At 55.5% G+C, this 142109-nt stretch overlaps 4 protein-coding genes across 7 annotated transcripts in view; all 4 read right to left on the bottom strand.

The window, feature by feature from the left end:
- Positions 1-80276: 80276 nt before the first annotated feature.
- On the bottom strand, positions 80277-82298 carry RAX (retina and anterior neural fold homeobox; the record flags this gene model as incomplete). Its single annotated transcript, XM_080362625.1, has 3 exons — positions 81839-82298; positions 81489-81718; positions 80277-80729 (listed from the first exon to the last, which is right to left on the bottom strand). The coding sequence occupies exons 1-3, from the start codon at positions 82113-82115 to the stop codon at positions 80277-80279; spliced, it is 960 nt and encodes a 319-aa protein (XP_080218751.1). The 5' UTR covers positions 82116-82298.
- Positions 82299-88782: 6484 nt separating this feature from the next.
- CPLX4 (complexin 4) lies at positions 88783-99665 on the bottom strand (the record flags this gene model as incomplete). Its single annotated transcript, XM_080362492.1, has 3 exons — positions 88783-89101; positions 96074-96161; positions 99499-99665. 3 exons carry the CDS (start codon positions 99663-99665, stop codon positions 88874-88876), a joined length of 483 nt encoding a protein of 160 aa, XP_080218618.1. The 3' UTR covers positions 88783-88873.
- Positions 99666-102554: 2889 nt separating this feature from the next.
- On the bottom strand, positions 102555-120673 carry LMAN1 (lectin, mannose binding 1; the record flags this gene model as incomplete). Of its 4 annotated transcripts, none has more annotated exons than XR_013923529.1 (14): positions 102555-103150; positions 105024-105471; positions 106947-107068; positions 107786-107939; positions 111963-112033; positions 112143-112336; positions 114003-114135; positions 114687-114745; positions 115047-115170; positions 115953-116052; positions 116762-116823; positions 119038-119145; positions 119232-119386; positions 120484-120673. XR_013923529.1 is itself a non-coding variant. In XM_080362397.1 (14 exons), the coding sequence occupies 13 exons, from the start codon at positions 120671-120673 to the stop codon at positions 105435-105437; spliced, it is 1509 nt and encodes a 502-aa protein (XP_080218523.1). In that variant the 3' UTR covers positions 102555-103150; positions 105399-105434. The 4 variants fall into 4 exon arrangements, 3 of the variants coding, with proteins under 3 accessions (XP_080218523.1, XP_080218522.1, XP_080218521.1); XM_080362397.1 differs by having other exon boundaries at positions 105399-105471; XM_080362396.1 differs by having other exon boundaries at positions 105403-105471.
- A 17184-nt stretch (positions 120674-137857) lies between these two features.
- The window catches only part of GRP (gastrin releasing peptide), a gene marked incomplete at its 5' end in the record, with an annotated part of 5892 nt that continues 1640 nt past the window's right edge, over positions 137858-142109 (bottom strand). The window contains one exon of the mRNA XM_080363128.1: positions 137858-138231. Coding sequence (XP_080219254.1) covers positions 138178-138231 — 54 coding nt within the window. The 3' untranslated portion in view covers positions 137858-138177. The remainder of the gene's footprint in view (positions 138232-142109) is intronic.

Raw genomic sequence — 142109 nt, 5'->3', positions numbered from 1 at the left:
CGAGAAAGGCACAGAGGGACAAGGCGGAGGGAGGGAGGAAGGAAAGAGAAAGACAGGAAGGTCGGGGGACAGAGCAGCACGTACAGACGCAGAGAGGAAGAGAGCAGCGGGGGCGGCAGAGCAGCGGGGGCCACAACGGGCCAGAGAAAGCGTGGGGAAAAAGGAGACGGAGGGGCAGGGAGGCGCCAGGACACACAAGCCGGGGACGAGGCCCCGAGGGCCAGGGACTCACAGCGGCTCTCGCTTTCCGTGGCCGCCAGGAGGCTTCTAACAGCTCAGACGCTCCTGTCTCCTCCTCTCCTCCCTCGGGGCGCTCGGCCGTCCTCAGCCTAGGAGAACACGGTGGGGTGTCAGGGCTCCCACGAGACGAGGCTTCGGGGACACGCAGCCTCGCCGGCTCGCTCGCCACGCAGCCGTCCCGCTCCAGGATACGCGCACGGACCCTGCCGCGCGCGTTGCCGGCCTGGCCCGCCGCACGCCACGCAGAGGGACCCTTCGCCCTCCGCAGAGAGGGGCTCTCTCTCTTGCCCGCCGCAGGAAGCAGACGTCGGGCCCACGGCCCCGCGTTTCTTCCTCTTTACCTCTCCCCAACCTCTCCGGCTCCAGCCGCGCCAGCACCCGTCCACGGACGGGACGCGCTTCCCCGTCCCTTTGCCCTCTGCGCTGCGAGACGAGCCTCGCCAGCCCGAGGCGGGCGCAGCCCACGGCATCCCCGGGGGGGCAGCGAACGGCCACATCCTCAGCGTGGCCTCTGGGAGCGGGAAAGAAGAAGCAGCGGCCGTTACCACCGTAGCTCACCCCTGCCTGAGCCTGCTCCTTGCGCAGGGGCCACCGGAGAGGTGCCGAGGGCCGGCTTGCCAAAAAAAACGAGGATTGGGATTAACCCTCCCAAGGGGCCCCCAGGTCTACCTCCCAGGGCGGGGGCCCCCAGGTCTACCTCCCAGGGCGGGGGCCCCCAGGTCTACCTCCCAGGGCGGGGGCCCCCAGGTCTACTGCTCCTCCTTGGTGAGGGCCCCTTATGAGACGGCAGCTCTGGCGCAAACGCACAGAGAAGCTGCTGCAAGACTTCAAACCTTCAAGATGCTGGGAAGAAGTGCCAGTCCCTTAGACTGGATGGGTAGAGAGCAGAGCTGCTGTCGCAGCCCAGAACTACACCATAAAACACAACTGACCGGAAACGTTCAAGATGCAAGAACCGTGCACCCTTTCGGCTGCCGATACAAGAAAACCAGCACCCGATTGGTGCTACCCCGATCGGCACCGGCTTGCCACACCCCGGGATGGCGCCTGAAATGGCTTTCGTGCCCCTGGAGCGCAACGGTAGCCCAGGATCGTCTGACAGGCGCGAGGCGCGCTTCCCGAACTACGCGACAACAGACGCGGGCTGGAGCTGCCCTGCCCGGCGCACGCTGGCGTGGCGCTGTAAAGTTCCCTGACCCCGTTCATCTGCCCAAAGGGGACTGCTCCCGGACTGCCCTTTTCTGCCTGAGAACTTTAAACCCTCCCGGCAGTTCCCAGCCCCTTCCCAGCCCTCGTGCCTCCACTTAACTTTTAGAGGGACAAGGGACCAGATCCATCTTCAACAGAGGAAAACGCCACGTGGGCTAACGGGGATCTTCCTGCAGCTCTCACTTTCTCCATCATCACCTACAATAAGGAAAGCAAGGACATGCCTACGATTAGGCACCCGAATAATATTTATCGGTAGCAGTCTACGAGTCATTGCTCGCCTTGGCTGAGCTCCGGGAGGTACGTTTGAACGATCTACCGGGGGCCGCTGCACGCTGCAAAGGTCCTGGAAACAAAACACTCTGCTAGGAGAGGAGATTATATTAACAGCTATTAATACAGCAGTGCAAACCAAAACCCAACACTCCATCTTCATCATAGTCAGGAATTACTGGAAAATGCAAAGCACCCGGGACTGAATCAGCCAATGAAACATAACGACAAACAACCTTTCTACTACAGCTGCTACTGAACCTTTGCCGCGCCCGAAGCTCTTGCCTCAAACGGACACCTCCGCTTCTCCTAAGACGTCTGCCCACGTAGCTGAAACAGCTCAAAAGCTGCCGACTGCCGAAAGAGCAGCAGAGAACCGGCACCCAAGCGGTCCTGGAGCTGAATGAGCTCCCTCCCCGGGGACTGGGGCTCAAATACCCTGAGCCCCGCCCACCCCTTCCTACAATCCCCTGGGAAGGGGAGGGATCAATCACCCCAGGCCCACCCACCACCCCGATCACACCACCTGGAATCTCACTTGAAGTGACAGCACCTGCACTCCTGTCGGGCTCTGCCAGACACTGTTGGTTTTCGCGAAGCCCTGTGCGGTTGATCTGTAGGGCAGAGGAACTGTGGGGTGCTGTGGGGTTACACTGTGGGTCTATAGGGCAGAGTGAACAAGATACGGGGTGCTGTGGGACAGCACTGTGTGTCTATGGGGAAGAACAGAGTCACTATGGGGTGCTGTGGGGCACTGCTCTGGATGTATGGGGCAGAGTACAGGAGCTATATGGTGCTGTGGGGCAGTACTGTGGGTGTACAGGTTGTTCAAATGTAGCTACCAATGACTCCACATCAGTTTTCCGCCTTTATCATTTAAAAGGAATTCCAAACAATGTGCTTTTTAAACTAGGATTCAGATTGGGAATAACCGCTGCCTAGTTCACCGAGTAATAGCTGAAATGAAATTTAGTTATTGCTCACGCCTAAATAATTTCACTTCTTTCCACTTTAACATTTTTATCATTACATTACTACCAGGCGGATTAAGTAGCACACATTATTTTTTACTATAGATATAAACTAATTTGTTACGCAAGAGCAGCACCAAACAGAACACTGTAGCATAAGGCAAGTAAGAATGACTAGCATCAAAATCAGCGTCATACGATCAACGCTGAAAGAGCTGTGAAGCCGCAGCTCCTACCGGTTCTGACGTTTGTTTCTTATCGGGCACCTCGGACTGCTTGTGTTTCTTACCTGGCACTTACCTGGCACTTCGGAGCGCTTCGGGTCAACCGGCGTCTCTGCCCGCTGGCCGTGCGCTGCAGTACCCGGGTTTCGCCACAGGGCGGCAGCACTGAGGCGCGCCGCGGCACCGCATTGGGGCGGCCGGCTGCAGTACCGCGCTTTGCCCACAGGACGGCGACACTGAGACCCGCCGCGGCAGCCCCGGCCGAGCGCTCGTGCCGCGTGGCGCGGGAATCCCCAAAAAATAACCCAAAAAACAAACGCCACCAAAGAAAAAAGCGCACAGACAGCCGCGGCGCGACAGCCGCGCCACCGGGACACAGAGCCCGCCGCGCCGCGCCTCGCCCCGAGCTCCCGCCGAAGCGGCGCCCCGCTCGCCACGCCACCGAGCCTGCAACCGCGCCTTAGCTCTGCTTTTCAACGTCCCCCCGGCTAACGGGGGCTGCGCCGCTCCCGGAGGGACCGCCGGACCGGGCACGGGCGCCGCGCCGGAGGGAGACGCGGCTCCAGACCGCCAGCCTTCAGCGCACCTGCCCGCAGGGTCCCACACGCGCCTCCCAGCAGCTTCGCCAGCTCGGCGGGGGGGGGGAAGCGGAACGGCACCCCGGTCACCCCCGCCGCGGCCGCACTCACCTGCCGCCTCTTTCGCCGCTCCGCTCCGCTCCCCTCGCGCTCTCCCGCCGTCCCGCCGGGCTCCGCGGGCACCGACACCCGCCGCGCCCCGGAGACCCCCGCGGCGGGAGGTCCCCGGCTGTCGCCTCCTCCCCCTCTGCCCTTCTGCCGCCTCCGGGGAGCCTCACGAAGGGCGGCCCGGAGCCGCCTGCCTCCAGATGCCCGGCCGCCGGCCGCAGCGAGCGCTCCGCAGCCGCCCCGGTCCCGTTCGCTCCCGGTTACCCCCCCCCGCCCCGCGCCGCCCCGCCAACGCCGCGAGGCGCCCGCGGCTTGAGCATGCGCAGGAGGGAGCCCCCCAGCACCCGCCCCTTGCCGCGTCCCGGTTGGCTGCCTAGGACACGTCAATCACCTCTCTCGCCGCCTATCAGCGCTCGCGCTTTGAGCATGCGCAGGAGGGAGCCCGCAGCACCCGCCCCTTGCCGCGTCCCGGTTGGCTGCCTAGGACACGTCAATCACCTCTCTCGCCGCCTATCAGCGCTCGCGCTTTGAGCATGCGCAGGAGGGAGCCCGCAGCACCCGCCCCCTGCCGCGTCCCGGTTGGCTGCCTAGGACACGTCAATCACCTCTCTCGCCGCCTATCAGCGCTCGCTCTTTGGCGCATGCGCAGTACGGAGACTTCAACGCCCGCCCCCTGCCGCGTCCCGGTTGGCTGCCTAGGACACGTCAATCACCTCTCTCGCCGCCTATCGGCGCTCGCTCTTTGGCGCATGCGCAGTACGGAGACTTCAACGCCCGCCCCCTGCCGCGTCCCGGTTGGCTGCCTAGGACACGTCAATCACCTCGCTCGCCGCCTATCAGCGCTCGCTCTTTGGCGCATGCGCAGTACGGAGACTTCAACGCCCGCCCCTCTGGCCACCTGATAGGCGGACAGAGTGCCGACTGACGTGCCTAGCAGCCAACCAGCGCTCCGCCCTCCCAGCCCTCCGGCCCTCCCGCGCCAGCAGCCGCCTCTCAAAGCGAAAAACGCCCAAGACCCACACAGCAGCAACGTCGAGTGCAATCTGGCTTCAATGCTGATCGTGCACTTAAAAGCCTCTCTCAGTCCTAACGATGACTGCTCCTTTTTTGGAAGGACAACCTTTCTTACCTGAACATCCTAAATTGAAGACTCCACGGAACAGAACGGGGATTGAGCCACAGGACAACGTGCCATCCATTTACACTCACGGGGGAAAAAAACCCTAGAGGTCAAACCCAAATTTAAAATTGCACGTGTCTTCTCCAAGCAGAATGAGCCTGTGGTTCCACAAAAAAAGGAGGGCAAAGAGCAGGCCAGCTTATCAGAGAAAGACAGCGACAGGGAGCAAGACAAGGTGACCCAGAGAGAGGGGGAGAGAGGCAAAAGGGACGGAGAGGCCAAAATGAGCGCTCCACAGCCTCCCCTCCCTCGCCCCGACCCCCGTTTCCCCGTTAACTCCCGCTACCCGCCCCGAGACACCGCGGACGCGTTAGCCAGGCAGGCAGCTGTTCAAAGCGGATTGAATCGGCGCGCTCTGATTGGCTGCTTTCCACCCCACCGCGCCGTCCTCCTATTGGATGCGCCTTCCCGCGGGCCGCGCCCAGGTGCCCGCCTCAGCGCCGGACCTGACTGAGGACTGCGCAATTTGGGCATGCGCACGACGGACACCTCAACGCCCGCCCCCCCCCGCCATCCTGATTGGCTGCCTACGACCATCAACTGCCATTCTCCCCGCCTATCAGCGCCCCGCCCCTCCAGCCCTCCCGAGCCATCTGATTGGCCCGCTCTGCATCCTCACCCCCCCCCCCCCCCGCTCGCCGTGCGGCTTCCAGCAGCCGCGTCTCAAAGGGAACAAGAAACCGCGCTCCCCTGCTTTCCGCACCACAAAAAACCCTTCCGTCTTGCATTGCCCTTCGCCGGTACAACTGCACAGCTGGGAACTCGGCAACGTCAAGCAGCCGTCTGACAGACGCACACGCAGAACCTGACCAGGCTGGGGTTTTGGGCTGTCTTACGCACACGGACTTGCGCTTCCCTGAGGAAACAAATTCTTCTTGAAGCACAGCCTCTCCCTGGGGAAGAGAAAACGCCCACTCCGCGTTCAATTCTGATCACGCACTTAAAAGCCTCTCCCACTCCTACCAATGACTGCTCCTTTTCTGGAAGGACAAACTGAACGCCCTAAACTGGAGACTGCACGCAACACAACTCCACTGGCAGCCAATTTGCCTCTTCTCCGGCTTCCACGGGGAATATCTTGTAGCGTCCTCCAACTCGCAAACGTTCTTCCTCGGTCCACGGCCCCAGACGCGCAATCTCCTGCGCAGCGAGCGGAATCAACCGCGCGGGATTTTCTTCACGGCACCCAGAAGGCGACGCCGGCAAAAAAGCAGGCCAAAGCGCCTGAACCCGTCTGCCGCCCCCAGCCTGCGGCCAAGAGACCGGGAGCACCCTGCCCGAGGGGCCGCGCACCCCGCAGCTCCGGCCGGCAGGTCTCTCTCCCCTCTGCCCCCCGGCACCGAGGAGGCGCTGCCGCCTCGCCCCTGCCCCCTCGCAGCGGGGCCGCCCCGGGAGAGCCGGGGGACCCCGCCTCGCCGCTGCCCCCGGGAAGGGCACGGACGGGCGCGGGTTTGATCCCCCGCGGGAGAGAGAGGCCGGGCTCCCCGCGCTCACCTCCCCGCGGACAGCCCGGCCAACGGCCGCTCCAGCTCCGAGCGGCTCCCGCTCGTTGCCGCCGCGGGTCACTTCGGCTCCGCCTGACGCCGCCCCCGGGCAGCGCGCCCCGTCCGTCTGCCGCAGCTCTGGCTCGTCGAGGCCCCGCCTCCGCAGCTCCCGCTCCCCACGAGCTCTGCGCAGCAGCCCGGGCTTCCCGCGAGGTCACAGATCCGCCGCTGCCAAAAAAAAAAAACAGGATTGGGATTAACCCTTCTAAGGAGCCATCGAGGGAGGGATGTCGTTTTCACACAAATGGGGACCTGGCCCCCGTCGCGGGGACGGACACTGACACGCAGAGACCTGACTGCGAACCCTGCGGGTCCAACAGCGGCTCTGCCCACTGGCCGTGCGCTGCAGTACCCGAGTTGCGCCACAGGGCGGCAGCACTGAGGCGCGCCGCGGCACCGCCCTGGGGCGGCCGGCTGCAGCGCCGCGCTTTGCCCGCAGCCTTTCCTTCCTTCTCCACTTTATACGACGGCCTCTGCTCATCACATCTCATCGAGGCTGCTCTACTCGCATTATCAGCGGGCGGTTCCCCAGTCTCTTTCCTGCCAGCTAAAATACCCCCCAACGGGCTCTTTTTCACAATGACCCTCCTACGCCGTCCTCCCGTTACGCGTCACGCAGAACGACGCGGCTCCTCTTCGAACAAAGACAGGCAATAACTAGCAACGCTTACAGCACCGCTCCACGCATAATACTAAAGCCTACCCACGACATACCGCCCTCACAAGCTGTGCTCCAACTTGATCCCACCCTCTCCAAAACAAAACAATTCCGCTACGCAGCTCCAATCTATCCAACACTCAGCACCGCAATCAGGACACTCTGCAACGCAGGCGGCTTCGCAACGCTCACGCCCCTTGCGCGTTAAAGCCGCCGCAGCTTCTGCTGTAGTTATTGCCGTTCCAGTGCATAGTCAAAAACCAAGGCTAAGCCGCGTTCTTTACTTCATTTCATGAGCTTACTTACAAGCCTTTAGTTTCTCGCTGACCACGCATCTGTGAATTCTTAGTTAAACACAAACTAAGCTCTCAGCTTCTAAACAACGTGTTACTTAACCTTCCGTCTCCCTCTTGTCCTGCAGAAGGATCCGAAAGGCGAAAAACGTCCCCTCGCCGTGCAGGCGGTCAGAAAGCCTTTCCCGCACGTCAACCGCTTAAGGAGGGGCTACATCTTCTATAACTTCAGCGCAGCATACGTTAACTTGGCAGCTTCTCTTCAAAAGCGAGAAAACAGGGACAGGCGTCTGAAAAAACAAGGCAGAGAACAAAGCAGCTGGGAACATCGTGTCACTTACACGTGCACGTACCACCACCCCCCAAAACGGGGGGGAGCTCCCCTAGGAAAACAAAGCGGGGGCAGCGCCCCAAACAGCCGCAGCCCCCGGCCCACAGCCCGGCAGCTGCCCCCCGGCACGGCAATGCTGCTGGCCAGCCTGAGAAGGGACCTGTTCGTGCCGGCCAACATCGATACCCCCCCTTTTCCAGGCACTTTGGAGAACTCTATTGGCCAGAGTTGCCCTGCTACATTTCCCTCGTCCAGTTGCTCTTGTCTGTACCCTGTATCCAGTACTAAGGTGGTTTTCTAGACAAACAGCGGCTCTGCCCCCCGGCAGCTTCTCCGCAAAGGCGAGAAGAGAAAGCAGGGACAGGCATCTGAAAAAACAAGGCAGAGAACAGAGCAGCGGGGGGGACAGCGGAAAAGAGGCCGGAAGAGCACCGAGGAACAGGGCAGAGGAAGAAACAAATCGGCGCGGCGGGGCGGAGACGGGGCAAAAAAGCCCGGCACGGCCAACGGGACAGGGAGGAACGCGGCCACGGGCGGGGAGCGGGACACGGGGACGCAGCGAGAAGCCACGGGACGCGGGGAGATACCAAAAAGGCGGCAAAAAAGACTCTCTAACGCTGCTCTGAAAGCGTTACACGGCAGGCAATTTCAATACAGCGCGCCGCACGCTCAGAGGATCGCCCCCGTCATCGAGCGTGCGCGTGACTCACGCTCCTTGCTATTTATGACATACACCTATTGCACATTCATTTGCTGCTAGCGCTTAGTTAATGCCTTAAACAGAAGCGCTTTCCATAACGCCACCCTCCGCTGGCAGTCCATCGGCGGTACGCCAGAGTGTCCGCCAAGGGTCTCCAGTGGTCCCCGGTGCCCCCCCCGCCCCGGTGTCGGCTTCTCGACCTCATCTCTTGAGCACGCCCACTGCCATTTGGTGCTGCTACTCCAGTAGCTCCTTCTCCAGTCAGTGGAACGTTCCCTCTTCCCAGCCTGCGAGCCAAGGACATCCCGCTTTGCCCCACCTCCAGTCCCTACAGAGCTAGTTTTGCTCCGTTAGGTTTCTGTTACGTTAGGCCTAGTCTTGCTACCTCATGCCGAGGGCTTTCTAAAAGACTTTTGCTCCTCCTATCAACGGGAAGCAAGAGGGAGAGCAACGGGCAAAACCGATGGCAGAGCCAGAGAGACGGCGGGGAGCACAGGGGGCTGGAGGAGGAAAGAGAGGAACGAGGAGCCCCGCGGAGAGACGGAGGGCAGGGAAAAAACAACAAAACGAGAGAAAAACGGGGCGGGGGGCAGCACGAAGGCTCAGAACAGGAACGAGGACGGGAACAGCGCCGTACAGAATGAAGAAAGCCAGCAACGCGGAGCACGAGAAAGGCACAGAGGGACAAGGCGGAGGGAGGGAGGAAGGAAAGAGAAAGACAGGAAGGTCGGGGGACAGAGCAGCACGTACAGACGCAGAGAGGAAGAGAGCAGCGGGGGCGGCAGAGCAGCGGGGGCCACAACGGGCCAGAGAAAGCGTGGGGAAAAAGGAGACGGAGGGGCAGGGAGGCGCCAGGACACACAAGCCGGGGACGAGGCCCCGAGGGCCAGGGACTCACAGCGGCTCTCGCTTTCCGTGGCCGCCAGGAGGCTTCTAACAGCTCAGACGCTCCTGTCTCCTCCTCTCCTCCCTCGGGGCGCTCGGCCGTCCTCAGCCTAGGAGAACACGGTGGGGTGTCAGGGCTCCCACGAGACGAGGCTTCGGGGACACGCAGCCTCGCCGGCTCGCTCGCCACGCAGCCGTCCCGCTCCAGGATACGCGCACGGACCCTGCCGCGCGCGTTGCCGGCCTGGCCCGCCGCACGCCACGCAGAGGGACCCTTCGCCCTCCGCAGAGAGGGGCTCTCTCTCTTGCCCGCCGCAGGAAGCAGACGTCGGGCCCACGGCCCCGCGTTTCTTCCTCTTTACCTCTCCCCAACCTCTCCGGCTCCAGCCGCGCCAGCACCCGTCCACGGACGGGACGCGCTTCCCCGTCCCTTTGCCCTCTGCGCTGCGAGACGAGCCTCGCCAGCCCGAGGCGGGCGCAGCCCACGGCATCCCCGGGGGGGCAGCGAACGGCCACATCCTCAGCGTGGCCTCTGGGAGCGGGAAAGAAGAAGCAGCGGCCGTTACCACCGTAGCTCACCCCTGCCTGAGCCTGCTCCTTGCGCAGGGGCCACCGGAGAGGTGCCGAGGGCCGGCTTGCCAAAAAAAACGAGGATTGGGATTAACCCTCCCAAGGGGCCCCCAGGTCTACCTCCCAGGGCGGGGGCCCCCAGGTCTACCTCCCAGGGCGGGGGCCCCCAGGTCTACCTCCCAGGGCGGGGGCACCACATCTACTGCTCCTCCTTGGTGAGGGCCCCTTATGAGACGGCAGCTCTGGCGCAAACGCACAGAGAAGCTGCTGCAAGACTTCAAACCTTCAAGATGCTGGGAAGAAGTGCCAGTCCCTTAGACTGGATGGGTAGAGAGCAGAGCTGCTGTCGCAGCCCAGAACTACACCATAAAACACAACTGACCGGAAACGTTCAAGATGCAAGAACCGTGCACCCTTTCGGCTGCCGATACAAGAAAACCAGCACCCGATTGGTGCTACCCCGATCGGCACCGGCTTGCCACACCCCGGGATGGCGCCTGAAATGGCTTTCGTGCCCCTGGAGCGCAACGGTAGCCCAGGATCGTCTGACAGGCGCGAGGCGCGCTTCCCGAACTACGCGACAACAGACGCGGGCTGGAGCTGCCCTGCCCGGCGCACGCTGGCGTGGCGCTGTAAAGTTCCCTGACCCCGTTCATCTGCCCAAAGGGGACTGCTCCCGGACTGCCCTTTTCTGCCTGAGAACTTTAAACCCTCCCGGCAGTTCCCAGCCCCTTCCCAGCCCTCGTGCCTCCACTTAACTTTTAGAGGGACAAGGGACCAGATCCATCTTCAACAGAGGAAAACGCCACGTGGGCTAACGGGGATCTTCCTGCAGCTCTCACTTTCTCCATCATCACCTACAATAAGGAAAGCAAGGACATGCCTACGATTAGGCACCCGAATAATATTTATCGGTAGCAGTCTACGAGTCATTGCTCGCCTTGGCTGAGCTCCGGGAGGTACGTTTGAACGATCTACCGGGGGCCGCTGCACGCTGCAAAGGTCCTGGAAACAAAACACTCTGCTAGGAGAGGAGATTATATTAACAGCTATTAATACAGCAGTGCAAACCAAAACCCAACACTCCATCTTCATCATAGTCAGGAATTACTGGAAAATGCAAAGCACCCGGGACTGAATCAGCCAATGAAACATAACGACAAACAACCTTTCTACTACAGCTGCTACTGAACCTTTGCCGCGCCCGAAGCTCTTGCCTCAAACGGACACCTCCGCTTCTCCTAAGACGTCTGCCCACGTAGCTGAAACAGCTCAAAAGCTGCCGACTGCCGAAAGAGCAGCAGAGAACCGGCACCCAAGCGGTCCTGGAGCTGAATGAGCTCCCTCCCCGGGGACTGGGGCTCAAATACCCTGAGCCCCGCCCACCCCTTCCTACAATCCCCTGGGAAGGGGAGGGATCAATCACCCCAGGCCCACCCACCACCCCGATCACACCACCTGGAATCTCACTTGAAGTGACAGCACCTGCACTCCTGTCGGGCTCTGCCAGACACTGTTGGTTTTCGCGAAGCCCTGTGCGGTTGATCTGTAGGGCAGAGGAACTGTGGGGTGCTGTGGGGTTACACTGTGGGTCTATAGGGCAGAGTGAACAAGATACGGGGTGCTGTGGGACAGCACTGTGTGTCTATGGGGAAGAACAGAGTCACTATGGGGTGCTGTGGGGCACTGCTCTGGATGTATGGGGCAGAGTACAGGAGCTATATGGTGCTGTGGGGCAGTACTGTGGGTGTACAGGTTGTTCAAATGTAGCTACCAATGACTCCACATCAGTTTTCCGCCTTTATCATTTAAAAGGAATTCCAAACAATGTGCTTTTTAAACTAGGATTCAGATTGGGAATAACCGCTGCCTAGTTCACCGAGTAATAGCTGAAATGAAATTTAGTTATTGCTCACGCCTAAATAATTTCACTTCTTTCCACTTTAACATTTTTATCATTACATTACTACCAGGCGGATTAAGTAGCACACATTATTTTTTACTATAGATATAAACTAATTTGTTACGCAAGAGCAGCACCAAACAGAACACTGTAGCATAAGGCAAGTAAGAATGACTAGCATCAAAATCAGCGTCATACGATCAACGCTGAAAGAGCTGTGAAGCCGCAGCTCCTACCGGTTCTGACGTTTGTTTCTTATCGGGCACCTCGGACTGCTTGTGTTTCTTACCTGGCACTTACCTGGCACTTCGGAGCGCTTCGGGTCAACCGGCGTCTCTGCCCGCTGGCCGTGCGCTGCAGTACCCGGGTTTCGCCACAGGGCGGCAGCACTGAGGCGCGCCGCGGCACCGCATTGGGGCGGCCGGCTGCAGTACCGCGCTTTGCCCACAGGACGGCGACACTGAGACCCGCCGCGGCAGCCCCGGCCGAGCGCTCGTGCCGCGTGGCGCGGGAATCCCCAAAAAATAACCCAAAAAACAAACGCCACCAAAGAAAAAAGCGCACAGACAGCCGCGGCGCGACAGCCGCGCCACCGGGACACAGAGCCCGCCGCGCCGCGCCTCGCCCCGAGCTCCCGCCGAAGCGGCGCCCCGCTCGCCACGCCACCGAGCCTGCAACCGCGCCTTAGCTCTGCTTTTCAACGTCCCCCCGGCTAACGGGGGCTGCGCCGCTCCCGGAGGGACCGCCGGACCGGGCACGGGCGCCGCGCCGGAGGGAGACGCGGCTCCAGACCGCCAGCCTTCAGCGCACCTGCCCGCAGGGTCCCACACGCGCCTCCCAGCAGCTTCGCCAGCTCGGCGGGGGGGGGGAAGCGGAACGGCACCCCGGTCACCCCCGCCGCGGCCGCACTCACCTGCCGCCTCTTTCGCCGCTCCGCTCCGCTCCCCTCGCGCTCTCCCGCCGTCCCGCCGGGCTCCGCGGGCACCGACACCCGCCGCGCCCCGGAGACCCCCGCGGCGGGAGGTCCCCGGCTGTCGCCTCCTCCCCCTCTGCCCTTCTGCCGCCTCCGGGGAGCCTCACGAAGGGCGGCCCGGAGCCGCCTGCCTCCAGATGCCCGGCCGCCGGCCGCAGCGAGCGCTCCGCAGCCGCCCCGGTCCCGTTCGCTCCCGGTTACCCCCCCCCGCCCCGCGCCGCCCCGCCAACGCCGCGAGGCGCCCGCGGCTTGAGCATGCGCAGGAGGGAGCCCCCCAGCACCCGCCCCTTGCCGCGTCCCGGTTGGCTGCCTAGGACACGTCAATCACCTCTCTCGCCGCCTATCAGCGCTCGCGCTTTGAGCATGCGCAGGAGGGAGCCCGCAGCACCCGCCCCTTGCCGCGTCCCGGTTGGCTGCCTAGGACACGTCAATCACCTCTCTCGCCGCCTATCAGCGCTCGCGCTTTGAGCATGCGCAGGAGGGAGCCCGCAGCACCCGCCCCCTGCCGCGTCCCGGTTGGCTGCCTAGGACACGTCAATCACCTCTCTCGCCGCCTATCAGCGCTCGCTCTTTGGCGCATGCGCAGTACGGAGACTTCAACGCCCGCCCCCTGCCGCGTCCCGGTTGGCTGCCTAGGACACGTCAATCACCTCTCTCGCCGCCTATCGGCGCTCGCTCTTTGGCGCATGCGCAGTACGGAGACTTCAACGCCCGCCCCCTGCCGCGTCCCGGTTGGCTGCCTAGGACACGTCAATCACCTCGCTCGCCGCCTATCAGCGCTCGCTCTTTGGCGCATGCGCAGTACGGAGACTTCAACGCCCGCCCCTCTGGCCACCTGATAGGCGGACAGAGTGCCGACTGACGTGCCTAGCAGCCAACCAGCGCTCCGCCCTCCCAGCCCTCCGGCCCTCCCGCGCCAGCAGCCGCCTCTCAAAGCGAAAAACGCCCAAGACCCACACAGCAGCAACGTCGAGTGCAATCTGGCTTCAATGCTGATCGTGCACTTAAAAGCCTCTCTCAGTCCTAACGATGACTGCTCCTTTTTTGGAAGGACAACCTTTCTTACCTGAACATCCTAAATTGAAGACTCCACGGAACAGAACGGGGATTGAGCCACAGGACAACGTGCCATCCATTTACACTCACGGGGGAAAAAAACCCTAGAGGTCAAACCCAAATTTAAAATTGCACGTGTCTTCTCCAAGCAGAATGAGCCTGTGGTTCCACAAAAAAAGGAGGGCAAAGAGCAGGCCAGCTTATCAGAGAAAGACAGTGACAGGGAGCAAGACAAGGTGACCCAGAGAGAGGGGGAGAGAGGCAAAAGGGACGGAGAGGCCAAAATGAGCGCTCCACAGCCTCCCCTCCCTCGCCCCGACCCCCGTTTCCCCGTTAACTCCCGCTACCCGCCCCGAGACACCGCGGACGCGTTAGCCAGGCAGGCAGCTGTTCAAAGCGGATTGAATCGGCGCGCTCTGATTGGCTGCTTTCCACCCCACCGCGCCGTCCTCCTATTGGATGCGCCTTCCCGCGGGCCGCGCCCAGGTGCCCGCCTCAGCGCCGGACCTGACTGAGGACTGCGCAATTTGGGCATGCGCACGACGGACACCTCAACGCCCGCCCCCCCCCGCCATCCTGATTGGCTGCCTACGACCATCAACTGCCATTCTCCCCGCCTATCAGCGCCCCGCCCCTCCAGCCCTCCCGAGCCATCTGATTGGCCCGCTCTGCATCCTCACCCCCCCCCCCCCCCCGCTCGCCGTGCGGCTTCCAGCAGCCGCGTCTCAAAGGGAACAAGAAACCGCGCTCCCCTGCTTTCCGCACCACAAAAAACCCTTCCGTCTTGCATTGCCCTTCGCCGGTACAACTGCACAGCTGGGAACTCGGCAACGTCAAGCAGCCGTCTGACAGACGCACACGCAGAACCTGACCAGGCTGGGGTTTTGGGCTGTCTTACGCACACGGACTTGCGCTTCCCTGAGGAAACAAATTCTTCTTGAAGCACAGCCTCTCCCTGGGGAAGAGAAAACGCCCACTCCGCGTTCAATTCTGATCACGCACTTAAAAGCCTCTCCCACTCCTACCAATGACTGCTCCTTTTCTGGAAGGACAAACTGAACGCCCTAAACTGGAGACTGCACGCAACACAACTCCACTGGCAGCCAATTTGCCTCTTCTCCGGCTTCCACGGGGAATATCTTGTAGCGTCCTCCAACTCGCAAACGTTCTTCCTCGGTCCACGGCCCCAGACGCGCAATCTCCTGCGCAGCGAGCGGAATCAACCGCGCGGGATTTTCTTCACGGCACCCAGAAGGCGACGCCGGCAAAAAAGCAGGCCAAAGCGCCTGAACCCGTCTGCCGCCCCCAGCCTGCGGCCAAGAGACCGGGAGCACCCTGCCCGAGGGGCCGCGCACCCCGCAGCTCCGGCCGGCAGGTCTCTCTCCCCTCTGCCCCCCGGCACCGAGGAGGCGCTGCCGCCTCGCCCCTGCCCCCTCGCAGCGGGGCCGCCCCGGGAGAGCCGGGGGACCCCGCCTCGCCGCTGCCCCCGGGAAGGGCACGGACGGGCGCGGGTTTGATCCCCCGCGGGAGAGAGAGGCCGGGCTCCCCGCGCTCACCTCCCCGCGGACAGCCCGGCCAACGGCCGCTCCAGCTCCGAGCGGCTCCCGCTCGTTGCCGCCGCGGGTCACTTCGGCTCCGCCTGACGCCGCCCCCGGGCAGCGCGCCCCGTCCGTCTGCCGCAGCTCTGGCTCGTCGAGGCCCCGCCTCCGCAGCTCCCGCTCCCCACGAGCTCTGCGCAGCAGCCCGGGCTTCCCGCGAGGTCACAGATCCGCCGCTGCCAAAAAAAAAAAACAGGATTGGGATTAACCCTTCTAAGGAGCCATCGAGGGAGGGATGTCGTTTTCACACAAATGGGGACCTGGCCCCCGTCGCGGGGACGGACACTGACACGCAGAGACCTGACTGCGAACCCTGCGGGTCCAACAGCGGCTCTGCCCACTGGCCGTGCGCTGCAGTACCCGAGTTGCGCCACAGGGCGGCAGCACTGAGGCGCGCCGCGGCACCGCCCTGGGGCGGCCGGCTGCAGCGCCGCGCTTTGCCCGCAGCCTTTCCTTCCTTCTCCACTTTATACGACGGCCTCTGCTCATCACATCTCATCGAGGCTGCTCTACTCGCATTATCAGCGGGCGGTTCCCCAGTCTCTTTCCTGCCAGCTAAAATACCCCCCAACGGGCTCTTTTTCACAATGACCCTCCTACGCCGTCCTCCCGTTACGCGTCACGCAGAACGACGCGGCTCCTCTTCGAACAAAGACAGGCAATAACTAGCAACGCTTACAGCACCGCTCCACGCATAATACTAAAGCCTACCCACGACATACCGCCCTCACAAGCTGTGCTCCAACTTGATCCCACCCTCTCCAAAACAAAACAATTCCGCTACGCAGCTCCAATCTATCCAACACTCAGCACCGCAATCAGGACACTCTGCAACGCAGGCGGCTTCGCAACGCTCACGCCCCTTGCGCGTTAAAGCCGCCGCAGCTTCTGCTGTAGTTATTGCCGTTCCAGTGCATAGTCAAAAACCAAGGCTAAGCCGCGTTCTTTACTTCATTTCATGAGCTTACTTACAAGCCTTTAGTTTCTCGCTGACCACGCATCTGTGAATTCTTAGTTAAACACAAACTAAGCTCTCAGCTTCTAAACAACGTGTTACTTAACCTTCCGTCTCCCTCTTGTCCTGCAGAAGGATCCGAAAGGCGAAAAACGTCCCCTCGCCGTGCAGGCGGTCAGAAAGCCTTTCCCGCACGTCAACCGCTTAAGGAGGGGCTACATCTTCTATAACTTCAGCGCAGCATACGTTAACTTGGCAGCTTCTCTTCAAAAGCGAGAAAACAGGGACAGGCGTCTGAAAAAACAAGGCAGAGAACAAAGCAGCTGGGAACATCGTGTCACTTACACGTGCACGTACCACCACCCCCCAAAACGGGGGGGAGCTCCCCTAGGAAAACAAAGCGGGGGCAGCGCCCCAAACAGCCGCAGCCCCCGGCCCACAGCCCGGCAGCTGCCCCCCGGCACGGCAATGCTGCTGGCCAGCCTGAGAAGGGACCTGTTCGTGCCGGCCAACATCGATACCCCCCCTTTTCCAGGCACTTTGGAGAACTCTATTGGCCAGAGTTGCCCTGCTACATTTCCCTCGTCCAGTTGCTCTTGTCTGTACCCTGTATCCAGTACTAAGGTGGTTTTCTAGACAAACAGCGGCTCTGCCCCCCGGCAGCTTCTCCGCAAAGGCGAGAAGAGAAAGCAGGGACAGGCATCTGAAAAAACAAGGCAGAGAACAGAGCAGCGGGGGGGACAGCGGAAAAGAGGCCGGAAGAGCACCGAGGAACAGGGCAGAGGAAGAAACAAATCGGCGCGGCGGGGCGGAGACGGGGCAAAAAAGCCCGGCACGGCCAACGGGACAGGGAGGAACGCGGCCACGGGCGGGGAGCGGGACACGGGGACGCAGCGAGAAGCCACGGGACGCGGGGAGATACCAAAAAGGCGGCAAAAAAGACTCTCTAACGCTGCTCTGAAAGCGTTACACGGCAGGCAATTTCAATACAGCGCGCCGCACGCTCAGAGGATCGCCCCCGTCATCGAGCGTGCGCGTGACTCACGCTCCTTGCTATTTATGACATACACCTATTGCACATTCATTTGCTGCTAGCGCTTAGTTAATGCCTTAAACAGAAGCGCTTTCCATAACGCCACCCTCCGCTGGCAGTCCATCGGCGGTACGCCAGAGTGTCCGCCAAGGGTCTCCAGTGGTCCCCGGTGCCCCCCCCGCCCCGGTGTCGGCTTCTCGACCTCATCTCTTGAGCACGCCCACTGCCATTTGGTGCTGCTACTCCAGTAGCTCCTTCTCCAGTCAGTGGAACGTTCCCTCTTCCCAGCCTGCGAGCCAAGGACATCCCGCTTTGCCCCACCTCCAGTCCCTACAGAGCTAGTTTTGCTCCGTTAGGTTTCTGTTACGTTAGGCCTAGTCTTGCTACCTCATGCCGAGGGCTTTCTAAAAGACTTTTGCTCCTCCTATCAACGGGAAGCAAGAGGGAGAGCAACGGGCAAAACCGATGGCAGAGCCAGAGAGACGGCGGGGAGCACAGGGGGCTGGAGGAGGAAAGAGAGGAACGAGGAGCCCCGCGGAGAGACGGAGGGCAGGGAAAAAACAACAAAACGAGAGAAAAACGGGGCGGGGGGCAGCACGAAGGCTCAGAACAGGAACGAGGACGGGAACAGCGCCGTACAGAATGAAGAAAGCCAGCAACGCGGAGCACGAGAAAGGCACAGAGGGACAAGGCGGAGGGAGGGAGGAAGGAAAGAGAAAGACAGGAAGGTCGGGGGACAGAGCAGCACGTACAGACGCAGAGAGGAAGAGAGCAGCGGGGGCGGCAGAGCAGCGGGGGCCACAACGGGCCAGAGAAAGCGTGGGGAAAAAGGAGACGGAGGGGCAGGGAGGCGCCAGGACACACAAGCCGGGGACGAGGCCCCGAGGGCCAGGGACTCACAGCGGCTCTCGCTTTCCGTGGCCGCCAGGAGGCTTCTAACAGCTCAGACGCTCCTGTCTCCTCCTCTCCTCCCTCGGGGCGCTCGGCCGTCCTCAGCCTAGGAGAACACGGTGGGGTGTCAGGGCTCCCACGAGACGAGGCTTCGGGGACACGCAGCCTCGCCGGCTCGCTCGCCACGCAGCCGTCCCGCTCCAGGATACGCGCACGGACCCTGCCGCGCGCGTTGCCGGCCTGGCCCGCCGCACGCCACGCAGAGGGACCCTTCGCCCTCCGCAGAGAGGGGCTCTCTCTCTTGCCCGCCGCAGGAAGCAGACGTCGGGCCCACGGCCCCGCGTTTCTTCCTCTTTACCTCTCCCCAACCTCTCCGGCTCCAGCCGCGCCAGCACCCGTCCACGGACGGGACGCGCTTCCCCGTCCCTTTGCCCTCTGCGCTGCGAGACGAGCCTCGCCAGCCCGAGGCGGGCGCAGCCCACGGCATCCCCGGGGGGGCAGCGAACGGCCACATCCTCAGCGTGGCCTCTGGGAGCGGGAAAGAAGAAGCAGCGGCCGTTACCACCGTAGCTCACCCCTGCCTGAGCCTGCTCCTTGCGCAGGGGCCACCGGAGAGGTGCCGAGGGCCGGCTTGCCAAAAAAAACGAGGATTGGGATTAACCCTCCCAAGGGGCCCCCAGGTCTACCTCCCAGGGCGGGGGCCCCCAGGTCTACCTCCCAGGGCGGGGGCCCCCAGGTCTACCTCCCAGGGCGGGGGCACCACATCTACTGCTCCTCCTTGGTGAGGGCCCCTTATGAGACGGCAGCTCTGGCGCAAACGCACAGAGAAGCTGCTGCAAGACTTCAAACCTTCAAGATGCTGGGAAGAAGTGCCAGTCCCTTAGACTGGATGGGTAGAGAGCAGAGCTGCTGTCGCAGCCCAGAACTACACCATAAAACACAACTGACCGGAAACGTTCAAGATGCAAGAACCGTGCACCCTTTCGGCTGCCGATACAAGAAAACCAGCACCCGATTGGTGCTACCCCGATCGGCACCGGCTTGCCACACCCCGGGATGGCGCCTGAAATGGCTTTCGTGCCCCTGGAGCGCAACGGTAGCCCAGGATCGTCTGACAGGCGCGAGGCGCGCTTCCCGAACTACGCGACAACAGACGCGGGCTGGAGCTGCCCTGCCCGGCGCACGCTGGCGTGGCGCTGTAAAGTTCCCTGACCCCGTTCATCTGCCCAAAGGGGACTGCTCCCGGACTGCCCTTTTCTGCCTGAGAACTTTAAACCCTCCCGGCAGTTCCCAGCCCCTTCCCAGCCCTCGTGCCTCCACTTAACTTTTAGAGGGACAAGGGACCAGATCCATCTTCAACAGAGGAAAACGCCACGTGGGCTAACGGGGATCTTCCTGCAGCTCTCACTTTCTCCATCATCACCTACAATAAGGAAAGCAAGGACATGCCTACGATTAGGCACCCGAATAATATTTATCGGTAGCAGTCTACGAGTCATTGCTCGCCTTGGCTGAGCTCCGGGAGGTACGTTTGAACGATCTACCGGGGGCCGCTGCACGCTGCAAAGGTCCTGGAAACAAAACACTCTGCTAGGAGAGGAGATTATATTAACAGCTATTAATACAGCAGTGCAAACCAAAACCCAACACTCCATCTTCATCATAGTCAGGAATTACTGGAAAATGCAAAGCACCCGGGACTGAATCAGCCAATGAAACATAACGACAAACAACCTTTCTACTACAGCTGCTACTGAACCTTTGCCGCGCCCGAAGCTCTTGCCTCAAACGGACACCTCCGCTTCTCCTAAGACGTCTGCCCACGTAGCTGAAACAGCTCAAAAGCTGCCGACTGCCGAAAGAGCAGCAGAGAACCGGCACCCAAGCGGTCCTGGAGCTGAATGAGCTCCCTCCCCGGGGACTGGGGCTCAAATACCCTGAGCCCCGCCCACCCCTTCCTACAATCCCCTGGGAAGGGGAGGGATCAATCACCCCAGGCCCACCCACCACCCCGATCACACCACCTGGAATCTCACTTGAAGTGACAGCACCTGCACTCCTGTCGGGCTCTGCCAGACACTGTTGGTTTTCGCGAAGCCCTGTGCGGTTGATCTGTAGGGCAGAGGAACTGTGGGGTGCTGTGGGGTTACACTGTGGGTCTATAGGGCAGAGTGAACAAGATACGGGGTGCTGTGGGACAGCACTGTGTGTCTATGGGGAAGAACAGAGTCACTATGGGGTGCTGTGGGGCACTGCTCTGGATGTATGGGGCAGAGTACAGGAGCTATATGGTGCTGTGGGGCAGTACTGTGGGTGTACAGGTTGTTCAAATGTAGCTACCAATGACTCCACATCAGTTTTCCGCCTTTATCATTTAAAAGGAATTCCAAACAATGTGCTTTTTAAACTAGGATTCAGATTGGGAATAACCGCTGCCTAGTTCACCGAGTAATAGCTGAAATGAAATTTAGTTATTGCTCACGCCTAAATAATTTCACTTCTTTCCACTTTAACATTTTTATCATTACATTACTACCAGGCGGATTAAGTAGCACACATTATTTTTTACTATAGATATAAACTAATTTGTTACGCAAGAGCAGCACCAAACAGAACACTGTAGCATAAGGCAAGTAAGAATGACTAGCATCAAAATCAGCGTCATACGATCAACGCTGAAAGAGCTGTGAAGCCGCAGCTCCTACCGGTTCTGACGTTTGTTTCTTATCGGGCACCTCGGACTGCTTGTGTTTCTTACCTGGCACTTACCTGGCACTTCGGAGCGCTTCGGGTCAACCGGCGTCTCTGCCCGCTGGCCGTGCGCTGCAGTACCCGGGTTTCGCCACAGGGCGGCAGCACTGAGGCGCGCCGCGGCACCGCATTGGGGCGGCCGGCTGCAGTACCGCGCTTTGCCCACAGGACGGCGACACTGAGACCCGCCGCGGCAGCCCCGGCCGAGCGCTCGTGCCGCGTGGCGCGGGAATCCCCAAAAAATAACCCAAAAAACAAACGCCACCAAAGAAAAAAGCGCACAGACAGCCGCGGCGCGACAGCCGCGCCACCGGGACACAGAGCCCGCCGCGCCGCGCCTCGCCCCGAGCTCCCGCCGAAGCGGCGCCCCGCTCGCCACGCCACCGAGCCTGCAACCGCGCCTTAGCTCTGCTTTTCAACGTCCCCCCGGCTAACGGGGGCTGCGCCGCTCCCGGAGGGACCGCCGGACCGGGCACGGGCGCCGCGCCGGAGGGAGACGCGGCTCCAGACCGCCAGCCTTCAGCGCACCTGCCCGCAGGGTCCCACACGCGCCTCCCAGCAGCTTCGCCAGCTCGGCGGGGGGGGGGGAAGCGGAACGGCACCCCGGTCACCCCCGCCGCGGCCGCACTCACCTGCCGCCTCTTTCGCCGCTCCGCTCCGCTCCCCTCGCGCTCTCCCGCCGTCCCGCCGGGCTCCGCGGGCACCGACACCCGCCGCGCCCCGGAGACCCCCGCGGCGGGAGGTCCCCGGCTGTCGCCTCCTCCCCCTCTGCCCTTCTGCCGCCTCCGGGGAGCCTCACGAAGGGCGGCCCGGAGCCGCCTGCCTCCAGATGCCCGGCCGCCGGCCGCAGCGAGCGCTCCGCAGCCGCCCCGGTCCCGTTCGCTCCCGGTTACCCCCCCCCGCCCCGCGCCGCCCCGCCAACGCCGCGAGGCGCCCGCGGCTTGAGCATGCGCAGGAGGGAGCCCCCCAGCACCCGCCCCTTGCCGCGTCCCGGTTGGCTGCCTAGGACACGTCAATCACCTCTCTCGCCGCCTATCAGCGCTCGCGCTTTGAGCATGCGCAGGAGGGAGCCCGCAGCACCCGCCCCTTGCCGCGTCCCGGTTGGCTGCCTAGGACACGTCAATCACCTCTCTCGCCGCCTATCAGCGCTCGCGCTTTGAGCATGCGCAGGAGGGAGCCCGCAGCACCCGCCCCCTGCCGCGTCCCGGTTGGCTGCCTAGGACACGTCAATCACCTCTCTCGCCGCCTATCAGCGCTCGCTCTTTGGCGCATGCGCAGTACGGAGACTTCAACGCCCGCCCCCTGCCGCGTCCCGGTTGGCTGCCTAGGACACGTCAATCACCTCTCTCGCCGCCTATCGGCGCTCGCTCTTTGGCGCATGCGCAGTACGGAGACTTCAACGCCCGCCCCCTGCCGCGTCCCGGTTGGCTGCCTAGGACACGTCAATCACCTCGCTCGCCGCCTATCAGCGCTCGCTCTTTGGCGCATGCGCAGTACGGAGACTTCAACGCCCGCCCCTCTGGCCACCTGATAGGCGGACAGAGTGCCGACTGACGTGCCTAGCAGCCAACCAGCGCTCCGCCCTCCCAGCCCTCCGGCCCTCCCGCGCCAGCAGCCGCCTCTCAAAGCGAAAAACGCCCAAGACCCACACAGCAGCAACGTCGAGTGCAATCTGGCTTCAATGCTGATCGTGCACTTAAAAGCCTCTCTCAGTCCTAACGATGACTGCTCCTTTTTTGGAAGGACAACCTTTCTTACCTGAACATCCTAAATTGAAGACTCCACGGAACAGAACGGGGATTGAGCCACAGGACAACGTGCCATCCATTTACACTCACGGGGGAAAAAAACCCTAGAGGTCAAACCCAAATTTAAAATTGCACGTGTCTTCTCCAAGCAGAATGAGCCTGTGGTTCCACAAAAAAAGGAGGGCAAAGAGCAGGCCAGCTTATCAGAGAAAGACAGTGACAGGGAGCAAGACAAGGTGACCCAGAGAGAGGGGGAGAGAGGCAAAAGGGACGGAGAGGCCAAAATGAGCGCTCCACAGCCTCCCCTCCCTCGCCCCGACCCCCGTTTCCCCGTTAACTCCCGCTACCCGCCCCGAGACACCGCGGACGCGTTAGCCAGGCAGGCAGCTGTTCAAAGCGGATTGAATCGGCGCGCTCTGATTGGCTGCTTTCCACCCCACCGCGCCGTCCTCCTATTGGATGCGCCTTCCCGCGGGCCGCGCCCAGGTGCCCGCCTCAGCGCCGGACCTGACTGAGGACTGCGCAATTTGGGCATGCGCACGACGGACACCTCAACGCCCGCCCCCCCCCGCCATCCTGATTGGCTGCCTACGACCATCAACTGCCATTCTCCCCGCCTATCAGCGCCCCGCCCCTCCAGCCCTCCCGAGCCATCTGATTGGCCCGCTCTGCATCCTCACCCCCCCCCCCCCCCCGCTCGCCGTGCGGCTTCCAGCAGCCGCGTCTCAAAGGGAACAAGAAACCGCGCTCCCCTGCTTTCCGCACCACAAAAAACCCTTCCGTCTTGCATTGCCCTTCGCCGGTACAACTGCACAGCTGGGAACTCGGCAACGTCAAGCAGCCGTCTGACAGACGCACACGCAGAACCTGACCAGGCTGGGGTTTTGGGCTGTCTTACGCACACGGACTTGCGCTTCCCTGAGGAAACAAATTCTTCTTGAAGCACAGCCTCTCCCTGGGGAAGAGAAAACGCCCACTCCGCGTTCAATTCTGATCACGCACTTAAAAGCCTCTCCCACTCCTACCAATGACTGCTCCTTTTCTGGAAGGACAAACTGAACGCCCTAAACTGGAGACTGCACGCAACACAACTCCACTGGCAGCCAATTTGCCTCTTCTCCGGCTTCCACGGGGAATATCTTGTAGCGTCCTCCAACTCGCAAACGTTCTTCCTCGGTCCACGGCCCCAGACGCGCAATCTCCTGCGCAGCGAGCGGAATCAACCGCGCGGGATTTTCTTCACGGCACCCAGAAGGCGACGCCGGCAAAAAAGCAGGCCAAAGCGCCTGAACCCGTCTGCCGCCCCCAGCCTGCGGCCAAGAGACCGGGAGCACCCTGCCCGAGGGGCCGCGCACCCCGCAGCTCCGGCCGGCAGGTCTCTCTCCCCTCTGCCCCCCGGCACCGAGGAGGCGCTGCCGCCTCGCCCCTGCCCCCTCGCAGCGGGGCCGCCCCGGGAGAGCCGGGGGACCCCGCCTCGCCGCTGCCCCCGGGAAGGGCACGGACGGGCGCGGGTTTGATCCCCCGCGGGAGAGAGAGGCCGGGCTCCCCGCGCTCACCTCCCCGCGGACAGCCCGGCCAACGGCCGCTCCAGCTCCGAGCGGCTCCCGCTCGTTGCCGCCGCGGGTCACTTCGGCTCCGCCTGACGCCGCCCCCGGGCAGCGCGCCCCGTCCGTCTGCCGCAGCTCTGGCTCGTCGAGGCCCCGCCTCCGCAGCTCCCGCTCCCCACGAGCTCTGCGCAGCAGCCCGGGCTTCCCGCGAGGTCACAGATCCGCCGCTGCCAAAAAAAAAAAAACAGGATTGGGATTAACCCTTCTAAGGAGCCATCGAGGGAGGGATGTCGTTTTCACACAAATGGGGACCTGGCCCCCGTCGCGGGGACGGACACTGACACGCAGAGACCTGACTGCGAACCCTGCGGGTCCAACAGCGGCTCTGCCCACTGGCCGTGCGCTGCAGTACCCGAGTTGCGCCACAGGGCGGCAGCACTGAGGCGCGCCGCGGCACCGCCCTGGGGCGGCCGGCTGCAGCGCCGCGCTTTGCCCGCAGCCTTTCCTTCCTTCTCCACTTTATACGACGGCCTCTGCTCATCACATCTCATCGAGGCTGCTCTACTCGCATTATCAGCGGGCGGTTCCCCAGTCTCTTTCCTGCCAGCTAAAATACCCCCCAACGGGCTCTTTTTCACAATGACCCTCCTACGCCGTCCTCCCGTTACGCGTCACGCAGAACGACGCGGCTCCTCTTTCGAACAAAGACAGGCAATAACTAGCAACGCTTACAGCACCGCTCCACGCATAATACTAAAGCCTACCCACGACATACCGCCCTCACAAGCTGTGCTCCAACTTGATCCCACCCTCTCCAAAACAAACAATTCAGCTACGCAGCTCCAATCTATCCAACACTCAGCACCGCAATCAGGACACTCTGCAACGCAGGCGGCTTCGCAACGCTCACAGCCCCTTGCGCGTTAAAGCCGCCGCAGCTTCTGCTGTAGTTATTGCCGTTCCAGTGCATAGTCAAAAACCAAGGCTAAGCCGCGTTCTTTACTTCATTTCATGAGCTTACTTACAAGCCTTTAGTTTCTCGCTGACCACGCATCTGTGAATTCTTAGTTAAACACAAACTAAGCTCTCAGCTTCTAAACAACGTGTTACTTAACCTTCCGTCTCCCTCTTGTCCTGCAGAAGGATCCGAAAGGCGAAAAACGTCCCCTCGCCGTGCAGGCGGTCAGAAAGCCTTTCCCGCACGTCAACCGCTTAAGGAGGGGCTACATCTTCTATAACTTCAGCGCAGCATACGTTAACTTGGCAGCTTCTCTTCAAAAGCGAGAAAACAGGGACAGGCGTCTGAAAAAACAAGGCAGAGAACAAAGCAGCTGGGAACATCGTGTCACTTACACGTGCACGTACCACCACCCCCCAAAACGGGGGGGAGCTCCCCTAGGAAAACAAAGCGGGGGCAGCGCCCCAAACAGCCGCAGCCCCCGGCCCACAGCCCGGCAGCTGCCCCCCGGCACGGCAATGCTGCTGGCCAGCCTGAGAAGGGACCTGTTCGTGCCGGCCAACATCGATACCCCCCCTTTTCCAGGCACTTTGGAGAACTCTATTGGCCAGAGTTGCCCTGCTACATTTCCCTCGTCCAGTTGCTCTTGTCTGTACCCTGTATCCAGTACTAAGGTGGTTTTCTAGACAAACAGCGGCTCTGCCCCCCGGCAGCTTCTCCGCAAAGGCGAGAAGAGAAAGCAGGGACAGGCATCTGAAAAAACAAGGCAGAGAACAGAGCAGCGGGGGGGACAGCGGAAAAGAGGCCGGAAGAGCACCGAGGAACAGGGCAGAGGAAGAAACAAATCGGCGCGGCGGGGCGGAGACGGGGCAAAAAAGCCCGGCACGGCCAACGGGACAGGGAGGAACGCGGCCACGGGCGGGGAGCGGGACACGGGGACGCAGCGAGAAGCCACGGGACGCGGGGAGATACCAAAAAGGCGGCAAAAAAGACTCTCTAACGCTGCTCTGAAAGCGTTACACGGCAGGCAATTTCAATACAGCGCGCCGCACGCTCAGAGGATCGCCCCCGTCATCGAGCGTGCGCGTGACTCACGCTCCTTGCTATTTATGACATACACCTATTGCACATTCATTTGCTGCTAGCGCTTAGTTAATGCCTTAAACAGAAGCGCTTTCCATAACGCCACCCTCCGCTGGCAGTCCATCGGCGGTACGCCAGAGTGTCCGTCAAGGGTCTCCAGTGGTCCCCGGTGCCCCCCCCGCCCCGGTGTCGGCTTCTCGACCTCATCTCTTGAGCACGCCCACTGCCATTTGGTGCTGCTACTCCAGTAGCTCCTTCTCCAGTCAGTGGAACGTTCCCTCTTCCCAGCCTGCGAGCCAAGGACATCCCGCTTTGCCCCACCTCCAGTCCCTACAGAGCTAGTTTTGCTCCGTTAGGTTTCTGTTACGTTAGGCCTAGTCTTGCTACCTCATGCCGAGGGCTTTCTAAAAGACTTTTGCTCCTCCTATCAACGGGAAGCAAGAGGGAGAGCAACGGGCAAAACCGATGGCAGAGCCAGAGAGACGGCGGGGAGCACAGGGGGCTGGAGGAGGAAAGAGAGGAACGAGGAGCCCCGCGGAGAGACGGAGGGCAGGGAAAAAACAACAAAACGAGAGAAAAACGGGGCGGGGGGCAGCACGAAGGCTCAGAACAGGAACGAGGACGGGAACAGCGCCGTACAGAATGAAGAAAGCCAGCAACGCGGAGCACGAGAAAGGCACAGAGGGACAAGGCGGAGGGAGGGAGGAAGGAAAGAGAAAGACAGGAAGGTCGGGGGACAGAGCAGCACGTACAGACGCAGAGAGGAAGAGAGCAGCGGGGGCGGCAGAGCAGCGGGGGCCACAACGGGCCAGAGAAAGCGTGGGGAAAAAGGAGACGGAGGGGCAGGGAGGCGCCAGGACACACAAGCCGGGGACGAGGCCCCGAGGGCCAGGGACTCACAGCGGCTCTCGCTTTCCGTGGCCGCCAGGAGGCTTCTAACAGCTCAGACGCTCCTGTCTCCTCCTCTCCTCCCTCGGGGCGCTCGGCCGTCCTCAGCCTAGGAGAACACGGTGGGGTGTCAGGGCTCCCACGAGACGAGGCTTCGGGGACACGCAGCCTCGCCGGCTCGCTCGCCACGCAGCCGTCCCGCTCCAGGATACGCGCACGGACCCTGCCGCGCGCGTTGCCGGCCTGGCCCGCCGCACGCCACGCAGAGGGACCCTTCGCCCTCCGCAGAGAGGGGCTCTCTCTCTTGCCCGCCGCAGGAAGCAGACGTCGGGCCCACGGCCCCGCGTTTCTTCCTCTTTACCTCTCCCCAACCTCTCCGGCTCCAGCCGCGCCAGCACCCGTCCACGGACGGGACGCGCTTCCCCGTCCCTTTGCCCTCTGCGCTGCGAGACGAGCCTCGCCAGCCCGAGGCGGGCGCAGCCCACGGCATCCCCGGGGGGGCAGCGAACGGCCACATCCTCAGCGTGGCCTCTGGGAGCGGGAAAGAAGAAGCAGCGGCCGTTACCACCGTAGCTCACCCCTGCCTGAGCCTGCTCCTTGCGCAGGGGCCACCGGAGAGGTGCCGAGGGCCGGCTTGCCAAAAAAAACGAGGATTGGGATTAACCCTCCCAAGGGGCCCCCAGGTCTACCTCCCAGGGCGGGGGCCCCCAGGTCTACCTCCCAGGGCGGGGGCCCCCAGGTCTACCTCCCAGGGCGGGGGCACCACATCTACTGCTCCTCCTTGGTGAGGGCCCCTTATGAGACGGCAGCTCTGGCGCAAACGCACAGAGAAGCTGCTGCAAGACTTCAAACCTTCAAGATGCTGGGAAGAAGTGCCAGTCCCTTAGACTGGATGGGTAGAGAGCAGAGCTGCTGTCGCAGCCCAGAACTACACCATAAAACACAACTGACCGGAAACGTTCAAGATGCAAGAACCGTGCACCCTTTCGGCTGCCGATACAAGAAAACCAGCACCCGATTGGTGCTACCCCGATCGGCACCGGCTTGCCACACCCCGGGATGGCGCCTGAAATGGCTTTCGTGCCCCTGGAGCGCAACGGTAGCCCAGGATCGTCTGACAGGCGCGAGGCGCGCTTCCCGAACTACGCGACAACAGACGCGGGCTGGAGCTGCCCTGCCCGGCGCACGCTGGCGTGGCGCTGTAAAGTTCCCTGACCCCGTTCATCTGCCCAAAGGGGACTGCTCCCGGACTGCCCTTTTCTGCCTGAGAACTTTAAACCCTCCCGGCAGTTCCCAGCCCCTTCCCAGCCCTCGTGCCTCCACTTAACTTTTAGAGGGACAAGGGACCAGATCCATCTTCAACAGAGGAAAACGCCACGTGGGCTAACGGGGATCTTCCTGCAGCTCTCACTTTCTCCATCATCACCTACAATAAGGAAAGCAAGGACATGCCTACGATTAGGCACCCGAATAATATTTATCGGTAGCAGTCTACGAGTCATTGCTCGCCTTGGCTGAGCTCCGGGAGGTACGTTTGAACGATCTACCGGGGGCCGCTGCACGCTGCAAAGGTCCTGGAAACAAAACACTCTGCTAGGAGAGGAGATTATATTAACAGCTATTAATACAGCAGTGCAAACCAAAACCCAACACTCCATCTTCATCATAGTCAGGAATTACTGGAAAATGCAAAGCACCCGGGACTGAATCAGCCAATGAAACATAACGACAAACAACCTTTCTACTACAGCTGCTACTGAACCTTTGCCGCGCCCGAAGCTCTTGCCTCAAACGGACACCTCCGCTTCTCCTAAGACGTCTGCCCACGTAGCTGAAACAGCTCAAAAGCTGCCGACTGCCGAAAGAGCAGCAGAGAACCGGCACCCAAGCGGTCCTGGAGCTGAATGAGCTCCCTCCCCGGGGACTGGGGCTCAAATACCCTGAGCCCCGCCCACCCCTTCCTACAATCCCCTGGGAAGGGGAGGGATCAATCACCCCAGGCCCACCCACCACCCCGATCACACCACCTGGAATCTCACTTGAAGTGACAGCACCTGCACTCCTGTCGGGCTCTGCCAGACACTGTTGGTTTTCGCGAAGCCCTGTGCGGTTGATCTGTAGGGCAGAGGAACTGTGGGGTGCTGTGGGGTTACACTGTGGGTCTATAGGGCAGAGTGAACAAGATACGGGGTGCTGTGGGACAGCACTGTGTGTCTATGGGGAAGAACAGAGTCACTATGGGGTGCTGTGGGGCACTGCTCTGGATGTATGGGGCAGAGTACAGGAGCTATATGGTGCTGTGGGGCAGTACTGTGGGTGTACAGGTTGTTCAAATGTAGCTACCAATGACTCCACATCAGTTTTCCGCCTTTATCATTTAAAAGGAATTCCAAACAATGTGCTTTTTAAACTAGGATTCAGATTGGGAATAACCGCTGCCTAGTTCACCGAGTAATAGCTGAAATGAAATTTAGTTATTGCTCACGCCTAAATAATTTCACTTCTTTCCACTTTAACATTTTTATCATTACATTACTACCAGGCGGATTAAGTAGCACACATTATTTTTTACTATAGATATAAACTAATTTGTTACGCAAGAGCAGCACCAAACAGAACACTGTAGCATAAGGCAAGTAAGAATGACTAGCATCAAAATCAGCGTCATACGATCAACGCTGAAAGAGCTGTGAAGCCGCAGCTCCTACCGGTTCTGACGTTTGTTTCTTATCGGGCACCTCGGACTGCTTGTGTTTCTTACCTGGCACTTACCTGGCACTTCGGAGCGCTTCGGGTCAACCGGCGTCTCTGCCCGCTGGCCGTGCGCTGCAGTACCCGGGTTTCGCCACAGGGCGGCAGCACTGAGGCGCGCCGCGGCACCGCATTGGGGCGGCCGGCTGCAGTACCGCGCTTTGCCCACAGGACGGCGACACTGAGACCCGCCGCGGCAGCCCCGGCCGAGCGCTCGTGCCGCGTGGCGCGGGAATCCCCAAAAAATAACCCAAAAAACAAACGCCACCAAAGAAAAAAGCGCACAGACAGCCGCGGCGCGACAGCCGCGCCACCGGGACACAGAGCCCGCCGCGCCGCGCCTCGCCCCGAGCTCCCGCCGAAGCGGCGCCCCGCTCGCCACGCCACCGAGCCTGCAACCGCGCCTTAGCTCTGCTTTTCAACGTCCCCCCGGCTAACGGGGGCTGCGCCGCTCCCGGAGGGACCGCCGGACCGGGCACGGGCGCCGCGCCGGAGGGAGACGCGGCTCCAGACCGCCAGCCTTCAGCGCACCTGCCCGCAGGGTCCCACACGCGCCTCCCAGCAGCTTCGCCAGCTCGGCGGGGGGGGGGAAGCGGAACGGCACCCCGGTCACCCCCGCCGCGGCCGCACTCACCTGCCGCCTCTTTCGCCGCTCCGCTCCGCTCCCCTCGCGCTCTCCCGCCGTCCCGCCGGGCTCCGCGGGCACCGACACCCGCCGCGCCCCGGAGACCCCCGCGGCGGGAGGTCCCCGGCTGTCGCCTCCTCCCCCTCTGCCCTTCTGCCGCCTCCGGGGAGCCTCACGAAGGGCGGCCCGGAGCCGCCTGCCTCCAGATGCCCGGCCGCCGGCCGCAGCGAGCGCTCCGCAGCCGCCCCGGTCCCGTTCGCTCCCGGTTACCCCCCCCCGCCCCGCGCCGCCCCGCCAACGCCGCGAGGCGCCCGCGGCTTGAGCATGCGCAGGAGGGAGCCCCCCAGCACCCGCCCCTTGCCGCGTCCCGGTTGGCTGCCTAGGACACGTCAATCACCTCTCTCGCCGCCTATCAGCGCTCGCGCTTTGAGCATGCGCAGGAGGGAGCCCGCAGCACCCGCCCCTTGCCGCGTCCCGGTTGGCTGCCTAGGACACGTCAATCACCTCTCTCGCCGCCTATCAGCGCTCGCGCTTTGAGCATGCGCAGGAGGGAGCCCGCAGCACCCGCCCCCTGCCGCGTCCCGGTTGGCTGCCTAGGACACGTCAATCACCTCTCTCGCCGCCTATCAGCGCTCGCTCTTTGGCGCATGCGCAGTACGGAGACTTCAACGCCCGCCCCCTGCCGCGTCCCGGTTGGCTGCCTAGGACACGTCAATCACCTCTCTCGCCGCCTATCGGCGCTCGCTCTTTGGCGCATGCGCAGTACGGAGACTTCAACGCCCGCCCCCTGCCGCGTCCCGGTTGGCTGCCTAGGACACGTCAATCACCTCGCTCGCCGCCTATCAGCGCTCGCTCTTTGGCGCATGCGCAGTACGGAGACTTCAACGCCCGCCCCTCTGGCCACCTGATAGGCGGACAGAGTGCCGACTGACGTGCCTAGCAGCCAACCAGCGCTCCGCCCTCCCAGCCCTCCGGCCCTCCCGCGCCAGCAGCCGCCTCTCAAAGCGAAAAACGCCCAAGACCCACACAGCAGCAACGTCGAGTGCAATCTGGCTTCAATGCTGATCGTGCACTTAAAAGCCTCTCTCAGTCCTAACGATGACTGCTCCTTTTTTGGAAGGACAACCTTTCTTACCTGAACATCCTAAATTGAAGACTCCACGGAACAGAACGGGGATTGAGCCACAGGACAACGTGCCATCCATTTACACTCACGGGGGAAAAAAACCCTAGAGGTCAAACCCAAATTTAAAATTGCACGTGTCTTCTCCAAGCAGAATGAGCCTGTGGTTCCACAAAAAAAGGAGGGCAAAGAGCAGGCCAGCTTATCAGAGAAAGACAGTGACAGGGAGCAAGACAAGGTGACCCAGAGAGAGGGGGAGAGAGGCAAAAGGGACGGAGAGGCCAAAATGAGCGCTCCACAGCCTCCCCTCCCTCGCCCCGACCCCCGTTTCCCCGTTAACTCCCGCTACCCGCCCCGAGACACCGCGGACGCGTTAGCCAGGCAGGCAGCTGTTCAAAGCGGATTGAATCGGCGCGCTCTGATTGGCTGCTTTCCACCCCACCGCGCCGTCCTCCTATTGGATGCGCCTTCCCGCGGGCCGCGCCCAGGTGCCCGCCTCAGCGCCGGACCTGACTGAGGACTGCGCAATTTGGGCATGCGCACGACGGACACCTCAACGCCCGCCCCCCCCCGCCATCCTGATTGGCTGCCTACGACCATCAACTGCCATTCTCCCCGCCTATCAGCGCCCCGCCCCTCCAGCCCTCCCGAGCCATCTGATTGGCCCGCTCTGCATCCTCACCCCCCCCCCCCCCCCGCTCGCCGTGCGGCTTCCAGCAGCCGCGTCTCAAAGGGAACAAGAAACCGCGCTCCCCTGCTTTCCGCACCACAAAAAACCCTTCCGTCTTGCATTGCCCTTCGCCGGTACAACTGCACAGCTGGGAACTCGGCAACGTCAAGCAGCCGTCTGACAGACGCACACGCAGAACCTGACCAGGCTGGGGTTTTGGGCTGTCTTACGCACACGGACTTGCGCTTCCCTGAGGAAACAAATTCTTCTTGAAGCACAGCCTCTCCCTGGGGAAGAGAAAACGCCCACTCCGCGTTCAATTCTGATCACGCACTTAAAAGCCTCTCCCACTCCTACCAATGACTGCTCCTTTTCTGGAAGGACAAACTGAACGCCCTAAACTGGAGACTGCACGCAACACAACTCCACTGGCAGCCAATTTGCCTCTTCTCCGGCTTCCACGGGGAATATCTTGTAGCGTCCTCCAACTCGCAAACGTTCTTCCTCGGTCCACGGCCCCAGACGCGCAATCTCCTGCGCAGCGAGCGGAATCAACCGCGCGGGATTTTCTTCACGGCACCCAGAAGGCGACGCCGGCAAAAAAGCAGGCCAAAGCGCCTGAACCCGTCTGCCGCCCCCAGCCTGCGGCCAAGAGACCGGGAGCACCCTGCCCGAGGGGCCGCGCACCCCGCAGCTCCGGCCGGCAGGTCTCTCTCCCCTCTGCCCCCCGGCACCGAGGAGGCGCTGCCGCCTCGCCCCTGCCCCCTCGCAGCGGGGCCGCCCCGGGAGAGCCGGGGGACCCCGCCTCGCCGCTGCCCCCGGGAAGGGCACGGACGGGCGCGGGTTTGATCCCCCGCGGGAGAGAGAGGCCGGGCTCCCCGCGCTCACCTCCCCGCGGACAGCCCGGCCAACGGCCGCTCCAGCTCCGAGCGGCTCCCGCTCGTTGCCGCCGCGGGTCACTTCGGCTCCGCCTGACGCCGCCCCCGGGCAGCGCGCCCCGTCCGTCTGCCGCAGCTCTGGCTCGTCGAGGCCCCGCCTCCGCAGCTCCCGCTCCCCACGAGCTCTGCGCAGCAGCCCGGGCTTCCCGCGAGGTCACAGATCCGCCGCTGCCAAAAAAAAAAAACAGGATTGGGATTAACCCTTCTAAGGAGCCATCGAGGGAGGGATGTCGTTTTCACACAAATGGGGACCTGGCCCCCGTCGCGGGGACGGACACTGACACGCAGAGACCTGACTGCGAACCCTGCGGGTCCAACAGCGGCTCTGCCCACTGGCCGTGCGCTGCAGTACCCGAGTTGCGCCACAGGGCGGCAGCACTGAGGCGCGCCGCGGCACCGCCCTGGGGCGGCCGGCTGCAGCGCCGCGCTTTGCCCGCAGCCTTTCCTTCCTTCTCCACTTTATACGACGGCCTCTGCTCATCACATCTCATCGAGGCTGCTCTACTCGCATTATCAGCGGGCGGTTCCCCAGTCTCTTTCCTGCCAGCTAAAATACCCCCCAACGGGCTCTTTTTCACAATGACCCTCCTACGCCGTCCTCCCGTTACGCGTCACGCAGAACGACGCGGCTCCTCTTCGAACAAAGACAGGCAATAACTAGCAACGCTTACAGCACCGCTCCACGCATAATACTAAAGCCTACCCACGACATACCGCCCTCACAAGCTGTGCTCCAACTTGATCCCACCCTCTCCAAAACAAAACAATTCCGCTACGCAGCTCCAATCTATCCAACACTCAGCACCGCAATCAGGACACTCTGCAACGCAGGCGGCTTCGCAACGCTCACGCCCCTTGCGCGTTAAAGCCGCCGCAGCTTCTGCTGTAGTTATTGCCGTTCCAGTGCATAGTCAAAAACCAAGGCTAAGCCGCGTTCTTTACTTCATTTCATGAGCTTACTTACAAGCCTTTAGTTTCTCGCTGACCACGCATCTGTGAATTCTTAGTTAAACACAAACTAAGCTCTCAGCTTCTAAACAACGTGTTACTTAACCTTCCGTCTCCCTCTTGTCCTGCAGAAGGATCCGAAAGGCGAAAAACGTCCCCTCGCCGTGCAGGCGGTCAGAAAGCCTTTCCCGCACGTCAACCGCTTAAGGAGGGGCTACATCTTCTATAACTTCAGCGCAGCATACGTTAACTTGGCAGCTTCTCTTCAAAAGCGAGAAAACAGGGACAGGCGTCTGAAAAAACAAGGCAGAGAACAAAGCAGCTGGGAACATCGTGTCACTTACACGTGCACGTACCACCACCCCCCAAAACGGGGGGGAGCTCCCCTAGGAAAACAAAGCGGGGGCAGCGCCCCAAACAGCCGCAGCCCCCGGCCCACAGCCCGGCAGCTGCCCCCCGGCACGGCAATGCTGCTGGCCAGCCTGAGAAGGGACCTGTTCGTGCCGGCCAACATCGATACCCCCCCTTTTCCAGGCACTTTGGAGAACTCTATTGGCCAGAGTTGCCCTGCTACATTTCCCTCGTCCAGTTGCTCTTGTCTGTACCCTGTATCCAGTACTAAGGTGGTTTTCTAGACAAACAGCGGCTCTGCCCCCCGGCAGCTTCTCCGCAAAGGCGAGAAGAGAAAGCAGGGACAGGCATCTGAAAAAACAAGGCAGAGAACAGAGCAGCGGGGGGGACAGCGGAAAAGAGGCCGGAAGAGCACCGAGGAACAGGGCAGAGGAAGAAACAAATCGGCGCGGCGGGGCGGAGACGGGGCAAAAAAGCCCGGCACGGCCAACGGGACAGGGAGGAACGCGGCCACGGGCGGGGAGCGGGACACGGGGACGCAGCGAGAAGCCACGGGACGCGGGGAGATACCAAAAAGGCGGCAAAAAAGACTCTCTAACGCTGCTCTGAAAGCGTTACACGGCAGGCAATTTCAATACAGCGCGCCGCACGCTCAGAGGATCGCCCCCGTCATCGAGCGTGCGCGTGACTCACGCTCCTTGCTATTTATGACATACACCTATTGCACATTCATTTGCTGCTAGCGCTTAGTTAATGCCTTAAACAGAAGCGCTTTCCATAACGCCACCCTCCGCTGGCAGTCCATCGGCGGTACGCCAGAGTGTCCGCCAAGGGTCTCCAGTGGTCCCCGGTGCCCCCCCCGCCCCGGTGTCGGCTTCTCGACCTCATCTCTTGAGCACGCCCACTGCCATTTGGTGCTGCTACTCCAGTAGCTCCTTCTCCAGTCAGTGGAACGTTCCCTCTTCCCAGCCTGCGAGCCAAGGACATCCCGCTTTGCCCCACCTCCAGTCCCTACAGAGCTAGTTTTGCTCCGTTAGGTTTCTGTTACGTTAGGCCTAGTCTTGCTACCTCATGCCGAGGGCTTTCTAAAAGACTTTTGCTCCTCCTATCAACGGGAAGCAAGAGGGAGAGCAACGGGCAAAACCGATGGCAGAGCCAGAGAGACGGCGGGGAGCACAGGGGGCTGGAGGAGGAAAGAGAGGAACGAGGAGCCCCGCGGAGAGACGGAGGGCAGGGAAAAAACAACAAAACGAGAGAAAAACGGGGCGGGGGGCAGCACGAAGGCTCAGAACAGGAACGAGGACGGGAACAGCGCCGTACAGAATGAAGAAAGCCAGCAACGCGGAGCACGAGAAAGGCACAGAGGGACAAGGCGGAGGGAGGGAGGAAGGAAAGAGAAAGACAGGAAGGTCGGGGGACAGAGCAGCACGTACAGACGCAGAGAGGAAGAGAGCAGCGGGGGCGGCAGAGCAGCGGGGGCCACAACGGGCCAGAGAAAGCGTGGGGAAAAAGGAGACGGAGGGGCAGGGAGGCGCCAGGACACACAAGCCGGGGACGAGGCCCCGAGGGCCAGGGACTCACAGCGGCTCTCGCTTTCCGTGGCCGCCAGGAGGCTTCTAACAGCTCAGACGCTCCTGTCTCCTCCTCTCCTCCCTCGGGGCGCTCGGCCGTCCTCAGCCTAGGAGAACACGGTGGGGTGTCAGGGCTCCCACGAGACGAGGCTTCGGGGACACGCAGCCTCGCCGGCTCGCTCGCCACGCAGCCGTCCCGCTCCAGGATACGCGCACGGACCCTGCCGCGCGCGTTGCCGGCCTGGCCCGCCGCACGCCACGCAGAGGGACCCTTCGCCCTCCGCAGAGAGGGGCTCTCTCTCTTGCCCGCCGCAGGAAGCAGACGTCGGGCCCACGGCCCCGCGTTTCTTCCTCTTTACCTCTCCCCAACCTCTCCGGCTCCAGCCGCGCCAGCACCCGTCCACGGACGGGACGCGCTTCCCCGTCCCTTTGCCCTCTGCGCTGCGAGACGAGCCTCGCCAGCCCGAGGCGGGCGCAGCCCACGGCATCCCCGGGGGGGCAGCGAACGGCCACATCCTCAGCGTGGCCTCTGGGAGCGGGAAAGAAGAAGCAGCGGCCGTTACCACCGTAGCTCACCCCTGCCTGAGCCTGCTCCTTGCGCAGGGGCCACCGGAGAGGTGCCGAGGGCCGGCTTGCCAAAAAAAACGAGGATTGGGATTAACCCTCCCAAGGGGCCCCCAGGTCTACCTCCCAGGGCGGGGGCCCCCAGGTCTACCTCCCAGGGCGGGGGCCCCCAGGTCTACCTCCCAGGGCGGGGGCCCCCAGGTCTACTGCTCCTCCTTGGTGAGGGCCCCTTATGAGACGGCAGCTCTGGCGCAAACGCACAGAGAAGCTGCTGCAAGACTTCAAACCTTCAAGATGCTGGGAAGAAGTGCCAGTCCCTTAGACTGGATGGGTAGAGAGCAGAGCTGCTGTCGCAGCCCAGAACTACACCATAAAACACAACTGACCGGAAACGTTCAAGATGCAAGAACCGTGCACCCTTTCGGCTGCCGATACAAGAAAACCAGCACCCGATTGGTGCTACCCCGATCGGCACCGGCTTGCCACACCCCGGGATGGCGCCTGAAATGGCTTTCGTGCCCCTGGAGCGCAACGGTAGCCCAGGATCGTCTGACAGGCGCGAGGCGCGCTTCCCGAACTACGCGACAACAGACGCGGGCTGGAGCTGCCCTGCCCGGCGCACGCTGGCGTGGCGCTGTAAAGTTCCCTGACCCCGTTCATCTGCCCAAAGGGGACTGCTCCTGGACTGCCCTTTTCTGCCTGAGAACTTTAAACCCTCCCGGCAGTTCCCAGCCCCTTCCCAGCCCTCGTGCCTCCACTTAACTTTTAGAGGGACAAGGGACCAGATCCATCTTCAACAGAGGAAAACGCCACGTGGGCTAACGGGGATCTTCCTGCAGCTCTCACTTTCTCCATCATCACCTACAATAAGGAAAGCAAGGACATGCCTACGATTAGGCACCCGAATAATATTTATCGGTAGCAGTCTACGAGTCATTGCTCGCCTTGGCTGAGCTCCGGGAGGTACGTTTGAACGATCTACCGGGGGCCGCTGCACGCTGCAAAGGTCCTGGAAACAAAACACTCTGCTAGGAGAGGAGATTATATTAACAGCTATTAATACAGCAGTGCAAACCAAAACCCAACACTCCATCTTCATCATAGTCAGGAATTACTGGAAAATGCAAAGCACCCGGGACTGAATCAGCCAATGAAACATAACGACAAACAACCTTTCTACTACAGCTGCTACTGAACCTTTGCCGCGCCCGAAGCTCTTGCCTCAAACGGACACCTCCGCTTCTCCTAAGACGTCTGCCCACGTAGCTGAAACAGCTCAAAAGCTGCCGACTGCCGAAAGAGCAGCAGAGAACCGGCACCCAAGCGGTCCTGGAGCTGAATGAGCTCCCTCCCCGGGGACTGGGGCTCAAATACCCTGAGCCCCGCCCACCCCTTCCTACAATCCCCTGGGAAGGGGAGGGATCAATCACCCCAGGCCCACCCACCACCCCGATCACACCACCTGGAATCTCACTTGAAGTGACAGCACCTGCACTCCTGTCGGGCTCTGCCAGACACTGTTGGTTTTCGCGAAGCCCTGTGCGGTTGATCTGTAGGGCAGAGGAACTGTGGGGTGCTGTGGGGTTACACTGTGGGTCTATAGGGCAGAGTGAACAAGATACGGGGTGCTGTGGGACAGCACTGTGTGTCTATGGGGAAGAACAGAGTCACTATGGGGTGCTGTGGGGCACTGCTCTGGATGTATGGGGCAGAGTACAGGAGCTATATGGTGCTGTGGGGCAGTACTGTGGGTGTACAGGTTGTTCAAATGTAGCTACCAATGACTCCACATCAGTTTTCCGCCTTTATCATTTAAAAGGAATTCCAAACAATGTGCTTTTTAAACTAGGATTCAGATTGGGAATAACCGCTGCCTAGTTCACCGAGTAATAGCTGAAATGAAATTTAGTTATTGCTCACGCCTAAATAATTTCACTTCTTTCCACTTTAACATTTTTATCATTACATTACTACCAGGCGGATTAAGTAGCACACATTATTTTTTACTATAGATATAAACTAATTTGTTACGCAAGAGCAGCACCAAACAGAACACTGTAGCATAAGGCAAGTAAGAATGACTAGCATCAAAATCAGCGTCATACGATCAACGCTGAAAGAGCTGTGAAGCCGCAGCTCCTACCGGTTCTGACGTTTGTTTCTTATCGGGCACCTCGGACTGCTTGTGTTTCTTACCTGGCACTTACCTGGCACTTCGGAGCGCTTCGGGTCAACCGGCGTCTCTGCCCGCTGGCCGTGCGCTGCAGTACCCGGGTTTCGCCACAGGGCGGCAGCACTGAGGCGCGCCGCGGCACCGCATTGGGGCGGCCGGCTGCAGTACCGCGCTTTGCCCACAGGACGGCGACACTGAGACCCGCCGCGGCAGCCCCGGCCGAGCGCTCGTGCCGCGTGGCGCGGGAATCCCCAAAAAATAACCCAAAAAACAAACGCCACCAAAGAAAAAAGCGCACAGACAGCCGCGGCGCGACAGCCGCGCCACCGGGACACAGAGCCCGCCGCGCCGCGCCTCGCCCCGAGCTCCCGCCGAAGCGGCGCCCCGCTCGCCACGCCACCGAGCCTGCAACCGCGCCTTAGCTCTGCTTTTCAACGTCCCCCCGGCTAACGGGGGCTGCGCCGCTCCCGGAGGGACCGCCGGACCGGGCACGGGCGCCGCGCCGGAGGGAGACGCGGCTCCAGACCGCCAGCCTTCAGCGCACCTGCCCGCAGGGTCCCACACGCGCCTCCCAGCAGCTTCGCCAGCTCGGCGGGGGGGGGGAAGCGGAACGGCACCCCGGTCACCCCCGCCGCGGCCGCACTCACCTGCCGCCTCTTTCGCCGCTCCGCTCCGCTCCCCTCGCGCTCTCCCGCCGTCCCGCCGGGCTCCGCGGGCACCGACACCCGCCGCGCCCCGGAGACCCCCGCGGCGGGAGGTCCCCGGCTGTCGCCTCCTCCCCCTCTGCCCTTCTGCCGCCTCCGGGGAGCCTCACGAAGGGCGGCCCGGAGCCGCCTGCCTCCAGATGCCCGGCCGCCGGCCGCAGCGAGCGCTCCGCAGCCGCCCCGGTCCCGTTCGCTCCCGGTTACCCCCCCCCGCCCCGCGCCGCCCCGCCAACGCCGCGAGGCGCCCGCGGCTTGAGCATGCGCAGGAGGGAGCCCCCCAGCACCCGCCCCTTGCCGCGTCCCGGTTGGCTGCTAGGACACGTCAATCACCTCTCTCGCCGCCTATCAGCGCTCGCGCTTTGAGCATGCGCAGGAGGGAGCCCGCAGCACCCGCCCCTTGCCGCGTCCCGGTTGGCTGCCTAGGACACGTCAATCACCTCTCTCGCCGCCTATCAGCGCTCGCGCTTTGAGCATGCGCAGGAGGGAGCCCGCAGCACCCGCCCCCTGCCGCGTCCCGGTTGGCTGCCTAGGACACGTCAATCACCTCTCTCGCCGCCTATCAGCGCTCGCTCTTTGGCGCATGCGCAGTACGGAGACTTCAACGCCCGCCCCCTGCCGCGTCCCGGTTGGCTGCCTAGGACACGTCAATCACCTCTCTCGCCGCCTATCGGCGCTCGCTCTTTGGCGCATGCGCAGTACGGAGACTTCAACGCCCGCCCCCTGCCGCGTCCCGGTTGGCTGCCTAGGACACGTCAATCACCTCGCTCGCCGCCTATCAGCGCTCGCTCTTTGGCGCATGCGCAGTACGGAGACTTCAACGCCCGCCCCTCTGGCCACCTGATAGGCGGACAGAGTGCCGACTGACGTGCCTAGCAGCCAACCAGCGCTCCGCCCTCCCAGCCCTCCGGCCCTCCCGCGCCAGCAGCCGCCTCTCAAAGCGAAAAACGCCCAAGACCCACACAGCAGCAACGTCGAGTGCAATCTGGCTTCAATGCTGATCGTGCACTTAAAAGCCTCTCTCAGTCCTAACGATGACTGCTCCTTTTTTGGAAGGACAACCTTTCTTACCTGAACATCCTAAATTGAAGACTCCACGGAACAGAACGGGGATTGAGCCACAGGACAACGTGCCATCCATTTACACTCACGGGGGAAAAAAACCCTAGAGGTCAAACCCAAATTTAAAATTGCACGTGTCTTCTCCAAGCAGAATGAGCCTGTGGTTCCACAAAAAAAGGAGGGCAAAGAGCAGGCCAGCTTATCAGAGAAAGACAGTGACAGGGAGCAAGACAAGGTGACCCAGAGAGAGGGGGAGAGAGGCAAAAGGGACGGAGAGGCCAAAATGAGCGCTCCACAGCCTCCCCTCCCTCGCCCCGACCCCCGTTTCCCCGTTAACTCCCGCTACCCGCCCCGAGACACCGCGGACGCGTTAGCCAGGCAGGCAGCTGTTCAAAGCGGATTGAATCGGCGCGCTCTGATTGGCTGCTTTCCACCCCACCGCGCCGTCCTCCTATTGGATGCGCCTTCCCGCGGGCCGCGCCCAGGTGCCCGCCTCAGCGCCGGACCTGACTGAGGACTGCGCAATTTGGGCATGCGCACGACGGACACCTCAACGCCCGCCCCCCCCCCGCCATCCTGATTGGCTGCCTACGACCATCAACTGCCATTCTCCCCGCCTATCAGCGCCCCGCCCCTCCAGCCCTCCCGAGCCATCTGATTGGCCCGCTCTGCATCCTCACCCCCCCCCCCCCCCTGCTCGCCGTGCGGCTTCCAGCAGCCGCGTCTCAAAGGGAACAAGAAACCGCGCTCCCCTGCTTTCCGCACCACAAAAAACCCTTCCGTCTTGCATTGCCCTTCGCCGGTACAACTGCACAGCTGGGAACTCGGCAACGTCAAGCAGCCGTCTGACAGACGCACACGCAGAACCTGACCAGGCTGGGGTTTTGGGCTGTCTTACGCACACGGACTTGCGCTTCCCTGAGGAAACAAATTCTTCTTGAAGCACAGCCTCTCCCTGGGGAAGAGAAAACGCCCACTCCGCGTTCAATTCTGATCACGCACTTAAAAGCCTCTCCCACTCCTACCAATGACTGCTCCTTTTCTGGAAGGACAAACTGAACGCCCTAAACTGGAGACTGCACGCAACACAACTCCACTGGCAGCCAATTTGCCTCTTCTCCGGCTTCCACGGGGAATATCTTGTAGCGTCCTCCAACTCGCAAACGTTCTTCCTCGGTCCACGGCCCCAGACGCGCAATCTCCTGCGCAGCGAGCGGAATCAACCGCGCGGGATTTCTTCACGGCACCCAGAAGGCGACGCCGGCAAAAAAGCAGGCCAAAGCGCCTGAACCCGGTCTGCCGCCCCCAGCCTGCGGCCAAGAGACCGGGAGCACCCTGCCCGAGGGGCCCGCGCACCCCGCAGCTTCCGGCCGGCAGTCTCTCTCCCCCTCTGCCCCCCCGGCACCGAGGAGGCGCTGCCGCCTCGCCCCTGCCCCCTCGCAGCGGGGCCGCCCCGGGAGAGCCGGGGGACCCCGCCTCGCCGCTGGCCCCCGGGAAGGGCACGGACGGGCGCGGGTTTGATCCCCCGCGGAGAGAGAGGCCGGGCTCCCCGCGCGTCACCTCCCCGCGGACAGCCCGGCCAACGGCCGCTCCAGCTCCGAGCGGCTCCCGCTCGTTGCCGCCGCGGGTCACTTCGGCTCCGCCTGACGCCGCCCCCCTGGGCAGCGCGCCCCGTCCGTCTGCCGCAGCTCTGGCTCGTCGAGGCCCCGCCTCCGCAGCTCCCGCTCCCCACGAGCTCTGCGCAGCAGCCCGGGCTTCCCGCGAGGTCACAGATCCGCCGCTGCCAAAAAAAAAAAAACAGGATTGGGATTAACCCTTCTAAGGAGCCATCGAGGGAGGGATGTCGTTTTCACACAAATGGGGACCTGGCCCCCGTCGCGGGGACGGACACTGACACGCAGAGACCTGACTGCGAACCCTGCGGGTCCAACAGCGGCTCTGCCCACTGGCCGTGCGCTGCAGTACCCGAGTTGCGCCACAGGGCGGCAGCACTGAGGCGCGCCGCGGCACCGCCCCTGGGGCGGCCGGCTGCAGCGCCGCGCTTTGCCCGCCAGCCTTTCCTTCCTTCTCCACTTTATACGACGGCCTCTGCTCATCACATCTCATCGAGGCTGCTCTACTCGCATTATCAGCGGGCGGTTCCCCAGTCCTCTTTCCTGCCAGCTAAAATACCCCCCAACGGGCTCTTTTTCACAATGACCCTCCTACGCCGTCCTCCCGTTACGCGTCACGCAGAACGACGCGGCTCCTCTTCGAACAAAGACAGGCAATAACTAGCAACGCTTACAGCACCGCTCCACGCATAATACTAAAGCCTACCCACGACATACCGCCCTCACAAGCTGTGCTCCAACTTGATCCCACCCTCTCCAAAACAAAACAATTCCGCTACGCAGCTCCAATCTATCCAACACTCAGCACCGCAATCAGGACACTCTGCAACGCAGGCGGCTTCGCAACGCTCACGCCCCTTGCGCGTTAAAGCCGCCGCAGCTTCTGCTGTAGTTATTGCCGTTCCAGTGCATAGTCCAAAACCAAGGCTAAGCCGCGTTCTTTACTTCATTCATGAGCTTACTTACAAGCCTTTAGTTTCTCGCTGACCACGCATCTGTGATTTCTTAGTTAAACACAAACTAAGCTCTCAGCTTCTAAACAACGTGTTACTTAACCTTCCGTCTCCCTCTTGTCCTGCCAGATGGATCCGAAAGGCGAAAAACGTCCCCTCGCCGTGCAGGCGGTCAGAAAGCCTTTCCCGCACGTCAACCGCTTAAGGAGGGGCTACATCTTCTATAACTTCAGCGCAGCATACGTTAACTTGGCAGCTTCTCTTCAAAAGCGAGAAAACAGGGACAGGCGTCTGAAAAACAAGGCAGAGAACAAAGCAGCTGGGAACATCGTGTCACTTACACGTGCACGTACCACCACCCCCCAAAACGGGGGGAGCTCCCCTAGGAAAACAAAGCGGGGGCAGCGCCCCAAACAGCCGCAGCCCCCGGCCCACAGCCCGGCAGCTGCCCCCCGGCACGGCAATGCTGCTGGCCAGCCTGAGAAGGGACCTGTTCGTGCCGGCCAACATCGATACCCCCCCTTTTCCAGGCACTTTGGAGAACTCTATTGCCAGAGTTGCCCTGCTACATTTCCCTCGTCCAGTTGCTCTTGTCTGTACCCTGTATCCAGTACTAAGGTGGTTTTCTAGACGCTCTGCCCCCCGGCAGCTTCTCCGCAAAGGCGAGAAGAGAAAGCAGGGACAGGCATCTGAAAAAACAAGGCAGAGAACAGAGCAGCGGGGGGGACAGCGGAAAAGAGGCCGGAAGAGCACCGAGGAACAGGGCAGAGGAAGAAACAAATCGGCGCGGCGGGGCGGAGACGGGGCAAAAAAGCCCGGCACGGCCAACGGGACAGGGAGGAACGCGGCCACGGGCGGGGAGCGGGACACGGGGACGCAGCGAGAAGCCACGGGACGCGGGGAGATACCAAAAAGGCGGCAAAAAAGACTCTCTAACGCTGCTCTGAAAGCGTTACACGGCAGGCAATTTCAATACAGCGCGCCGCACGCTCAGAGGATCGCCCCCGTCATCGAGCGTGCGCGTGACTCACGCTCCTTGCTATTTATGACATACACCTATTGCACATTCATTTGCTGCTAGCGCTTAGTTAATGCCTTAAACAGAAGCGCTTTCCATAACGCCACCCTCCGCTGGCAGTCCATCGGCGGTACGCCAGAGTGTCCGCCAAGGGTCTCCAGTGGTCCCCGGTGCCCCCCCCGCCCCGGTGTCGGCTTCTCGACCTCATCTCTTGAGCACGCCCACTGCCATTTGGTGCTGCTACTCCAGTAGCTCCTTCTCCAGTCAGTGGAACGTTCCCTCTTCCCAGCCTGCGAGCCAAGGACATCCCGCTTTGCCCCACCTCCAGTCCCTACAGAGCTAGTTTTGCTCCGTTAGGTTTCTGTTACGTTAGGCCTAGTCTTGCTACCTCATGCCGAGGGCTTTCTAAAAGACTTTTGCTCCTCCTATCAACGGGAAGCAAGAGGGAGAGCAACGGGCAAAACCGATGGCAGAGCCAGAGAGACGGCGGGGAGCACAGGGGGCTGGAGGAGGAAAGAGAGGAACGAGGAGCCCCGCGGAGAGACGGAGGGCAGGGAAAAAACAACAAAACGAGAGAAAAACGGGGCGGGGGGCAGCACGAAGGCTCAGAACAGGAACGAGGACGGGAACAGCGCCGTACAGAATGAAGAAAGCCAGCAACGCGGAGCACGAGAAAGGCACAGAGGGACAAGGCGGAGGGAGGGAGGAAGGAAAGAGAAAGACAGGAAGGTCGGGGGACAGAGCAGCACGTACAGACGCAGAGAGGAAGAGAGCAGCGGGGGCGGCAGAGCAGCGGGGGCCACAACGGGCCAGAGAAAGCGTGGGGAAAAAGGAGACGGAGGGGCAGGGAGGCGCCAGGACACACAAGCCGGGGACGAGGCCCCGAGGGCCAGGGACTCACAGCGGCTCTCGCTTTCCGTGGCCGCCAGGAGGCTTCTAACAGCTCAGACGCTCCTGTCTCCTCCTCTCCTCCCTCGGGGCGCTCGGCCGTCCTCAGCCTAGGAGAACACGGTGGGGTGTCAGGGCTCCCACGAGACGAGGCTTCGGGGACACGCAGCCTCGCCGGCTCGCTCGCCACGCAGCCGTCCCGCTCCAGGATACGCGCACGGACCCTGCCGCGCGCGTTGCCGGCCTGGCCCGCCGCACGCCACGCAGAGGGACCCTTCGCCCTCCGCAGAGAGGGGCTCTCTCTCTTGCCCGCCGCAGGAAGCAGACGTCGGGCCCACGGCCCCGCGTTTCTTCCTCTTTACCTCTCCCCAACCTCTCCGGCTCCAGCCGCGCCAGCACCCGTCCACGGACGGGACGCGCTTCCCCGTCCCTTTGCCCTCTGCGCTGCGAGACGAGCCTCGCCAGCCCGAGGCGGGCGCAGCCCACGGCATCCCCGGGGGGGCAGCGAACGGCCACATCCTCAGCGTGGCCTCTGGGAGCGGGAAAGAAGAAGCAGCGGCCGTTACCACCGTAGCTCACCCCTGCCTGAGCCTGCTCCTTGCGCAGGGGCCACCGGAGAGGTGCCGAGGGCCGGCTTGCCAAAAAAAACGAGGATTGGGATTAACCCTCCCAAGGGGCCCCCAGGTCTACCTCCCAGGGCGGGGGCCCCCAGGTCTACCTCCCAGGGCGGGGGCCCCCAGGTCTACCTCCCAGGGCGGGGGCCCCCAGGTCTACTGCTCCTCCTTGGTGAGGGCCCCTTATGAGACGGCAGCTCTGGCGCAAACGCACAGAGAAGCTGCTGCAAGACTTCAAACCTTCAAGATGCTGGGAAGAAGTGCCAGTCCCTTAGACTGGATGGGTAGAGAGCAGAGCTGCTGTCGCAGCCCAGAACTACACCATAAAACACAACTGACCGGAAACGTTCAAGATGCAAGAACCGTGCACCCTTTCGGCTGCCGATACAAGAAAACCAGCACCCGATTGGTGCTACCCCGATCGGCACCGGCTTGCCACACCCCGGGATGGCGCCTGAAATGGCTTTCGTGCCCCTGGAGCGCAACGGTAGCCCAGGATCGTCTGACAGGCGCGAGGCGCGCTTCCCGAACTACGCGACAACAGACGCGGGCTGGAGCTGCCCTGCCCGGCGCACGCTGGCGTGGCGCTGTAAAGTTCCCTGACCCCGTTCATCTGCCCAAAGGGGACTGCTCCCGGACTGCCCTTTTCTGCCTGAGAACTTTAAACCCTCCCGGCAGTTCCCAGCCCCTTCCCAGCCCTCGTGCCTCCACTTAACTTTTAGAGGGACAAGGGACCAGATCCATCTTCAACAGAGGAAAACGCCACGTGGGCTAACGGGGATCTTCCTGCAGCTCTCACTTTCTCCATCATCACCTACAATAAGGAAAGCAAGGACATGCCTACGATTAGGCACCCGAATAATATTTATCGGTAGCAGTCTACGAGTCATTGCTCGCCTTGGCTGAGCTCCGGGAGGTACGTTTGAACGATCTACCGGGGGCCGCTGCACGCTGCAAAGGTCCTGGAAACAAAACACTCTGCTAGGAGAGGAGATTATATTAACAGCTATTAATACAGCAGTGCAAACCAAAACCCAACACTCCATCTTCATCATAGTCAGGAATTACTGGAAAATGCAAAGCACCCGGGACTGAATCAGCCAATGAAACATAACGACAAACAACCTTTCTACTACAGCTGCTACTGAACCTTTGCCGCGCCCGAAGCTCTTGCCTCAAACGGACACCTCCGCTTCTCCTAAGACGTCTGCCCACGTAGCTGAAACAGCTCAAAAGCTGCCGACTGCCGAAAGAGCAGCAGAGAACCGGCACCCAAGCGGTCCTGGAGCTGAATGAGCTCCCTCCCCGGGGACTGGGGCTCAAATACCCTGAGCCCCGCCCACCCCTTCCTACAATCCCCTGGGAAGGGGAGGGATCAATCACCCCAGGCCCACCCACCACCCCGATCACACCACCTGGAATCTCACTTGAAGTGACAGCACCTGCACTCCTGTCGGGCTCTGCCAGACACTGTTGGTTTTCGCGAAGCCCTGTGCGGTTGATCTGTAGGGCAGAGGAACTGTGGGGTGCTGTGGGGTTACACTGTGGGTCTATAGGGCAGAGTGAACAAGATACGGGGTGCTGTGGGACAGCACTGTGTGTCTATGGGGAAGAACAGAGTCACTATGGGGTGCTGTGGGGCACTGCTCTGGATGTATGGGGCAGAGTACAGGAGCTATATGGTGCTGTGGGGCAGTACTGTGGGTGTACAGGTTGTTCAAATGTAGCTACCAATGACTCCACATCAGTTTTCCGCCTTTATCATTTAAAAGGAATTCCAAACAATGTGCTTTTTAAACTAGGATTCAGATTGGGAATAACCGCTGCCTAGTTCACCGAGTAATAGCTGAAATGAAATTTAGTTATTGCTCACGCCTAAATAATTTCACTTCTTTCCACTTTAACATTTTTATCATTACATTACTACCAGGCGGATTAAGTAGCACACATTATTTTTTACTATAGATATAAACTAATTTGTTACGCAAGAGCAGCACCAAACAGAACACTGTAGCATAAGGCAAGTAAGAATGACTAGCATCAAAATCAGCGTCATACGATCAACGCTGAAAGAGCTGTGAAGCCGCAGCTCCTACCGGTTCTGACGTTTGTTTCTTATCGGGCACCTCGGACTGCTTGTGTTTCTTACCTGGCACTTACCTGGCACTTCGGAGCGCTTCGGGTCAACCGGCGTCTCTGCCCGCTGGCCGTGCGCTGCAGTACCCGGGTTTCGCCACAGGGCGGCAGCACTGAGGCGCGCCGCGGCACCGCATTGGGGCGGCCGGCTGCAGTACCGCGCTTTGCCCACAGGACGGCGACACTGAGACCCGCCGCGGCAGCCCCGGCCGAGCGCTCGTGCCGCGTGGCGCGGGAATCCCCAAAAAATAACCCAAAAAACAAACGCCACCAAAGAAAAAAGCGCACAGACAGCCGCGGCGCGACAGCCGCGCCACCGGGACACAGAGCCCGCCGCGCCGCGCCTCGCCCCGAGCTCCCGCCGAAGCGGCGCCCCGCTCGCCACGCCACCGAGCCTGCAACCGCGCCTTAGCTCTGCTTTTCAACGTCCCCCCGGCTAACGGGGGCTGCGCCGCTCCCGGAGGGACCGCCGGACCGGGCACGGGCGCCGCGCCGGAGGGAGACGCGGCTCCAGACCGCCAGCCTTCAGCGCACCTGCCCGCAGGGTCCCACACGCGCCTCCCAGCAGCTTCGCCAGCTCGGCGGGGGGGGGGAAGCGGAACGGCACCCCGGTCACCCCCGCCGCGGCCGCACTCACCTGCCGCCTCTTTCGCCGCTCCGCTCCGCTCCCCTCGCGCTCTCCCGCCGTCCCGCCGGGCTCCGCGGGCACCGACACCCGCCGCGCCCCGGAGACCCCCGCGGCGGGAGGTCCCCGGCTGTCGCCTCCTCCCCCTCTGCCCTTCTGCCGCCTCCGGGGAGCCTCACGAAGGGCGGCCCGGAGCCGCCTGCCTCCAGATGCCCGGCCGCCGGCCGCAGCGAGCGCTCCGCAGCCGCCCCGGTCCCGTTCGCTCCCGGTTACCCCCCCCCGCCCCGCGCCGCCCCGCCAACGCCGCGAGGCGCCCGCGGCTTGAGCATGCGCAGGAGGGAGCCCCCCAGCACCCGCCCCTTGCCGCGTCCCGGTTGGCTGCCTAGGACACGTCAATCACCTCTCTCGCCGCCTATCAGCGCTCGCGCTTTGAGCATGCGCAGGAGGGAGCCCGCAGCACCCGCCCCTTGCCGCGTCCCGGTTGGCTGCCTAGGACACGTCAATCACCTCTCTCGCCGCCTATCAGCGCTCGCGCTTTGAGCATGCGCAGGAGGGAGCCCGCAGCACCCGCCCCCTGCCGCGTCCCGGTTGGCTGCCTAGGACACGTCAATCACCTCTCTCGCCGCCTATCAGCGCTCGCTCTTTGGCGCATGCGCAGTACGGAGACTTCAACGCCCGCCCCCTGCCGCGTCCCGGTTGGCTGCCTAGGACACGTCAATCACCTCTCTCGCCGCCTATCGGCGCTCGCTCTTTGGCGCATGCGCAGTACGGAGACTTCAACGCCCGCCCCCTGCCGCGTCCCGGTTGGCTGCCTAGGACACGTCAATCACCTCGCTCGCCGCCTATCGGCGCTCGCTCTTTGGCGCATGCGCAGTACGGAGACTTCAACGCCCGCCCCTCTGGCCACCTGATAGGCGGACAGAGTGCCGACTGACGTGCCTAGCAGCCAACCAGCGCTCCGCCCTCCCAGCCCTCCGGCCCTCCCGCGCCAGCAGCCGCCTCTCAAAGCGAAAAACGCCCAAGACCCACACAGCAGCAACGTCGAGTGCAATCTGGCTTCAATGCTGATCGTGCACTTAAAAGCCTCTCTCAGTCCTAACGATGACTGCTCCTTTTTTGGAAGGACAACCTTTCTTACCTGAACATCCTAAATTGAAGACTCCACGGAACAGAACGGGGATTGAGCCACAGGACAACGTGCCATCCATTTACACTCACGGGGGAAAAAAACCCTAGAGGTCAAACCCAAATTTAAAATTGCACGTGTCTTCTCCAAGCAGAATGAGCCTGTGGTTCCACAAAAAAAGGAGGGCAAAGAGCAGGCCAGCTTATCAGAGAAAGACAGTGACAGGGAGCAAGACAAGGTGACCCAGAGAGAGGGGGAGAGAGGCAAAAGGGACGGAGAGGCCAAAATGAGCGCTCCACAGCCTCCCCTCCCTCGCCCCGACCCCCGTTTCCCCGTTAACTCCCGCTACCCGCCCCGAGACACCGCGGACGCGTTAGCCAGGCAGGCAGCTGTTCAAAGCGGATTGAATCGGCGCGCTCTGATTGGCTGCTTTCCACCCCACCGCGCCGTCCTCCTATTGGATGCGCCTTCCCGCGGGCCGCGCCCAGGTGCCCGCCTCAGCGCCGGACCTGACTGAGGACTGCGCAATTTGGGCATGCGCACGACGGACACCTCAACGCCCGCCCCCCCCCGCCATCCTGATTGGCTGCCTACGACCATCAACTGCCATTCTCCCCGCCTATCAGCGCCCCGCCCCTCCAGCCCTCCCGAGCCATCTGATTGGCCCGCTCTGCATCCTCACCCCCCCCCCCCCCCCGCTCGCCGTGCGGCTTCCAGCAGCCGCGTCTCAAAGGGAACAAGAAACCGCGCTCCCCTGCTTTCCGCACCACAAAAAACCCTTCCGTCTTGCATTGCCCTTCGCCGGTACAACTGCACAGCTGGGAACTCGGCAACGTCAAGCAGCCGTCTGACAGACGCACACGCAGAACCTGACCAGGCTGGGGTTTTGGGCTGTCTTACGCACACGGACTTGCGCTTCCCTGAGGAAACAAATTCTTCTTGAAGCACAGCCTCTCCCTGGGGAAGAGAAAACGCCCACTCCGCGTTCAATTCTGATCACGCACTTAAAAGCCTCTCCCACTCCTACCAATGACTGCTCCTTTTCTGGAAGGACAAACTGAACGCCCTAAACTGGAGACTGCACGCAACACAACTCCACTGGCAGCCAATTTGCCTCTTCTCCGGCTTCCACGGGGAATATCTTGTAGCGTCCTCCAACTCGCAAACGTTCTTCCTCGGTCCACGGCCCCAGACGCGCAATCTCCTGCGCAGCGAGCGGAATCAACCGCGCGGGATTTTCTTCACGGCACCCAGAAGGCGACGCCGGCAAAAAAGCAGGCCAAAGCGCCTGAACCCGTCTGCCGCCCCCAGCCTGCGGCCAAGAGACCGGGAGCACCCTGCCCGAGGGGCCGCGCACCCCGCAGCTCCGGCCGGCAGGTCTCTCTCCCCTCTGCCCCCCGGCACCGAGGAGGCGCTGCCGCCTCGCCCCTGCCCCCTCGCAGCGGGGCCGCCCCGGGAGAGCCGGGGGACCCCGCCTCGCCGCTGCCCCCGGGAAGGGCACGGACGGGCGCGGGTTTGATCCCCCGCGGGAGAGAGAGGCCGGGCTCCCCGCGCTCACCTCCCCGCGGACAGCCCGGCCAACGGCCGCTCCAGCTCCGAGCGGCTCCCGCTCGTTGCCGCCGCGGGTCACTTCGGCTCCGCCTGACGCCGCCCCCGGGCAGCGCGCCCCGTCCGTCTGCCGCAGCTCTGGCTCGTCGAGGCCCCGCCTCCGCAGCTCCCGCTCCCCACGAGCTCTGCGCAGCAGCCCGGGCTTCCCGCGAGGTCACAGATCCGCCGCTGCCAAAAAAAAAAAACAGGATTGGGATTAACCCTTCTAAGGAGCCATCGAGGGAGGGATGTCGTTTTCACACAAATGGGGACCTGGCCCCCGTCGCGGGGACGGACACTGACACGCAGAGACCTGACTGCGAACCCTGCGGGTCCAACAGCGGCTCTGCCCACTGGCCGTGCGCTGCAGTACCCGAGTTGCGCCACAGGGCGGCAGCACTGAGGCGCGCCGCGGCACCGCCCTGGGGCGGCCGGCTGCAGCGCCGCGCTTTGCCCGCAGCCTTTCCTTCCTTCTCCACTTTATACGACGGCCTCTGCTCATCACATCTCATCGAGGCTGCTCTACTCGCATTATCAGCGGGCGGTTCCCCAGTCTCTTTCCTGCCAGCTAAAATACCCCCCAACGGGCTCTTTTTCACAATGACCCTCCTACGCCGTCCTCCCGTTACGCGTCACGCAGAACGACGCGGCTCCTCTTCGAACAAAGACAGGCAATAACTAGCAACGCTTACAGCACCGCTCCACGCATAATACTAAAGCCTACCCACGACATACCGCCCTCACAAGCTGTGCTCCAACTTGATCCCACCCTCTCCAAAACAAAACAATTCCGCTACGCAGCTCCAATCTATCCAACACTCAGCACCGCAATCAGGACACTCTGCAACGCAGGCGGCTTCGCAACGCTCACGCCCCTTGCGCGTTAAAGCCGCCGCAGCTTCTGCTGTAGTTATTGCCGTTCCAGTGCATAGTCAAAAACCAAGGCTAAGCCGCGTTCTTTACTTCATTTCATGAGCTTACTTACAAGCCTTTAGTTTCTCGCTGACCACGCATCTGTGAATTCTTAGTTAAACACAAACTAAGCTCTCAGCTTCTAAACAACGTGTTACTTAACCTTCCGTCTCCCTCTTGTCCTGCAGAAGGATCCGAAAGGCGAAAAACGTCCCCTCGCCGTGCAGGCGGTCAGAAAGCCTTTCCCGCACGTCAACCGCTTAAGGAGGGGCTACATCTTCTATAACTTCAGCGCAGCATACGTTAACTTGGCAGCTTCTCTTCAAAAGCGAGAAAACAGGGACAGGCGTCTGAAAAAACAAGGCAGAGAACAAAGCAGCTGGGAACATCGTGTCACTTACACGTGCACGTACCACCACCCCCCAAAACGGGGGGGAGCTCCCCTAGGAAAACAAAGCGGGGGCAGCGCCCCAAACAGCCGCAGCCCCCGGCCCACAGCCCGGCAGCTGCCCCCCGGCACGGCAATGCTGCTGGCCAGCCTGAGAAGGGACCTGTTCGTGCCGGCCAACATCGATACCCCCCCTTTTCCAGGCACTTTGGAGAACTCTATTGGCCAGAGTTGCCCTGCTACATTTCCCTCGTCCAGTTGCTCTTGTCTGTACCCTGTATCCAGTACTAAGGTGGTTTTCTAGACAAACAGCGGCTCTGCCCCCCGGCAGCTTCTCCGCAAAGGCGAGAAGAGAAAGCAGGGACAGGCATCTGAAAAAACAAGGCAGAGAACAGAGCAGCGGGGGGGACAGCGGAAAAGAGGCCGGAAGAGCACCGAGGAACAGGGCAGAGGAAGAAACAAATCGGCGCGGCGGGGCGGAGACGGGGCAAAAAAGCCCGGCACGGCCAACGGGACAGGGAGGAACGCGGCCACGGGCGGGGAGCGGGACACGGGGACGCAGCGAGAAGCCACGGGACGCGGGGAGATACCAAAAAGGCGGCAAAAAAGACTCTCTAACGCTGCTCTGAAAGCGTTACACGGCAGGCAATTTCAATACAGCGCGCCGCACGCTCAGAGGATCGCCCCCGTCATCGAGCGTGCGCGTGACTCACGCTCCTTGCTATTTATGACATACACCTATTGCACATTCATTTGCTGCTAGCGCTTAGTTAATGCCTTAAACAGAAGCGCTTTCCATAACGCCACCCTCCGCTGGCAGTCCATCGGCGGTACGCCAGAGTGTCCGCCAAGGGTCTCCAGTGGTCCCCGGTGCCCCCCCCGCCCCGGTGTCGGCTTCTCGACCTCATCTCTTGAGCACGCCCACTGCCATTTGGTGCTGCTACTCCAGTAGCTCCTTCTCCAGTCAGTGGAACGTTCCCTCTTCCCAGCCTGCGAGCCAAGGACATCCCGCTTTGCCCCACCTCCAGTCCCTACAGAGCTAGTTTTGCTCCGTTAGGTTTCTGTTACGTTAGGCCTAGTCTTGCTACCTCATGCCGAGGGCTTTCTAAAAGACTTTTGCTCCTCCTATCAACGGGAAGCAAGAGGGAGAGCAACGGGCAAAACCGATGGCAGAGCCAGAGAGACGGCGGGGAGCACAGGGGGCTGGAGGAGGAAAGAGAGGAACGAGGAGCCCCGCGGAGAGACGGAGGGCAGGGAAAAAACAACAAAACGAGAGAAAAACGGGGCGGGGGGCAGCACGAAGGCTCAGAACAGGAACGAGGACGGGAACAGCGCCGTACAGAATGAAGAAAGCCAGCAACGCGGAGCACGAGAAAGGCACAGAGGGACAAGGCGGAGGGAGGGAGGAAGGAAAGAGAAAGACAGGAAGGTCGGGGGACAGAGCAGCACGTACAGACGCAGAGAGGAAGAGAGCAGCGGGGGCGGCAGAGCAGCGGGGGCCACAACGGGCCAGAGAAAGCGTGGGGAAAAAGGAGACGGAGGGGCAGGGAGGCGCCAGGACACACAAGCCGGGGACGAGGCCCCGAGGGCCAGGGACTCACAGCGGCTCTCGCTTTCCGTGGCCGCCAGGAGGCTTCTAACAGCTCAGACGCTCCTGTCTCCTCCTCTCCTCCCTCGGGGCGCTCGGCCGTCCTCAGCCTAGGAGAACACGGTGGGGTGTCAGGGCTCCCACGAGACGAGGCTTCGGGGACACGCAGCCTCGCCGGCTCGCTCGCCACGCAGCCGTCCCGCTCCAGGATACGCGCACGGACCCTGCCGCGCGCGTTGCCGGCCTGGCCCGCCGCACGCCACGCAGAGGGACCCTTCGCCCTCCGCAGAGAGGGGCTCTCTCTCTTGCCCGCCGCAGGAAGCAGACGTCGGGCCCACGGCCCCGCGTTTCTTCCTCTTTACCTCTCCCCAACCTCTCCGGCTCCAGCCGCGCCAGCACCCGTCCACGGACGGGACGCGCTTCCCCGTCCCTTTGCCCTCTGCGCTGCGAGACGAGCCTCGCCAGCCCGAGGCGGGCGCAGCCCACGGCATCCCCGGGGGGGCAGCGAACGGCCACATCCTCAGCGTGGCCTCTGGGAGCGGGAAAGAAGAAGCAGCGGCCGTTACCACCGTAGCTCACCCCTGCCTGAGCCTGCTCCTTGCGCAGGGGCCACCGGAGAGGTGCCGAGGGCCGGCTTGCCAAAAAAAACGAGGATTGGGATTAACCCTCCCAAGGGGCCCCCAGGTCTACCTCCCAGGGCGGGGGCCCCCAGGTCTACCTCCCAGGGCGGGGGCCCCCAGGTCTACCTCCCAGGGCGGGGGCCCCCAGGTCTACTGCTCCTCCTTGGTGAGGGCCCCTTATGAGACGGCAGCTCTGGCGCAAACGCACAGAGAGGCTGCTGCAAGACTTCAAACCTTCAAGATGCTGGGAAGAAGTGCCAGTCCCTTAGACTGGATGGGTAGAGAGCAGAGCTGCTGTCGCAGCCCAGAACTACACCATAAAACACAACTGACCGGAAACGTTCAAGATGCAAGAACCGTGCACCCTTTCGGCTGCCGATACAAGAAAACCAGCACCCGATTGGTGCTACCCCGATCGGCACCGGCTTGCCACACCCCGGGATGGCGCCTGAAATGGCTTTCGTGCCCCTGGAGCGCAACGGCAGCCCAGGATGGTCTGACAGGCGCGAGGCGCGCTTCCCGAACTACGCGACAACAGACGCGGGCTGGAGCTGCCCTGCCCGGCGCACGCTGGCGTGGCGCTGTAAAGTTCCCTGACCCCGTTCATCTGCCCAAAGGGGACTGCTCCTGGACTGCCCTTTTCTGCCTGAGAACTTTAAACCCTCCCGGCAGTTCCCAGCCCCTTCCCAGCCCTCGTGCCTCCACTTAACTTTTAGAGGGACAAGGGACCAGATCCATCTTCAACAGAGGAAAACGCCACGTGGGCTAACGGGGATCTTCCTGCAGCTCTCACTTTCTCCATCATCACCTACAATAAGGAAAGCAAGGACATGCCTACGATTAGGCACCCGAATAATATTTATCGGTAGCAGTCTACGAGTCATTGCTCGCCTTGGCTGAGCTCCGGGAGGTACGTTTGAACGATCTACCGGGGGCCGCTGCACGCTGCAAAGGTCCTGGAAACAAAACACTCTGCTAGGAGAGGAGATTATATTAACAGCTATTAATACAGCAGTGCAAACCAAAACACAACACTCCATCTTCATCATAGTCAGGAATTACTGGAAAATGCAAAGCACCCGGGACTGAATCAGCCAATGAAACATAACGACAAACAACCTTTCTACTACAGCTGCTACTGAACCTTTGCCGCGCCCGAAGCTCTTGCCTCAAACGGACACCTCCGCTTCTCCTAAGACGTCTGCCCACGTAGCTGAAACAGCTCAAAAGCTGCCGACTGCCGAAAGAGCAGCAGAGAACCGGCACCCAAGCGGTCCTGGAGCTGAATGAGCTCCCTCCCCGGGGACTGGGGCTCAAATACCCTGAGCCCCGCCCACCCCTTCCTACAATCCCCTGGGAAGGGGAGGGATCAATCACCCCAGGCCCACCCACCACCCCGATCACATCACCTGGAATCTCACTTGAAGTGACAGCACCTGCACTCCTGTCGGGCTCTGCCAGACACTGTTGGTTTTCGCGAAGCCCTGTGCGGTTGATCTGTAGGGCAGAGGAACTGTGGGGTGCTGTGGGGTTACACTGTGGGTCTATAGGGCAGAGTGAACAAGATACGGGGTGCTGTGGGACAGCACTGTGTGTCTATGGGGAAGAACAGAGTCACTATGGGGTGCTGTGGGGCACTGCTCTGGATGTATGGGGCAGAGTACAGGAGCTATATGGTGCTGTGGGGCAGTACTGTGGGTGTACAGGTTGTTCAAATGTAGCTACCAATGACTCCACATCAGTTTTCCGCCTTTATCATTTAAAAGGAATTCCAAACAATGTGCTTTTTAAACTAGGATTCAGATTGGGAATAACCGCTGCCTAGTTCACCGAGTAATAGCTGAAATGAAATTTAGTTATTGCTCACGCCTAAATAATTTCACTTCTTTCCACTTTAACATTTTTATCATTACATTACTACCAGGCGGATTAAGTAGCACACATTATTTTTTACTATAGATATAAACTAATTTGTTACGCAAGAGCAGCACCAAACAGAACACTGTAGCATAAGGCAAGTAAGAATGACTAGCATCAAAATCAGCGTCATACGATCAACGCTGAAAGAGCTGTGAAGCCGCAGCTCCTACCGGTTCTGACGTTTGTTTCTTATCGGGCACCTCGGACTGCTTGTGTTTCTTACCTGGCACTTACCTGGCACTTCGGAGCGCTTCGGGTCAACCGGCGTCTCTGCCCGCTGGCCGTGCGCTGCAGTACCCGGGTTTCGCCACAGGGCGGCAGCACTGAGGCGCGCCGCGGCACCGCATTGGGGCGGCCGGCTGCAGTACCGCGCTTTGCCCACAGGACGGCGACACTGAGACCCGCCGCGGCAGCCCCGGCCGAGCGCTCGTGCCGCGTGGCGCGGGAATCCCCAAAAAATAACCCAAAAAACAAACGCCACCAAAGAAAAAAGCGCACAGACAGCCGCGGCGCGACAGCCGCGCCACCGGGACACAGAGCCCGCCGCGCCGCGCCTCGCCCCGAGCTCCCGCCGAAGCGGCGCCCCGCTCGCCACGCCACCGAGCCTGCAACCGCGCCTTAGCTCTGCTTTTCAACGTCCCCCCGGCTAACGGGGGCTGCGCCGCTCCCGGAGGGACCGCCGGACCGGGCACGGGCGCCGCGCCGGAGGGAGACGCGGCTCCAGACCGCCAGCCTTCAGCACACCTGCCCGCAGGGTCCCACACGCGCCTCCCAGCAGCTTCGCCAGCTCGGCGGGGGGGGGGAAGCGGAACGGCACCCCGGTCACCCCCGCCGCGGCCGCACTCACCTGCCGCCTCTTTCGCCGCTCCGCTCCGCTCCCCTCGCGCTCTCCCGCCGTCCCGCCGGGCTCCGCGGGCACCGACACCCGCCGCGCCCCGGAGACCCCCGCGGCGGGAGGTCCCCGGCTGTCGCCTCCTTCCCCTCTGCCCTTCTGCCGCCTCCGGGGAGCCTCACGAAGGGCGGCCCGGAGCCGCCTGCCTCCAGATGCCCGGCCGCCGGCCGCAGCGAGCGCTCCGCAGCCGCCCCGGTCCCGTTTGCTCCCGGTTACCCCCCGCCTCCTCCGCCGCCCCGCCAACGCCGCGAGGCGCCCGCGGCTTGAGCATGCGCAGGAGGGAGCCCGCAGCACCCGCCCCTTGCCGCGTCCCGGTTGGCTGCCTAGGACACGTCAATCACCTCTCTCGCCGCCTATCAGCGCTCGCGCTTTGAGCATGCGCAGGAGGGAGCCCGCAGCACCCGCCCCCTGCCGCGTCCCGGTTGGCTGCCTAGGACACGTCAATCACCTCTCTCGCCGCCTATCAGCGCTCGCTCTTTGGCGCATGCGCAGTACGGAAAATTCAACGCCCGCCCCCTGCCGCGTCCCGGTTGGCTGCCTAGGACACGTCAATCACCTCTCTCGCCGCCTATCGGCGCTCACTCTTTGGCGCATGCGCAGTACGGAGACTTCAACGCCCGCCCCTCTGGCCATCTGATAGGCGGACAGAGTGCCGACTGACGTGCCTAGCAGCCAACCAGCGCTCCGCCCTCCCAGCCCTCCAGCCCTCCCGCGCCAGCAGCCGCGTGTCAAAAGCAACAATGAAACGCGCTCCGCTGCCTCGCGCTGACAAGGGGCGGCTGGGTCCGCGCACCACAAAAAGCCCTTCCGTCCTGCATTGCCCTTCGCCGGTACAACCGCACAGCTGGGAGCAGCATCCTCACCCCCCCTGCTCGCCGCGCGGCTTCCAGCAGCCGTGTTTAAAAGGAAACACACCGCGCTCATTTGCTTTGCACTGGGAAGGGGGGCGGGTGGTCTCCTACCCATAAATTCACTGTGAGCAGAGAGAGCCCTGAGGAGCTCTGGCCGGCAAGTTTGTCTCCCCTGTGCCCGGGACCGAGGAGGCGCCGCCGCCTCCTGCTGCCGCCTCGCTCGTTGCCCTCGCAGCGGGGCTGCCCCGGGGGAGCCGGGGGCCTCTTTGTTTCCCGGCCGCTCATCCGACCGCTGCCCCCGCCGCTTTCTGACCGGCACGACCCCGCCCGCAGCGGCAGCGCCCCCTCGTCCCCCCGGCACGGGCACAGGGCGCCGCTCCCCAGCTGCAGTACCGCGCTGTGGCCACCAGGCGGCAGCACCGAGCGCGGTCCCGCAGCGCCCCCCGGGCCCGCAGCGCGGGCGCTGTTTCCTGACCCGCGAGCAGCCGGGGTCCCTGAACGCGCTTTCCCGGAGCCGCGGGCACGGCAGACACGCTGATAAAAGATAAGACCCCGACGTTTATAAAGTATTATTTTTCCTCAAGATGTCTTCTGGCCTAATAAAATACATTGCCTCTGCCTGTGCCTGTGTCTCGTCTGCAGCAATAACTCGGCTCCTCCCCTGCGGCAGCTCTGGGGCTGTTACGGGGTCCGTTCCAGCCCTTCCCCACGGCTGAGCAGCAGCCGGGCAGGTGTTGCTGTTCTGGGCGCTTCGCATCCTTCAGGAACGGTTCTCAAACGACCCTGCGCAACGATGCCCAGCGCCGGGACAGCCCGCGGCGGCGGGACAGGAGGCACGGCCAGGGCCGTCCCGGCTCGGGCTGTTCCGTGAGCTGCAACCAGCCTCCTGGTGCCCCGGCCCCTTGTCCCCGGCTTTCCCGGGCAGCTCATGGGCTGGGTCACACAGACTGTTCTCTGCCGGCACCACCCACCGGGTCACCTGTGTCTGTGGTTCTGGGGACACCCCGCGGGCTCCCTGAAAACGGCCATCGCAGCACTGAGAGGGGGCGTTCAGGAGCCTCTGCGCTTTGGGGTTGGTTTGTGTGGGGTTTTTTGCCTCTTTTGTTGTTTTTATCATTATCTTCTTGTTGTTGGTTGGTTTGTTTTTAAGCTGTTACTCTACATAGCTCATCGATGGTGCTTATAGAATATGGATAAATCTACCCTGGTTCCCACAGGAGACGAGCATCTTGCTTTACAACAGGTGACTGAATCTGCTACAGAAAAGTTCAACCACCTCTTGCACAGCAAAGGATAAAAGAAAGTACGGATTTTTGTTGCATCTAATCCATAATGCAAGTACCAATTAACAATACTTTACCAGTGGGCTCCTTCAAATATTCATTGTTAAGGCAGTTCCTGGCATGATTATATCAGCGTTCTTACTATTTTACAGAGAAGCACAGGGCACAGCTGATTTTGCCCACGTGCAGCGCAATGATCACATGAGTGCGGTGAACCGGGGAAAAGGCCCTAGAGAAGGAAAATCAGGCTCCGTGTGCTACAAAGGGTATAAAGCAGAAAAAAGAGCGGTGAATGTGCATAATGACACAATTAGATGGTTTTTCAGTTCCATGATGTGCTCTTTTACCAACAGTGTCTGCTGCAGTGGGTATCCTGGACACGAACAGGCGGGTTCTGGTGCTGTGCCCGTGGTGATTCATCCGCTGTGGCCGTGGGTGTCAGGCCCTGATACAACAGACACAAAACCTTGGGAGGGAGGTGATCACAGTGAAACGCTTAAAGATAATGAGCTAGCAGACTTGATTTAGTCTTTATTTAAACATACACATGGCTGCTGTCTTTTCTCCAGTTTAGCTAGCATGGGCTTCAAGATCTCTATTAATTCTAATTACAATATGTGACAAAAATTAAGGGGGTAAAGCTTTATTTTTACAATGGTGTTTAAATCGCAATTTGGGAAACAGATAAAGGGGTGTAGCACAGACTCTCTTTAAGATGCAAAGAGACATTTAATACAAACTCAGGTTTGCATTTGAAACATCGCGGACCTCTGTCCCTGATGTACCGATCCTGTATCAATCCCTGTCCCTGATGTACCAATCCCGTATCAATCCCTGTCCCTGATGTACCGACCCCGTATCAGTCCCTCTGTCCCTGATGGTTCATGTCCCACACAGTCTTTGCTGCTTGTTGTTCCACCAGCGCTTGTTCTCACACTGTGACTCCTGCAGTTTCTCAGGCCTGATGTCACAACCCTGCCACATCTCCCCTTCTTGTTTAACAATTGCAGCCACAGCAGCGTGTAACTGCACAGCCATTGCACCATTAAAGCTTTTTTCAACCATTCGTTGTGCACAAGAGAAGACACATGGTACACAATCAATAAGTACAGACTCCACATACAAACATTCTAAGCAGCGGGTTAAAGGGCCGTGTTTTGCAATTTTTGTGGCACCCATAAATGTTACAGAATCGCTACTTAATATTCCCTGCATAGTGTTTAACACAGAATAATGAGCTCCCAGTCAACTAAGAATTCTCATTCTCTGTTCTCCAAGTCAGGATCTATATTAATCTATTACTGAGCTGTCGGTTTAAGACGGTGTAAAAACTCAGTGGGAGACTCCTCACGATCCTGTTTAATCTCAGAAGGTTTTGGTGTATTTACAGCTTTAGGTGCAGCGTGTCTAACCCCGTATAAAATGCACTGGCGATACCAATGCAGCCTGTGCCCCGATATAAGGATATCAGGATCCCACCCTGGACTGACCGAGGGACAATTCTGATCTCATGTTCTCTGTGTATTCTACACCAATAGCTGTTCTTCAACAAACCTTGTACTGGTTTCCATTTCTGATTATCCTTTTTCAAAACAAATGGATCTGACGGGGATAAATACAGTGCATATGTAACATTATGTATTGTGTAATACACATTATGTAATAAGCAATATATGATTTAAAATATATATCTTATTATATATTACATGTAGTGCAGTACTATACTACACATCCCAAAGTATACCCACCTAGACCTGTGCAGCATATAAATATTATTTACAGTGGGCACCATTAATTACAATATTTAATCAGATTCCCCCCGGTTGCTGTTCCCCAGAGAGTCAAACGATCCTTTTCCAATGTCACGAAATACAACCCGGGGGGGATTTCTTCCAAATCCCTCCTGTCAATTGTACCACCACCTACTTCACAATCACAGTAACAGACAATTGGTGAACCGTAAGTATTGGACTATAAAATCACCCAAGACACGAGTAACAACAACAACAGGTCACTGAAGACACAATCATACAATTGCTAAGGCAAAAACAGCAAAATCCCTAAAGGCAGCTTTACCAAATTCCTGTTCCCTCGTTTTTCTCTTTTATTTATTGTTTTCTCATTTTCCTCTTTAATTTTTCATTTCTTTTTAAGTTTCCCAGTTCACCAAAATGCGCAGACGCGAATGCGCAGACCCCACGCGCCGGCGTCGCCCACGTCTCGCGCAGGCAGCGTCACAACCCAGCCAGACAACGAAAGTGCCTGATCTCACTGATGGGGCTTTACCCGCGTCCCGAGCTGGTCCGAGGAGCTGCGGTCCCTTCCGGGAATTCCCCGGTGCCGGCACAAGGTCCCAGAGATCTTGGGATCCACAGGAGGTCAGGCAGATTATCCATCCTCGTTGCCAGAAAATTATACCAAAAAGTCGGCAAACAGACTCTAACACTGTTTTGAAAGTGTTAAAAAGCAGGCACTTTTACTACAGCGCGCTGGGGGATCGCTCCTCTAATCGAGTGTGCGTTCCGCTTTCCTCTGGTTTTACAGACCGTGGAACTCCTCAAACAGCAAAACATGCCAACCAATGTTACAGACGTCTCGTGCTCTTTCACCAGTGCGAGCAGCAGCAACGAGAAATCTGGAATGAGCGTCTACAGAAACACGTACGTATTTACCCAATTCAGAACAATGCGTTACATTCGCTGGCCGTACTTCATTGGCAGTAACCCCTCCTGGATTAACACCCTCTGTGGACGGCGCGGGTGCCAACTGTTGGCAATCAGGGCAGGACATAAGAACGCTCCTGGCCTGATCCACTGTCATTTGAAGTTGTCGTTTTAACGCCTTTGCACTCTGGTGAAAGAATTTATGTGATAATTTAGCTTGCTCCAAGGCTTTAGGCACAGTGAGCGGCACAGCTCGTGCATCGGCCCTCCTACTGCCTTCCGCAAGTGGTCCTGGAAGGGCCGTGCGAGAGCGGGTGTGCATTGCATAATAACCATGATGTCTATGATTTATTAGAAACCATAGCATTCTCAATTCAGCCATCGAAAAAGGATTATCCTCTTCCTTAAGAAGCTTCCAGGCGGTTAAGTATGCCAGCCGCATAATATGAGGCAGTGACAACATTCGAAGGTTTGTTACAGAACACCTCAAAGCGATCCTAACAGCTGTCAGCTCAAGAACTCGTTTGACCCTTGGTCTCTTTTTCTACCTTGTGTTTGCAGCACTGGGTATCTGAGTTTAGCCATGTCATTACAACTTTACGTGAGCAACCAGAGGCATCAGTAAATAGAGTCTTGTCGCTTACTGGTCGTTGCTGACAGCAGCATTTGCTACACAACGGTAAATTACCAATTTCAGCCCACAGTTTATGTTGAGGGTAATAAACTGCTATGTTCCCTGCGTATGTTGCCAATGCAATGTGGAAATTCACATCCTCAGTTAATTACCATTGCAAATTCTCCTTTGTTGTAGGAATAAATATACCTTCAGGTCTATCCCATAAATAGCATATAAACATTCTCTGCCTTTACTTACCGGTTTTGCATACATTTCTTTTATTATCCAAACTGTTTTCATTGGTGTGTGAGCTAGAAAAACCCATATGGCCACAGTCACCTTTCTCCCTCCTTGAGCTCTCCTGACCTGCGGTTCCACCACCGGTGTCTTCCTCCCTGATCCCTCCTGCCTGGCAGGTGCGCTCCAACCCTCTTTATCCATCACTGTTCCTCATGGGTTCGCCTCCTTCCTTGCTTTTCCTTTGCACGCTGCTCCACCTGAAGAGAAACACACGGAGGACTGAGCTACACCAGCAGGGACAGATTATGATAGACAGAAGATGCGTTATTGGCAGTAACTTTGGTGGGAACACAAAATACTTCGCTTATGTAATGTCTAACTTAGCTAATCAGCAAATGCTTGAGCAAGCATCATAGCGAGTATAAATACAAACCTGAGTTTGTAATTACTGCCTCTCACGGCACCTTACCGTGAGTCACGCCAGACTCGTTACACTCTCCCTCACAGGCTCACCATCTTCCTCTGCTTCCTTTTTCCTTTGCACGCTGCTCCACCTGAAGAGAAACACACGAAGGACTGAGCTACACCAGCCCAAGGGCACTAAAGTCAGACAGGGGACAAGTCTGGGGGCTGACACCTCCCCACACCCCACAGCGCGCCCACCTTGCCTTGGCCCCGGCCCCTGCACATGCCTGAGAGATGTCACAGCTCAGTACAAATGCCCACGGTCCTCACCTGCTCTTTGGTACTTGCTGGACCCCAGTGTCACGGGTTAGAGATGTCACAGCTCAGTACAAATGCCCACGGTCCTCACCTGCTCTTTGGTACTTGCAGAGGGTCACGTCGCTGTGCCCCAGGGCACTGGCCTGCACGGCCCTGCCTGGCAGCGGGAGCGGCTGGAGCTGCCGGCTGGTTCTCCAGCTTTAGGGTCACCCGCAGCAGCCCGCTCTCCTCAGCTCTGCACACCCAGCCAGTTGCGCCGCCCAGGCAAAGTCAGCTTCACCCTCTGCCCTACACCTCACCTGCAAACAGCCAACTCTTCAGCTGACAACCGCCCAAAACCCACCGACAAACCCTCCAAATCTCAGCCTTTCGCTTTCAGCTGCTACCTCTAGTGCATCTCACAGACAAGCCTCCAAAATCCCCTCATCCTGCAATAATACTCCAGCACTCATCGCCTGCAGGAACAACCGCCACAATACCATGCAAACACCAACCAGTTCTGGCACGGAAATATCGCTTTCTCCTCCAGATCCCACCTACACCAACTGCTGACAAACACACGCTGTCCTCACCAAAGCCAAACGCTGCAACAACCAGCGACAACTCAAATGTGCGTGTGCGGCGCAAAACCGCAGGTGTGAGCTAACGCAGAGCTGGGCTTGACAGCTGCACAGTGTGCACCCTGCGGCTTAACGTGGCCAGTCACTGCCATTCCGCCTTCTCCCTGGGAGAAGCGCATGAGCACAGGCTGCTTCAAGGCACGACGCGAACGGTTTGGATCTCCACGTCTCCAAAGCCAAGAGTAATAAATGTGATCTGTGTGTGGCGCAGGAACTTCCCGTCCACTTGCTCCTCCATTCAGTCAGGTGCTGCAAGAGAGGGACAGAGAAAGAAACAGTTAGGACCGGATTAACAACCTCGTCATCCCTGTCCCCAAACCTGCAGGCGTCCTAGGAGGCCTGATCTAAGTTTGGCTCTTCTCCCGCTCTTTGCTGGAATACTTTACTGCACAAATTTCTGTCATGAACACTCTCTTAACCAGTCTGATGTGTTCATAGCTCCCAGCCCAGCGTCCATTCCTCAAGGCACCTAAGCATTTCCCTTTGAAACCAGATCTGAGTGCCATCCCGTCCTGAGCTCCCTCAGCATTGCCCCCTGCAGCCTCCCCGACGCCATCTCCTGCCCGAGGTCCCTCAGCCTTTCCCGCCAAAGCCCCCCCGATGTCACCCCCTCCCTGAGGTCCCTCAGCCTTTCCCGCCCAAGCTCCTTCCCCGCCGTCCCGCCCTCAGGCTCCTCCGCCGCTCCCGCCGCTCCCCCCGTTCCCGGCCCCTCTCGACCCGGCTCTGCCCCCTCCCGCTCGCCTTCCTCCCTCTGCCCTGTGGCACCACGGGCTCCCCCCTCCGCCCCACGGCCCCGCCCGAGCCCCGCGCAGCGCTCAGCCCGGGGCTCCCTTCCCTCACAGCCGCCCGCGTGTTTCCCCCTCGCCCCTTGCTCGGCCCGGCCCGGGGCCGCGCTGTTGCGGCTGCCTGCCCCTCGCCTTCCTCCTGCCCAAACCAGCCCGTCCCTCCCCCTCCAGCCTCCCCCCTCAGCCGGGACCGGGGCGGCCCCGTCCGGTCTCCCCGGTGTCCGCCCGCCCCTCGCTCACCGCCGGCTCCGCCGCTCCTCGCGCGCTCCTCCCGCCGCCGCACCGGCGGCACGCGCTCCTCCGCCCCCGCACTTACGCAGCGTGGCCCCGCCCATCCGGCGCAGGAGCCAATCCCGTCCGCGCCCGCCACCGGGCCCCGCCCCCCGGCCCGGCCCGGAGCCGCCGGCGGCCGCAGAGCCGTGCTGACCGCCCGCAGCGCGGCCCCGGCGGGGCAGCCGCAGCGGGGCCGGGAGCGCTCGGGCTGCGCCTGCCCGGGACGGCCCGGGACCGAGGGCTCCGCCGCCTGCCCGGGACGGCCCGGGACCGAGGGCTCCGCCGCTGCAGCCCGTTTCGTGCCGCTTGCACCCCCGGCTTACACGGCTGCAGCCTGCCTGCTGCTTTAGCTCACACATCTTTCTTCCTTCCAACTGCGCAGCAGTTCACACTCACAAACGTTCTGTGCTCGTTGCCATAAGAGTATCTGCATAAGAATTTACAAACATTACAAAGATAGACCACGGACCACAGCTTTCTGAGCTTTCAAGTTAAAGTTCCTGTAAATATCCATGTTTCAATAAAACAGGCGATACCAGTAGAGCTGCTGCCTCTGCCGTCTTTGTTCAGAAAGAAGTGACAACGCTAGAAAACACATTGGCAGCCGGTGCTTTGAACAGTGAAGGTGGGATCTACAAAATTCTGATTAAACCAAACAGCCTGAGGTCTTTATCAAGCTGCAGATCTGCCAGGCATGCTGAAATGCAAGAGTTTACTCCTGCAATATTCCACAATGGAACAGCCACTTAATATCAAATATAATCTTAAAGTTCCAAACCAGTATATTAAAAAACTACCACTAAGTATTAGAAGACCACTGCAAAATCTTATTGCTTTTTGAGTTAAATAATAATTTCTCAATAAACCAAAACCCAAACCCTTTCTGCAGTCTGTTGCTCATCCTCCTGTTCATTCATTAGCACTGTAGCAATCAGTTTTTATACAATGTGTCAACAGAGGTGTTTAAAAAACCCCAAAAAAAACTTATTCAAGTCCACGGACCCCCCCGCCCTCCCTGCCCCCCCCACCCTGAGCCCCACGATCAGCACTTGGTGCGGGACAGGAGCACAGCTCGACAGACAGAACCAGAAATCCCACTGCGGGGAGAAGGAAACACCAAGGCAGTTACAGCTTCCTTAACATCCCAAATCTGATGTCTTCCAAAGCAAAGCACATCATCCTCATCATTTAAAAGCCAAAGTTGCTTTGTACGTGTCTGATCCTCACACAGCTGAGCGGTTCTCAAGGCCGCTGAGCTCCCTGTGCAGCCGCCCCCGCGTCTGTGTCCCCTTGTCTGAGTCCCCGGTCGCGGGACAGTGAGTGGGGTTGGGCTCCAGTGATAGAGAAAAACACAAAGAGTCAAACTGGAAAAGTAACTAAAACAGAAAACCTGAAAGCCAGTTTAATTTTAATAACTTATTTTTACACTGCTATAAGCACATGAAGTACAGGGGTCACGAACTCTGTTACTACCACATATGTGCCTTATTACATAAGCACAAGAAACAAGGAAGTAGCATTCCTTCTATTTTTGATGTAATGATGAGCTAATCCATCTCCTGAGATGGCTTCCAGACCTGATTTAGTATCTACACCGTGTTGTACTGCAGATAAATACCTCAGGTCAGCATTAATCGAAGACAATGTGCAGAAGGAGCAATATGCAGGGAAGCACGAGATCCTGGATTCCTTACACGAGTCTACTTCTAAAATCGTCTAAAAATGCTACAGAAATTGTAGCAGATAAACAACAGTAGCCACATTTTGTTCTATGGCATTTACATAATGTTGATCCACCTGTATTAACTTGTGCCCTTTCGGACCAGAGCTGTAAACTCAGTGTGTTCAAAGACTTCTTTCTTTGAATAGAACACACTTGAACTGGCTGTTTTGAAAAGAGCGGCTGTGCAGACCTGCAGCAGCTGAATGGAGGATGTAATTCCAGTGAACGGAGACAGAAAGAAGATCAGCACAAAACCAGCAATGACAGACCAGACACTCACCTAAAGCCTACGGAGACCAAAAAAAGAAGTTGTGTGGGCTTAGCAGTTGGGGAACCGGACCAAACAGCCTGGATATTCTCCAACAGGAGGGTCTTTATCTGGCCATAATCATGTAATCAATGGAGAAACTTACCATGATCAGACAGTGCAGGCGTGGGCAATGAGAGCAGCAGATCCCGCACCGACAGAGTCAGAGCTTGTACAGACCATGAACACGCTCACGGGCCTTGTTCAGTAGTTTACACACTATTCTGAAATGAGACACCCATTTAATCGTTGCACAGTACATACTGTCACTTTACACAACTTGGAGAAATAAAGCAAGCTCATAATGTTCATACTCCATACATCAGGATAGGAAGCTACTCATAAAATGCAATCATCTCTGCCAGATACAAGCAAATGTATACATTTATTTGAAGCAAATTCCAATCTTATACTGTCATCTCAGGTCAAAATCTGCTATTAGACACAGGACACACAGCTCAAATGCCAACAGCTCATAAGAAATCTGCACAAGAGAATGAACTAAAAATACAGCTATGGAATCAAGTGTGTTTTATCAATACGTCAATGCAATTTCCTTCTCTTTCTTTCCTTCTCTTTTCCTTTCCTATATCCCTATTTCTTTGGCTCTCCCTCTATGAGCAGTATAACCTAAGGCTTACAGCCACAAAACTCCTTTCTGTAAATCCTTTGGCTGTTAAACTGTTCACCAATTTGGCTTAAGTAGTGTGAATCTTCCTGCAACCCTGGGCCAAGCTGTAAAATAAAAGGTGTTGGGGTTTGTTTGTTTACGGTCCTTGAGTACCCCATATACTCTTTTCTAAGGGGGCCGTGAATCTGGGTCACCTCCCCACACACAGCTCTGGCGGGACGTGACAGCTGGGGACGTTCTGCAATGAAAACTCGTCTGGACAGTGGAACATACTGAATAGGTCAATCCAGCATTTAATAAAAGCAACGGAGTTACCACTTGAATTAACAGTCTGTTGCATGAATAACATGCTCTGCTGTATTGCGGCCAGTTGCGAGTGAAAACAGTGCAGTTACCAGTTTGGTGTGCACGGTCCTCTGTATACACGAAGACATCCAGCCAGCTTTAGTCACACACCTGATCCTTCCTTCGTGTTACAGATCTCTGCAGTGAAAGCTGGGAGCAACAAACACTCAGCTTTCTGACGTGTCATTAAAGAGATTTTTCTGCATTTACCACAATCCTGCTGGAGCCTGTACCTGGTCGCTTTAACTGGCATTACACAAATCATTTACTAAGCAGGTACATCAGCCTGCGAGGAGACACGGAGCGGTGACAGCTGTAAGTCCCTATGATGTTGGCACACCAGCATAAAAGCTAAAGAATTATTTAATTTCTAGTAAGAAAGATGCCTGATTTTCTTTTGGCTATTAAAAATTGTATTAACCTCCAAAAATAAGAGAGTAAATGTCTGTTAACACACTTTTTCCTTTTATGCTGATGTGAAGAAAATTCCTCTCTCATCTTGGTATTGTCAAACAGGATGAACATTTACAGAGAATGAGAGTGGGGAGTGATGAAAAAGTCAACAGGTTTTGCAGTCAGTTTGTATAAATTAAGATATACGTGATATTGAAGCAAACCCAAACGTTTCTAACGTTCTCCTATAGAATCTCCTGCTGCTGTACAATAAGATATACTCTCAGACTGACAACATTAGTCTGTGTCTTTGTAAGGCGCAGCCTTTTTCCTGCCATATCATGCATAGGTACCACATTTATATATAGCCAGGTAACTGCTCACCTAAGGTGCATTTCAAAACATACCGTATCCTGCTTTGGAACTTGTGCCGAAATGGAAAGTAGTTGTTCTGTATCCAGGAATTTTGAGATAACTGTAAAACAAAAGTAAAGAGATCAGAAATTGAATGGAAATTGTAACAAAATCTATTTTTTTTAATGAACACAATTACTTGGTGAAACTTTTGCTCATCTTTTTCATTCATTCTATCTCTACAAATTATTTACCAGGAAAAAAAACAGGTTAAAAATTGCTGCTATCTAAATTATGTTGTCATAACTATACAGACTGTACCGAAGCATGCAGTGATTATTTTACAGGTGGACATATATCAATTCAGCGATATTCTTTTAGTCTGATTGAATCACACGTCTCTTGTGATAAAGATCAAGATGACATGATCCGGCTCCAGGTGCACTGACTCACACTCTGCTATTGTGTTTTGTTGAGTTTGTCTGGACCACTATGAAGCAATAGGAAAAAATATCCATACACAACAAGTATAACATCAGTGATGCCTTTATTTGTTTTTAATGTATACATTATGTACACTCACATACTTTCAACTAGTCATAGAGGTAGAGACAAACTCACATTCTTTGAAAAAGATATTGGCTGACTTCTACCCATTTTATTTGAGAAATTCACTTTTCTTAGCAAAATCCTTGAGAAAAACATCACTATTATAATAAAGATTATTTCCACTACGTGTCACCTGGCAAATCGTTACAATTCAAACATACTGAGTCACATTGCATACTTTCACAGATTAGAAAAAAAAAGTTTTAAAATAAATTTAATACGATGCATTAAAAATAAACTACTACCTAGTTGAATACACTCAGAAAACCAAAGAGTAAATATCAAATCAGGTTTCTAGGTAAGAGTATCCTACAGATTTGAGGCGCGCTTTAGGGACACCCAGCGCCTCCTGTTCACTGTATATTATATGAACTACAGCAGTTGAGACCCTGGGATGTGTAACATGCAAAATCCATGAACATTAAAATAATACTTATAAATCAGAAGCATGTTATTTGGCTCCTCTATTGACTGAAAGTGACAGGAGTGAAGCATCTAAACGTGATTTGTCCCACATTCGTTCTTCACCACTCTGCAGCTGTTGCAGCAGAAGCTTCACAGATGTTTTCCACCATTTAAGAGTTTAGATGCCAAAAGATCCCAATAAGAACCATAATGCTTGTTTACGTCTAGAATTGTCTTAAATATACACCCTCCTGTGCATGTTATAGAACACTGTAACCCTGCTTTGTGTATTAGCATGTAATGCACGCCACTAAAACCGTTTCAATTAACGGACTAGACAAAGTTTTCTCTGGAATTTAACACGTCCATTGAACCCCCTCCAAACCGAAGCCCAGCTCTACCAGGCAGCCCCGCAAGCGCAGGGCTTGAGCTCCGGTTTGAGCCCGATGCCGCACGCCCCGCGCCGGGCTGCAGTACCGCGCTGCGGCCACCGGGCGGCAGCACCAGCGACAGCCGGCGGGCGGTGCACGGGGGAGCACCGGGGCGCCACCGCGCATGCGCGGAGCGGAAGCTGAACGGCATGTGCCGGAGTGTGTGCCGGGGTGTGTGCGGGGGTGACCTGCACCGGGGTGACCTGCACCGGGGTGACCTGCACCGGGATGACCTGCACCGGGGTGACCACCCGGGAACAGCCACAGCAAACGAGTCACCCGGGACAACCCGCAACAGAGAATTCGTTCTGGAGAACCACCCCACCCACAGAACCCTCCTCGGCGGAACCTCCCGGCAGCCCGTTCGAGCTCCCTAGTGCGCCATTTGCGTACCCACGCCTCTGATTTGCATTTCCCCGCCCCATACTCGCCCCGCCTGTCGTGTCCATGCGCCCCGCCCCTCCTCTTACGTGTCGCAATCTGATTTGCAGGCTTCGAATCTCCCTTTGCATTCTCTCCGCCCACTCACCTCCCTGCCCACGCCCCGAGGAGATTCACGTATCCGGCACGGCGCTCCGTTCTGTTCTATTTCTATTCGACCCCATCTGTTTCTATTATTTCTATTAATTCTCGTTCTATTTCTTTTCCTCTTTTCTGTTTCTTTCCCTGCGAAGTACAAACCACACTTGATCTCACAGATGTTCAGTGTAACCTGTAGCTGCTTTTGGTAAATATGAGCAGAACTTCACAGCGCACGGCTTTCCCAGCGACAGGAAGCAGAGAGTGTATATAAAACAAAAAAGAAGACACACAGCCTTATAAGTCTATGTGATTAATTCTATTCTGTACGCTTTACGTAGACTACATGAAAACTAAATTTGGCTCATGCAGTGACCTGTGAGCAGTAAAACCCATCACCGCACGGTCACTCAGCAGCCCCACAGCAGCTCCCCCGGCTGCCGCAGGTACGGAACAGAGCGTTTGGCTCGCACACGGACCACAGCAGCCCCGCAGCAGCTCCCCCCGCTGCCGCAGGTACGGAACAGAGCGTTTGGCTCGCACACGGACCACAGCAGCCCTGCAGCAGCTCCCCCGGCTGCCGCAGGTATGGAACAGAGCGTTTGGCTCGCACACGGACCACAGCAGCCCCGCTCCCACTGCGGACCGGGCGCGGGGGCCGTTCTGCTCCCCAGGGGCAGCTCAGGCCTTTCCCTCCTGCAGAGCCTGAACCGCTGCTGCTTTGGCTGGGGGGGTCCAGTGCACCCACCAGAGACATTTCCAGGTGAGGATGAGTTTTTTAATCCTTTCTATAAACAGGATTTCTTTGCATTTTTAAAAACCTTATACATCACTGACATTGACTCTTATGTCTCTTTTTACACATACATATGTATTTAGGGAATATCTTTATTTCATATGTATCATCTATTTCCACTGTAATATATATCTACTTAGACATCTACACACTTGTGTACGTATTTACAGGTATGTATCTGCTTAAACTTATACAGAATATTGTTTACGCTTATATATCAACACTTATCTAGAATATCTATTTATACTTATGCACCTGTTTAGCCTTCTCTTTGGACACAAATATCTTTTTAGACTTGCAGATGTTGGCCTATTGTTACAGTCATATTATTACAATTATGTACATCTAGACAGATATCGATTCACACTTGGCGTGTGACACGACGAGCAGTGACACGTGGCCAGCTGCACGGCCCAAGCAAGAGGCACAGCCCTGACCTGCCAGGGAACCACTGAAACCAGACAGAAATAAAGTACGTCAGAGCGCTCTGCCGAATATTGGGAAAACACCCATAGCATCCAGTTGCCTGTCTTTTTAAGTGTCTAGAACAAACACCCATCTGCTTAAGTACACCTAATTATATGCTGTGCCTACTCAGCAATTACTCTTTTAACTATGGAAGTCAACATGTAAATTAGACCATTTTTTTGTTTTAAGTTTCATTGATGATAGGAAAATCAGTGAGATAGAAGATATGGATTTATTTAAAACTAAATAAATATCCCCATTCCTGCAGTACAGCACAAGGCTGCGAAAAAGGAGTGTCAGACTCGCTGACACTTTTGGCTGCACTGCAGCACACAGGGGGACACGTTTCTGTGACAGCTCGACTGCCACAACCGGGAACCCAAAGCCCAGTGGTGCCACCAACCTTTGCCAGGCCTGCTGTGCTGGGCTCTCTGGAAGGAAATGGACTTGGGTTGGTTGTTTCAAAGAAAATGAACAGTCCTGTTGCTGATGAGGCCGCTGCCCATTACATCACCTGGGAAGATCCACTCGCAGGGCAGGTTCATAAAACGCAGCTTCTTGGAATGAGGAATACTGCCGTTTTGGACGATTTCTTACCAGCTGAAGTCAGAACTACACATTGTACGATAAGAGAAAAAAGTCATTATTGAAACAATAACTCATCCAAACCACACCAGGACTCACTGCCACCAGTTACAAGGCTGAAAGTGCTTCTTGGGAACACCTGGCAAATGCGCAGAACAAAACTGATCTGCCCAGGTGCCTGTATCTCAGTCAGAATAGTACTCAAAAAGCTAAGATATTTTAAAAACCTGTTGACTGAAAGAGAACAAAGCATTTGTCATTGAAGCAGGCTGTTTCTTCTGGACATCTGAACTCTTACAAACACCTCCTTTCCTCATTCAGTACAAAATCATTTCCACTGTATCATTCAATAGTAAGCCCACAGAAACAGAAGATTACACTTTCAGGAATAGAAACTAAACAGAGGGAGGTAAGCTCTGCACAGGTGTACCATGCTCCAGAACAGACCTTACTTTTAGTACATGTGGTAAAATGTTCCGTATTAAAAATATAGGAGAGTCGGTGCATTCTTAATGTTAGCTTTAAAGTCCACTCTACAAGTACCTTAGGAAAAATGCAGACACACGTCTTGCCGTACCTTGTACGGGCAGACCACTCCGGGTTCTTTCTGTCTTGCACTTGTGTAGCAGAGGACGGGGCAGCCGCAGTGAGACGGTGGCGGTGGACATGCAGCTGAAAGAGGAAAAAACCCTTCAGAACGAAGCTGGATAGGAATCTGACACTTCCTTTTTTCTTGCAAAGGCTGAGTGGAGGAAAAGGTACTTTGCACCATCTTTCGTACAGTTGTTGATACGGCCACTGGAGCATTTGCGTTTTTTAGACAACCAGGCCGTTTTTTGACTCATTGGCAGCCTGAGTTCCCTAGAACGCATTTTCCCAGATACACACAGAACACAGACACAGATATCACCAAAGTATAGCCAAGATTTCCTTCCTCGCCCTGATTGTCGGTATTGAAGAGTCCAGCAGCCCATCTGTCCTTGTGAACTGCCCCACTGAAAAAAACAAAAAATTATCTTTTCCAGGCCATTCCTTCAAAGGGTAAAGATATTTTAAAATTGCAGTTATCTTTTCCACCAAAGTAATTTTGTGATTCCTTTGAAAAGGAGGGTAAGGAGCAGATCAGCTTGCCAGAAAAAGATAGGGACAGGGAGCAAGACAAGGTGACACAGAGAGAAAGGCAAAAGGGCCAGGGAGGCAGCGCAAAGGGAAGGAGAGGCCATATCAGAGACAAGGAGCAGGAGACAGAGACGGTGGGAAAAATCCTAAAATGAGCAGCGGGAGAGAGGATGGAGATGGAGGAAGAAACCTGGGATGGCCAACAGGACAGGGAAGAATATAAGTGTGGGTAGGGAGCAGGGATACAGTGAGAAACAATGGGACAGGGAGCAGCATTAAAGGTCAGAAAGAACAAGAGATTAACAGGAAGGAGGAACGGAACGCTGAGATGCTGAACAAAAAACGCCAGCAACAGTGAGCAAGAGAAACTAATAGAGAGAGAAGGACAAGGAAGGAAGGAGAGAGATAGGAAGGTGGGGAGATAAGAGCTGCTTGTACAGGCACAGGGAAGAAAAGAACAGCAGGGAACGGGCCAGAGAAACTGAGGGGAAAAGAAGAGACTGACGCAGATCAAGACAAAGAGACGAAAAAGGGAAAAACAGCTACAGAAGATGGAGCAGGACACAAAAATAAAGAGAAAAGGAGAGGTATAGGGAAGCAAAATTAAAAGACAATAATAATTAAAAAAACCAAAAACACCACCAAGGAGGGGCAGGGAGGCACTGAGACGTGCAAGTGGGGGACGAGGCCCCGAGGGCCAGGGACTCACAGCGGCTCTCGCTTTCCGTGGCTGCCAGGAGGCTTCTAACAGCTCAGACGCTCCTGTCTCCTCCTCTCCTCCCTCGGGGCGCTCGGCCGTCCTCAGCCTAGGAGAACACGGTGGGGTGTCAGGGCTCCCACGAGACGAGGCTTCGGGGACACGCAGCCTCGCCGGCTCGCTCGCCACGCAGCCGTCCCGCTCCAGGATACGCGCACGGACCCTGCCGCGCGCGTTGCCGGCCTGGCCCGCCGCACGCCACGCAGAGGGACCCTTCGCCCTCCGCAGAGAGGGGCTCTCTCTCTTGCCCGCCGCAGGAAGCAGACGTCGGGCCCACGGCCCCGCGTTTCTTCCTCTTTACCTCTCCCCAACCTCTCCGGCTCCAGCCGCGCCAGCACCCGTCCACGGACGGGACGCGCTCCCCCGTCCCTTTGCCCTCTGCGCTGCGAGACGAGCCTCGCCAGCCCGAGGCGGGCGCAGCCCACGGCATCCCCGGGGGGGCAGCGAACGGCCACATCCTCAGCGTGGCCTCTGGGAGCGGGAAAGAAGCAGCAGCGGCCGTTAGCACCGTAGCTCACCCCTGCCTGAGCCTGCTCCTTGCGCACGGGCCACCGGAGAGGTGCCGAGGGCCGGCTTGCAGCCCTCACCGTGGGGCTCGGGAGCGGCCCAGGAACGCGGGACGGGTTCGCAGGAGCTGCCGGAGCTGGGGGCGGCTGCACGGGGCGAGCGGGGCCGCGGGAGGAGGCTCAGGGGGAGCTCTGGGGACGCACCCGGCACCTGCCCCCGGCCGGCTGTCGCCTCCCGCTCCTCTGCCGGCCCCGGGACCTCCGCGGGGGCTGCCCTGGGCCGCCTGCCTCCAGACCCCCGGGAGCCGGCCGCAGCGAGCGCTCCGCAGCCTCCCGTCCCTCGGTTCCCGGGCGGGCAGCACACATCCCCGCACCCGCCCAAGGGATCACCCGGCTCCCTCACCTGCCACCGGAACCGGGACCCACCGCCACCATGGCGCCCCCAGACCCCGCACATGCGCGGGACGGCGCTTTGTAGAGGGGCCGGGGCGGGCACACCCCCGGGCTGCAGTACCGGCCACGGCCACCGGGCGGCAGCACCAGCGACAGCCGGTGGCACCGGCGCTGCGGTTCCCGCTTCTGGCGCCCGGCGCCCACCCGCACCTGCGGCGTCTGTTTTGTTTTGTTTTGTTTGATTTCTCGCTTGTGTCGTATGTGCTGGGCATGTGTGGATGGCTGACGCTACCTGAAGAGGCCTCAGTGGCAGCAGAGACATGTTCTACCTCAGCAATGGCATTCCTGAGCTTGGGCGAGCCGTTTCTCCACGCCTCAGTTTCTCTGCATGTAAACTGGGACTCCCATGTCCCACAGAGGCAGCATCAAATAAACTGGAAGGGTATTCTTCAGGATGTTACAGGAGAGGGATGTGGGGGCAGCACATCTGCGAGGGGTTTATCGTGAACCGCTGCAGGTTTGCCTGCCGTACAAGCTATCCTGGTTTTGAGTCCCGCTGCAGCCAGCCCCAGCATTTCGGCACAAACAAGCCGCTGGTGAGCCAGGCATCCTGCAGAGCCCTGTGTCCAAAAGCACTGCCTAACACTGGCATCCCCTCGACACGCCGGGTTTCCCCGGGGCCCTGTCTTTCACTGCCTGCACCCGCCTCTTTGCCCAGATGGAATCAAAGGAGGGATGTCTGACCTACCTGCACCGGTCACAGCTGGAACACATCCTCTTTGTTTACCCCAACACTCCCTTGTTGATCAGCGGCCAAAGCTCCAGTTCTTATCTCTTCTTGCTTCCATCCAAATTTCTGCTGCCTCCATTTAAACTCTCTCCTGAATGTCTCGCCTAGCTGACTTTAACTGTATTTTTACATAGAACCAAACATTTCAGAGCTGATTTCACAGTTCTTAGAGGGGTAGAAATGTCATATGACAAAGGAATGGCTGCCAAATGTCAGTCAGTTTTCACATCATGCATTGGCAGAAGACAGAAGATGCTCAGAAAGAGAGAAGACACAAAATTCATTCTACCAGAAAAAACAGTACTGCTATCAGAGTGACCAGTGTCTGGTCTGATCAGCTTTCCATTCCACTCTTGTTCTCCTATGATAGGATTTTGTCCATGGGTATTCTGTGGTTGACAATCTGCTGAAGGAAGCTGATATTCAGGAGACTGAGCAAAGAACAAATTCCTTTGGGGAAAACTCCAATGAGTATTTACAGCTTCACCCGCAATGCCTGCAGACTTCCGCACGGCCGCTGATGAACCCCATCTGCAATCCACCTCTCCCAACAGGCGGCGTGTCCCTGTCTCCCAACAGGCGGCGTGTCCCTGTCTCCCAACAGGCGGCGTGTCACTGCTGGGGTAACGACACTCACTGTCTGCAGCTGTCTCATTGCAAAGCAGTAATTTTGTAATATTTTCACTGGCAGTCTTGTATCAGGATTATTCTTCCTTAGAACTTTAGATGTTGCAAATAAGTCAAATATAGATGCTAAAAATACTACCTTGCTAGCACAGTTTAAGCAAAAGAAGAAATAGATCGCTCAGAAAAGGCCAGGCTAATAGCCTTAGCAAAGTTAGAGTAAAGAAGTGGTTAAGGATCTAGATGATTTAATCCAGTTTTAAGAAAAGGTTTTACAGTGAGCAATTAGATGCTGTTTAAGGAATTAATCACTAATGGGTCATTAACTCTGACTGCTATTGTACAGTTAACAAGCCGAGGCAGGATTATTAGACTCAGCACCCAATTAAGAAGGAGAAGATATTTACAACAAAATGAACAAATGAGCTTTTAAAATGGAATGGGACAATTTGAAAGAAAGCACAGAAACACAGAAAACTAGACAGAGTATGAGACGGATGAGTTTGTGCTTCTGTCCCCTCATTTGTTGGAAAAGTATTTACCTGTCTGTGACCGCTTATGTTTAGCTGGTTAAATATTTCTTTTTAGCAATAAACACATAGCTTTCCTTGAAGGACATAACTGCACACAGTTGATCCATCACAAGATTCACGTTTACATTGTGTAACAAAAGACCTGCTTAATATGTCAACAGAAGAACAATCACCATAGCTCGACATAATATTTCTTTTTCTGTTCACAAGCATTGCATGACAAGCTTAATAAAAGTGACCGGGTGTCTTCAGCAGCTGTTTGTGCTGTCCTGGCGCTGTGGTTTTATCTACTGTTAGTATTTGGGAATGTCACGTAACCAAGAGTCAGTGCTGGCTACAGCGCTGATCAAAAGCTGAGGGGGTCTTTCCGACGGTGTCAAAACGGGAAAGAGCGCTACTGAAATCTTGGGGAGCTGCTGGTGAGTCATGAGCAGTAAGCACAGGTACGAGCTTCTGGAACAGTTCAACGTGCTCACGTGCAGGACGGTATCAGAGTAATGACGGTGGGGTTGTTGCAGCCCCGAGGAGGACGAGGGCGCAGAGCCCGAGCGGTGCTGTGACACGGCCCCGGTGCGCGGCGCTCCGCCAGCACCCCCCGCGGCCCCGAGCTCTGCCCTCTCGCAAGCCTTGGTGGTGCAAACAAAGCTCACCTGTGAAAGGACCACTGGAACGAGACCTAAGAGCTGAAGCAATACAGCTTTTGTCCTCCTCCCCCCCCGCAGAAGTTTACTCAGGTCTCCTTACTAGAAGTTAGCGAAGTATTTCCCTGGTCCCAACAGCGAGAGCACTTTCTTTTCCTGACAGCACGGCGGGGCACCGCCACGGACACAGATGGAGTGGCACCTACAGGCCCAGAGCCCGGCGGGAGGATCCGGCCCAAGCAGGGTGACATCCCCCGAATTCAGCGGGGCCGGTCCTGGGCCTCCCTGCACTCCCCTGGCCCGGCACTCAGGGAAGGAAACCGGGGGGGGCCGGGCACAGCGTGTGCTCTGGTCCAGAGAGGCAGGATGGATCTGCAGGGAGGCTGGGAGAGAGGAAAAGGCATTTTAAAATAGGATTCCTATTATTATCTGTAAAGAAGCTCTCCAGACAATAGATGGGGGCTGCTGTGGAGAAGGCTGTGAAGGGATGTTTAGAAACTGCTGTCTAAGGTTAAAAAGCTCTCTGAAGTGAAGCTGAACAAAGCTGACATACTTGTTTCTGACAGGACTCTTAAAAGGTACGCACAGATTGTGAAAATATAATTAGATGTCAGCCTTTGTCTGGCCACAACGAGTGGGAAATGGTGAAAGGAGAGGCCTCCCAGTCTGCATTGAATCATCCCTAGGACACAATGAGGCCGCTTGTGCATCCTTCTCTCTTCCCTAATGAGAAACGTTAATTGCCACAACCTCCAGAGTGTGTAGAGCACCCCGTGCACAGTGGAGGAGAAGGGGTGTTTCATTACAGCTTCTCAGCCCCATTACAGGCAGTAACGGAGATAATGGAAAATAAAGATGCTGCAGTTTTAGTTTCGGCAGCTTGGCAAGGGGCATTGGGTGGGTGGAGAAACGAGCACGGCCCAGCGCCATGGCAGCCTCGGGGGCTGCGCCGGGCAGGACGCGACCAGCGGGCCCCGGCTCCAGCTCCAGCCACCCCAGCGGGCACCCAGGGCACCGTCAGCTGCTGCCGCTCCCCCCACGGGCAGCTGGGCTGCGGGGCATGGGGGCCCGCAGCACCTGCTGGTCCCTTCTGGGGAGGCAGCGAGGGCCAGGGGGACGGCGCTGACCCCGGCCCGCTGGGGCAGGGGTGGGCAAACCGCATCCGAAACCCCGGGGCTGCCCCGCACAGGCAGCTGTGGGAGTGCTGTGCCCCTTCCCGAGCCGGGAGCCCCGACCCGGCTGCGCCCCCCACCATCAGCTGCAGCCCCCAGCGCTCACAGCCAGCCGTGGCGGGTCCTGCTGCAGGAGGGGGCAGGAGGAGGGCCCTGTCTCATCTCTACATGTCACAGGCAGCGGAGGGCCTGGCCCAAGCAGCCCATCTGGGTGCAGAAACACGATGCATGGCCTTCATGCAGGTCATGCTATTTAATGGTGCAAAAGCAGAAAACCCTCCCCAGGTAACACAGGCCTTGGTTCCCAGCCACCTTACACAGCTCTTCGCCCTACTGCAGCTTTTATTGCAACTAAAGCGTCCAGCCAAGGAGGGAGCGCAAAAGAGATTGTTTTCCTAAGCTATAATCAGGCCACTGACTCTGCAGGGCATGTGGAAAAGGGAATTAAAAGGACCACAAAATACAAAGCAAGTCAAGGCATGGGGGCAAGGCTGGTGCAAGGGACAGCCCTCCTTTTCCTGGCTGTCCCAGAGAGCCAGAGCAGGGCAAGGGCGTCCCTTGGTCACTCCAGAACCAGCCTTCCCTGTGGGTTTCTCCCAGATGCTGAAGAGGGAGTTCAGATTGTCTGCCAGGGTTTGCCGATGGACTGGATGTGCTCCTTGGCCTTCATCCGCAAGGCAGCAATGCTGGTGTTGCGTGGGTCTGCCTCATCCAAGGGGAACTTGTCCACAAAGGTGGCCCCGCACTGGTAAGGCGGTGGTGGCCCCATGGCTCCCAGGGGCTGCAATGCGTGGGTCACTGCTGGAGAGTTCAGGAAGGGCGGTGGCGTGTAGCTGCCGGGCAGGCTCTGTGGCGAGGCCACGAAGCCGGGCAGGGTCTGCAGGGCTGTGCTGCTGGGCACAGGCGGGCTGAGCCACGTCTCCAGGGGAAGGTTGCTGCTGAGAGGACCCATAGGTGTTGCCTGTGGTGAGCGGTTGAAGGAGAGGATGGGTGAGTCCTGCAGCTTCATGGAGGTGACTTCCAGCTTCTCCTGCCGCCTCCACTTGGCCCGTCTGTTCTGAAACCAGACCTGCAAGCACAGCCCTGTTAGCCGGGCCACAGCGCGGCACGGCAGAGCCGCTGCCCCCACGGAGGGGGCCACACACAAAATGAAGCGAGCGGAACACGATGGAACAGCAGGCAGCGCGCTGTGCCGAGCCCGGGCAGGAGCGGGTTCGGCGGTCCTGGCCCGCGGGCTCGGCAGCCCCGCAGCCCCTCGCCCGGCAGAAGCAGCACGGCGAGAGCCCAGCCGCGGAGCCGGCCCGCCCTGCCCGGCACACACCGGCTTCGGCTGCCCCGGGCCGCGACACGCCAGCCACCGGGCAGCGGCGCTGACGACGTGGCCAGCGGCCGGAGGTGCCGGGCCGCGGCCCGACCCCGCGGCTGCCGAACGGAAAACAGCCCCGGGCTCCGCCGTGTCCCGCTGGCCGCGCCGGGCCGGGGCCGGGGGATCGTGTCAGCCGCAGCCACGCCCGGCGCTCCGGCGGTGCCCCGTGGGGCTGCTCGGCCACGCACCGGCCCTCGCCAGCGCTGCCGGGCTGGGTTCACGGCCCCGCGGGCCGGGACAGCGGGGCCGTCCGCGCTCCGGGGCGGTGCTGCTCCGGCCGCCGAGAGTGCACGTCCACGCCGGGCCGGGGACTCCAGGCACCGGACACTCGGGGCTGCGCCGGGCCGAGCCGGACTGTGCCGCGCCGTGCCGGGAGCTCCCGGCGCCGGGAACGCGGGGCTGCGCCGCGCTGGGTAGGGCTGTGCTGTGCGCGGGGTCCCGGTGCCGGGAACGCGGCGTTACCTGCACGCGGACCTCGGGCAGGTTGACCTTCATGGCGAGCTCCTCCCGGCTGTACACGTCGGGGTAGTGGGACTTCTCGAAGGCGCGCTCCAGCTCGTGGAGCTGGTACGTGGTGAAGGTGGTGCGGTTCCGCCGGTGCTTCTTCTTGGGCTGCTCCTCGTCCGACGGCTTCCCCTCGCCGCTGCTGCCGGCGGGCAGCTCGGGGCTGGCGCTGCCGGGGCAGTACGGCTCTGGGAAGGGAAGACAGGCGGGTCACCGGGAGGGCGATCTCCCCGCGGGGCCCGCCCGAGGGCGCGGAGGAGAGGCGCCCGCCCGCCCGCCACCCGGCGCCTCTCGCCCGCCGCGCTAACCTTGGAAGCGCTCGGCGCAGCCCTGGGGCTCAGCCGGCGGCGGCTCCCCGGGCATCTTGGGGAGGCAGTGCCGGGGACCCCGCCTGTCCGCCTCCTTGGCGCTGCCGGCGCTGCCGTCGGGCGGGAAGGGGCCCAGCAGGCCGTCCTCCTTGGTGAACCCCAGGATGGCCTCGATGCTGTGCAGCCTCGACGGGTTCCCCCCGGGGCTCCGCGCCGCCTGAGCGGACAGCGAGAAGGCGCCGTCGGCCATGGCGAGCAGGGCGCCGGGAGGGTGCATGGGGCGGCCGGCCCGGGGCCCCGGCACGGCGCTGCGGTCCCGCCCGGCCCCGGGGCGGCGCGGGCAGCTCTGGCACGGCGCCGCCCGGCAGGCTGGCCTCCTTGGGGCGGGGGAGGAGTGCCGGGGGGCGGTGGGCGAAAGGGAAGGCGAGGCCCCCGCGCCGCTCCGGCATGGCGGGGGAGGCAGGGCATCCCCCGGGCCCCGTCGGCAGCGCCCGCTGCCCCCCCGCCGGCCGCCCCGCCCCGCCCCGCCGGCCGCGGCCCCAGACGGCGCCGGGCGATGCCATCCGGGGCCCTCGAGGCGGGGCGGCCGCTGCCGGGGGCTGGCCCAGGCCGAGCGCCCCGCCGAGCCCCGCGACCGAAGCCCCGAGGTCGGGGCGGCGCTGCCGGGGCCGAGCGCCGTCTGAAATCGTCGTGAGACCGGCGGCTGCTGGTGCGCCGGGCACGGGGGGACCGAGCCGGCACGCCGGGCACGGGGGGACCGAGCCGGCACGCCGGGCACGGGGGGAGCAAGCCGGCACGCCGGGCACTGGGGGACCGAGCCGGCACGCAGCGCCCGGGAGGGCGGGAGCCGCTTGCCGGGGGAGCGGCGGACGGGCCCGGGAAAGGGGGCTCCATGGAGGGGCTGGGGAGGGGCGGGAGTCCCGGGGGTTCCAGGACAGAGGACGGTGTGTCCCCGGCGCAGTGCCCTGTGCTGTGGGCTCCAGGAGCTGCTCTGAATTGACAGGTCCAGGCTGCGTCCGTCCCAGGCATTTTTTAAGTGCATGGGTCTCATTGGTGGCCTCTCAAAAGGTGACAGGCGGGAGGGTGCTGTGGCACTGTTCTGTGCCAAATGCACCGGGCAGGGAGCATTGAGGGTAGAGGCTGGTGCTCTGGTCCCCTGTTGGGATACTTGCCCCGTGTCTGGCTGCCTTCAAAGCCAGATCTGCAGACCAAGAGACAATGCGTGTGGGCTTTTGGGGAGAGTGGACTCGAGAGACATCTGAAAGAGGTGGGCTCAGGCTTTCAGCCTTCTCAAGTCTGGGGAAAGCGCTAGGTAATATTTCTGAGGAAATTTCCCGAGATGTTGGCAGAGGACAGAGCCTGTGAGAAGACTGATGCCGTGACCCTGTCCCCCATGGCACGAGTGTGCTGGGAGGCCACAGGGCAGGGCATGGCTTCGCGGGAGATCCACAAAATGCTTTTGAGGTAAGGCAGAGAGCCAGATCCTACACCTTACATTGTGCTTGGCTCGGTGGAGGACCTGCCTCCGACATACTCCTTCCTGTAACAAACTCCTTCCTGCTTTTCTCTTTCTGTCACTTGATCACTTTTTACACCAGCACTTGCCAGCTCCTCTTTGGCACCAGCTCTCTTTTGCCCCAGCTGGTTAAGTGACAAACACCACAACATCTGGAGTGGTTTTCAGCCTGCACTTAGCTTTGAGGATGCTTCCATTTCAAGTCTGAGTGTATGTGAATGAAAAACACTGCTGCTGCTTTCAGATATATTAACTAGTCCAATAAAAAAGTATGACGTCTCTCAACAAATCTTCATTGTTGCTTCCCCCCCGCCCAACAGGATGCATTTTGTGTAGGTTTTTCCAGAGGAATCTCTTCAAAACAGAGGCAGTCCTTGCTGCTGCCCACACCGTGAGGTTCATGGTCTGACGTCCCCAGGTTAATTCGCTTTAGAAGCCCTCGCTGTTCTGTCAGCTCCAGGTGAGGTTTGCCTTCGGGGGCTGCTTTGGGCTGCGGGAGGCTGGGCCCACAAGAACTCAGCCATCCCTCGGCAAAGAGGGAGAGGCCAACAGAACAGACAAGGTTAGTGTGGCTTTTGTGCACAATATGAAAAGCAAGTCAATACCATTGTAGGGGCATTGGAGGGTACTCAAAGCAATCAGCCAGGGGCCATTGTGTTCCTTTAATCTACATGCGTATTTCCCAAGAACTCTATTACTGAAGATGAATGAACTGTGCAATGTCCCTAATTTCTTCTAATTTGGACCTGGGGTTTTATGGCACTCACAACCAGCACAAAACATGCCCATCCCTCCAGAAGCCATTGGCGAATTTGGGACTCGGTTTTGCTTGTTGTGGCAAAAAAAGATAGCAAGGTGAGACGCAAAGGAGAAAGCGCTTCAGCTGGACTCTGGTCTGGCAGTAAGTGCCATAAAGGGCATTGAGTCCTGGCACGGATGGTGCTGTTAGGGCGCCTGTCAAAATTGTCAAATACAGAGTTGACTCACATTTTTTGCTGTTAATCACAATGCAAAACATACACCAAAAAAACCTTCCACCCCCAAGCAAGGTACACGTCCCACACAGTACAGGAGACCTTCCTCCCTGAGAGAGAAGGATCCTCTTTCCTCAGCAGATTATTACAGTTGTGTTTGCCATATGGAAATGCATTTGTCTCAGTGGATTCCTTGTTAAAGGAGAGTGGAGTTTTCAAAAGAGGAGGCAACTCCCTTGGCCACAATCTGTAAAAATGTGGAAAAATAAAACAACAAACCTGTATCCGAGCAGCCCGCGGCTCCGAGCCCCCATTCCATCTCTTTTTAGTTTGTTTTGGTTTTTGCAATGTATTATTACAACAGTTACTGCTGAAATTCTGTTTAGAAGCTAACAAACATTGTAAGGATGGACAATCTCTAAAGCACAGCTGTCTGCTATAGCTCCTTCGCATGCATGCATGGTGAAGACAAAATGGGAATAGTTCTGATCCTGTTGGTGCTGTTGAGACATATGTATGGGACATGGCTTCACACAGTGAAATCACCACCATAAAATGCCACAGATTCTTCCTTTCCTCCTGTCTTTGTGTCAAGCCGAAATAACGACTGCCTTGCTGAGCACACATTGGAAGCTGAGGTGACTCTGCAGGTGGGACATCGCTCTCCAGACCGGTGACGTGCGGCAGGGAGCGCCCCCTGAAAGGTCAACAGGCCTCCCAGGGCCAGACAGCAAACCCACGAGGGGCAAGGGGGACAGGGCTGGGCAAGGAAAAGAGCGAAACATTGGCCCCGTGGGCGCACGCACCCTGCTGCAGTTTGCACGCTCCGCATCTTCAACAGATTGGTAAAACTTTTAAAAATGGCTCTGCTTTTTTCCTCCCCAGAAGTTCCTAAGTGCGCTGTTTAAGAACCTTCTTGAAAGCTCAATGTATGAGAAAACTGCTGCCTCCTCCCATCACTGCATCACTGGTACCCTGAGTCACCTCTGCTGAGACTTTCCCTATGTGCCCCAGGAGAGCCGGTGGCTTTTCCCACCGCTCAGGGGCTGTTCTGCGGCCCGGCCGCGGCTGCTCGGGCAGCGGGGCGGCGCAGCGCCAGTGCCAGGGCTCCCACACGCGGGCTCGCCACGCTCAGCCATCCCTCCGGAGGGAGGGATCGGAGGTTCATGCCGTAAGGCTATATTAACGCAATCCTTCTTTACTTGTTTTCCAATTAGCCTAATTGAATTCGGATTGCTTAAAAGTGGGCACTAGAGACATTTATCTTGATGGGATGATGGCCTTGAGCTCCAGCGATCCTATTAACTGTAAGAACCCAAATCCCAGGTAGGGTCGGTCCAGCAGTAGCTCCCACGTGACCTAACGCTTTAATCTGCTCCTCTCCCATGCAGCACACGCACGCAGACACACAGACACGCACACGTGCGTGCACACATACAAGTGCATTCACAAGCACGCACACCAGCGCACATGCACACACGCACACAGCCTTTCACAGTTCCAGCAGCAGCAAGGGAAAGGTTTAGTGCAAGGTGCTGGAGGAAGCCCCCGGGGAAAGGCCTTTCCTTTTCCTCGGGAGCTGCAACACGGTGCTGCCCGGGCCCCCGCCCCAGGGCAGCCGTGCACGGGGCTCGGGCAGAGCGCAGCGCCGCCCGGCTCCGCGCGGCCCCGCTCGACTGCCCAGCTGCGAAAATGGTGCCTGGGGCAGCTCCCACCCCCAGCAGCGCCGCGTGCTGCGGATGGGGAGCCGGCCCCGTGCTGCGGATGGGGAGCCGACCCCGTGCTGCGGATGGGGAGCCGACCCCGTGCTGCGGGTGGGGAGCCGGCCCCGTGCTGCGGGTGGGGAGCCGGCCCCGTGCTGCGGGTGGGGAGCCGGCCCCGTGCTGCGGATGGGGAGCCGGCCCCGTGCTGCGGATGGGGAGCCGGCCCCGTGCTGCGGATGGGGAGCCGGCCCCGTGCTGCGGATGGGGAGCCGGCCCCGTGCTGCGGATGGGGAGCCGGCCCCGTGCTGCGGATGGGGAGCCGGCCCCGTGCTGCGGATGGGGAGCCGGCCCCGTGCTGCGGATGGGGAGCCGGCCCCGTGCTGCGGATGGGGAGCCGGCCCGCGGCCGCCCCCCGGCCCGCGGCTGCCCCCCCAGCCACTCTCGGCCCGCGGCCGCCCCCTCAGCCACTCTCGGCCCGGGGCCGCCCCCCGGCCCACAGGCCCCTCGGCCACTCTCGGCTCGCAGCCGCCCCCCCAGCCACTCTCGGCCCGCGGCCGCCCCCCGGCCCACAGCCGCCCCCCGGGCCCACTCGCCTCTGCCAGCCCTGACATTGTTTTTTGGAATCTCATTAATCACTTGTTTGGTGATTCTGACTGTACTTTCTTCCCTGACCCTTTAAACCGTCAAAACGCTGATCCTGTATGTGCTGACGAATTTAATCAGCTCCTTTAAACCAGCAGATGCTTTCAGTAAGATTTTCAGCATGTCCCTGGCACATTTTAATTCAAAGGTCAAAAGCCTTAGGCTTGTTTACTTCGGTGTTCTATAGATAAGACAATTCAGTCTGTAAAGTAACACAACAGTATGCAGACACCTACCAGATTTACACACAGACAGAGGGAAAGGGATTTATCCTCACAAACCAGTGTTGTAAGCTGAGCTGGCGACTGTTGTAACTACTTTACGTAAAGACCTCCTAAAAGAGCCCACTTCTTTTCCACATAGATGATTAAACTCTCTGGTGACATGTGAGAGAAGGATCCCAAGAGACAGAAATCGGATCAGAAGTCTTGGGGATTTTAGGCAGAGCTGAAGATTCTCTTCTCCGCTACAGAAATGACGCATTACAAACACAAGAACCACTGACCACCATCTCTAAACAGACCAAGGTACCCTCTGGAAAAAGTGCGGCAAGTGGACTGGACCACCTTTCCAGAGGCAGTAACGGTGTTCACAAGACATGGCTTACATCACCACAGACCGAGGTGTTTTTTCCTGCACCTAATGCCAGGGACACTCAGGTGTTTTCTGCAACCCCCAGGGTGGCGGGAGGAGAGATAAAGAGAGGGGGGGAGAGAAAGAGAGAGGGAGAGAGAGGGGGGGGAGAGAAAGAGAAAGAGGAGGGGGGAGAGAAAGAGAAAGGGGGGGGGGGGAGAGAAAGGGGGGGGGGAGAGAAAGAGAAAGAGGGGGAGGGGAGAGCAAGGGGAGGGGGAGAGAAAGAGACAAACTATACTTAGTGCATTTATTAATTTAAAATGAATATTTTTACTTGATTGGGTGGAGACACAGAGAGAGAGAAAGAGAGACTTACAAACCTGTAGGAAGATGCCACATGCATTCATTTGCAAATTTCATTACAGACAAGCTCTTGGAGAACTTACCAAATCCTTCATTTTATAGAATACCTGAGCCCATCGAGAGTAGCGTTGTATACATCGTCCACGTGCAAGGGCTGTACAGTTTTTGCGTGGGTTATCCTGCATGCTAACTGTATGGCTATAACACACCGGGGCTCCCAGCCTCGCGTTTGGGGAGCAGAAGGCAGCCGGGCCAACACCTGCTTCGGTTTTCCCCAGAAGAAACTCCAAAAACAGCAATAAAAATCTTGCTTGGTTCTGAATCTCCACCCATTGAACTGGATCGTGCCGGTCCCACAGGCTCAGGTTTAGCACTAGTGAATCCCTGCTTTGCCTCAGGGTTTAGGTGCCCTGCCCCAGCATCATCCTCCAGGTGGGCCAGAATTCGTTGAGCCTTCTCTGCAGCTGGCTCCAAGAATGAACGTGGTGGGCTCGTTTTCAGCCGCACGGGTTATTTGCTGGTACCACAAGCCCGGAACTTGGCACCGGAGCGGCCAGCGGGCCGCTGCTCGCACCCGGGCCCGAGCCGCCCGCGGAACCAGGGGCTGCGAGCGGGGCCGCCGGGGCAGCCTGCGCCGCGCACCGCGCACCCCGCACCCGCGGGGCGCTGCCGGGCCCCGGCTCCCACAGGTACCCACTCATTTCTGTACGAGAGGACGCTGCTGTCTCATGCTGTGGAGTTGCATGCTTCACCTTTTGCTATATTCAGGACAGAGATGGCCAAAACCATTTTTATGTAAGATCTTTGCAGAAAAGGCCAACATTTGAACACTGGATTTGTTTCAAAATGTTTGAAACAGATTTTTAAATTAGAAATACAGGTATTTATTTCTGAAAGCAATATGAAATGAGTGGTTACCTATGCTATGCATCAGAAGAACAATTTTGCCTAAAAATACACGATTAATAGCATTTTGATCACTTTGAAAAATGGAAAAAGGCACACTTTTTCCCCAATATTAGCTTTCTTAAACCTTGTTTCCATGGGGAAAAATGTTGTTAAAAAATGAGGTTCAGTTCTATCGTTGCACTAAGCAGTCACAGCACGTAAATGCACCCCCCGTGGGGTTTTAAAGTCTCTCTCTCTCAGTTCTCTATACTTACATTTAATGCTATAGACCTAAGTGCATTCTTCTGCTCGCTCCTGCTCTGCAGCCCCACTGAGACGAGGCTGAATCTGCCACCCTTGGGTAGTGGTACCTCTTCTACATCACAGAACATTTCTGCTCAGCAGCCTGTTTCATTTCGGTGAAGGTGGCTTGTGCCTTTTCTTTGATCGCATCCATGTCCATATTCTGGATGTTCTGCAGCTGTCCCAGGATAGAGTCTTTGTCTTCTTCCTCCACCTGATCTTCTGCCACCATCTTCTGCAGGTCTTCTGGCAACCCCACGTCATCTCCAGCCATCTGTATTTGATTCTCATCCAATTCACTCTGATACAAAAAGAAAATAAAACAGGTACATGACTTTCTGCTGTCCCAGGAGTTACTGATGAGGTTTTTGTTTGTTTGTTTGTTTTAGGGAGAAGCAAAACATACGCACAGATTTTTCAGTCCAAGTTCTTAGATGTAATTTAGTGGCTTAACCAGCCCCCATTTTAGTGCTTAGAGCTTGCAGTGTCAACTACCTTTCTTTAAAGGGTTTCAGCAGAGTCAGAACTGAGGCCCTCAGTGTCACTGGCCGTTTTAGAAGTGTTTGCCATATGGGTTCACTGTGGAACATGTAGTGGATTTCCTGCAGCATGAGCAAGTTGCTTGTATCCACAACACACTGCCCAGGCTGCCACCTGTTCTGTGGTTCGGTTGATGAAGCAATAGCTTTAGAAAACCCGTGTGGCTACCATTCCCCTACTAATTCGGCGGTGGGTATTTTCAGATATCAGCACTAAGTGGAAGCCTTCCTGAAGAAACATGCATTAAACTTAGGAAATAATAACTAGGGAAAATAGTCTCCATCTTTCCCAGACCACGTCCGAACTACATCTAGGTCTCCGGCTGCCACCTCCGGGCTGTGGCGAAGGGCAGGGGCTGCCTGGTACACAGAGCAGCGCTGGTACGTGGGTAACAGGAGGACTTGACAACAAAAGAGGGGATGGAGTTGGGTGTGAGTCTCAGAAAGCAAAAGGAGAGGGAACTGGATAAGCAATTAAAACAGCTGAGATGAGGAAAGCGCTACACACACTTGCTTCCTGCCTGCCTGCTGAAACGCTCTATCGGTGGGGCCATGTCGATTTCGCAAACAATGGTGATTTTGTTCACATCTTCTGATGGATCCAGAGCTCAGAAGAACAGGATATTTTGACACAGTTCACACATCAAAGATAAGCATTAATGCCTCATTACATCTCCAAAATGAAGCATGACAGCAGCAAAGGCCTGATATGAATAAGCAGCAATGCTGTCAGCAGGAGGTGCTTTTGAGAGTGAGAGGGGTTCGTATGAATGAACGCATGCAAAAATGAATGGAAGGATGTATATGAGCAATGTTTGTGTAGTTTCAGGCCTCAGCAAGAACAGGCAGACTGGGAGGTTTGACTGCATAGCCACTGTTTACCATTACATGTATTTGCACAGCTTTATGTTTCCAATAACTGCACTTCCCTTTAACCCAGTTTCTCCCCATATCTCTTATGAACATATGGAGAGGTGTATCACAATTTTCACTACGTGGCTGAAATGGAGGAAGACATCTCTTGAGCCTTTTGGGTAAGGGCTGCTGATATCAGATCTGTGGGAGACAGAAAAAATGCGTGAAGTTTTTCATCAGCAAGTGCTGGTTATTGGAGGAGTGAGCCCTTTTGAAATTCTCCTAAGCAGCAGTAGAGGATGATAAAAAAAGATACAGGGTTAATTACTGAAAAGTCTCCCTAAGCAGACAATCACACATCATCTTCTCTTTAGAATTATTTATAATTTAAGACATCATCACTGCATACTACCGTATATTATGTGAAGAGGTGCCTATACAGTTCACAGAAAGGCCACTTTGGCAACGTGAACAATTGTTCAGCACGTTCTTGCACCGAAGCCTCCTGCCTTACTGAAGTCCGAGATGTGACGCACAACACGGTTTGGGGATTCCGAGTGTTCTCTGACCACAGAAGAGCACATTTGGGTGTAGTCTAAAGCCATACAGTTCTGCCCAAGTCACCTGCCTCTACACATTTGGCATTTAGCCTGACCTTGAACAGGGTAGGGTCGCCCAACAGCAAGCCAGGAAGCACACAAGAAATAAGTTAAAGCTTGTTTTCTCACAAGGAGACCCCACAGGGTGTTCTTAAAGTCGGGCTAACGCTGCACAGCGAGCCGGCAGCTCTAAGCGCTCGGCTCGGAGCCGTGCCCGCCGCGGCGCACACGCCGTGCCCGCCCGCCCCCCGCAGCCGGAGCACCGGCGCCCTGCGGCCCCAGGGCGAGTCTGCGCGGGGACTGTCACCGGCCCCGGGCCAGACCGGGTTCTGACCGTAACAGAGCATCACCCTGCTCCAGAACGCTCTCAGCTTGGCCTGCAGAGCGCCCCAAAACAGGCAGGGCTCACGGGCGGGACAGCCGGGGCCGGGGGCTTTACAAACTCATTCAGAAAGCGCCTCAAGACCCTGGCAAACCTGCACCAGACTGGATGGCCTATCTCCTGCTGACTTTAATCTTTAGATTCCAGGTCTCTGCAAGCATTCAGCCACCCTTTTAGGATCTCTGAGAACACAAACCCAACATCTATTCTAGTAAATTAAATATGCCTGGCACTGGTCTCTTGCCCCAAAGCCAGCTGGCCTGGAACAACCCACTGCGAGGCTATTGAACCCTCTCGCCCTCCCAAACAGGGTGGTCCCATCTAACCGCCTATTGGGAATGCCTGTCCTAACTCCAAACGGGCCCTGGGAACTGCTTGAGAGAGTGCCCAGGCCTAAACTGGGTCAGACGCTATCCTGACCATTCAACAGCACAGGCAAGAGAGCCCTAGTGCCTGGTAATATTCTTTGATCCTGATAATGCATCTGAGGTAGTCAGGCTCGGATCCATTTTGTTACAGGTGCAATATAATAGAGTTCTTTACACATATGACACACAGGTGTAAGCAGAAAACAGTCAGTCTCAACACCTGTTAATATTAAGGCTGTTTGTAAACAAAAGATCAAAGCTCAGACTAATCCATAGGAGAGCCAAACTTTTTGAGCATCACCCTGTCCCGTACTGCTTTCCTTATGTCTAACTTACCCTGTCGTAAAATTTACCTATGCACAGAGACCCTTAGGTAGGGGAATCCAGACCTGATCCTGTGATTCACCACCTATCATGTACCAGTTACACACAAAATCAGGGCTCACTTCACCTCAACCTGCAAGTGGGATTTTTGGTAAGCAGTAGAGCAGCCTCGTGCTGGGCTGTGCCGCCCCAGGGCTGCAGGGAACTCACGAGCTGGTACGAGGAGCCACCGGTCGGAAACACCGGCCTTCCCCCCAACACCCTCTCGTGCCCTCCCTGCACAGGGAACACGTGCGGGAGCTGCCTGACACCCTGGCTGTCCGGGTCCCACGTGCCCCACCACGTCATTGCCCAAACTGCCTTCAGGGAGAACCCCCTTGCCCCGAAACCCCGTTTTGGCTCAGCCTCCTGGCACCCACTTTGTGAGTCCATCTTTCCACAGCGGGTCCACAGATGTTTCACTCTGGCCTATTAAGAAAGCATTTAGATCAGCAAAATAATTCTTCAAGCTTAGGAAAGACTTGCTTTCAGATACTTATCTGAAGCCTGCACGCACTGAAGAGCTTCTCCTGAGACAAGTGTCTCTTTCTGCCCGGCCAATACGCATCCCCGCAGCACAGCCAGAGCTTACGTAAGGGCTGCAGACAAGTAAAAAACCTTCAATTCTGGAATAGTGCTATTCATTCAATCAAGTCTTAACAGTATTGCCATCACAGAACAACAGAGCAAGAGCTGAGATTACATGACTACATCTCACCATGAAAGGGATAAGCTTTCCTTTTTAACGACTTCAGCAGCACTCGTTATTGAAAAGAGACCCAATTGCATCTGAGTACTGTTCCCATCTAAACACCGGTGAACAACACACATCCTGCAGTTCTGTCACCGAGAACCCTGCAGAGCAGCGCCCACGGAAGCGCTTTGGCTGGGGAGAGGGACCCAGCTGCGCGGAGCAGATGACAGTCCCTTCCCGAGGGGCTGGAAATGCACAGATCACGAGACAACCCCAACTCTTGGACAGAAGAACAGCGCTAACGTGACAATACTCTGACGGACAGCAGTGGCGTTTGAGGTGACACAGCAGGTACATGTGCAGATCAGTGGGGCGAGGGGGCGGTGGGGCCCACGGGGAGAGGTTGCCGTGCTGCAGACGAGGTCTGTGGACAGGTCGGGTGGGCCTGTGGTCACATAGATGTTCCTCCTGCATCACAGGCATCACCTCCTCGAGACCCTGTGTTTAGACCTTGCAGAACTTAATTGATTACTGTATCCCAGTTCAGAAAAAAGGCAGCAAGTGAATAAAGGGTTTGGTGTAGTTTTTTAAAATTAAAATACATATATATCTATACACTTTTTTAAAAATGTTTTGTATGAAGGTGATGTATTGAATACTCCAGAAGTGGAAAAGTTGTCCATAGATGAAAGGTCTCATGGCTAAAAACATCTTCCTGATGGCAAACTGAAGTTGACAATTCTGTTAATAGGATTAGGTTCATTAAGGGGCTGCTTTCTCTTATAAATCTAGCCCAGATAGCATGGAGCTTTAGATTTAGCACTGAAAAGGGGGCCCTGCTTAGTCCTGAATTTCAGGCTTTCACTTACAATGCGTGCTAGGGATTGGTACTGGTAACATTCAGAGTTTCTATCCCATACTGGGCTACCTTAAATTACTTTCAGTTCTGAAAATAGTTAAAGCATTATCACAGCTCCGAGAGCATTTTGCTGCCATAATGTTGTATCATAGAGTTGAATTTTTTTCAGGGACACATAGCATGCACGTATTGATTTAATTTTCTTCCTAATATAACGGATGGTTTCATAAGGGCTGATGAAAAGAAAGCAGACCTTAAACCAATAAATGCTATATAGGTAGACACAAATGTGGAAAAGCATATCCTACAAAATTTACTCGCAACCACCGCAAATCAGCTCAGTTAAGTACACGCTTAGAGCTCCTGTCCTGCCTTGGAACAAGCGTTCTACTGTCACTGCTGACATTTGGCCCCAAGGAGCACCTGGTGCATGTCGAAGCGAGGTTCCTGCTGGAGACGGGCAGGTGTCCATCGTGTGCTCCCGGGCGCTGCGGGTGGCAGCGCACGCGTGGGTCGGCCAGGCTGCCCGCGGAGGCCCCAGCCCCTTCAGGAACGAAGCAAGCGCCGCAGGCGGGAGAGCTCAGGTCCCAGACGCCCGCTCCGGGGCAGAGCTGAGCTCAGGTCCCAGACGCCCGCTCCGGCGCAGAGCTGAGCTCCGGTCCCAGACGCCCGCTCCGGCGCAGAGCTGAGCTCCGGTCCCAGACGCCCGCTCCGGCGCAGAGCTGGGCGCTCGCGTGTCCGAAGCCCGTAAACCAGCCCCCTCGGGACGCGGAGCTGGGCCTGGGGGTGCGGTGAGGCCGCGGGGAAACACCGCTCAGCAGCTAGCTCAGCACACGCCTCCAAAAGGAAAACAAAGCCTAATGATATTTTACTGCTCAGCTGCTAATTAAAATGCTGGTGTTTAGAGATTTAGGCCTACAATCCAATCAACCACTTAAAATCTTGTACTTCATTTTTTTGCATAATTAATCTTTCTGTAATTAAACCTGCCCTCAGGGTGTGTTTTCCTCTTTCTTGCCACTATGCTGAGCACCCGTGGCCCAGAACAAACGGTATATTGCAACTGGCAAATCCAGAAGAGCACAGTGGACTATCTGCCCTTGCTCCTTCTGCCCCTATATATGACACTGGTCACGCACAGCGCTCACGCATACCCGTGTTTCTCCAGGCGTCTCCCTTTCTCTTCCAGACGGATGTTCTGTCTGCAGGGAACTGGAAGACGTGGTACATTTCTCTAGCCCTTTTGATGCCGGGCTGTATCTGAGAGTGCCCGCAGTCCCCCCGCACATCCACCGCAGCGCGGACACCACTCACAGCGCGGCCCCTGCGCCCGCGGCGGCCGGCGGCTCCCGGGGACCGTGCCCGCGGGCCCTCGCTGCGCCCGCGCGGTGCCAACACGCCTCTCCGCAGAGGGACCTGCGGCCAGAACAGCAACGCCTCCAGGGAGCGCGAAACAGATCAGACGCGTGTACAAGTGCGTGGCCTTGACAGCCATCTGCCAAAGACCCACAGGCTACAATACCTCCATTTAAAGGGGTGATTTGAAAGAGAAGCTATAGGTGTAGCAATATGCCTTTGTTTTTGAGGATGACAAACTGTGCCTTCAGATAATTTTTAAAGTTAAATGTCCTTACAGAGAGTCTGTTAATCTGAAATTAGTTGTTATACAGAACTGTATTCACTTCAAATTTGCTTACAAAAGCTTTATTCAACACTGACACATTGGGAGGGCACATAAAAGTAGCTTAACTGAGGTTTCTCCACAGCATTTTTTCCCTTGCTTGCCACCACGGGCCTGTCTCAGAACATTCTGCCACACTTTAAGACAGCGCTTCTTTTCCTTGGAAAGTCACTTAGCAAGGTTTTGATTGCAAAAACAGATTTTCAAAGTTAGAGAACAATAATGTTTCATCCCTGATTAGGAATGAGGCCTGCCTGGTGAAATGCAGATGGAACGACTTTATCTAAGTCACAAGGTTGATTCCCTGCTCATCCAAATTGTAATGTGCCTTTAGGGTTCAAGCAAATGATTAGGAGTGGTGCAGTATTACGAATATGACACTAGAGGGCTTTTGGCTACTCAGGGTTAGAAACAGCGAACTAACACTGTAGAAAAAACATAGAATCATAGAAGCATTTCGGTTGGAAAAGACCCTCAGGATCATCGAGTCCAACCATAACCTAAGTCAGGAACTAAACCATGTCCCCAAGAATCTCATCTATGTGCCTTTTAAACACCTGCAGAGACAGTGACTCTACCACTGCCCTGGGCAGCCTGTATGACTTACAATTTGCGTTTATATTATATAATCCCTTTTTGAACCTAGATGACTTTGTTAATTTTAAATTGCTTGATCGCTGGTCCTTTCCTTCTGGCATTTCTGATGTTTCAGTGGGAAGTTCTTTAAGCAGCTCAGCACAGATGTCTGCAAGTATTTCAGTACTTAGCTGTCCTTACCACAGAAAATGCATAAGCATTCAATTCTATCGCTCGCAGGTTCTACGACAGGGAGACCCCGCTGAGGAAGGCAATTTCCCGTTTTCAGAACATCAGTAGTCAGTCTGTTCTAAAATTGGGCATGTAGCTAGATGAGATCAGGAACGCCAGGCTTACCTTAGGGAGCCTGTACTTTTCTCTCAGATGAACCCTCAGACAGGCTCGCTCTGCTTTTTTCTGTGCAAATGCCGCATCTCTTTCCATCCTGGAAATCAGAAAAAAAAAATATTCAAGAGACTAATAAAATACGGTCTTTTATACTGAACCAGTTGCTCGGCTGCAAAATGTTACGTGCGGGAGTTATTCCTAAAGGCACAAAAGGAGCGAAATCAATAAAGTGATGCTAACAGGCCAGACCTCTGCACCCTGAGCGTGTTCTCAGAACAGTTCCCTTGAGCCCTGTGAAGAGTGAAAGAAAAGCCAATACTACTTGTCTGGAGTTTGTACGTGTACTAACTGTTATTGCTCACTGTAACAACGAATAATTCTGATGAGCAGAACAGAAGAGTTACACTTATTCCTTGGTTATTCCACGGGGGCACTTACAGACACGCGGCTGCCTGCCCGTGCCCCTGTTCTACACACAGGGCATTCTTAGGGGTGACAACGCACACGACGGCAGAACAGTCCGTCCGGCTCGGACCAGAAGTTCGCTTATCCTGGAGTCCCAGCTCCAACAGCGGTGGATGCCGAGAGGAAGAACTGCAGAGGATAAGCATCCCGTATCAAAACTGCTCAGCTTCCAAAACTCAGCGGTGTGAAGTACTAGAGCGGGAATCGGGCTCTACGTCGTTGTCTTTAATAGGCCTGGACCGTCTCTGTCACCTATGACGTCCTAGACTTGTCTGCATCCATTTATTGTTTCAGAACATCCTACAGCAATGAATTCCACAGCTTCCCTGTGTGGAAAGGTGCTTCTTTTATCTGTGACTTTATGAAATGCTTTCATTAGGTTGAAGAACAATTCAGCACATTTTTTGGTGAGATTACTTGCACTGTCACAGAAATTCTATGGCAAAATTTATTCTGTTCCAGTACAGGTATTTTGTTACATAAAAGCTACTTGTAGGATGAAATGCTGCTTTTCCTCTGCTTCCACAAACGAGTTTTTTGGTCTCTCTCTCAGAAAAGTCCACCTGAACTGGAAGCCGTCTTAAACGTGCCTTCCCTGTCCTCCTCAACCCGGCTGCGCTGCTGCCCTCGCCGGAGCAGCGGCGGCCGGTCCCGGCGCGGCCGTTCCATTCCATTCCATTCCCGGCGCGGGGCCTGGCTCCGGCAGCCGTTCCCGGTGCGAGGCCTGGCTCCGGCGGCCGTTCCCGGCGCAGCCGTTCCATTCCATTCCATTCCCGGCGCGGGGCCTGGCTCCGGCGGCCGTTCCCGGCACGGCCATTCCATTCCATTCCATTCCATTCCATTCCCGGCGCGGGGCCTGGCTCCGGCGGCCGTTCCCGGCACGGCCATTCCATTCCATTCCATTCCATTCCCGGCGCGGGGCCTGGCTCCGGCAGCCGTTCCCGGTGCGAGGCCTGGCTCCGGCGGCCGTTCCCGGCGCAGCCGTTCCATTCCATTCCATTCCCGGCGCGGGGCCTGGCTCCGGCGGCCGTTCCCGGCACGGCCATTCCATTCCATTCCATTCCATTCCATTCCCGGCGCGGGGCCTGGCTCCGGCGGCCGTTCCCGGCACGGCCATTCCATTCCATTCCATTCCCGGCGCGGGGCCTGGCTCCGGCAGCCGTTCCCGGCGCGGCCGTTCCCGGCGCGGGGCCGCGTTCCCCAGGGCGGCGCACGTCCCAGCACGTCCCTTCAGGTGTCCGGTGGGGCTGGAGGGCATTTTCTGCTCAGGTACGTTTGAGCTTTTCGCTTGTCCTGGCATCACGGGAAGACCTCGCAAAACTCACTCAGCTGATCTGCCACCATTGCCCGGGCCCTGGCACCCATCCTAATCCGACACCTTTTTGTTCTGGGGGATCTAATTATCCTGTGGAACACGAAGCGGGTACCAGAGCGGCTGCGTGGCCGCCAGGAGCCTGCGATGTGCAGCACTAACCGGGGCTCCCCTCCTGCTTAGCCTCCTGTGCCGCTGGAAGCAAACTGCATCACCATGCTGGAAACTGCCAGCACAAGCCACCCGTTTCTTTCTGCTGCTTCTCAGGGAAACGTATAACACGCAATCTGTGCGTTTTTGTCTGTCTAATTGCCAAAGCAATCCCAAGCCTGCGAAGAGCGCGAGGCCGGGGTGGCCCCGCGAAGGCCCCGCAGCCCCGCCAGGCCCCTCGGCAGCACCGCGGCCGGGAGCTCCTGCCACGGCTCCTGCCACGGCTCCCGACAGCTCCCGCCACGGCTCCTGCCACGGCTCCCGACAGCTCCCGCCACGGCTCCCGCCACGGCTCCTGCCACGGCTCCCGCCACGGCTCCCGACAGCTCCTGCCACGGCTCCTGCCACAGCTCCTGCCACGGCTCCCGACCGCGCTCCCAACAGCTCCTGCCACGGCTCCTGACCGCGCTCCCGGCGCGCCCGCACCGCTCCGCAGCGCACGGGCAGACACACGACACCCTTGAAACATCACAGAAATAACTGCTTTACAAGCTTTTTCCCTGTCCCAGGAGCCCCATTTTGCTGCCCAGCTTCAATAAAGCATCTTCCTGCCGGCAGGCAGCTACTGCTCTTTCAAATATCCTTTCACAAAATGCGTAGCAAACAGTCTGTATTTTATTCCAAACAAAATGATACCTATTTAAAATTTTATGGCAGAAATGGCCACTGCTAAATACAGACCTGGATACCTCAAATTCCACTAGTCATTAACCTTTCACCTATAATCATCTTACACGACGGATTTACACAACCATTATGTAATTGACCATTAGATGAACAGATGCATTCGAGATTTAAAAGTCAATTGTTTTCTTTATAATTATGCATTATTTGAACTCCTACACGTTAAGGGCTTTATTTTAACTCTGGTTTGATACTTAAACACAGCAAGTGGTAAATATTGTAATTACAAACAAAACAAAATTGAGATTTAATCAGTTGAAAAGTTCTGCTTTATTTAGTAGATTTTAGAAAAATACTGAAAATGTGACTAAAAAAATAATACTCTTAAAACTCATTAGTTTTTCATGTCTGCCATAATAAACGTGGATAAACAAAAGATTGTGTCTTGAAAGTGCACCTGGCAGGGGGTTCACAGGACAGCAAATCACACACACTTTACAATTAACCCCTGCACTATAGAGAGCTTTGTACCTATGGAAAAGTTTGACAGATAAAGGACCATCAAGGAGGAACGAATCCAGGATACCGAGGTGTGGAGGCAGCAGGAAAGTGTGGGAGAAAGTCACGGGTCGGGGAGGAAGGGGAACACAATGTTTTATAACTCCAAATTGCTGAACTTGTATTTTGCAAAGTCTCTTTAGCAAAGATCCGTCTGCTTTAGAAAGGGAAGAGAGCTGAAAGTTTGACGTTTTCTTGGGTTATTTTTATCTGCACAGTTATCGAGAATCAGCCCCATACTGACAACAAGGGAACAGGTACTCACTTCTCCTCAACCATCTGCTTTTGGTATTCCTCATACTCCTCTCTGGTCATCCCCGCGGCCGCGGCTGGGTCGGAAGGAGCGCTTTCTTCTTTGCTTTCTTCCCCTCCACCTCCGAGTCCCAAGTTCTTTACCTGGTTGCTCAACATACTTTTCATTAGAAAGGCCATCTTCAAGGGGAAGGAGCTACGAGCAAACAACTATGAGAACACAAAACCACACCGAGAATGTTTCCAAATCAACAACTGTAGGCAAGAGAATTTCTACAGCCACACCAGCTCCTCAAGGGCACAATGCTAGTGAAACGTGAATGCCAAAACCAGTTTGTCAGCCATAATCTGGATTAAAGAGCGAACTCCTTAATATCTGGAGGCAGATGGTTCAGATTACTAAAAAAAAATCATTAGATGCAGCTACCTACTTTTTATATTAATATCTTAAGCTAATTTTACACACACAATTATAATGTGCAATAGCACTTTGACTTCTTCAGTCGTGAGCCTCTCACTTCACAGAGATGGAAACACTCCCCGGAGCACAACAGATCTGAGCTCAAGCGCCCATTGATTAAACAGCCATAGTAAAATCATACAATTTGGGCTACTGAGCAGAAGACTCTCATGGATTTACAGTCAAATGAGATTTGAAAACAAATTCTTCGGTAAGCAAAAAGCCCAATCCTTTTTATCCATTAGTATCTTATCAGATTGGACAGAAATACATTGATTTTTCTTCATCTACTTCTCACAGGGCTGGTTTGTCTCTGAACTCTTTTTCCAAGAGGTGATCACGACAAGCAAACGCCATGTTCCTGCTCCTCGTGGTTCACGGCAGCTCCTCCCCGGCTGTCTGCGCCGGCACAGGACACCCCGTGTTCAGTCCTGCCCCAGCAGCGGAACGGCCGCGGCCGCGTGTGCTGCGTCCTGCGCGTCCTGCGCGTGTGCTGCGCGTCCTGCCCGCGCGGCTCCTCGCCTGCCAAACCTCACCCGCATCGCCGGCCTCTCCAGGCCTGCTCAGGCGCAGACCTGCAGCATCTGCTACCTGCATCACAGGCTATTTTGGGAAAGATCATCTGATAGGTCTCAAAAGTTCATGGTTTTGGGTTTTGAGCATTTGTTCTAGTATGACTGACTGCACATGCCTTAATGAAACATGCTGTAATTTTGATTATCTAAATGGTGCTCCCAGCACTCTGATAATTTCACTGAGAGACGGGAGGATTCCAGTTTGCCTAATGCCTTAATCTGTATTAGAGTCTTTCTAATTAAAGCAGACCTGTCACTATTTATAAAACAACAACAAAACAACCCACGGTATTATGTAATCCTGGATTATTTGTGATTAAACAAGAAAATTTGCATTTCTTATTGAAATATAGTAACACTCAGAAGCACAAACTCTGAATCGCAAAACTACTTTGATATACTATGAATACCTGTGAAGTGTTTTGCTTAAATCAAAACTGATTTTTACAATCGCCGTGCTCCTCCGGAGCTGCGCAGGAGCTGCCAGCCCTGGGGTAAGAGCCGGGCTCCCACCTCGAGCGGTGCGAGCGCGGCCACCGGGACCGCGCGCCCCCCTCGCGGCTCAAAGAGCTGAGATCGCGGATGTCAGAGCTGAGATCGCGGATGTCAGAGCTGCTCCCAGTTTCAACAGAGAATGCTAAACTTGAGCGTGCACTACTCTGAAGTTGAATGCATAAGATGCTATTTCAGTTGTTATCTGGTAAAGTTTAACAAATAAAAATCCAGCATTAAGTTTATGTGTAAGGTATCGCTGCTTCTGCCTCAGAGCCGTTTCCAAACAGGCCCGGCAGCCTGGCTGGGGAGCGAGTGAGGGAATCCCTGACCGGACAGACACACTGCACTGGACAGAACGTAAAGCACCGCACCCCGCGCACCGGGGACACGCTGACGGACTGCGAGGGGAGGCACGTTGTGTTCCAGCAAACCGGAGCGGAGCGCCCGGCTGACAGCGGTTTGGGGAACCTGGAAAAGCACTTCAGAGATACAGGCAATTTCAGCGCAAAAAAATCAGGTACGTCGTACACTCAAAGCAGCCGGCACGCAACTCTGTGCCGCTAAGAGACTTGGGAGCTGACACACCACGGTACGCTTGGCCGCAAGTGCCCCATACTCAAGGCAGGTCTGATAACACAAGCTCTTGAGCCAATTTCTTGCTCTTAGGTTAGAGCGGCTCTTGCACAGGCTGCAGCACCGATATAGCCCCGCCACAGAGCGAGCCCAGGCGGACCCGCACCGATATAACCCCGCCACAGAGCGAGCCCAGGCGGATCAGCACCGATATAACCCCGCCACAGAGCGAGCCCAGGCGGATCAGCACCGATATAACCCCGCCACAGAGCGAGCCCAGGCGGATCAGCACCGATATAACCCCGCCGCAGAGCGAGCCCAGGCGGATCAGCACCGATATAACCCCGCCACAGAGCGAGCCCAGGCGGATCAGCACCGATATAACCCCGCCACAGAGCGAGCCCAGGCGGATCAGCACCGATATAACCCCGCCGCAGAGCGAGCCCAAGCGGATCAGCACCGATATAACCCCGCCACAGAGCGAGCCCAGGCGGATCAGCACCGATATAACCCCGCCACAGAGCGAGCCCAGGCGGATCAGCACCGATATAACCCCGCCACAGAGCGAGCCCAGGCGGATCAGCACTGATATAACCCCGCCACAGAGCGAGCCCAGGCGGATCAGCACCGATATAGCCCCGCCGCAGAGTGAGCCCAGGCGGATCAGCACCGATATAACCCCGCCGCAGAGCGAGCCCAGGCGGATCAGCACCGATATAACCCCGCCACAGAGCGAGCCCAGGCGGATCAGCACCGATATAGCCCCGCCGCAGAGTGAGCCCAGGCGGATCAGCACCGATATAACCCCGCCGCAGAGCGAGCCCAGGCGGACCCGCACATCCCCCACGCCAGCGCGGGCGCCGCGGAACCCACCTCACAAACATTGGACCCTCTGAGCGGGGTGGAGAGTGCTGCAAATACACCGCCTTGGGTTACACGCACCAAATCAGAAACTGATTACTAAAAATATGCATCTTTATTCAAATAAGGTTCTCTTTGAACTTCAAGTGTCAATTTACATTAGACAGAAACAAACATATGCAAATGTCAGCTGTTTGAATTAAAAAACAGTAGACAGTCTTTGCTGTTACAGTAATCGATGCATTGATAAATGTCAAATTTTCTTCAAACAAGAAGTTAGGTAATTTACAAACCGTTTTGTGAATTTTACTTTTAAAAGATTCACATGTGACTATGTATTTAACACACTCCAACCAGTACAATGAGATTCTCTCATCACTGCCAAATATTTGCTACTTATGATCCACACTTCAAATACAATTATTAGACTTGTTCTCACCCGTACGGTCAAACTGGACTCCACGTTGTCTTCTCCTTCTAGTCTGAAATCTTACTTGGTAAGAACCAAACGCACTGTGACAGTGTTGAAAGAACCTTCTGGTATCCAGCCGTGACAGGAAGCCACACTGACTGACAAATACTATCTCAAGTCCAAATGTGTTGCTCTCACTTGGAGAGCACGCGGGGCAGGATTTGAGCTGGGCAGCTGGGAGGTTTCCTCTGATCCAGCGAGCGACCGGGCAGTTAGGAAAGTTCCGGGACTGCGAAATGAAGCATGAAGCAAAGTTACCACTTTTTGGAGGTTACGCCTTAGACCTTGTGCTCCCCAGTACAAGAGTTTCCCCGCTGCACACGGGAGACGCGTCAGATCGACGAGCGGCGCGGCACACGGGCCGAGCCGCTCGCTGCAGAGAAAGTGGCAGGTTGAGCTTCCCCCACACCGTTCCCAGCCTTCGCTTCTTTCTACCAACAGACACAAGGGCACGGGCTGCTCCAGCTTTAAAACCGAGTTACGTTTGATAAATTCACAACAACCAAAAATACGGGCTTCCTCCAGTTGACAGATTAGAGCTGCTCCTCGTTGTGACAGACACATGCACCTACTTATCACGATATCAAAACACACCACGGGTGGTGAGACGGCTGTGGGACGCGGGGCGCCCGCACGGCGCAGGAGGGCTCGCGACTGCAAGGACAACACCGCGTGTGTCCACAACGATTTAAGAGAACACATCAAGTGCAGTTAGAAGGGTTGGGGTTGAACAGCTTAGACTCAAGGCACCTGTAAGTATTTGCTGGTGTTGAAAGAACTGAGTGAATCAATTCCCGTGTGTTATTCTGGCTTATCTGAAAAGTGTTTTTGCAGTGTTTTACCCAATTTATCCAGCAATATCAGCTCAAGGCAGCAGTTTCTCCAATTAGTACAGCAAAAATCTTCTCAGATTTGTAAACGAACCTCTAAAGCCATACCAGTTACAGCGTACTACACACTGCGGCCGTGTGAACAGGTGTGTGGGTAGTATCGTTCCATCGACACTGCGCAGACGTCTGCTTTTGGACACCGTATTTTAAGTAACAAAATACATTGCATAGATCTGTGGCTCCTCCGGAGCGACAGGCAGGACGCTGGCGCGCTCCCCATCGCGGCGGGCGCGGCAGCACGGGCTGCGCTGCACGAGCGGGTGCGGGAACGCAGGGACCCAACACCAGGTGCCGAATAACTTTCGCAGATTCGGCCAAACCGATTAATAATTAACAGTGAAGTATCCTGATGCATTTGTGTATTTTATAGAGTTTTTAAAAATGGAATACCCCTATTCTAACTCTACACACAAACAACTCAAGGACAAAGTTACAACAGGTAAGTAAATAAGGCAAAAAGAATTCATTTCACATTCCTAATCTGGGTTATCTGCTTTGTTTCTTTCCTGAAGCAAATGTTCACCTGACAGACGGTTTCAAACACACGTTCAGGCTCATGCTTTTGATATCAAAGCAGGAACTGACACACAACACTGGTTCTGCAACAGCTGCTGGATTAACAACCGTGTCTGAAGCAACAGCCCATGAAGAAACAGGTTCACATTCAGTACCTCTAGTTCAGAATACTTGCCATGTCAAGAGTTAAATCGAAGCATCTGAATTTGATACATGAAAGACAGCTTTATAAAAGTAAAGACATATTCACACACTGAACAGATCCTTAAAAAAATCAGGTTTGAATAGGTACAAAGCGATTATATCTTTGCTGAAAAAGTTCCAAAAAATCTCCAAACAAAATGACAGATAAGACTCGAAATTACAAAAAAGAAACAGTCCCACAATATACTTGAAGAAAGTACTTTATCATGTTTTTTCTCACTGTCTTAAACCAAACCCAAACTAAGTGGAGAGGCCTTTGCTTGTTCTGTATAGATTGTTTTCTGTATCAGTCAGACTGTTACGGGTCTGTTTCTGTGTCCACATATTAACAAGTGTTTAAATCTGTATTTCACGAAGAGTTAGAATTAACTAACTAATCCTTAAACTGTTCAATCTAAGTGGTAAATAAATGAAATGTTTATAACAAATTTTTACTCCTGCCAAAAAATATTGAAGAGCGGCTGGTTTGGGCTTCGTTGTCCCTTCGCTCACCTTTTTTGTGCTCTTTACGTCAAGTGACGTGTCGGGACACTTGGTGTCGCGGTTCCTGCACAGACCATCGCCCTGCAACTCCCGCCACAACCAACCAGAGCCGGGTGTTCCAGTTCCCTCCTCCGGGATCCCAACAGAAGAGGAGGAACACGGCATTTGGTTCAGTATCTCTGGGCAGGGCGGCTGAGAACACAGACCCAGACAGGCTCCACAGTCCCCGCTACCATGTGCTCCCCACTCTGCTTCTCACTTCAGCATTAACTGTTTAAATGGGAACTCATTTTGCCTATCACAATTCAATAATTTACAATATTGAAGTATATCGAACACTAAAATCTCCCCCATTTACACAAGTGTATAATTTTCTGTGCATACATACTGCTGTCATGTACACACAAAAGGAACGGGCCATCAAAAGAACTTTTTGGCTGCTGCTTCTTGTTGGCTCCTGGAAGAAAAAGCAGAAGAGAATTCATTAAGAACTTACAGCACAAAAATGCCTAACTGGTTTAAACAAATAAATATTGCATGTGTTTGAGGTTAAAAGATTCCATGCCCTGCCGGCAGAGACTTAGGAAAATCAAACATACATCGTAGCACAGGAACGCAATATATTTTTTCTGTTTACACAGAGGCTGGTAACAGCCCTACGGGTCCAACTGACATCAGGAGCCAGGAACTGTGAAAGAACTTACGAACTCATTTGTGAAACACTTCAGCTAAAGTTCTCTAAAGCTTCTCAGTATCTGATTGGCCTTAAGACCATCACAGCAAAGGAAATACACAACCAAGCACTGAAAGAATTTACTTGAAAAGGGATTTCCTCTTCCCCGGCACAGAACACATTAGTATTTCTCTTGGCGGATCCAGACACTCTGGAACAACCACGCACAGGCGCTGGAGTTACAAGGGCACCGAAAACAGCTGGAACGGACCAGCTCCTCGGTTGCCCTGGAAGCCATCTCTGCGGCTGACGGCACAAAGCGACTCACGTAGGGAACGCGCTCCCTCCGCTCTTCCGAGGAGGAGACCCACAACAAAAGTCAGCGCTATCAGCAGCATTTGTCTCGTATTAATACTAGTTATTCCTCCATAGAGGTGGCAAGCAGCGTTTTCCCTCTGAAGGGCAATGCAGCTATTTCAGTTCCTACTCCTTGTCCTGACTCGTGTGTGTGAGACAGAACAGAGGAAACATCCCAGTTAGTTTAGGGGGAGAAAACTTCCACAGAGTGTCAGTGTCGTATGTAGGAGAGATGAAAGGGTGTGCTTTGTGAATGGAGCTCACTGAGGAATCTGCAAGGTGAAACAAGTAGCTTGTAGGTACACGTTGCAGAAACAACTATTTTTTTAAAGGCATCAAATCGCATCAGATTTTGTTGAGATATTAATAAACTCCACTAAGTCCAGCAGAAGAGGCCAGGATGGTGCTCGAGAGCTGCGGTGCGTGCTTCGGGAGAGGGGGACGGAACCGGGCTTGTTCACGCGGGACAAACAAGGGCCAGAGCAGCGGTGTGATGCACACAGGGTGCTGCTGAGGAGCCGGGACAGCTGCTTCACGTTACAGAGACATAGCAGTCAAACTCACACAGGGCAGGTTCCCACCACACAGACCATCGGGGTGGGAGGAGAATAAAAGCTTCGTTATGATAATTAAACATTTCCAATAGGGTCGACAGCAGTGGTAAATTTTCCATTCTTGGAGGCTCTGAACACCTGACCAGCCTGAACGCCAAACAACGGGGTGTGAACTCAGTGCCAGCTCTGCTCTAAGCAGAAGGCTGAACCAGAGACCTCCCGAGGCCTCTTCCAATCCGAATGATTGTGTGTGTCAAAGAAGATTAAGATAATCATACCATTGCAATTGCATTTCTGGTCAGAGGTTTAAAATCATTCACCCTGTTGTCTTTAAACAAACATACTTACCTATACATGATATAACCAATGAATAACACTGTTTGCACCGCTACGAATGTGAAGAAGTGCACCGTAGATAAGCACGATGGAAACGGTGGCAAGTCCGGGCACTTTGATTTCTCACTAGATGGCTACAACACAAGCAAAAAAAATATCTGAGAAAAAAGCATACAAGGCATGGCATCAAACAGCTGTTACACGTACGAAACAAAACGAGGGCTTCGGGACAGGGTCTAAAAACTGGAACACGCAGAAAACAGACAGAAGTGGCGCTACTCTGAAAAATCATAATCTTACTCCCCGTGGCACTTTTCCTTTTATGTTTCCCAGATAAACTGACTGGTGTTCATTTGAGGGCTACAGGGGAAAGAATAAAGCTTTGGAAAATTGACCCAGAAACCAATAACCTTGTATGGCATCAGCTTAATTGCTGCCTACGCTAGACTAAGGTGCTCCCGAACGTGAGCGCAGCCATGTTCCACACTAAGGCCTTAGGCAGAGCCTGCCCGAGCCTCCTGGATTAAAGCTCTCCCTTGCGTGCAGAAGCAAGAGAGTCTCCTCTATAGAGCTGCTGCGCAGCAGTGCAGACAGGAGAAAAGCACCCAGAAAACCTAATTGCTTGACCTTGTTTCCACAGGAAATTAGACCAAAAAATCATGCTCTTTGTGCAAAACTTCTCATCAAGACACAGATCATGCAGTTAGGTCAAGGCAGTGCAGTTTCAGTGAAGCAGCTTAATGAAGGATTAATTGCTCCATAAACTGCACGCTGGCTCATCCCAGCATTTCAGCAACAGCCAAATAAAGAGGTGTTACGGTCGTGCTTTACAGCGGCGGCAGGTGATTTACCACGTTTCGCTGCACCAAGTGCTCGATGTCCCTCTTCACGCCGTGAAGGTGCTCCTTGATGTCGCTGAAGTGCTGGGCGGTCTCGTAGGCGGCTGCCGCGGAGCCGGGGTGCTGAGCTCCGCTCGCCAGCCTCAGCGCGTCAGCCACGGAGCTCCTGGAACCAGGCAAAACCAGCACACCCTCAGCACAGAAAAGCTTTTCCAAACAGCAACTCCGGACACCTTTTAGGCCACTACAATTAGTTTGAAATACACAGTTTGCCCCGAAAAGGCAGAAAACATTTTTCCTAGCTTCCAAGAATACCTATTGAGAAATAATTCCTTCATCAAACTATGGTTTAAAAGCGTTTAATTCTGCAGACGCCCGGGTTTGCGCAGCGCCCCCTGTCCCGAAGGCGGGCTGAGAGCAAACGGGGGCTGGCAACCCCCGCCGCCAGCCGCAAGGACAAGCGTCTCGCTGGGGCTCCCGCCCAGGCTTCAGGATAAGCAGAGTTTAACGCCATCTTTGAAGAAACCCGAAAGCTGTCGGAGAATTAAATAAATAAAAGCAGTCACATAAGAAATGAAAATAAAGAAGAGGCTTTAGGGATAAGGAAAGATTTAGATATATCCGTGTTTCACGATTATCATTTATAGGAGAAACTCATTTCCCGTATGCATTGTCATAATACTTAGTATTGTCTTAATGTGAATTCATTTTGCTTCTACAACAAATCAAATTAAATCCGTAAAAAAGTTGAGGTTCCATAACTAATTTTGTTTGAGGTAAACCAGTCAATGAGGGAAAAATACTTAATCTCTAATCAATATGTTTATATAATTTTCCCCTACTGTGATGTCTCTTTTCAGTTGCAAAGAGGATTATTCTACAGCTGAAATATTTATCATGTGAATGTTAATCTCTTCATTATTAATAGAATAAACAATCAAATATATGTCTTTGGATTTCTCTTTGATTTACTTAAAACTTCACATTTTGCTCAGGCGAGAGCTCAGCTGGGTGCCCCGCGGGCCGGGCCGGCGCGGCGCTCTGCGGCAGCACCGCGGCGCTCTGCGGCAGCACCGCGGCGCAGGCGGGCTGGGACAGCGGCCCGGTCCCGCGGCGCCAGCGCAGGGACAGCCCCCGGCAGCCCGGTGCCCAGTGCCGTCCCACCTGAGCCCCAACCCCTTCCCGGCTTGGACACTGTTCACTGCGTCACCCGGTAACAGCAACAATCGTGTCTGCAGGTGTCATACAAACCTACACTGCTGGTTTTTAAATGGCTCGTGTTCATTGTGCAAATGGCAAGCTAAGCATCGAAACTTAAATATGTACAAATAATCTTCATATAAAGATGATGCCCATCTCTCAGCTTTGCTTCAATTGCTGTTCGTACCATTAAAATTACCTAGAAATTAACCTATACTATGTTATATTTCTGTACTGTCATTAAGTAAATTGACTAATGCTAACTAAGATAATTGAACTAGGGTTGTAATAGCCTATTTTAGAAGACTTTTCTTAAATAAGCCAAGCAACCACCACCATGCCCAGCGCCTAATCAATGCTGATAGCAATTCTGTGTACCCACATCCACCATGTTCATCTGGCCTCACTATTCCCAGCGCTGGGACACAAACGCGACGCCCGTGTTGTTCCTCTCCTTCCTAATCCCTCCATCCCTGCGGAATTACCCGAAATCCGCCCGCCCGCCTTCCCAGACCGACCCCTGCTTGTTCCGAGCGAAGAACTTCCCTAAGTAGATACGCTCTGTAGCAAATTTAATTTACGTTTACTTCTGCATGAACAATACCGTGCTGAGAGTTTCTATTGTATGAACACAAGATTGTCCTGTAATCAGATGATTAAGAAATCCACAAATCTTGACAAGAAAATTACTTAGTAAGTCCTTTTCCTCCGGGATGACAAGCAGCAGCGGGCTGTTCATTTCTATCTATAAATAAAACATCTATTTAATCTAAGATAAACACTAAGACGATGTTACACAAACTCGTACCTAATAAACAGTCACTAAAGGGGCAGACTGCCAACATTAACAAGAAAATCTAATTTGCTTGTAAGGTATAAAGATTTGTCAAGAATATTAACATAAAAGCTTTTGTAGCAGAACAAGTGCAAAAATGGAAGCACTAATCTTCATTCTACAAAAAACTGACCTACTTAGATAAACCGCAAGAGCTGCCCTTGAACTAATACAGGAAAACACACAACTGTAGGAATTGGTTTTCACCTTTTTCTAAACCCAAGATAAGGAATGAAGGGTTAAACCAACGTTAAGCCATTCCTGCTAAAGCCAGCAACTAGAAAATGTCTTAGGAGGAGCAGAGACATCCCTATCCAGCGCAGGAACTTCTCAAGCCCATCTCGGCACTGCAGCACCTCGAGATAAGATCCTTACTCCATTCGGTATCGTACTTTGAAAAGGCACAGCTACCTCCCAATCGATTTTAAAAACTGCAACTTCAAAAGAAATCTTTAATCGCTTGGGAACGTGCAAGTGTCCGCAGACACACAGGTGTCCCGAAGAAGCCCAGCGGCACAGGCCACCGACCACAGGACAGGCCACCCAACAGCCCTGGCTCCACTGATCCACGCAGGACCGAGGTCACTGAAATGATCTACACGACACACGGGCACGTGAAGAAACCCCACACACGTGTCTCCACCGTGCAGAGTGAGCGCACAGCGCATCGCCCCCTTTCTTCTTCCTCATCTCCCCTCAAGTGCCGCATGAGGTGTCTTGGCACCCAAACCACGGAGTCTTCGGTCGCTGTTGGGTCTGCAGCATCTCCAGGGCTGCAAAACCTTCCTGGGCAAACAACCTACTGCAGCGCTCAAGGACCCTCACAAGTTTCTTTTCACGTGTCTACACAGAAATTCCTGTATTTAATCTGACATCCATTGCCCTCCACTCTGTCCCTGGGTACTGGTACGAACAGTCTGTCTCTATCACCCTCACCACCTCCAAAACCAGGTGTTTATACCCACTGGTGTGGCATCTCCAAGCCTGTTCTCCAGGCTACGTGATCCCAGCTCCCTCAGCCTCTCCTCCTACCGCAAATCCTCCAACCATTTTCCCAATCCCGCACTCGTCTCTCTGCAGCACGTCCCTGTCCCTGCGGCGCCGGGAGCCCAGGACCGGACACGGGACTCCAGACGCGGTGTCTCCAGTGCTGCACAGGGGGGAACCGTGTCCCTGGACCCCGACCTGCCCCGCCTGGGACACGAGGCTCAGGCCACGACAGGACACCAAATACCTCCCAGCTCTGGCCCATTTTAACTGTCGCCGGGAAGCAACTGAGCCCGGCTCCTACCGATCAGAAAACAAACGGCACTTCACAGTGGAAATGGAAAAACAACAAAAACCCACTTCTACACACTGAAATTCTGAGACACTTCACATAGCACCGTAAATAGCTTTTGTTATATACGAATGAGTAACACTAATACACCACTATGGAGCAATAATCAACATACGAGCTTTAGGCAGTCCTAGCAAAACCAGGGAAAAAACCTCAAAGACAAAACATACACTTATACTGAAGAAAGAAGTGAACTACTTAAATTAGCAATGAATCTCAGCTCTTATTACACGCACAGACACTTTCATTTGTACAGAACTAATTCGCAGAATTATTTACATGCCTTAATAGGTTGTTTACACTAAAAAACTTCCTAAAATAGATCTAATATTATATAATACCACAGGTTTTATTAATAATATTACATAAAGAACTCACCCAATCATTCTATCAGGAGTAGACTGAGTATAATGACAGATACTCCACCTGTTTTTTTTCAGGGTCACTAGACATAAACCAAAGGCATTTATGCCCATGTTGTTACAAATACTCCAAAATCAGAGCGACAAGCTTCCATGCGGTAGCAGGTTAACACGTTACCAGAAATGAATTGTTTTTAGGACTGGACCCACCTGCTGAAGTGGAATCTCATGATTTAAAAGAAGAAAAGAAAAAAGGCAAATTAGGGGCTTTGCCACCTTAGGGACGGGAACTTTATTATAGAAACTGCATGTATGGAGAGAGCCATCAGTACAAAACTGACAGAGAAGCTTCAAGTTTGTCAGTACTCTCCTAGTAAAATAATAAATAGGATTTAAAAGGTGGAGAATAACATAAAATTAAAAACACAGCCTTAATACTTAAAAAGCATTTACCTTATTTCATTCACTTGTCTAACAACCTCTTCTTGAGTTCTCAGAACCGTCTCCATGTCTTGCTGGGAAACCTGGAGGGGATGGGGGGAAGCAGTGAGGAGGAAGGACCAACACGCCTTGGGAAACAACTGATGGTGCTGCTGAAATCGGGCCAGTCACCGTGGGGCTCCCGTAACTTACCGGTCCCGGTTGGCCCGGCAAGGCTGCTCCTCTCTTAGCGATCTCCTCCGTGACCGCAGACACGTATCTCCTCTGCTCGTCCAGAATCATGTCCAACTGCCTATTAAGCTGTTTGATTTCAAGATGAATTCGATTCTGCCCCTCAAAGATTTGCCGCAGTTCACGATCACTTACAGTTTCAAAAAGATCATCCGCTGGTAAGAAAAAAGCACAGGTAGCTCTTATATATACACGTTCCTCATTAGTCGTATTATACAATTATATCATTTTTTCTTTCACCCTTGAAGTTTCCACACGGATACACTTTTTTCCCATAATTTCATGTATTTGGTGTTCACCCATCCCCAGGGCCATGGCAAAGCACACCCGAACGCGTGCCGAACCCCCACACCCAAAGCCGGGCCCCCCCTCGGAGCTCCAGTCCCGGTGCTCGGGTAACACAGCACAATGGAGCCGAGGAGCGTTCCCATCAGACGGCAGCTGTCCCTGCACACGCCAGCTCTGGAGGAGGGCTGGTGACACCGCAGAGATGCGCAGGTACTGGCAGTGAAGCTTTAAGAAGTGGCCCGAAGCAGAGCACTGACTGTACACTGAGCGAGCGCTCCCGCAGCTCCAGACACAGCAGAAACAAAGTCCACAAGACTCTGTCCAAACAGATCATTTCTGATCAATCGAAGGCTGATCAAAACACGGGTGAAGCTCAAATGGTGTAGGATTTTCAGAACAGTCATCACTTATCACCATGCAAAAAAAGATCACAACCTGAAATTTCAGGTAGAGGTGCCTGAAGTACATTCCCAATCTGTGTGCACTCAAACAGAGCCCGTTCACTCCACGAGAGCACGAAACAGACTGGCTTCCACTGTACTGTCAATGAGCACATGCTTTTTTGCCCAGCCCTAAGAAAAATAATAATAAAAACAAACAAAAAACCCCGCACACAAACAAATAAACCCACTAAAAAACCGACACAGGCAAACAAACAAACCCCCACCACGTTCCACAGCAGAACACAGAGGACTGGTTAAAAACCTCAAAAACGTGGGGAAGAGTCAGTACTATAATTTTCCCCAATTAAATATAATTTGAAGTCAGTGCAAAAAGCACAGTCCAGTCTGAAATACTCCAAACAAGAACCTGCTGCGAGCTGCAGACGTGCAGCACCAATAGCAGAAACAGCAATTCCGGCTTACGTGCCAAACCTACATTTCTTATCAATAGCTAAAAATGTAAAAATGAAGGCCACGGGTTCTAGAACATCGAGCCACAAGTTTGTTACTAGCCAGCCCACAGACCAATCCCAAACGCCAGCCGGTGCTGCGGCTGCCACAACTCGGTCCATGCCCAGCGTCAGGCAAGCAACAGAACACTTGTCCGCGCAGGCACGTGTTCCAGCGTGTCCACCAGCCCGTCTTCAACAACCATCCATAGAACAAGGTGGAAAAAGAGCGTGTTATGAATGTGCAGAAACAGACCAAAAAGATCATCTTTCAAATACACTGTCAAATAACCAAGGCCGCACTTCCCTAACTATCACTTCACAGAGGGAGGCACGACCTCCTCTCCTGTTCCACACAGATCCCCATCGCTGCCATCCGTTTCCATCCGTTAGTTTTGTTCTCAATTCAGGCACGACGAAAGTGACTTCATAGTTCAGAAAACACTTTGCAGACAAATAAGCAAAACCCTTAAACCAAGTAAGTAAGGTCAGCAGCAGCCCGGTAGGACCGGCCGGAGCACCGGGCAGCAGCTCCGCGGCCCGAACGCGACTTCCGTCCCCAACAGCACCCAGAACACAAACACCCACACGCCATCACACGTACCAGCCCAGCAGAAAGCCGCCACGCAGAAATAACTTGCCTGGCTGTCCTTGCACATCGGGATGTTCCTTTTGAAATTCTTCTTTCTTCTTATCCAATTCTTGTTGAAAGTGTTCAAACTCTTCTTGATACTTCTCCTTGTCCTTCTGAGGAATCTCTGCATCCGCTGTTGGCTTTAAAACATCAAAGGGGGGAAGAGAGTTTTTCATGTTCTCCACCACTCCTATTTAATTTATTCTCCCGCAAGGCTGGTCAGATTTCAGATTTGAAGACATAACACAGTTAGTGCAGTACATTAATATACTAAGTTGAAGTGAGGAACCAGACACTCCTACAGAAACCCATCGCTTTTTCCTGATACTTTCTGCGATCACAAAGAAATCAGGATTTACAGGGACAGATGCTCTTTAGCAGTACAGAAGTGTTTAGGGATATGGAAAGTTGAGATCAAGAACAGATTATTTGGCCACTTTCCAAACAAAGTAGACTTTTTAGTTTGTTTTCTCTGCAGGTTTTGTTTTAGCATCATTATTTTTGTTGATTCAGTGTTGCTTGAGGAATTCTGGTCTTGAAAATGTTAATTAAAATATTACTGAAACATTACAGTGTTAGTGTAAAACAGACGACAGCACAGCTACATGCCAAAACCCTCAAACAGGGATGATGAGTATGACTTCAGAGGAAATGATAACGTATTTTACTAATTACGTATAAAGATGCTTACTGCTTCCTTCCCAGGCTCAGTCAGCTGGAAGGTCAGAAAAGACAGGACATCGTGATCATCTGTATCCAAACAGAACGCAAAACGGCCGTCAGTCGCTGCTGCCACGCGTCGCCGCCCCCAGCGCCCCGCCGGCCGCCCCCCCAGCGCCCCGCCGGCCGCCCCCGCTCGCAGGGACCCTCCCGAAGGCCCCAGGAGCAACGAGACTGCGCGGTGTCTGCCAGGACAACCCCAAAGGCCTCTGCTCTAGCCAGGAAAGGGCCTGGGCACATCAGTATATGGGCCAACAGCAGCAGTCAGGACAGCTTTCTCGCAGGGCCTGCCAGCCCGCACGCCATTTGTCACCACTGTAACATTTGCTACCTGCGAGTCCCCCTGTTGCTGCAGATATTCCAAAATAGCCTTGTGATGGCAACACCATTTCTTCCACTTTTGCACAAAACTCGTAGTCCTCTTTATCCGGAGTAAAGCCATTGTTAATCAATACCTAAAAGGATAAACACTTATAATTTCTACCCTACAAATCTATTTGTGCTAATTGCTTTGTCAGTTTACAGTAACAGTCACAAATACAACTTATCAAGTAACTCGGCAGCTGATATTAGAAACCAAAAATTATTCCTTTTCTGAAATACACTTTTTACAAAGAAAATGCATAAGCTTTCTATTTTAAAAAGGAAAAAGACATCTGAACCACAGTTTAGCATGAACAGAATTTGACATTTTCTATTCATTAACTAAGAGGACGTATCACATTAAAATTCATATATATATATATATAAAAAAATGTATTAATTTCGGTTTAAAGCAGCAGCAAGACAAATAAGCGATACCATCAGGAGAGACGAAGGCAGCCCCGCAGCGGCGTGGCGGTGCCCGAGGCTCTGTGGGCGCAGCACACTGAGGTTCAGCAGCACGCCTGAAACGCTCGTGCACCAACACACACCGCGTGACAAACACAGGGGAAGCACCGGTCCGCTCCAGCGCTGCGACACCACCGGTGTCAGCGAGACCGGGTGAAACGGGCCCCACAGCCGGCGCTGGGACGGAGGGACGGGCAGGGCGGAGAGGCGGCTTTCAACGTCGCATCGCGGTACAAGGTGCTTTCGTGTTTACTTTTAGAGAAACTGTCACTACAAAACCACAGCTCGACACCTTGGAGAACATTGGAATTCACATATGGGGTCTTGGGGTTTTCAAATACTTGCAACAATCTCATACTAAAAAAGCTGAGAAACATCAGTAATTGTGTTATTTCAGAGTACTTACAGTCAACGTTTTTTGGTAGTAAGTTATCTTTACTCGAACGGGATAGGGCTTGTTACGGAAGTCCCTCTGACATGATGCCAGCGCTTGCGTGGAACCATCGCTATGCAAGAAGACAAGTCGCGTAAAACCGTATGTTATGGTTTATCAGCTAAGACAAGAAGGCATCGGTGTATCACCGAGCAACATGCTGGCAGCTTTTTCAATAGGCGAGTTTTTCAAAAGCTGTCCCGCAACTGCAATGAGCTTCTCTGAGCTCCGGGATCAACAGTACCAGATGCTTTACACAGGACACAACACACAGAACGCGCTAATGGGGAAATCTGCTTCTAAGATACATTCCCGCAGCTGCCAACCGCGATGGAGATAAGCTATACTCTGCACTGCACCAGCCCAGATAGACGGCTCTCCTCCCAGAGAAACCAAAAATGTCAGTTGTGCCATTGGCAATAAATAATCAGAAACCAAAATTAAACCAATTAACTTGAGTAACAGGCAATTAGCTTTCAGTTAATCACCTCTGTCAGTTACTAGCTGTGTGTGGAAGGAACCCACGAGCCATGAAGAGGGAGAAGTCTGTACCTCCGTTATCGGAGTTCATCCGTCACAAAGGGCACATGCCATTTAAACAGCCACCAGCTGCCAATCTCAGTGCTGCCAAACCAGCATTTTAACAAATTTTAAAAACCTCCATTGAAAAGGAAACAAAGTTTCCTATGAAATAAACTTTTATAATGTTTCTCAAAGGGTTTCATGCAACGTTTCATGATTCAAAGGCGAACATTCATCAATAATATTGAAAATACACTTACTTCTGATGGTCATACTGAAGTTTTCCATTGTTGCCTACAACAATCACTCCAGGATTGTTTTTCTAGAAAAAGAAAAAGCAAACAAATGTAAGTTTAATTTGAAGTGAAACACAAGTACCACCTCTGACAGCCTCTCAGTACCGCACCTGGGGTCACTGCACTGCAGACACACCGGGTGTTTTCACCCTTTCTGCACGTCAGGATTACACAAGCACAATGAGTGAGGAGCACAACACGCTGCTGCACTCCGCACAGCGGGCCACGAAAACACACACGTTAAGGTCCTACGTGCACCACCAATTACCATCATCTGGCAAACACGGAAATGTAAAACCCAAGGATAGGAGAGATTCATACGCAGTGAAGATAGAGATCTTGAAACTAATGGATGACCCAACACATCCAACTTTGACTACATAACACTGGGAAAAAGAGCCAAACAAACACTATGTTAACACCCCACTGACCTTGTCACGGTAACTAAAAAACCTCAGGAACTATCTGCCAGAGACTAAACAAAGGCTGTTGAACACATCCCCAGGTATTCCATTGCTAGAGGATGAGAAAAGCTGAACTGATAATGGCAGAACAGATTCACAGCTCACAGTTTACAGCTGCTATTCCAGTTTTCACAAGAGCACAAGATTCCAGAGTTAATCTCCCTTCCCTCTCTAACAGTTCAACTCATCATCTCTCAAAGTGTTCTGGCTTTGGCTGGAACAGAGTTAAATTTCTTCATGGTAAATTGTACGAGGCCGTGTGTTTGCACTTATCGCTGAAGCTGTGTTGATAACGCGGTGACGTTTCAGTTACCGCTCACACAGGCTCAAGGCCTTTCCTGCTGCTCACAGTCCCCACCAGCGAGCGAGGGGACACGGGGGAAGCAGCTGAGCCCACCAGCCCCAGGGCACCCGGATCACACAGCACGTGTGCAGCGGTGAAAGACGGAGGAGGGGGGGACACCCGTCTTCCCGAGGCACCGTGACGCGAGACAAGCGCTGCTGTCCTGCAGGCAGCTGAGCACCTGCCCCGTGATGGGAAATACAGCATTAATTCGTCGTTTCGCTTTGCTGGAGGGTGCAGCTTTTGGTTTACCTATTAAACTGCGTTTCTCTCAACCCACAGGTTTTCTCAGTTTTACCCTTCCGATTTCCTCCCGTCCATCAGGAGGGAGCGAACAAGCAGCTGCGTGGTGCTCAGCTGGCACCGTGGTGACCCACAACGTACGGGAATGTACCGTCACACTGCACAGACTGCCAGCTCTTAAGAGAGGAAAACGAGACTCAGACTTCGAGAACTGAATAACGTCCTTCTCGATTCACAGTGGTGGGGTAGGGTGGCCCTGTGTCTCAAAATAACCCAAACAAAAAAACCCACAAACACACACTATAACCAAACTATCTGCTGCTTTTCCTTCATTACACAGATTGCGACAACAGAACAGCACACCAGTGTGCAGAAATACACCAGTGTTTCCACCTCGCAGCAATGCAGAAGGCAGGAAAAAAGGAAACAAAAGCATTTAAAAACTCTTACTAAGTTGAACAATAATTCTATGTCTTGCCTTTGACGATCAAAAACAGTGCCTTCAGTCTTTCAGCTTTTATATACAATAAAGTTTGCTGTATATTAAAAGCCATCAGTAGGAAAAAAGCTCGTACATCTACAAAAATATACTTCAAATGTACAAAAGCAAGACAAAGTAGCGCAGGAAAAAGAGACAAAACTAACCACAACACGCACAACGCAGACCTGCTACGTATTGTTAGAGTTTTCCAGTGCTATTCCGGACTGGGAAAGCGGAAGCTCAGAGCAGCAGCTGTCCCGCACCTGCCGCAGGATGGCTGCGGAACTGCCCGGGCAGCGCCGCGCTAAGGACACAGCGTCGCTGAGGGCAGGCGAGGAACTCGCGCTCCCACAGCGCCGCGTTTCCGCGCAACGCGCCTCCTCCAGCGCACACCTTCAGACACACCAGCGCTCCAGGCTGTGCACAGACCCTTCGAAGTTCAGCTGGCACAGAGGTACTTCCCCCCCAAATCCAGCACATCTCCGTGGAGACTCATTATGTGTTACGCTTTAACTTAAAAGCTTTAAAAAAAGTGTGAAAAAGTAAAATTCTATGGGGGAAAACTTGCTTCTTTTAATTGATCACCTCAAAGTGAAGGGGGGAAGAGTAGGAAAATAACATCCCATTATTTTCCACAAAGTTATATGTAAAAAAAACAGGCAGAAAACTCATTAATAAACTTTGCTAGCAAAGTTTGCTTCCAACTAACCTTTCCATCGTTGTCAAAGGAATCAAAGAAAATTCCAACACCATTCCATTCATCGGCTGCCCCAAACACGGGTCCTTCCAAGCCTTGCTCCTCTGTAAACCAGATCGCCTATTACGGAAAGCAAGAGTTGTGAGTCAAGATTCCGTTTTTAAAGCAGGTCTATTTTTCTGTCAGTTCAATCAAATTCTCAATACCAATCCATCAGCTCCAATGCGGCCTCTTCCTGTAACTCGAAAGGTCACTTCGACTTCCCAATATTCAAATATTGACTTGTTTTTTGTCCACACTGATCCCCTCTGGCTTTTCAGAGATGTTGTTATACGAATCTGATCTGCGCTTGGGATGGCATCTGGAAAGGAACAGAACGAACACTTGAGATACAAAAGTATTGAAAGTGCCAATTAGCAAATCTAAACTCAAAGTTTCCTGGTCTTCTCAACTGGAGAACAGCTTTCAAAGTAACTTTTCGTAGGGTACTCAACCACTCGAGAGGGAAAAACAACAAGACAACAAACCAAGCAACCAACACCACACACATGTATTTTCAACGACTCGACCACCACTGCTTTACACAACGCTTAAAAAGTTTCCATTTGGGGCCATGAAGCGGAACTTCAATAGAACATTGTTCTTGCTGTTAAGATACATATTAAATTAGTTTTTAAAAAGTCAGGTTTAGCTTCCCGCTGTATCCCACCTGACTCCTCACAAATCACAGATTTGTGATCTGCTTATTAAGAACAGGTGTTCTAATTTTCTGTTTAAAAGGATAACAGGCATACATTTAGAGTGTTGTATTAAATAACATTTTATTCTTGTAATTATCTGCTTTAAAAAGCAGGGAAAAGCTCATCTATAGGGAGTGTCCTTGGTGTCACTTGTAGCATAATGTCAAATAGAAGTCAAAAAGTATCACTAACCAGCCAGTATAAACTAAACAGAGCCTGTCGAAAAGCGGCACACAGCACAGGTCACCGCGGGGAGCCTGACCTGAGGCCGAGCCTCGCGAACGTTTGATACCGACACAGCACAGAGCGGGGCCCCGGGGAAGCCTTCGGAGCACGACCGCGGAGGGTACGGACCCGCCCGGGGCAGCAGAGCCGCGGCTGCCGCGGCGCGCCGAGCTTCTCTGCCGGGAAACCCGCGAGGGCTGCAGCGGCGCCAGCTGGTCCGGCCCGCGGGCGCGGCCGAGGGACACATCAGCACCGCGTGGGGCCCGGGCCGGGCCACGGGCTGCACCGGCCCCGCCGCCCGCCCGCCGGCACCGCCGGGCCGGGCCCGCAGCGGCAGGAGCCCCGCGGCCGCAGGGACGGGCGGCCCGTCCGGCCCCTCGCGGGACCCCCGCCCCTGTCCCCGCCGCCCCGGCCTCCTCCGCCGCGCCCCGCGCCGGCCGCTTCCCGCCCCCCCGGAACCGAGGAACACGGCGCGGGCCCGCGCAGCACTTACTGCCCGTGTGCACCCAGAACGGCACCGTCCCGTCCGCCTGCACCAGGTGCGGCCCCTTGAAGCTGTACTTGTACTCGAAGCGCCGGTGCGGCGCCGCCGCCGAGCCTTCCGCCGCCGCCTGCCCGAGGGCGAGCAGCGCTCCGGCCAGCACGGCCGCGCACAGGCCGCCCCGCCGCGCGCGCGCCGCCATCTTGCAGCGTGGTGCCGGACGCCGGCAGAGCCAACAGGGCGCTGCCTGATTGGCTGAGCGCGGGGGCCGGGCGAAGGGCGCGGCCCAACGGGGAGCCAGGGGGCGGGCCCGGGGAGGCGGGGTAGACGTGGCGCTGCGGCGTGGGCGGTGGGCGGGGCGGTGGGCGGGCGCGTGAGGGGCGTCCCGGCGAGCACGAGCCTCGGCGCGCGGCAGCGACGGGGCGGGGGCGGGGGCGGGGCGCGGTGCGGTGCGGTGCGGTGCGGGGTGCGGGGTGCAGGGTGCGGGGTGCAGTGTGCAGTGTGCAGGGTGCAGGGTGCAGGGTGCGGGGTGCAGTGTGCAGTGTGCGGGGTGCAGTGTGCGGGGTGCAGTGTGCAGTGTGCGGGGTGCAGTGTGCAGGGTGCGAGGTGCAGTGTGCGGGGTGCAGTGTGCGGGGTGCAGTGTGCAGTGTGCGGGGTGCGGGGTGCAGTGTGCAGTGTGCGGGGTGCAGTGTGCAGGGTGCGGGGTGCAGTGTGCGGGGTGCAGTGTGCAGGGTGCAGTGTGCAGGGTGCGGGGTGCAGTGTGCGGGGTGCAGTGTGCGGGGTGCAGTGTGCAGGGTGTGGGGTGCAGTCCTTTATTTAAAATGGCACACACCTACTTCAGCATGGATGGCAGTAAAACCTCACATATTCGCTGGGAAAGTACATCCTCGTCCTCAGTTGTGTAAGCAAATATGGAGTAAGCAAATACATTGATCAGATGACACATGCAAGCAAAATATTTCTGAAATAAATTTTAGAAGAACATAAGTATCTTGAGTATTCTTGATAAGTTAGTACTCGTTAATGTAGAGAAAGAAGTACCTGATGTTTTGTTCTGTATAGTGTCTTCCATCCAGCTGTGTTCTAAAATATCTCTAAGCAATTTAAGAATACATTTGGATCTCTTAGAGCACATCTGTGCGATGCTCAGGGAGCTGGGAGTCTCTCAGCAGCTAAGTAGGCACAGAAAGCTCAGCTACTTTGCTTTAAAGATCCAGAAAGCAATCTTTCAGGTAGAACTCCAGAATACTGGATCAACACGGTATGCGGCAACTGCTGGAGGAGGACAGAGCGGTGCGTGCGTCAGAGATCCGGGCAGAGCAGCACGAAGACCTGTCCTGGCCATGCATGCATTTGGCAGTAATCCTGGAACTTTTCATGGCAATAAAATAGCTGAACCACACTGAGGGAGACTAGAAAACCAAAAGCACTAGCCCTGAAACAAACCTCTTACCCACCTAGAGGCACTCGCATAGAAGCAATATACAGCTTAAGAGGACACTGTACTGCATAACTTCACAATGTTATACTAAATTGTCTCAACTTATTAGTAGGTAAAATAAAACTACTTTTGTGTACATCATTCTTGCTATCAACTCTTCTGTCATTTGACTGATTGTGCCTGTTTTATATAATACTTTGTAGGTGTTTCATAAATGTCACCGAGCATGAAAAACTCCTGAGTACTCACTAGAGAAAACAAAAAATACTTCCTGTTTGCAAGAACTTTATTGAATCCTGTCCTGAAAATTAAGTTTTCATTCAAATACGGTAACAGGAAAATGATGGTTCAGCAAACAGAGAACAGAAAATGGCTTACTGGCCTGAAACCTGCTTGGACTGGCAGGGACTGACAGCCTTCTCCAGTCGAGAAAATACGTGCTACCGTCAGTCCTGTTACCAACAGACAGGCACTCGGAAAGCATAATCATATTTGCTGGAAGTTTCAGCAGAAACACCAAAGAACATGTAAATATGTTCTTGCTTAGCACCTGCTAATCTCTCACACATCTAGAATGTATCTTCATAAATACTTCCGCGGGTGATGAGCCATTGGCAGAACGATGAATTCCATATAATCATAATGAATTAGATACCTCAGCTGTCTCAGATCCTGCCAAGCAGTAGATGATATAGTTTCTCTGTCATTATTCTTAGAAAAATGCCGTCATATTTCCAGAGGTCTCAGCAGCGAAGCGGAAGATATAGAGTGGATATAGAGTATGGGATCTGTCCTTCCTCCTCTGGTATCTGAGCCTTTGCTGAAGAGTCCCCGTTGGGAGGGTGCAGGGGAAAGGGGGAAAACAAAGGAGGCCACAGTGGCCACTGTTTGTCATGCTAACGAGCACCTGAGGTATCTTGTGTTGAACCCAGGAATTCTAAGCAGAAATGCAGATGACTGTATCTGTAACTAAAGTGTAAAACACAAATACATCTTATACCAAAAGAAATCTCCAGTACAACTGGTCAACTGCACTTACCTGTCTAGTTTCTTCCCACCTCAATGTGAATGATTAGCGTGTGAGTTTTATGTATATCCATGACAGCAAACATTTGCACACAGATCCACATTGTTTTGTGTTTCAGAACAGATAGGGGCATGCTAAAACTGACCGTGGTTTTTGCATTGGCTGTGTTTAAATTTACGCGTAGTGACTCAAATGCTGCATGGAAAGAAAGCCTGACTAGCTAGGAGAAGCTCATAATTGCTAAACCAGACATTAGACTCCCGGTGACAATGCTCCGTCAGTGATGATATAGACGTTGACATCTCCAGAACACAGAACTCGGGGATTCTTATCACTAACGATAACGTTCAGAAGCAGGAACTTCTGTAGGGCCTAAAGACGACAGCTGCTTGTTCCCGAACCGGTGTTTTTGACAACCTCAAGCTGCCTTTCCCCTCCTTTTCTGTGACATCTCTATTGGAAAATGGATCTTCTGTGCCCAAGTGTGCCGCTGCTCAGTAGAGGGGCAGTGTGTGCGTCAGGCAGAAAAGAACCATTAAATCACGTTGTTCCAGTGAGCTTTGTGAAACTGAGGCGCTCCGCTGGCTTGCTGACACAGCGCTTTGCTCCCTGGAGACCTGAGAAAGGGAATTTCCACTCGGCAGTTGTGGTGACCAGCTGACCTGGCACATCTGCCGAACACACAGCGAGGAGGAGCCGCGGCACCGGGCACAGGTGGAGAACCGAACTGCGTTTGTCCAAGGGGCACGTTCTGTTATCGTGGGATGGTGACTAAAGATCCTTCTGTGCTGGGGTCTTGCCTGCAGGACTGATGAGTTTTCCTCAGCAGGTTGCAAGCTTGACGCACACTGCCTTAACATCACCAAAGGGAACGGTGCTGAGCCTTCAGAGCCGACCGAGCCCCAGAGCACACTGAGAGCTGACACATCTGCAGACTATTCCCTTCCAGAAACAGGACAGCGCCCACATGTAAGGTAATAAAGAGAGTGATTATGGATTTAGATAGCAGTATAAAACCAGTACAAAATTTACCTCATGCTATGTCAATAAAAGATTAAGGACACGTAAGCAACTCGTAAGTGCTGCTTTGGAACCAACACTCGGAACGAGTTGGTCTGTCAGGACAGACGTGCGTGCCGTCAGCCATGAGTGCGACACCAGAGCACGGCCAGGAAAGGCGCCCCCAGGGCACCCCTGCACCGGCCACCCCCCGTTCCGGTCCCCCAGGGCACCCCCGCACTCCCCACCCCCCGTTCCGGTCCCCCAGGGCACCCCTGCACCCCCCACCCCCCGTTCCGGTCCCCCAGGGCACCCCTGTACCCCCCACCCCCCGTTCCGGTCCCCCAGGGCACCCCTGCACCCCCCACCCCCCGTTCCGGTCCCCCAGGGCACCCCTGTACCCCCCACCCCGCGCTCCGGTCCCGCCGGACGGGGCAGAGGCACCGAGGGCTGTGCCGGCCGCACTGAGCAGAGGTGAGTTACACCGGCCCCATTTTTGGCTCTTCCAAGGAGGTGCTTGAGCCTGGCCTATGTTCTCCACCTGGAACACAGCGGGTTTGGGGTTGGTTTTGGTTTTACGTTTTTTCCTGAGATCATGCAATAGCATTTCATCCTTAGCGAAGCTTTATAAAGTTGCTTCCAGAGGCAAAACACTCTCCTTTCAGTAATGTGCCCCTGGAAGCAACGGAGGGGAAACTGCTGGGCATCCTAGACAGCATCACCTTTTCTCATGATTTCCATTTATCAAATCGGTGAAGGAAAGGTGTATTTTCAGAAAGTGTAAGCAATATTTTGATAAACCAACCAGTTATTATTTTCTTAATTTCCTTGTCTCACCCTCGAGGATTCTCACTCGCTCCTCCTCCTAGTCCAGAAACTTGTGTATGAAGTGTATTACTTAATTTCAATTAGAATGTTAATTACAGAAGACAAGTGGTTACTGAATCTTGCACCATAATTAATCAACCTGATATTTACTTACTGCATTGTTCATACTGGATTAAGCTGTAGCTGGACAAGCAGGGCAAGGGAAGTGAGTGACAGGAGCATTATCATGGCACACTGCCTCCCATTGGGAAAGTTCATCTTCTTTCTGAAAGAGACGCCTTCAGGGATCATGTAATTTGAATTCCCTGTGAATTTAGTGTCATCTTAGCTTGACCAGCTCTGGAAGAACATATTAACCTCCTCTTGTGATTTTCAGAAAACCATTCTAATTTAGCAAGTAATTAAGGGTCACATGTAGGATAAAGAGCTAGATAAGCTTGGATTACGCACAGGAAGCTTTGTTTCCAAGGCAACCCGAGCAGAGGGGGTGTTAATGCTGAGGTCAGTCAGTTAATGAACTGAGAATGGTCACTGGCTGCAAAATGTATTAGAACTGGGGAAATGAAACTAACAATTGCATTACCATTTAATGATTTGATGATAGAAAACAAATGCCTACAAAGCTAGTTATTGCTGAAAATACTGGAGACAAAGGTTACAGGCAGCGAGGCCATTCTGCTAAGTGAGGTCACGAGAAGTCCAAAACAATGACGCTTGACAAACCCCATTTTTTTAACGCTGAAATTACTTCAGTCATCGTTCCCGGGTTTCACGGCTGCCCAGCGCGAAGCTGTCAGCGTTTGCGTAGGCTGCTGCTGACCCGCTCCTCGCCGGGCGCTCGCCCCGCGGTCCGAGCTGCCGGAGCTCGCGGTCCGAGCTGCCGGAGCTCGCGGTCCGAGCTGCCGGAGGTCGCGGTCCGAGCTGCCGGAGGTCGCGGTCCGTGCTGCCGGAGGTCGCGGTCCGAGCTGCCGGAGGTCGCGGTCCGAGCTGCCGGAGCTCGCGGTCCGTGCTGCCGGAGCTCGCGGTCCGAGCTGCCGGAGCTCGCGGTCCGAGCTGCCGGAGCTCGCGGTCCGTGCTGCCGGAGCTCGCGGTCCGTGCTGCCGGAGGTCGCGGTCCGAGCTGCCGGAGGTCGCGGTCCGTGCTGCCGGAGGTCGCGGTCCGAGCTGCCGGAGGTCGCGGTCCGAGCGGCGCCGCCGGGGTGGGACGGCCCGCTGGATTACACACCGGAGAGCAGACAGCGGCCCGACCTGGGGCGTCACACACCCTCAGGGCTCTGGGAACTAATCTCATGGAGATTTGACAGGGCAAGCACACAAACATCATGGGCACGGATAAAATGTCCAAGCGGCTCATATGTAGTAAACATAAGCTGATTTACTAAAACATTAATATTTTAGATCCAGAATCTTCCATGTTGTTTTTTTTCCCTGCAAATCTCATAATCTTAATTTTTACACTTCACAAGCAGTGTACAGGCTCAGTCTCCATCTCCTTTTCCTGATAATCAGCAGAGTTTGACAAACAAAGGCTGTGCTCCCATATTGCTGTGATGACTTATTGTAAGAACTTCTTTGCTTTTCCCCCTATGTTTCAGAACTCCCAGATGCACCCTCTAAACCGGGGTCAACAACGGCAAGTGCCAGAGCCGGTCAGAGGAGGCGCAGTCCCCACCGCCTCACCCAGAATTCATACATGGCGCTGCCGGGACCTGGGCCGAGGCTTTTTCTGGTTGCATTCTGAGCTCAATGTTCCATTTGCAGCTGATTCCCACTGACGCTGGCTGTGTCTCCCTCATTTTTCTTCAGTCACACTATAAGCTACAGAGCCTCTTTCAGCCTACATGGTAACCATTTCAGTGTGGGTTCACGTGGTTCATATTTTTAGTATCCAGTATTACCTAAAGGATGGAGAGATTTCTCAGTTCTTTTAGCACTAAAATAATAATTAAAAAAAAAGAGGTCATGTGCATTTCCCAACATGGCACTTTTATTCTCCACTAGCTAGAATCATCTTAGTGAAGATAACTGTATCACAGGAGCCACTTCTCATCCTCCTCTGAGGCACTGCTTGCTTTCTGCAGAGTGCTGAGCTGGTGCCTGGTGCTGCGTGCACCGTGGCTCCTGAGCACTCTAGTGTGTTCCTCGTTACTGCTGTGCCCATGAGTTTCCCGTCATCACAAACCAAGGGAGCGGGCGCTAACAGCAGCAGCCTGCCTGGTGCTACGCTTGAGCTTCGGAAGAGGCCGTGGCGCAGGTGTGAGCCCTTCATTAACTAGTGAGATACAGCCCCGGCGGGCACAGGGGGAGACTAAGACATCGGGTGCCTGTCGCTTTGTGTGCTTTGCTGACAGCACACCGTTTCTTTTGCTCTCACCTACCTCAGGCAGCGCAATTCATACGCCTTCCTCTAAAGCCAGCGAGCCCGGTTCACTGCATCACCATCACCGCAGCGCTCGCGGCTGCTGGCGGCGCCCGCGGTGCCTCAGGCCACGCACGCTGCAGCGCGTGGGCCTGACCCACCCGCAGCTTCTGCCCTGGGCAGCCCACGCAAAGGGGTTTGAAGGGATAGGAGCAGAAACCTGTCCACCCTTCCATAGGATAGGTGCTTTCCAAACTTGGTGTCTTTTTGGAGTCTTCTGTGATACTTTTAAGGTATTTCCTTTGGAAATGGTAATTTCTCATCTTCAAAGATTATCTGGTATATGTTAGAGTCTTGCTGTCACCCTTTGCACCTTTTCCCTTCACATGAAGTTTGTAAACAGACTTTACCTCCTTTAGAGACAACTCGCCTATTAAGCATCACTGCAAGTGAATTTGTGCTGAATTAACATTTTCAGAGTGATGAATATTGAAGGGGAGACATTTTCAGACAAAGCAGCAGGCAGGGGACGGGGAAAGCAGGGAGGTTTTCTTACCTGCCTGTCCTGGACTGCTGCTCTCTCTGGGGACAGTTTGATGGCAGCAGCGGTGGACAAGCGGCTCCGGTGCTTCCCACTTTGCACACACGGTGCTGTGCCGCAGTACTGAGCGCACACGGCCATCTGCTCCCTCTCATGCAGGGACAGCTGCCAAATTCGCTCCGAGGTCAAAGATGAGAGATTCATTGCGCACTGGTGGCAGGAGCTGCTGGCACAGGCTCGCAGATGAGATGGCCTGGAAATGCATCCGGGAACTAATCCCAGCAGGAATCCAAAGATACTTCCACTCTAACAGGTACAATAGTAACTACAAATGTGATTTTGCCTCTGACACACCTACTCCACGCACTTTGCAACCACTAAACTACTCACCACTTGTGCAGGAAGAGATAAGGTTCCCAGACCCAAACCTACCAACAAGAGGAGATGGTTTAAGGCACCTTTAATCCCCTCACTAGCAGCAGCTGCTGAGATATGCCATCCCATGGGCTCAGGCCAGTGGTGCCCCCTTTACCTCATTTAGATGTGACAGGGCTGCCTGTGCCCCTGAGCTGCAGCTGGTACCGTAGCAGCCAGAGCAATGAAGCCATCGCTCATCAGGACTAGGAAAGCCAGGAGCCAGCGAAGGACCCCAGCCCTCTCTCCTATTTGTTCCTTAAGAACAGGATCACCTTCACCTTCAGAGAATGAAGGTCATTCCTGTTTAAATGGGTGCACAATTGGCCGTGCTTGTTGGGAAGGGAGGGGGCCTGGGAAGCGTCTTTCCCAGCAGCAGCGAGGCAAAAGGTAAACTGGAAGAGGAAGTGGAAAGAGAAGACGTGTAAGGATTACATCTTGGCAGGCACAGCATGCAATGCCACAGCTCACGTCACGCTGGCTTGTGGTAAACCAGAAGCTATTAATCCCATGGGAAACAAAGGAGACCCGAGGGACGGCCTCCCGCAAGCATTGAGTGAGAGCGCAGCGGGCGGCGGTGACGAGCGCGTCGCGGCGGCACAGCCGGGCTGGCCCCTGGAAACACACAAACATTGTCAAGTGCATCAGTCGCGGAAGAAAAAACAAAATATTTGCTCAATTAGCCTTAAGGGATCCAAGCTCTTTTCTCAGCTTTGCATCTTTTGTGACTTCTTAAAGCAAAGAGCTCTGCTTTGTTGCCTATTTTATAGATGGATGGTTCTAGGAACACATGTTTAGAGGAATTAATTGCAACTTTGTTCCCTAGGAAGTTTCTTTCTACCAGCCAGCAAGAAATCCCCCATCTTCATGACAACTGAAAGAAAATCAAGTGACCACCCGTTAGACTGAAAAGAATCCGGTTTAAAATGTCAATAGGGGTACAAATTACCATGCATAAACACATACCCAAGTAACTGGCTGTTTGCAAACGAATTGGTTTTTCTAACTGCGTTATACGCAGCCAAAACCAACCCAACCCAACCCAGAAGGGAGCAAAGGGAGGGCCCTGAGCCTTTATTTCTCTTCAGCACCAATAGATCATCTGATTTGTCTTAATAAAAGGTGCACTGTCTTCTTAGGCTGACTGTGGGTTTTCCAGGTTTAACCGCACGTTCCTCTCCTTGTCCACATGAAGCTGCTCGGCAGCTCCGAAGGACTCAGGGAGCTGCCTGGCGGTTCCGAGCCCGCGACAGGGAGGGCGAAGCGGTCACCGCCGGCAGCCGCTCCCGAGTCCCCAGGTACCGCCTGTAAAACACGGAGCCCTGCAGCTACGCATAGAACAAACTGCATGTAAAGACACCCATAAACAGCACAGACTCTATTGAGCACAGGCATTTGCAATATCATTCTCAAAAAGCTTGCAGAATTATTTTTGCGTGTTGCCAGGCAACATCAGCGATAGCCCAGGTGCTTTCTCTGCTCTCCTTTAGGACTCGAGTACTTTCAGCAGTGGGGAACTTCAGAATTGGTTTAGAAACGCGGGAGGCAGTATCAACCCACCTACAGGATATGCGTAAAATGCAGAGGACCTAATGTTACTCAACATCTTTTTTAGGAGATGTATATAGTTATGGCAAAAGTAGGACCTCTGGATCCAGCTGTAGTAGCAACAGGTTTAACACTACAGGCTCTAATCACAATACTTCACATAAAGCTGGCAAAAAATCATTTTAAAAAGCTAAAACCATGCCAAGCATAAAAAAAAAAAAATCTTTATTTTCTTCATGGAGTTCAAATTATTCAGGATGTTTTTGTATCCATGTTGTTACTGAAAATGTTGTCGAAGTTATTAACTACATACCCAAATTAAGTAACTATATTAAGAATATTTTCGAAACAGAAAATTACCAAAAGACTAAGTATGTAAACATTTTTAAAGTTAGCGCTTTACAGATTTATTTTTTGATACAAGCCCATTTGCTGAAAATGAGGTAATTGAGAGTGTCCCCCAACACCTGCTACTGCTCGCGTGTAAGTCACGGCGGCACACGCATTGGGGAAGGTGGCAGCAACCCGGCGACAAGAGGCCCGTTGCTGGGTTCGGTGCTGGTCGCAGGCGGGGCGGGGGGGCGGGGAGCCTGGGGACAGCCGAGCGCTGCGGTCCGGCCAGCGGTGTCCGCGGGGTGACCCACGGCACGGGCACTGACACAGACCCACTGCCGCGGACACGCGTGCCCCGAAACGGGACCGCTGCTGCTGCTGACGGGCACCATTGACCGCAGCTGCTCAGCCTGACACAGGTGTCTGGGCTATTTCTAGCCAGCCTAGACCTCGGTTTAACACCACAGATACGAGTTTGAAGTAGAAACCTTTCCAGCCTAGTCCAAGCTGCAGGCTGTGGGTGCAGAGGCGCAGCTGTCACCTGCGTGTGCTGCGATGCCACATCTAGCGCAGCGCGGCGGGTGGCTCTGCGAGGTCCGGCTGTCACGCCGGAGGGCGCCGGCCTCGCCCTGGGCCAGCAAGGGGCCGTGGCGAGCAGCTCACCTGCGAGCCGCAGAGTGGCGGGTTCGGCCCGCCAGCCTGCAGACCTCACCTCGGCACCCTCCGCAGGACGGTGTGAACACCTCCGGAGCGAGTCCTCCGTGCGCACCGGCCCGCGCCCCGCCGGGCTCCGCACCGCGCGGCGCCCCCGCCCCTCCGCGGGCACGGAGCGCTGGGCGTCCGTCTGTCCGTGCGTGATCTGCGCCCGGCGCTGCCCCTTCGCTCACACAACTAAATCCTCCCAGCCATCGCCTACATTCAGACATTTCCCTTCGCGTTTTTGTTTACACCACCAGGATGGCACGTCTATATGTGCTGGTGCACACATTCGCATGGGCTGTCTTAGCTCTGGTATGATTTTTTTTTGAGGTTGGTTGGTTTGGTTTTTCTTTTTTGCTAAGCCCTCATTAACTCCACTCACGCTGTCTTACTCTGTTTGCCAGTGCTTAAGTAGTGCTTTTTTTAAAAAGCAACCAATTAGCACCTCATCAGCTCCAATTAGAGGAGACAAAAGCAGTGTAAAGATAACTCAATGAGAGGGGGTGGCACAACATCATGTAATCGCTTAGGACAGCGGTGCGCATTCACGGCGCTGCCTATTCACCTTTTCTTCTTCCCTCTGGACGCATTTAAGGCCTTGTTTTTTCTGGGAAGCCGGGCCTCCCAGGAGTCCCAGAGTCCCCATTCAGGGCTACCTGTTTACAGCTCACCGAACAGAAGGACCTAAACAATCCTATATTGTACGCCTTGTGCTTCCTTAAACTTAGGCCTCCACAATGGCATGTTTTCAGAAGCTGGGCAGAATAAGTTAAAGGCTGGCTTTATACTCATTAAGTGTTCTGCTTGTACTGTCTTCTAATTACATGGCAGAGCAACAATGTATTTTTTTTCTCAATGGAGTTCTTTGGAGCAGTTAATTTGGTGCCTGTACTAAATGCCCCAAAACATTAATTAGTGTGGAAGGAACCCTAATTTCCTCAGCGGCTTTCCTCTCCATTTACTTCCCTTGTTTTCACATAGGCTTGGATGAGCCTCTATAATGAAATTACCTCATTAATGCCTTTATTCTTGCAGAGTAACTCATTCAAGATCTACCATTTAGTTTTAATTTAATGCTGTCAAAAGCAAAAGGTGCATTCATGTCTTTGATTAGTGCATTTTTTTCTCTCTAAAGAGTGGACAGATTTAAATTATTAAGATGGCAAGTAGCGAGTTATAATTGGATACAAGCAGCACTTCAGCGAATATTAAATGCTTTCAAAGCCTGGCCTATGTGGTCTGCTGACTATTAACTGTGTCCAGTGAGTTACTCTGTGGGTTTTGAATTAACAGCACCTTAGCTACTCTGAAGCAAATTAAGTTCAATTTTGTTTATAAAAACCGGTGAGGCCGCATTTATCAACACGACATTCAGTTGTAGCAGAGTTCAGTTTTGCCCATTGTCCTACAGTGACCCCATCTCTGGTTAGCACTGCTAACGTGGGGCCGCATCCTGCGCTCCACAGTCATGCGGGGCCTGGCTGGAGACTTGCCTTTGGCCTTTCATTGGCAAGAGCTGCCGAGTTCTGAACGTTGCCGAACAGAACCCACCTAGGCCACTCTTGCCCGCACTGATTGTTTGCTTGCAGAATACGGTGGCATAAGTATGTCTGCTGTTGATGGTGAATGCACAGCAGCCAGCAGTTTAAGGACCAGCAGCTGAGCAGGCAGGATGTAACATCTGATCCTTCATCTTTAACTCACCCTCTTCTCCCCCCTTTCACTCACAATTCATATCACAAAATACCTGAGATTCACCATAGAGACATGTTGTCAGAAAACTGACCCTCTACTCTGCATAGCGTGTACATATTACAGGTTGTAGTGTGGCTGCACTCCTGCCTGGGGTGAACAGTCAGTGTCACGTCCGTGGGGACAGGCGCTCTGCAGGGCTCAGAGCCGCTCTCGGCCTTCTCCAGATGGCCAGGGCCTTTGGGTTTTAGGATCTTACAGCCCTCTGGGCCCATGTTCCAGTGTTCACCCACTTCCATAGCAACATTTCCTTATGTAATTAAAAGGAAATTATTATATTTTCAATGCAAACATGAAATATTATATTATAACTTGCTATAATGCTTTATAAATAGCATAAATTAAAACTATTATAATGTATTACACATTTATAAATATTCAATATATTATATATATGATGCTTGCATAATATACAATTATTATATTATCTTATATAATTTAAAATACATATAATTATGTTATATACATTTATTATAAGAGTATGCAGCTTACCTTTCTCCGGGCCCTTTCCCTATAGAGTACGTGTATTCAGGCCCTGCCTTGTGGCTGAGGTGACTGCTGGTGGCTGAGGGAGGACAGAAGGGAAGTGGCAGGTGTGACCCTGCACTGCCATGTGAAATATCCCCTCTGCTGCCACCCTTTGCAGTGCTTTGGGACCAGCTTACTCGGCCTTTGGTTCAGATGGTGCATTGGCTACATCTAGTCCAGGTGAGACAACGCCAGCATGAGCCCGCGGAGCGCAGACCAGACCCGTTCCCGTTACCTGACTCAGAACTCTGGGTTTCCGCTGGTTTTCATCTAAGGGCCATCGGCCGGAAGACGTGGAGGATGTGAGGGTTTCCTGGCACGTGCACCTCTGCATTTCGGGCTGCCGGAGGCGGAGCGGCCGCAAGCTGGAGGGGCGCACGCTGTGCCGTGCAGTGTGGTGTCGGTGCACGATGTGGCTCGGAGCACAAAACCCGCAGAAGGCAGCTGCGAAATGCCAGGGAACCGGTTCTGACAGAATCTCTCCTGCCCATCGCCAGCGGGCGCTGCGCCCGGCGCTGCAGCGAGAGCCCCTCACAGGCTGCGTCTGGGCAGGGCCGGCACTGCCGCTGCTGCGGCCGCGCGGCCTGCGTCACTGGCGCCAAAAGCTGAGCCGGCCCTCTGGCTCTGGCTAATTTTGCAGTGATAATATGCCATAAAATCCTGTTTCTGTTCTAGGCCAGCTAAGAGCAGTGTGGGTGGCTCATGAAGAGCTGGCTGAAGGCAAATCCTCATCCAGAGACTAAGCGTTTCTCTACACCACACGAAGGCCCGGCCCAGGGAGTTTTCTCCGGTGACGCGTGCTGCCAGACCCGGCTCCTGCACGCACTGGCTTTCTCTGCCGGGTCCCTGTTAGTCCAGTGACTGAAACAGATGCTCAAGAAGCGAGATAGCCGGTCCAATTCTCACCTCTCCTCCAGGAAATGTGCACATTTCAGATCACCCCACCACGTCTGTCCAGGAGAAAGGAGGAGGAACGGTTCTTTCTTTCCACTTCTTTCCTTCTGAAATATGGCATTATGCAGAAAAAGAGCCAGAGAGAGCAGATGAGACCGCCAGGCCGGGAGCTAAAGCCGTGTTTGGCCTCTGTCCCGAGAACTGCCCCTGCGTTTTATGCCTGTGTGATTATCTAACGGAATGTTACAGGGTGCTTCAGAGAGATGGACTCGGCTGCAGGACGAATGGACGCGCAGAGAACCCTCCTCAATTCTTCCCACCCTTTCCCCTGGAGCGCGTGGTCCCCCGTGCTCTTCCCCTCCCAGAACTGCCCGTTTCCCACGCTGTTGGTGCCGACGGCGAGCGCTCCGCGGCCCGGCAGCCACCGCTCCCGCGGCAGCCGAGCCGGGCTGTCTGTGCGCTGGCAGAGCCACCTAGCGGCGGTGACTGGAAATTCTACGCCCTGCCCTTTCAAGCCGTGAGAGTTTCTGGTTCGTGGGCTGCAGAGATACAGTGATTTCCAATTGAGCGCATCTTTTTGGAACACCTTGTATAACACTGGGAACAGAGACAAGAACCCGGAGTCCCCTCTCCTGGTGACTGTCCCCATGCAGATCACCAGCACTGGAGCCACCCAAGGGGCTCGGCTGCTGCTCCTGCTGCTCCGGGGGGCGTCAGACACGGAGAGGGGAGCCCGTTCACCACAACAGCCCATTCACTGCAACAGCCCGTTGTGCGAGGTGAGACGTGGTAAGACTGAGCGGCTACAGACAGCGGCTCAGGGAAAAACTGAGCTTAATGTGAGTGCTGATCCCAAGCCTTATTAGTATTTGCCACAGCCTGCAGACACTGTAGGATACACAGATAGAACAAGGATCAACTGAAGCTGACAGTTCAAATACGTTTTTGTTCCTCAGCAAGTACGGAACAAAAAGAAAGACCAGATTCTGGGTGCACGGAGCAGACATAAGGAGAGAAACAGGAAGGACGTACGTAGGGTAAAAGGCCAGCGAGCGCTCAGGCCATGAGCTGGGCCCCGGCGTCTTAGGGGTGTTCGCGGTCCCGAGGGAGACGAGCGCACGGCGGGCTGGCCCGGCCCCTGCGCTGCCCGCGGCACACGCAGCGCGCTCCTCGCAGACGCGCTGTCCGCAGCAGCGGCGCGCTCCTCGGCAGCCACCGTGTCAGTGCACTCCTTGTGGGACCAGGAGTCACCAAGGTTACAAACAGCACACCCCTCTGCCCGCTCCGCTAGCAGGGGAATCTGCATTTCCCTGTTGGAGTTCACTGCACTGTCCCCCATCCCTCTGCTGGCACTGCTGGGCAGGAGGAAGCAGGATGAGCAGCAGAGAAGGACAAGACAGGCTGAACACGCCTTGGGCACTGATGGAATCGCTGGTCTCTCCTTGAGTAGGGGACAGTTTAAAGCAGCTTTATGGAAGGACACGTACCTCAGGAGCACGTCTTTGCCACCCATTTATCAAGAAAGATTTCTAACACAGGCAGTCAGTTGCAAACCAGAGAACTAACTACCCACTGGTGAACAATTACTGGTCAGAGCTCTTAGACTCCACTCAGAGAACAGGTTAGCGAGGAGAGCACAGTGCAGGAGTGCCCCCTTTTGCTGTAACAAGGTTTCCAGAGCTAGGAGGGAGCCGCACACAGCGGGAAAGCTTCACAGCACCGAGAGATGCGAGAGGGGAGGCTGGAGAGGCCAGGAGCGTGAGTTACGGAGCACTGACACTGGAAGAACGGCACAAGGAGACCCAAGAGACACGTGCAACCATAGGGCAGGAGGGTGAGCAGGCAGAATCTCTTTCTGCAGTACTGTGGCCAGAAAAGCACCCTTAGCGTCCGCAGGCTGCAGGGTAGCGCATCGCTCAGCATGGCAAAGAGTTGGAGCAGGGATGGCAGGTCCCTGTCGCACAGCGCAAGAGCACCGGGGACACCCGGGTCTGGTGCGTCGGGCACCGTCCGGCGGCACAGCTGGCGGTTTGCCGGCGGCAGCACACGGGCTCAGCTGCTCTCCGCAGCCCGTCCCCGTCATCCCCATGAAGCTGTCAGGCGTGGAGAGGGCTGGTTGGGAGCGTGGAGCTGTGGGGACAGGGAAGTGTAGGACAGCGGGATTCCTATCATTGAGATGGGTAATGCGAGTTAAATACAAAACCAAACTTCGCTACAGTCTTCTAGGAAAGATGACAAAAATTAAACGTTCAGAGAAATGGGTCTGTCTGCAGCCTGCACTTCACGCTCTGGATCGCAAGAATCGTATTGCTTAGATGCACTTATCTACCTGTCTCTGCCTTCCACTCGATGATGCCCTTAAAGGCTTCTCAAGTCAGACTGAGTCCTACACTGACAGGATCTTCCCTTCCATCTGCCGGAACCCCAGACGCGATCTACACTGCATGCAGTCCCCGCACCGGTGAATTCCTCCGTGTGACCTGGGCTGTGCAGAGGACCTGGTCAAGTCTTCTGTTTGGTTTGATCAAAAGAGCCCTGACACAGCCAAGCATTCAGCTGAATGAGCATTTCACTATGAATAGCACAAATATTATAGTTCCAGTATGTATCAACAGCAATTGATTGAAACATTTATAATGGAGGCCTACAGGAACTAAAGGTGGGTGAACAAGAGGAAAATGTTCTTTGTAGGGCTAGGCTGGGGTATTAAGACAACCCTGCTAATTGTAAGCAGGTCAGCTGTTCCACGTGGAGTCAGTAACACGCAGACACTGATGTTCTGCTTAGCTCAGTAACAGTGAGGTGGTTACAGGGAGAGCAGGCTGAAAATTCGCATCTCCTGGTTGGAGAATGTGGTCTAAGTGCCCAGCACTGGTGGGCTGAGTGACTGCAGGAGAAAGCTGGCGATTAACGCTATGCTTTGGTGGAGAGGGTTTACGTTCCACTCAGGTCTGTGGCTTATATATTCACCTGTGAAATACAAGGGAGTTAATAGAAACAGCCAGTAAAATCTGTTGTTTTCCCAACAGACAGCAGGAGGTGACATCAGGGTGATGACAAGCTATAGAGTGATGGTTTCTGTTTGAAAATACTCAACGCATGTTGTTTTTGAAGAGTGTCCATCAGGGAGCCGGAACAGCACCCTTCAAGAAAAGGAAATGAGCAGAAAAAAGTACCTGACTAAGCTGCTGTTATATGGGCTCATTGCTTTGTAGTGAAAGAACTGGGTGACTTAAAGGAACGGGGAATAAACAGGCTCAGGAAAGACCTTCACTGGAAAGTAATAGGGGTAAATATATATGTAGGAAGGACACCTCTCCCTCACACATGCATGGATTAGGCTTCAGCAATGGAAGAAGGCCCATTTTTAACAAATTGTCTGCATAAAAGTATCTCTCACTCAAGATGCTGTTAGACAGCTGCCTGTTGGTGGCAGGAGATGAAGCGTCTGTTGCGTTTTGATCGTGACACTGTTTTTCTAAACACCGAGAGACACCGACAAGAGCAAGATACAAGGTCTAACTAATTTACAGCAGTCGTGGCCACCACAGCTGTCCTCGGTGCGCGGACAGGGCGCCAAAGCCCAGCACGGGCAGCCCAGCTGCCTCTGGCGCGCAACGGACCCGCAGCCACGGCCTGCGGACGGGGCCGGTCAGGAGCAGCAGGCGCTCGCCCGCGCCTCTGGGAACCCCGCCGAGCTCAGCACGGTCCCCCAGGGGCCAGCTCCGCGTTCCCGGTTCCCAGCAGTGCCGCCAACACCGCGCCCTCGTCCCCGCTGCGCTCACCTGGGACCCGCAGCCGCGCTCCCGCAGCCCTTGTGCCGCAGCCCCGGTGCCCATCCGGCCGGGGGACCCAACGCCAGCTTCCCCGCCAACCAAAATCACAGGCCAGGCTGCAGTTCCATAAGAAAAGAGCTTCAGTGGGAAAATCGTGCCGTTGCCTCTTTGTCACCAGCCGCGGCACAGCCAGATTCTGTTAACTCAAATGAAAACATAAACCCAGCCTCTTTATTAGTACTATTTATTGCAAATGTTGAAATGTCATGTAGTTTTGAACTAAGAGATGAACTGATTAGATAGGTAAGTCGTATAATTAATTGGAAGACCCTTCCGTGACAATTATATATATCAAAGCCATTCAAGTGAGAAAATGCAACCTTGAAAATGAAGTAGAGAGTTTAGTCATTGTTGAAACATACAAGAATATGTGTATTTAGATATTTTACACAAAGGAAATATTGTTTACAGGAAAGAGACCTTGTTGATTATCTGATACAATCAAGTGTTTGTGAAATATAGTCTCTTATGGAAACATTACGTTTCTTCACGATTTGGAGCCCTTCTTTCAGCTTGGAGCACTCTCTTTCATATTCACAACTTGAAGCAGATAGTCCATCATCTAATAAAAAGAGAAAAATATTATTTATAGACCAGTCCTGAGAAAAGCCATTCACTAAGTTAATAAGCCTAATACATATCTGCTCTGTGTATTCACATAACAAACACATTCCCAATAATCTTTCCAAAACAGACCTCATTTGTCTTGGTTAACGTAATAACCAACTGCCAAAATATGAGGAAAGTTATTCTCCCAAATAATTCTGTCTGCCATCTCATTTATATAGTGTCTCATTAGTGGTAAACAGCCAAGTTATGGAAACGATTCTAAGCTTATTTTCCAACTTACTTTTACACTTAGGCCAACTTGCAGGAGAGATTTCCCCTCCGATCCTCAGCTGCTTTAGCTGTAATTTATTCACAGAACGAAGAGCAGGCGAGATCCTGGTTTGCCCGGTACTGACCGGAACGGGGCCAGAGGGCGGACGCAGCGCCCGAAGCCCAGACCTGCCGTGCTCACCGTGCTGCAGCATTTCTCTGCTCGGGGGAATCCCCCGAAATGCTGCTTCATCCCTGCGACACGCAGAGCACAACACAAGCACCAGGGGTAACCAGCGCACTGAGTGAATCCCAGCTGATAAGCAAGACCCTGAGTTGAGTTACCTGAAGTACATTATCCGTATTTACTTCTGCTGCCATTAGCTTTGAGAATTTCTGAGCTTAAATTTAAAATTCAGATTTTAAATCAAATCAGCTACATTTGAAGCAGTCCGTGAAAACAAAGTCCTCGCAGCACGTCTCTTCCCAACACAGCCTGTCTTTGCTCTGTTCAGCGGGCAGGAGCGTGGGGCTGCGCAGACGGACAGACGGACTCCTCGGGCCAGCGCCTCTGCACGGGCACAGCGGAATCGCAGCCCCAGACGGAGGCTGTGCAGATGGACAGACGGACTCCTCGGGCCAGCGCCTCTGCACGGGCACAGCGGAATCGCAGCCCCAGACGGCTCCCGGCACAGCTGCTCCACCAGCCGACGGGAGGGCTCACCGTCTGCCTTCCGGGTCGCATCCCAGTACCTCAGCCCAGCAGTGACCCGCTCTAAACACGGCGTCTGGCTCCTCTTAGAATGAGCTTCTATTTCGAACTCAAACACAATATGATTGGAGAAGTATTTAATGTCAAGTACAAACTTCCTGTACACGCTGCACCTTCATTGTCGGTTTATCTGGCCATCTGCCCTGGGCCAGGGAGCCACATTCGTCACCCTGTGCACAGCACCTCGGTCAGCCAGGGACAGCAGCACCTTAAAAAATGGTGCTGTCTGACCACCTGTGCAACCCGGAGCCCTCACAGCCGAAAACCTGCGACACGGAACCCACACAGCCGAAAATCCGCAACCCGGAACCCCTCACAGCCGAAAATCCGTGCACCAGAATCCAAAGGCCATTGATGCTCGTGTATCACTGTCTACATGTACAACTGAATTTCATATATACCAGAATTCCACCCTTATACATTAAAAAGGTCTCCTTTGTCAAAAATAACTATCAGTCGAATGTTTAGTAAACTATCACAGTCCTCTAGAAAGAACAGCACATTCCTTCCGAGGGCCAGCACCTGGAAGGCCAATCTCAAAGCCATACATCGCCTGGCTTGGAGGTGCTGGGTTTTAACCTGCTGAAGCCAGAGAAGCAACACATCCTGTCTTGTCCAGGCTGCATGCAACCGGGTATTTGTGTCCGACATGGGGAAGGACAGGTTACTGTAATACTTCCATATGTTTTACTTCAGGATGGAGACTAAGTAACTGTTGAGTGCTGGAAATCAAAGGTTCTATGGAAAAATGAGGCTCTGTAAGTTTTTATGTATCTTAATCATGTGAAATACATTAATTTTTTACTAATAATGGGAGAACTCTGGATATTTCAGGCAATAATCTCATTATTCCACATATATGTTCAACATCTGACCACAAAAATATGGATATTAATTTAGGGCAAAAGTACACACATATGGATATGATTCAGCTTAACGGAGGCAACTTTCAGCCTTTGTAAGTACAATTTATTACCAGATACTTCTAGAAGACAAAACATTTCCCTTTTCACATAGCATCATGAATTTGTTCATCTGATTTGATTACAAAACTACACACTGCAGAGCTGAAGAGGAGATCAATCGCTTCCTTTTTAGGTAGTATTGATGACCGTTATTAGAAGCATCGCTGTCACAAAGCCATAGACAGGAAGAAACCCATGGGCAGCGTCCACACCAGCAGTGGAAGAGGCGTACATCACAGCCTCGTTTAACAGGTACATTTTCACCCATGTTCAAGTGAAAGCCAATGTACTCACTGACTTCAGTGCACCGGGATCTCAGGAGGGGGGCTGGGCTGAAGTCAGCGCAGCAATATTAATTACATCATATTACAGTAGACATAGGAAGAAAAATTATCTTCCCATTCATGTCTTTAAGGGGGGATATTCATCTTTTTATTCTATTTCAATGTCACCCAAGAGAATTCTGCAGCTATATCACCATTGCCATACCTGGCACCTTACAAACAGGTTTCTAGCAAGTTCTGCACTTTACATTATGTCATTTAGACCCTGTTTACTTTCTGCGAAGCCTCACTGATATCCTCCCAAGTGTATTTTATGAGATTTTCCAAAATAACAATAATAGCGGTGAATCTGTTGCAAAGTCTTGTTGTGATATGGCACTGACACGCACTCTCTGGGGGAAGAGGAGGCGGGTCCGAGGCGCACGCTGCAGCTCGTCAGCGCGGTGCGCTGTAAAGGGCGCAGGCGAGCGCTGTAAGAGCGCAGCGCGCTGTGAGCTGTAAGAAAGGGCGCAGGCGAGCGCTGTAAGAGCGCAGCGCACTGTGAGCTGTAAGAAAGGGCGCAGGGGAGCACTGTAAGAGCGCAGTGTGCTGTGAGCTGTAAGAAAGGGCGCGGGCGAGCGCTGTAAGAGCGCAGCGCGCTGTGAGCTGTAAGAAAGGGCGCGGGCGAGCGCTGTAAGAGCGCAGTGTGCTGTGAGCTGTAAGAAAGGGCGCGGGCGAGCGCTGTAAGAGCGCAGCGTGCTGTGAGCTGTAAGAAAGGGCGCGGGTGAGCGCTGTAAGAGCGCAGCGCGCTGTGAGCTGTAAGAAAGGGCGCGGGCGAGCGCTGTAAGAGCGCAGCGCGCTGTGAGCTGTAAGAAAGGGCGCGGGCGAGCGCTGTAAGAGCGCAGCGCGCTGTGAGCTGTAAGAAAGGGCGCGGGCGAGCGCTGTAAGAGCGCAGTGTGCTGTGAGCTGTAAGAAAGGGCGCGGGCGAGCGCTGTAAGAGCGCAGTGTGCTGTGAGCTGTAAGAAAGGGCGCGGGCGAGCGCTGTAAGAGCGCAGTGTGCTGTGAGCTGTAAGAAAGGGCGCGGGCGAGCGCTGTAAGAGCGCAGTGTGCTGTGAGCTGTAAGAAAGGGCGCGGGCGAGCGCTGTAAGAGCGCAGTGTGCTGTGAGCTGTAAGAAAGGGCGCGGGCGAGCGCTGTAAGAGCGCAGTGTGCTGTGAGCTGTAAGAAAGGGCGCGGGCGAGCGCTGTAAGAGCGCAGTGTGCTGTGAGCTGTAAGAAAGGGCGCGGGCGAGCGCTGTAAGAGCGCAGTGTGCTGTGAGCTGTAAGAAAGGGCGCAGGGGAGCACTGTAAGAGCGCAGCGCGCTGTGAGCTGTAAGAAAGGGCGCGGGCGAGCGCTGTAAGAGCGCAGCACGCTGTGAGCTGTAAGAAAGGGCGCAGGCGAGCGCTGTAAGAGCGCAGCACGCTGTGAGCTGTAAGAAAGGGCGCAGGCGAGCGCTGTAAGAGCGCAGCACGCTGTGAGCTGTAAGAAAGGGCGCAGGCGAGCGCTGTAAGAGCGCAGTGTGCTGTGAGCTGTAAGAAAGGGCGCGGGCGAGCGCTGTAAGAGCGCAGCGTGCTGTGAGCTGTA

Source organism: Nesoenas mayeri, assembly GCF_963082525.1.
Source record: "Nesoenas mayeri genome assembly, chromosome: Z".
NCBI classification, from domain to species: Eukaryota; Metazoa; Chordata; class Aves; order Columbiformes; family Columbidae; genus Nesoenas; species Nesoenas mayeri.
The sequence above is the reverse complement of the archived record's forward strand: the minus strand, read 5'-3'. Positions and strand labels throughout refer to the sequence as shown.